Consider the following 142,117-nt stretch of genomic DNA (forward strand, 5'->3'; position numbering starts at 1 on the left):
GCTCCTCTTGGTTGTGACTGTTCCTCAGACTCTGCTTGTTTTTTGATGACCTTGACAGTTTTGAGTACTGGTCAGGTGTTTCATAGATCACCCCTCAAATGGGATTTGTTGAGTGTTTGTCCTCATGGTTAAGGCTGGGGCGATGTTTCAGGGAGAGGAAGGGAGGTGGAGTGCGTTCCCATCACTTTATGTCAGGGTGCACACTGTGAACAGGACTTGTCCTGATGATGTTTTTTCATCACCTGGCTGAGGTTGTGCTTGCCAGGCCTCCCCACTGTGAAGTGACTCCTTTCTTTCCTTTGCTCCTCTGGAGGAAAGTTGCTGTTCCCAGCCCACGCTTCAGGAGCAGGAGTGTTCCACCTCCTTAGAGTGGAGTAGCTTTTTTGAGCTCTGCACGGAAGATTTCCTGTTATCTGTTCAGCCATTTATATCAGTATGAGCACATGGATATTCCACTTTGGGTTATAATCCAGTAGTCCTTTGTGGTGTTGCTCACATGGTTCAGCCTTGGCTATTGGAAGCTCTTGTGGTTGGCATCTGTACCCCTGTGGCTTTGACATCCCTTTGCTGGATGGTGTTTGTTTTTGTTTCTTTAGCACTTCCTCACTTTCTAGAATTGCAAGATCTTCCAGGCTCATCTTGTCTACTTCCTGCCCCAGTCCTAGATTCAGCCATGGTTCCTTTATTAAAGAGTGGGGTTAGGAGCCATAATCTGGGCATCAGGTGTGCTTCTTGCTATTGGGATGTCACTGTGACTTGGCCCTCTCTGCTAATAGAGCAAGGAAGTATATGTGGACGGATATGTAACCATCTGTATGTGTATTAAGGTGAACACAAGTTCATACTGATGTCTGATCTGGCCATTCTAGCCTCCTCCACTTGCTCAGCTGAAACCCCCCAGTGCCATGGGGAGAATCTCCCACTTCTGCCATCTACTCAGTGGTTCAGTTCCAGTATACACATGCAGCACTTTGAGAATTGTTAGTCCATGCCCTTGTGGGAAACAGCCCTATCAACCGGAGTCCAGTGTTCTGTGCACTGTTTATCATGCCCTTAGCCTACAGACTCCCATGTGTTTCCAAAGTTACTTAGCACTGTTTCCCTGCCCCTGCCTTCAGCAGTACTGTTTTATGTATTTGTGATACATTTAGATTTATTTGCCACATTCTACTTTTCATCCTAGGATCGCCCAGCCTGTTAAATGAGTTATTAAACATGTATATACATTAAGGCTTACTCTTCAGGCTGTGAAGTTTTACGGATTGTGACAAATGCTTAATATTTTGTGTTCACCATCACACTATCACACAGAATGGTTTCACTGCCCTGAAAAACATGCCCTGTGCTGCACTTCCTCAGATTTCTCCCTCCCCGATCCCTGGCAGCTACTGCCCTGTCTCTTGTCTCCTTACTTTCGCCTTTTCCAGAAGGTCATGTCATGAAATCGTATAGTGCGCAGCCTTGTCAGACTGGCCGCTGGCCCTCCTTCAGGCAGCATGGTGTATGTCAGTCATCCGTGGGTTTCTGTTGCTGGATAGCTCCTTTTATTCCGTTACCTGGATGTACCAGTTTGTTTGTCCGCTCCCCTGCTGAAGGACACCTTCCAGGTCTGGGCGACCAGGAATCAGTGAATAATGGCACGCGTGTTAGTGTGCAGGTTTTCACGCACTTAAGTTTGTCTGCTCATGTGAAGCTGGATTGCATGGCAGGCTGTTCAGTTTTGCCTCCCCTGGACCCGCACACTCTCCCTGGGCTGACTACCTTTGTGACTCATATAAGCATTCTCAAATCTCGCCCTTCTTCAGGGGAAAAATGTGAAACCCTTAAATTTGAATGCCCCCTGCTGCTCCCAGCGCCCCTCCTCTTCTGCTTTTCACAGCGGACTTCTCACAGAGTCACCTGCCCTCTGCTGCCACCTCCTTCCTTTTATCACCACCTCAGTCCAGCCCACACCCTGGGAACGGGGGCTGCGACTGTGGCAGAATCGACCTCTGCTTTCACCAGGCTGCCTCTTGGCCACTCGGCAGCAGATCGCCGTGTCCCACGGGGTCGCTCCGTCCTCTTCCTTGACCTTTTATGGCACCTGACACCGTTAGCCACTCCTTCTTGAGGCCGGTGACCACTCTTCCTGTTAGTGTTTCCCTTTCTCTTACCCTTCATCCTCTTCCTAGGTGTTCTTAGCTCCTCTCCTGGCCTGAAGTTTCTTCTGTGGCTGACACACATTTTTGTCACCACCAGGCCTCATTGTGAAACTTCAGGTCTGTACCAAACTACCTGTTAAGTGACCCCTTTCCATCCCAAACACGTGTCCTGAACTGTGCTCACTTTTCCCCTTTCAGGCTGGCCAGGGTCTCTAATTTGGGGAAAGCAATGCCCAAGTCAGAAGCCTAGGCACCATTCTAGGTCCCTGCCTTCCTCTTGTGCCCAGCCCAGTCTGTCACTGAGACCTGTGGATTCTGTTTCTCATCTTTCACATTAACCTGGAGGAGCTCCTTGATCTCAGATCCTCATCATCTCTTGCCTGTAATAGACCCTGTTCTCCAGCTAGACTCCCTGCTCTAATCCACTTCTCTCATCTCCCAAAGCAGTGCCCCAGCTGTTCATGTTACCCCCGTGTGTTAGAGTCTGTGACCGTTCTCCATAGCCACGTCTATACTCCGTAAGTGACTAAACTGGGGAGTTCACCCTACCCCATGTTTATGCTTGCCCCGCCGCCCCCGCCGCACCTTCACCTTCAGTTCCAACAGTAGAAACACTGGCTGGGTTTTTGCTTACGTTCTTCCCTCTGCCTGAGTACTGGACCTTTCCCCTAGTCTTCCATCAATTATCTTGCCCCTAGCAGATTGCTACTCATGCACCAGAGGCTTATAGTGGAAAACAACCATCCTCTACTCTGTACCTCTCATGCGGTCACTGCTTTTAACTGTTTCATCTGGTGGCTTCTGGCCTCTGACTCCTTGTTTCCAAATACACCCTCATGAAGCTTTCCCCCACCAGCCACACACACATTGCCCGCCTTCTTCGTCCTTCTCTCCCTGAGCAGGACTCTAAGGCCAGTAGTCTGAACTGTCTCCACCTCCGTAATTCCCACTACAACCCAAGGAGTAAATCCAGAAAGGATGACATTGGCTCAGGGAAGCAGGGCACCTGACAGAGGAGAGAGGGAGAGCCGTCCCAGGATGAGGGGAAGGAAGGCTTGGCCCAGGAGCCGTGATGTGCAGACAGCCTGGAGAGCTCAGGCCCCCGGGAGCGGGAGGAGCAGGGCTCTCAGACCCGTGTCTCCCCGGGGGGAATGGAATGGACTTACTACAAACTTGACTCCCTTCCAGGAAAAAGTTGACTCAGTTAAGTCCAGGAAAAGTTGTATAACAATGAAAATTAGTCACTGTACACGGTTGACTCTACTGAGAGCAATATACAGAATGTCTTAAAAATAGAAGTACTAATTTCTGACTTGTTTTTAATGTTTTATGACTAACTTGAAAGAATGAGCAGAGAGGGTTAGAAGGGGTGTTTGGAGGCTGGACTCTTTCGTAGCAAACGAAAGTCAGTGGATTACTAAAATTCTGTCTCTCCTGTATTGGATCTTTTTCTTGATACCCTCTCTATTTCAGATGGAGCTTATTCTCTAGTGGTTTCCTGAGAAAAGAGACTGGGAAGGTACATTTTTTTGAAGCTTTGCCTCTGAAAATATCTTTCTGTCATCATACTTCATTGGTAATTGACTAAATATAGACTTCTGAATTAAAGTCCACTTTCCCTCAGCATTTTGAAGGCACTGCCGCTCTGTTCTCTTCCTGCATTGCTGTCGAGAGAGGCAGTGCCATTCATGATGCTCTGTCTTCCTTCTCTGGAAGGTTTTGGAGCCGCTGTTGTCAAGTGTCACAACTGTGCATCTGACGTGTCTGTGTTCACACATGTGTTGGGTGTCGGAGACAGACTCTTTCAGCCTGGAATTCACGTCCTTTGAGTTCATACCCTGGAAATTCGTGATACCATTTTGCTTTGGTAATTCCCTCCCCTTCCTTCATTGGATCTCTTTCTGGACCTTATATTAGTTTGTTATGGAGCCCGTGTGGCTTCCAGTCCGCATCCCACCGGCCCCAGACTGCAAAAAAGTGTCCACACTGCCAACATGCCCGGCATCAGTGGGCACAGAGTAGGTGCTCTAGTCTCTGTTTAATGAAGGAGTGACAACTTCTTTGACCTCTGAACGTTTTTGGTGTGACTTTTGCACAATTTTTCTTGACTTTTTCCCCCTTTGTATCAGTAAGTTAAGGTTTGTGGTGTTTTAAGGGAATTGATAATGTGTATCAATAAACCCAAAGGAAACTTTTTTTTGCTGTCTGTTCTAACTTCTGCCATCAGTAAAAGGGTTTATTTTTTTTTTTAACTTTTTATTTTTTATTGGAGTCTAGTTGATTAACAATGCTGTGATAGTTTCAGGTGAACAGCAAAATGATTCAGTTATATCGGGTTGGCCAAAAAGTTTGTTTGGGTGTTTCCACAAGATGTTATGGAAGAACCTGAATGAACTTTTGCCATCCCAGTACGTATGCATGTATCTGCTGTTTTTCAGATTCTTTTCCCAATTAGGTTGTCATATAACACTGAGCGGAGTTCCCTGCACTATACAGTAGGTCCTTGTTGGTTATGTTTTAAGTATAGCAGTTGTGCATGTCCATCCCCATCTAACTATGCCTCCCCCTACTTCATAACCATAGATTCATTCTCTAAATCTGTGAGTCTGTTTGTTTTGTAAATAAGCTCATTTGCATCATTTAAAAGAGGGCTTCTATGCCTGAGGAGACACTCAAAGCATGGAAGTAATGCATCAGAGGTATTAAGGTACTTGAAGATTGAGAGACGAGTGCAAGTCATCCAGTGTTGGAAAAAGAAAAACTTGACACACACGTTCTTGAGGGTTGTTGCTGCGACAGGGAGCCTTGGCTTAGGCTGACAGCAAGGGCTGTGTGTGCCCGTCAGGTTGACATCTGCATTACATCAGGAGGAGGAGCCAAGAGCAAGGATCTCTCAGTTTGCACAGAAGGCGCCTCTCACATGGCAGTTACCCCGCTCAGATGCTGCTCACTCTGTTTTAGTTTTGGAGTTAGTATAGTTACGAACCTGAAGTTTGGGCATAGAAGACTTAGTTACCACAGCTCCTCCAGATGGCTTTGAATGTACTTCCCAGGTAGCAGTCTGTGATTGGGCTCTGGGATGGCTCAGGGAGAGGAGGACAGGAGAGGGCACAGAGGGATGAGGGCACAAGTGTGGAAGAGAACCTGAATGTTGGAGAGGAAGCTCTGAGTGACCTTCCTAACTGGGCACCTGTCCTGCTCTGCCTTCCTTTCCTCTAAGGCTATCCTTCGGTATCCAAGGGGCATTGGTTCCAGGGTACACACACCCCCCTCCTACTCCTAGAATACCAAAGTCTAGGATACTCAAGTCTGTTGTATAAAATTGCATAGAATTTGCATATAGCCTACCCACATGCTCCCATATACTTTAAATCATCTCCAGATTACTTATACCACCTAATAATGTAAATGCTGTGTAGTTGCCAGCATGGGGCAAATTAAAGTTTTGCTTATTGGAACTTTTTTCTGGAAGTTTTTTCAGATATTTTCATCTGTAGCTGGTTGAATCCACAGATGTGGAACCTGTGGATATGAAGAGCCAACTGTCTTGCATTTTTTTATTAGTGGTGCAGAAAGCTGGTCACAGAGCACTGCTGAGTCCCAGTTGGGGGGTGCAGGGAGAAAGTTCTGGGCAGAGTTAGAGGAGCTGGTAATAAAACCTTTATCTCCTGTAAGTCAGTGGAAACCATCAGCTATTTGCCAGCAGAATTTCCCATCCCTGAGTGAACAGTGATGTTTGCGTAGAGATGAAAAGAGCGTTGGTTCTGCAAGGTTAATACAGAGGGCTGGGCTAGGCCTTGCATAACAGAGACAAAACATAGAGCAGGAGCTGTACCGGTTTCCTGGGGCTGCCATAGCAAATGACAACAAACCGGGGGGCTGAAAACAGCAGACGTTTTTTTCTCCCACAGTTCTGGAAGCTACAAGTCTGAAATCAAGGTGTCAATAGGGCTGAGCTCTCTCTCTGACGGCCTCTTCCTTTCTTATGGCGGCTGTGGCCAATCATGTAGTTTCCTGACCTCGATCCTGTGGCGTTCTGTCTAGGTATCTTTTTCCTTACAAGGACACTAGTCATCTTGGATTTCAGTTCAATTCAGTTCAGTCGCTCAGTTGTGTCTGACTGTGCGACCCCATGAATTACAGCATGCCGGGCCTCCCTGTCCATCACCAACTCCCGGAGTTCACTCAAACTCTAGCCTATCAAGTTGGTGATACCATCCAGCCATCTCATCCTCTGTCACCCCTTCTCCTCCTGCCCCCAATCTCTCCCAGCATCAGAGTTTTTTCCAAAGAGTCAACTCTTCGCATGAGGTGGCCAAAGTACTGGAGTTTCAGCTTTAGCATCAGTCCTTCCAATGAACACCCAGAACTGATCTCCTTTAGGATGGACTGGTTGGATCTCCTTGCAGTCCAAGGGACTCTCAAGAGTCTTCTCCAACACTACAGGTCAAAAGCATCAATTCTTCGGCGCTCAGCCTTCTTCACAGTCCAACTCTCAAATCCATACATGACTACTGGAAAAACCATAGTCTTGACTAGACAGACCTTTGTTGGCAAAGTAATGTCTCTGCTTTTGAATATGCTATCTAGGTTGGTCATAACTTTCCTTCCAAGGAGTAAGTGTCCTTTAATTTCATGGCTGCAATCACCATCTGAAGTGATTTTGGAGCCCCCAAAAATAAAGTCTGACACTCTTTCCACTGTTTCCCCATCTATTTCCCATGAAGTGATGGGACCAGATGCCATGATCTTAGTTTTCTGAATGTTGAGCTTTAAGTCAACTTTTTCACTCTCCTCTTTCACTTTCATCAAGAGGCTTTTTAGTTCCTCTTCACTTTCTGCCATAAGGGTGGTGTCATGTGCATATCTGAGGTGATTGATATTTCTCCCAGCAATCTTGATTCCAGCTTGTGCTTCTTCCAGTCCAGCATTTCTCATGGTGTACTCTGCATAGAAGTTAAATACGCAGGGTGACAATATACAGCCTTGGTATACTCCTTTTCCTATCTGGAACCAGTCTGTTGTTCCATGTCCAGTTCTAACTGTTGCTTCCTGACCTGCATATAGCTTTCTCAAGAGGCAGGTCAGGTGGTCTGGTTCAGAATTTTGTACAGTTTATTGTTATCCACACAGTCAAAGGCTTTGGCGTAGTCAATAAAGCAGAAATAGATGTTTTTCTGGAACTCTCTTGCTTTTTTGATGATCCAGCAGATGTTGGCAATTTGATCTCTGGTTCCTCTGCCTTTTCTAAAACCATCTTGAACACAAGGAAGTTCACGGTTCACGTATTGCTGAAGCCTGGCTTGGAGAATTTTGAGCATTACTTGTGTGTGAGATGAGTGCAATTGTGTGGTAGTTTGATCATTCTTTGGCATTGCCTTTCTTTGGGATTGGAATGAAAACTGACCTTTTCCAGTCCTGTGGCCACTGCTGAGATTTAGGGTCACTCAAATCTGGTTTGCTCTCATCTTGACTAATTGCGTCTGCAAAGAGCCTATTCCCAAAGAAGGTCACATTCTGAGGTTCTGGGTGGACATAAATTGGGGGATACTGTTCACCCCAGTACCGAAGCTTAAATAAGCTAGAAACAAAAGACGTGTTATCGTCTCTCATAGAAGAGTTCCAAGACAAGCCGTTTGAGGGGCCCAGGTGAGAGTATCAGGAGCCCAGCGGCTGCCTATCTGATTGCACCATCTTGTTCAGCACATGCCTTCTACTCATGGTCTGTGAAGACTGCCTAAGCTCCAGCCATCTCATTTGCCTCCCACCTGCAGGAAAGAGAAAGAGAGGATGAAGAGTTTACAGAGGCATATGCCATCTGTTCTTTGAGAAATAGTCCATTATTTCGGTTTGTGTTATATCAGATGAACCTCTGTCAGATGTACGGTCAGCTGAAAAGGAGGCTGGGGATGTCACCTTTTTTCAGATAGCTTTGTGTCCTGCTAAACCTTGGAAGTTCTCTTTCTGAAAACAAGAGGGTTAATGGGTATTAAGTAGGCAACCAGCAATCTTCCACAGTCAGGTTGGGTTGTCTTTATTTCCCCATGATATGTAAGAAGTAGTTTCTTAAGTGTATCTCCAAAACCTACTGTGCTTATTAAATGATTTTCTAAATGTCTTGATTATATATTCTCTTAAAAAGTGACCTAGGTTCGTAGGAACCAGAGATGACTGAAGAACTCCAAAGATGACTTAAAAAAATAAATAAGATGCAGGCTGTTGGTTGCCTGAGAAGCTCAAGGGAAGTGATGGTGCTTCGCGTCTGCCCCCTTGCAAGCACACAGCCAAGCCTCCCATGCCTGCCCAGGCTGCCCTCGTCCACAGAGAGTGGCGCTCTCCTCTCCCGCGTGTGTGTCCGGGTGTCACGGAGTCTCCTCCTCGCTGTTCTTCCGGATGTGTTCTCCATGCTCCCTGCTGTGGGGGCTTTTCTAAGCCCCTGAAGGCCTGAGAAAAGTTAGGGTTTCTTGCCACGTTTTCTCAAGTCTGGATGTGATCAGATAACACGAAAGGGGAGACATGGCGGTCACTAAGAATAATATCCTCGGTCCCATGGAAAGCCTAAGGGAGGCTGGGAGAGGGCTGGAGGAGGAGAGCTTTCTGCTTCTGTTGCCTTGCTCGTGCCTGGTGCAGTGAGTCGTCGTCTTCTTGCTGACGCAGATCTCTGACTCACTTGGCTGCTCTCTTGGCAGTCCGTTCCTGGCGTTCCCACTGAGGGGAGCCTCCTGCCTGTGCAGGGCGTGGTCCTCTCAAGCTTTTCCTCACAGTTGTCTTCTCTTTTGCTCTCTCTGCCCACCCCTCCCACCCCCCATTGGACTTCCCCAGTAGCTCTGCAGTAAAGAATCCTCGTGCAGTGCTGGAGCTGTGGGAGAGGTGGGTTCAGTCCCTGGGTGGGTCAGAAGATCCCCTGGAGGAGGAAGTGGCACCCCACTCCAGTGTTCTTGCCTGGGAAAGCCCATGGACAGAGGAGCCCGGCGGGCTACCATCCATAGGGTAGCAGGGTGAAGCATGAGTGAAGCGACTTAGGATGCACGCGCGTGCACACACACCCCCTTGTGAGCGAGGTGTAGGAAGGGCTTAGTCACGTCTTAGCTCGAATCCAGAGCTTGGTGTGGGTAGAGGGGTGACACGGGGGCTGGGACCAGATGGAGACAGCGCACAGGCCGGAGGGCACTGCCGTCCTCAGGCTCCTGCCCTGAGCCCGCCCTTGCGCCTTCGCGCCTTCTCGTGAACACCTGCTCTTGCAGCGCAAAGTCCTGCCGACCCAACAGCAGGGCCTGATGCCGGACAGCCTCCTCCTGAGCACTTCTAGCCGGCCGTATGTGCGTGCACAGTCGTGCCCGACTCTTTGTGACCCCACGGACTGTGGCCCACCAGGCTCCTCTGTACATGAGATTTTCCAGGGAAGAATACTGGAGTGGGGTGCCGTTTCCTCCTCTAGGGGATCTTCTCGCCTACCCAGGGATTGAACCGGAGTCTCCTGCAATGCAGGCAGGTTCGTTGCTGCTGAGCCACCAGGGAAGGAAGCCCTCTAGTCCAAGACTCCATTCCTTTCCTCAAGAGGAGAGCTGACAGTTTCTCTGATTGTCTGCACCTTCACAGTGGACGGTTGCTTATAAAACTCAGGAAGGCCGGTGTATAATTTCCACATTTGCCACATCTCGCTAGCTGTGTTAGTTTCATAACAATGACTATGCAGGACTAAAGGCAATGCTTTTTCCTCCAGGCGATCAGGCCTGTTTTTCTGACAAAAATAAACTTTCCTCCTCGCATGTCCTTTTAGGTTTCCCACCAATCACCCACACGCCTCTCATTTGGAATAGCTGGTCCCTTCCTACTAATGACAGCCCTTGGGGGCAGACCCAGAAGTTGTGTCCAGAGACTGAAATAACATTGCCAGCTGGGTGGTGCCACTACAGTACTATTTGATGGCTCTTATCGAGTTTAATTATGTTGAAACATTTTGTCTTCCCAGGGCTTAGAGGCAGGAACAGGCTAGAGTAAGATGTTTAACTTCTTTTTGAAACAAGTCAGCTTGAAAAGTATTGGGCGAGGCAGGGAAGAGTGATAGAACTTGCTTTTCCCAGTGTTGGAAGATGCCATCTCTCTGCTTGTTGGCAGAGAGGAGTCATTTAAGCCAACTTGCGTAATTTGTTTGTTTATTGGGGCAGGTCGAAAAATGTATTCAGGGGAATCATGTATCTTTATACCAGTTAGCCTCTGAGTAAATATTTATGAATTGCTTACCATTCTGTTAGGCAGTAACATAAATTTAAAAAGTATATCAGCTGTCCCAAATCCACATTGAAAATGAGGGAACAAATACAGTTCTAAAATACGAAAACCATAATGCTGACAAACAGATGAAGGGATAATTAGCCTGAAAAACCGCAGGCTTAGAAGTTTGTTGTTGTTGTTGTTGTTTTCTTTTTCCAGCTTTTAGAGCACCATTAAAACATTCAGTTCAGTTCAGTTCAGTTCAGTCACTCAGTCGAGTCCGACTCTTTGCAACCCCATGAATCGCAGCACGCCAGGCCTCCCTTTCCATCACCAATTCCCGGAGTATATCCAAACACATGTCCATAGAGTTGGTGATGCCATCCACCCATCTCCTCCTGTCGTCCCCTTCTCCTCCTGCCCCCAATCCCTCCCAGCATCAGGGTCTTTTCCAATGAGTCAACTCTTCGCATGAGGTGGCCAAAGTACTGGAGTTTCAGTTTTAGCATCAGTCCTTCCAATGAACACCCCGGACTGATCTCCTTTAGGATGGACTGGTTGGATCTCCTTGCAGTCCAAGGGACTCTCAAGAGTCTTCTCCAACACCACAGTTCAAAAGCATTGATTCTTCGGCACTCAGCTTTCTTCACAGTCCAACTCTCACATCCATACATGACTACTGGAAAAACCATGGTCTTGACTAGACAGACCTTTTTTGGCAGAGTAATGTCTCTGCTTTTGAATATGCTATCTAGGTTGGTCATAACTTTCCTTCCAAGGAGTAAGTGTCTTTTAATTTCAAGGCTGCAGTTACCATCTGCAGTGATTTTGGAGCCCCCAAAAAAGGTCTGACACTGTTTCCACTGTTTCCCCATCTATTTCCCACGAACTGATGGGACCAGATGTCATGATCTTAGTTTTCTGAATGTTGAGTTCTAAGCCAACTTTTTCACTCTCCTCTTTCACTTTCATCAAGAGGCTTTTTAGTTCCTCTTCACTTTCTGCCATAATGGTGGTGTCATCTGCATATCTGAGGTGATTGATATTTCTCCCAGCAATCTTGATTCCAGCTTGTGCTTCGTCCAGTCCAGCGTTTCTCATGATGTACTCTGCATATAAGTTAAATAAGCACGGTGACAATATACAGCCTTGAGGTACTCCTTTTCCTATTTGGAACCAGTCTGTTGTTCCATGTCCAGTTCTAACTGTTGCTTCCTGACCTGCATATAGGTTTTTCAAGAGGCAGGTCAGGTGGTTTGGTATTCTCATCTTTCAGGATTTTGTACAGTTTATTGTGATCCACAATAGTCAAAGGCTTTGGCATAGTCAATAAAGCAGAAATAGATGTTTTTCTGGAACTCTTGCTTTTTTGATGATCCAGCAGATGTTGGCAATTTGATCTCTGGCTCCTCTGCCTTTTCTAAAACCAGCTTGAACATCAGGAAGCTCACGGTTCACGTATTGCTGAAGCCTGGCTTGGAGAATTTTGAGCATTACTTTACTAAGAGATGAGTACAATTGTACTCATGTAGTTTGAGCACTCTTTGGCATTGCCTTTCTTTGGGATTGGAATGAAAACTGACCTTTTCCAGTCCTGTGGCCACTGCTGAGTTTTCTAAATTTGCTGGCATATTGAGTGCAACACTTCACAGCATCATCTTTCAGGATTTGAAATAGCTCAACTGGAATTCCATCATCTCCACTATCTTTGTTCGTAGTGATGCTTTCTAAGGCCCACTTGACTTCACATTCCAGGATGTCTGCCTGTAGGTGAGTGATCACACCATCATGATTATCTGGGTCATGAAGATCTTTTTTGTACAGTTCTGTGTATTCTTGCCACCTCTTTTTAAGATCTTCTGCTTCTGTTAAAACATTAGAGCACATTAAGACAAAAACTCCCAAAGTACTAACCCTTTGCTAAAGCCATTGAAAGGCCGTCATCCACGCCCAAACTTCAGTGTTTACTTTGCTCGTCGGTCTTCCCTGAAAGGCAGGCAAACTCCTTCCACCCAACAGAGGGGGATGAGGGCTTTAGTTCCACATCCTCATCAGTGTTCAGTTCTAAGTCCATTGACCAGACATGGGCTGCTCAGTGTCCTCTGTTAGCAAAGATGTGGACACTGACTTAACCTAGGAGAGAGCAAGTCGACCATGAACTCCAAGCTGATCATGGACATCAGTTCATTTTGAGTGAAGTAAAAGTTGCTCCGTCGTGTCTTACTCTTGGCCACCGCATGGAATTCTCCAGGCCAGAATACTGGAGTTGGTAGCCTTTCCCTTCTCCAGGGCATCTTCCCAACCCAGGGATCAAATCCAGGTCTCCCACATTGCTCTCTTTATCAGCTGAGCCACAAGGGAAGCCCATTTTAGTTCATTTTAGTCAGATGTTTTAAAATCCTGGGTCCATGATTGGTGCTGGTCTAGAATCTTTGCTTTGAGTAAGTTCTCAGGACTGGGAATGGAAGAACCTTGAATATCCTACAGAGCCTGCTTCTCATGATCCTGAATAAGACTGAAAAGCCTCCAGATGCCCTCCTCCCCACACACTGGGGTCACACACTGTCCCCTGGCCTTCCTTTTTCTGCCTGCTCTACCCTAGGAGACACACTTTCTGCTTCCCCAGCAGCAAGCCTTCAGTCTGCCTCATGAGATGAAAGTAGGACCACGTTAGGCCCTCCAGGCAGCACTTTTGCTTTCCTGGTAAAGGGGAAAGGTGAGCTGGTGCAACCCTGTGTCCCTGTTGTAGCTTGTGCCACGTGGCCCCAGCACCCAGAGGTGCAGCAGTGGCTGCACTGTGGGCAACAGCTCACTTGCCAACAGAACCTGTAGACTCATCACCAGCTCTGAGCTGCTCACCTCTGGACTGTTTCCCCACAAAAGAGGAACCTTCTCTTAATAAGTCCCAGCAGACCCAGGTTTCTATAACTTGCAGTTAGAAAATCCAAGACTGGTACAGAGTTAGAGATCTGAAATTCATAGCTCTCTGGATAATTTTTTTTTTTTTAATATAGAGTATAGGAGGTATTAGGAGGCCTGTCTCCCTTGGGCCAGAGGCAAGTCACGCTACTTTTATTATGGAAAATGTAGTCTGTGGATAGTGGGAAAAGAACTTGGTCAGTGCACGACTGTGAAAAACCAAAACAGGTGCGGCAGCTGCGCTTTGCTGGAGTGAGCGGCTATGAGGAGATACCCCACGTCCAAGATCAGAGAAACCCCAGTAAGACAGTAGGTGCTGGAGCAGCTGTGAGGAGATACCCCATGTCCAAGGTCAGAGAAACCCCAGTGAGACATAGGTGCTGGAGGGGCTGAGGAGATACCCCACACCCAAGGGCAAAGGAAAAGCCCCAGAAAGATGGTAGGAAGGGTGAGTTTGCATTTAGAATCAAACCCCATTCCCGCCAGAGACGCTCAGAGGGCTCAAACAAACCTTGTGCGCACCAGGACCCAGGGACCACACAGAGACTGAGACAGAACTGTGTTTGAGCATCTGTGGAGGTATGGGTCAGCAGTGCACTGCCACAGGGCCAGGGCTTCTGGGTGCAGTAGATGTGGGAATGGCATAAGCCCTCTTGGGAGGATAGAGCTGCCAGACCTTACATAGGACTGGGAAATAGGCTCTTGGAAGGCACCAGGACCCAGGAGAAAGGAGCAGTGACCTCACAAGAGACTGACCTGGACCTGTCTGTGAGTGTCCAGGAGTCTCCAGCAGAGGCATGGGACGGTGGTGGCCTGCTGCACAGCTGGGGGCACTGCGTGCAGCAGGGCTTGCGTGGGCCTTTACAGGAGGGCTCCAGCATCTCCATTGCCTCCACCATAGCTTGGCCCCGGATAAGTAGCGGGGAAGGAACACAGCTCCACCCATCAGCAGAGAATTGGGTTAGAGATCTACTGAGCACGGCCCTGCCCATCAGAGCAAGACCCAGTTTCCCCCTCAGTCAGTCTCTCCCATCAGGGACCTTCCATAAGTCTCTTATCCTTCTCCATCAGAGAGCAGACAGAACCACAGAAAACTAACCAATCTAATCACATGGACCGTGGCCTTGTCTAATTCAATGAAACTATGAGTCATGCCATGTAGGGCCACCCAAGACAGATGGGTCATAGTGGAGAGTTCTGACAAAATGTGGTCCACTGGAGAAAGGAATGGCAAACCACTTCAATATTCTTGCCTTGAGAACCCCATAAGCAGTATGAAAAGGCAAAAAGATAGGTGAGTGAAAGATGAACTCCCCAGGTTGGTAGGTGCCCAACATGCTACTGGAGAATAGCGGAGAAATAACTCCAGAAAGAATGAAGAGACAGAGCCAAAGCAAAAAGAACACCCATTTGTGGATGTGACTGGTGATGGAAGCAAAGTCCAATGCTGTAAAGAGAAATATTGCATCAGAACCTGGAATGTTAGGTCCATGAATCAAGGCAAATTGGAAGTGGTTAAACAGGAGATGGCAAGTGTGAACAACATTTTAGGAATCAGCGAACTAAAATGGACTGGAATGGTGAATTTAAACTCAGATGACCATTATGTCTATTACTGTGGGCGAGAATCCCTCAGAAGAACTGCAGTAGCAACAAGAGTCAACAAAATGGAGAGCAACAAATGGCGTGAACAAAAGATTCTGAAATGCAGTACTTGGGTGCAATCTCAAAAACAACAGAATGATCTCTGTTCGTTTCCAAGGTAAACCATTCAATATCATGGTAATCCAAGTCTATGCCCCTACCAGTAATGCTGAAGAAGCTGAAGTTGAACCGTTCTATGAAGACCTACAAGACCTTCTAGAACTAACACCCCAAAAGATGTCCTTTTCATTATAGGGGACTGGAATGCAAAAGTAGGAAGTCAAGAAACACCTGGAGTAACAGGCAAATTTGGCCTTGGATTACAAAATGAAGCAGGGCAAAGGCTAACAGAGTTTTGCCAAGAGAACACACTGGTCATAGCAAACACCCTCTTCAAACAACACAAGAGAAGATTCTACACATGGTCAACACTGAAATCAGATTGATTATATTCTTTGCAGCCGAAGATGGAGAAGCTCTATACAGTCAGCAAAAACAAGACTAGGAGCCGAGTGTGGCTCAGATCATGATATTGCCAAATTCAGACTCAAATTGAAGAAAGTAGGAAAACCACCATACCATTCAGGTATGACCTAAATCAAATCCCTTATAATTATACAGTGGAAGTGAGAAATAGATTTAAGAGACTAGATCTGATAGAGTGCCTGATAAACTATGGGCAGAGGTTCGTGACATTATACAGGAGACAGGGATCAAGACCATCCCCAAGAAAAAGAAATGCAAAAAAGCAAAATGGCTGTCTGAGGAGGCCTTACAAATAGCTGTGAAAAGAAGTGAAAAGCAAAGGAGAAAGGGAAAGATATACCCATTTGAATGCAGAGTTCCAAAGAATAGCAAGGAGAGATAAGAAAGCCTTCCTCAGTGATCAGTGCAAAGAAATAGAGGACAACAATAGAATGGGAAATACTAGAGATCTCTTCAAGAGATTTAGAGATATCAAGGGGACATTTCACGCAAATATGGGCTCAATAAAGAACAGAAATGGTATGGACCTAACAGAAGCAGAAGATATTAAGAAGTGGCAAGGATACACAGAAGAACTGTACAAAAAAGATCTTCACGACCCCGGTAATCATGATAGTATGATCACTCACCTAGAGCCAGACATCCTGGAATGTGAAGTCAAGTGAGCCTTAGAAAGCATCACTACGAACAAAGCTAGTGGAGGTGATGGAATTCCAGTTGAGCTATTTCAAATCCTGAAAAACGATGCTATGAAAGTGCTGCACTCATTATGCCAGCAAATTTAGAAAACTCAGCAGTGGCCACAGGACTGGAAAAGGTCAGTTTTCATTCCAATCCCCAAAAAAGGCAATGCCAAAGAATGCTCAAACTACCACACAATTGCACTGACCTCACATGCTAGTAAAGTAGTGCTCAAAATTCTCCAAGCCAGGCTTCAACAATACGTGAACTGTGAACTTCCAGATGTTCAAGCTGGTTTTAGAAAAGGCAGAGGAACCAGAGATCAAATTGCCAACATCCACTGGGGATCATGGAAGAAGCAAGAGAGTCCAGAAAAACATCTATTTCTGCCTTATTGACTATACCAAAGCCTTTCACTGTGTGGATTACCACAAACTGTGAAAAATTCTACAAGAGATGGGAATACCAGACCACCTGACCTGCCTCTTGAGAAATCTGTATGCAGGTCAGGAAGCAAAGGTTAGAACTGAACATGGAACAACAGACTGGTTCCAAATAGGAAAAGGAGTACCTCAAGGCTGTATATTGTTACCGTGCTTATTTAACTTATATGCAGAGTACATCATGAGAAATGCTGGGCTGGAAGAAGCACAAGCTGGAATCAAGATTGCTGGGAGAAATATCAATCACCTCAGATATGCAGATGACACCACCCTTATGGCAGAAAGTGAAGAGGAACTAAAAACTTGATGAAAGTGAAAGAGGAGAGTGAAAAAGTTGGCTTAGAACTCAACATTCAGAAAACTAAGATCATGGCATCTGGTCCCATCACTTCATGGGAAATAGATGGGGAAACAGTGGAAAGAGTGTCAGACTTTATTTTTTGGGGCTCCAAAATCACTGCAGATGGTGACTGCAGCCTTGAAATAAAAAGACGCTTACTTCTTGGAAGAAAAGTTATGACCAACCTAGATAGCATATTAAAGGAGATCTGTCCTGGTTGTTCTTTGGAAGGACTGATGCTAAAGCTGAAACTCCAGTACTTTGGCCACCTCATGCAAAGAGTTGACTCATTGGAAAAGACTCTGATACTGAGAGGGATTGGGGGCAGGAGGAGAAGGGGACGACAGAGGATGAGATGGCTGGATGGCATCACCGACTCGATGGACGAGTTTGAGTGAACTCCAGGAGTTGGTGATGGACAGGGAGGCCTGGCGTGCTGCAATTCGTGTGGTCGCAAAGAGTCAGACATGACTGAGCAACTGAACTGAACTGAGAGAGCATATTAAAAAGCAGAAATATTACTTTGCCAACAAAGTTCCATCTAGTCAAGGCTATGGTTTTCCAGTAGTCATGTATGGATGTAGACTATAAAGACAGCTGAGCGCCAAAGAATTGTTGCTTTTGAACTGTGGTGTTGGAGAAGACTCTTGAAAGTCCCTTGGAGTGCAAGGAGATCAAACCAGTCCATCCTAAAGGTAATCAGTCCTGAATATTCATTGGAATCGCAATGAATGTTGATGTTGAAGCTGAAACTCCAATACTTTGGCCACCTGATAGGAGGAACTGACTCATTTGAAAAGATCCTGATGCTGAGAAAGATTGAAGACAGAAGGAGAAGGGGACGACAGAGGATGAGATGGCTGGATGGTATCACTGACTCAATGGACATGAGTTTGAGTAAACTCCGGGAGTTGGTGATGAACAGGGAGGCCTGGCGTGCTGTAGTCCATGGGGGTCTCAAAGAGTTGGACACGACTGAGCAACTGAACTGAACTTAGGAGGTATTGTTTATTAAATTGCACTTTTCCATGTTTACTGAGCATTTTCCACATGCCATATATTGTGCGAGACCAGTGACACAGAGGACAAAATGTTATTTAGAGTCCAAGCCAGACAGAAATAAGAATCCATATTCAGCAAGGGTAGCTTTGTGATCGGCTGACTAATTCCTTTAACAATGGTTGTTTACCTACAGTGAACCAGGCTTTTGGAGCTGGAGATACAGAGTTGAATGTCATAGCTATAAGCCCTTAGGAGCACAATCTTCTAAATATTCATCCTTCATTCATCCAATAAATGTTCACTGGACACCTACCATGGGCAATGGCACCGCACTCCAGTACTCTTGCCTGGAAAATCCCATGGATGGAGGAGCCTGGTAGGCTGCAGTCCGTGGGGTCGCTAAGTCGGACATGACTGAGGGACTTCACTTTCACCTTTCGCTTTCATGCATTGGAGAAGGAAATGCCAACCCACTCCAGTGTTCTTGCCTGGAGAATCCCAGGGACGGGGAAGCCTGGTGGGCTGCCGTCTACAGGGTCGCACAGAGTCGGACATGACTGAAGTGACTTTGCAATAGCAATGTACCAGGCAGGCTCAGAGCTCAAGCTGAGGGGAGAGTAAACAGGATTAAGGAGTCATTCTGCTTTTGAATAGGACCACAGGTGCCGGAAGTTAGATTCAGGAAGGAATGAAACAAGGGGTAGGGGACCTAGCTGGAGGCATAGCATGAGAGGTCAGCTGTCCTTGCAGCGTGACCGGTGGTCTCCAGCGACACTTGAGTCACAAGTCCCCTCCCTCACATGAGTTTTCCGTCTGGCCAGGCCGTTTCCCTCAGCCCGCATCGTTTTCTCCAGAGCCCGACTTCCTCTAGGCTGTTTACTGTGTGACCCCTGCCTGCGCCAGCCTGCCCAGCGCCCTTGTTGCTGCTAGTTACCTTGTGACCCAAGTATCTTTATTAAAAGTGAAGTGTCCCCTAATAAGGAACATGTAGCCTTTTTCTCAGGAAGTGATTATGTGACTAATTGAAATCACAATGACTCCTATTTTCCCCTTCAGAGGCAGCAGTGTATTCTCAAACCGTAATGGGGTGGAAGGCCGCCACTTGGCCCGAGAGGTTTAGCCTGATTTCTGGGAAAGAGGCATCGTTGCTACTCAGCCATAAATAGGTTATCAAGACAAAATACACCGAGACTGGATGGCCCCCGATTCCCAGCTGAGCTAACCCCAGAGGATCCTGACATCCCGCCCAAGGACACTGACAGCAAGAGAGAGCCCAGCTCCCTAGAGATTCGGGCCTCTGTTCTGTCTTGGTCTGGCCCAGCCACCAAGGCAAGCCACTTGCCCCATGGGGCCAGCTTTGTGATTCGTGAAACGGGGTGAATGCTGGATGCTGCTTGACTCAGAAACTTGTCAGTGCAGTGGAAAAAAAAAAAAAAACACATGAAAGCCCTTTGTAGCATTAAATAAAAGCTTAGTTGTACTGACAGAGGAGTGGCTTCCCAGCAGCAGACTGGTTATGCTCCGAGTCCTTTAGGACTCTGATGTTTTCAGCAGCTCCCTCCTCAAGGTAAGCCCGTCCCTGGGGCCCGCAGGCATCAAAGGCCCGAGTTCAACTCTGAGCAGCTCAAAAAGGCCGACCACTGGAGCCTCACTTAAGCTAGTCTTTACTTCTGAAGAAAGGGGTGACCGTCCCGACGGAGCAGGTTGGCCTCGGGGTGCATGTTCCCAGCAGGCACAGCGGTAACTGCTCCCAAAGCTGCAGGCACAGTTGAGCAAGAGATACAAAGGTGCTTGCCTGCCTTGGGAACATTAGTCAAGGGTTTGAGAAGGCTCTGTCCCCTAGAGATTAAATTCTGATTTCTGAAACTCCAGCTGGAAGAGAGGATAACGGATGACATTATCAACATCATGGTCAAGCAGCAGAAGCAGGAGGAGTGCTCAGAGAGAAAGGAGGCCCCTCTGAGAATCAGCCATGGCTGGGCTGGGTCAGACTCACTTGTGAGGCCCTGGGGCAGCCTCACTGTGGGTAGTCCGCTCTGCCGTCCACATGCCAGTTCATACATATGTGTTCGGTTTAAGAGGTTACTCTCCGTGGTAGGCAGGACTCTCATGTGGCCCCCAAGACCCCTGGCTCTGCTCTACACACCCCTCTGCAGCGAGCATGGCAAACATGAGTCTAGGTACTGCCGAGGAGGAAACTGCAGATAGAATTGAGATCCTACGCCAGCTGGACCTAAGGGAGGGCAATTATCTGAGTGGGCCTGACTAAGGTGGAGAGTTTTCTCAGACCTGTCTGAGTGGTCCCAGACGTCAGAGCTCAGTGCATGAGAAGGATTCGTGGTCTTGAAGATGGAGGGGCCATGTAGCAGGAACGCAGGCAGCTTCTGGGAGTGGAGTATGGCCCGCAGACAGCCAGCAGGACCCGGGGACCTTGCTCTCGTTGCTGTGGGAACTGAATTCTGCCTCCGAGAAAGGGCCCTGAAGCGTGTTTGTCTCCAGAGCCTCCTGGTGAGACCTGAGCGCAGCTGACACCGTGGTTCAACCTTGGGAGACTGAGCAGAGAGCCCAGTCCCGCTGTGTGACCTCTGACCTACAGAACTGTGGCCCAGTAGATGGGCAGTGATAAGGCACTGGGTTTGTCAGCACTTGGGCCACCCGGCCCTTGGGCAGTTCCAGTCACTAGGGTAACCGGCGGGTGATCACACAGCCAAGTCAGTTTGGGAGTCTTCTCATTTAGTGAGCTCTCCAGCATCTATAATTATGTTTTGACTTTTTAAACCTTTTCATTTTTAATTAATTTCAGACTCACAAAAAAGTTGTACACAGTACACAGCATTCTCAAAAACCCTTCACTCCAATCCCCCAACTGTTGCATAAACACAGCAGAGTTATTAAAGTCTGGAAGTGAATACATTCCCCCAGCTGCCCTGCTGGCATCCCCGTTGTGGTCCCGTTGCAGTGCAGGAAGCCCTCTTTCATCTGGAACATCTCAGTCTTCGTCTTCATGATTTTGATGTATTTGAAGAAGTGTCAACTGGTTATTTTGTAGAATGCCCCTTACTTTAGGTGCCTGTTGTTTCCTTGAGATTAAATTCAGAGCACGGATTTTTGGCAAGAGCATAGAAGATGTGACTCTGTGTCTTTCTTGGTGCACTGTTTCAAGAGGCCCCATTTGGTCCCTCAGGGAAGGCGTTCGGGTCGATCCCTTGGCCAAAGCAGCTGCTTGGTTTCTCCATCGTAAAGCTGCCTTCTTCCCCTTTGTCATGAATAATTACCTTGTGGGAAAGACTGTGAGCCTGTTGGTATCCTGTTTCTCATCGTATTTTTGCTCACTGAGTTTAGCAACTACCGATGATTCTTCTGTGAAACAATTACTGCCGTGGGATTTGCCAAAACGTTCCTGGTTCTATAATTCCTTCTACATTTATTAGCTAGAATTCTAATAATTTCAGTCAATCTAGAAAGCTTCAGTTTCTACAAATCCTAGAATTTATGGGGAAGAGTGTTCCTTCCAGTCCCACTTGTTTACTCACCTATTTATTTACTTCAGTGTGGATTCAGGGAATCTTTCTTTCTTCTGTGGGTCAGAACCCATTACGACCATGGTTTATCTTGTTGCCCAAACTGTCCCAGAGGAGCCCTTTCGGGTTGGCCCCCGGCTCTTCTGGACATGCCCCTGTCACTTCTTCATAACTCAGTGTAATGATTAATGATTTCCTGGCACCCTCATCTTTCCTGTTCCAATTCTGCAAGGTCTCCTGGGTCCTTTATTGAGCGATTGGTATTTAGAAACCAAGATCTATGAGTATATAGACATGTCCACAGCACTGTTCTTCATTTTTACAATTTTATTGAAGTATAGTTGATTTACAACATTGTGTTAATTTTTGCTGCATAGCAAACTGACTCAGTTATACACATATATATTCTTTTTCACATTCTTTTCCATTATGGTTCATCATAGGCTACTGAATATAGTTCCCTGTGCTCCACAGTAGGACCTTGTTGTTTATCCATCCTATAAATAATAGTTTGCATCTGCTGACCCCAGACTCCCAGTCCACCCCTCCTCTAACGCCCTACCCCTTAGCAGCACAAGTCCTCAATATCTGTGATTCTGTTTCTATTTTGTAGATATGTATCATAGTTTAGATTCCACATATAAGTAATATTACATGGTATTTGTCTTTTTTTTTTCTGACTTACTTCACTCAGTGTGATAATCTAGGTTCATCAATGTAGCTGCAAATGGCACTACTTCATTCTTTTTATGGCTGAGTGATCGTTTGCTGTATATAGGTACCACCATCTTCTGTATCCGTTCATCTGTTGATGGACATTTCTGTTGTTTCCATGCAGGTCTTGGCTATTTCCATAGAACTGCACTTAATGGTCATGCTCTGACACTGCGGATCATTGACCCTTTCATCGTCACACACAGACACATACTCACCTTTTGGTAAAATGCAGGGTCAAGGGGAGCTCATCCGCCTGCAGCTGGACTCCTCTTGCTACACTTGATCCCCCTGAACCTCAGCCCCCACGTTCCTTGGACTAGCCATGTGCGCCTACCCCATGCCTCCCCAGGCGCTCCCATCACTCACCTCCTCTGCAGGGACCCTTCCCACTCAGTGACCCTGGAAAGAGCCTCTCTGCACTTTCAGATCTATTATTATTAATGTTACTAATAACTATTAATACCTCTTACTGGGCACTTGTGCTCCAGACAAACATGAGTTCGAATCCTTACAGCAACCCACAAAGAAGGCAGCTTCCCCATTTATGGACCAAACACGGAGGCTCCAAGAGGGCTGTCACCCAGCTTAGGAAGCACGAAGTGAGGATTCTCACTCTTCAGCTCTGCTCTTTGCATCCGCCCTGCCCTGTGCGGACTGTGGGTCTGCAGACACCCAGGAGCCAGGAAGAGTGAGGGGCAGCCAGGCCGTGACAGCCCCTGGACTCTCCTCCCTGGGAGTCTGGCAGAGGTGGGATGGGGCCGTTCCCCTGGCCCCCTCCTCTTCCTTCCTCCTTCATACACTTTTTTACTACTGTTCCTGGCCCCCATCAAAATTTCCCACGTTCCTTCTTTGGCCTGGGAACTCCAGGAGACAAAGCCTAACGTTCTATGATCAGGGAGACAAGGCTTGAAAATGCAGATGCCCAAATACCTGGGGAAGGAAAGGCTGCAGGTGGGGTGGGTGAGTTTCCGGGGGATCTCTTCCTATTTTAATGTTCCTGTCCCTATGAGAGGACACGAAAGCCTTCTGCCTACGAATCAGAAAAGAAATCTGGGTGGGGACCCTTTTCTTCCTGCAGAGAGAAAATCAGAGGCTGTGCCCTGGGCACTTCCTGCCAAGAGCCTGGGCACAGCGCACCAAAGCCAGGAGAAGGCAGCTCATATCCTGGGGAAACAGAGCCGGAGATGCTGATCTGGCTCCTCCAGTCCCCTGCCTCCCATCTAAGCTTCACCTTCCTTTTGGTTCTCTAAGTGCAGTCTGAACCAGGAGAACCAGCAGCATCCTTATAACCTGGGCTTCTTGACAGATGGGTCAGTTGCTGGGCCCCACCCCAGACTGAATCAGAAACAAGGGCTGAGGCCCAGCGGTCCGAGTGAGCAGCCCTTCAGCCTCTTCTCCTCTCCTGCCTGCAAGCTGAGTGCCTCTGGCCTCAGGACCTCAGATGATTCTGCTAATGGTGACCATCCTAAAGTGATGATCAGCTGAGGGACTAGGGGAGGCCCTGGAGTTTCCTTACAGTTCTATAAATTAGGGTAGGTTTTAAAAATGCCACTTCGATGCACTAAGAGCTCCTTAGTAGAGAAGAAGCATTGAATCAATACTCCATTAGACTGAGGTCAGAAATGTCAGCTGACACAACTGAAATATGCTGAACACTTGATGACATGACTTAGTTTATGACTCATGTTGCATTGGTGACAGGGCCTGGGAACATATTCTAACTTTCAAATCGCTCCCGACTTTTCCTCCACATCTGCAAACCACAGGACCATGACCCACCACCCCAGCCCATTGCCCACCAGCAATGCCTGTGATAAGTTAGTGCTTCAGCAAATCCCACTGTCCATGACACTCTTACCTCTTGTGGGAACTTGCCTGGGCTATTTCCTCCCTTCTGCAAGGGACAAGCAGAAGCACTCTGTTATTGTATGTTGACATCAGTCCTTGTTGGCTGCCTCTGACTGGTGTTAAAAGAACAAATGTTCTCAGGGATGTTAAACAGACACCACAAAAATCAGAGAGGGCTGCTCTCTGAACACAGGAGGGAAACCAGACTGTAAGGAGTCCTGTTTCCTACTCTGCGTTATACTCAAAGTGGAGCGATCAGGCTGCATGAATCTGAACTGGTTTTACTCAGCCCTTCTGATACCAAACGTGTGGGTTTTCCACACCAACAGCCATTTGTCCCACTTCATGTCCTGAAGTTCAACTCAGTCATGAAACCACCTGGGTTTAGCCCGTATCCCACAGGTTACAGGCTTAGTCCCTCAAGACTGCCCCGTTTCAGACGCCTGTCACAAGTACTGCCCAGGGTACCATTTTCTGTCGAATTCGGCTGCAAAGTGTGGGGTTCCTCCAACCCCATCCTTTCAGGTTTGATAATTGGCTAGACAGGCTCACAGAAGCCAGAAAAGTATTTACCGCTATTATGGTGGCTCAGATACCAAAGAAACTTGCCTGCAATGCAGGAGATGCAGGTTCGATCCCTGGGCCAGGAAGAGCCCCTGGAGAAGGGAATGGCTACCCACCCCAGTATTCTTGCTTGGAGAATTCCATGGACAGAGGAGCCTGGTGGGCTATAATCCACGGGGTTGCAAAGAGTTGGACACGACTGAGCAACTAACGCTAACGTACAGAATGCAAGTCAGAAGCGGCCACACAGAGGAGATGAAGGGGGCAGGTGAGAGGGGAGGGGGCAGAGAACCTCCAGGCCTCCTTGGGTGCCCTGCCATCCCAGCACCTCCACATGCCCGCCACCCAGAAGCTCTCCTAACCCCGCCATGGTGGGGTTTTGACTGAGGATTCGTTTTGTAGGTATGATTAATTAAATCATTGCCCATTGGTGGTTGAGCTCCATTTCCAGTCCTTTAATCATGCTGGGTCTTTCTGACCACCGGCTCCTAACCTGAAACTATTGAGGGGCTCCTGGCTACTGCTCTTCTAACTAGCATACAGAAGACACTCCAGAGATTTCAAAGGTTTTAGGAGCTGTGTGCCGAGAACCAGTACAAAAGACCAAAGATTTACTGTATTTCACAGTCACTCAAGTCCATAGAGCAGTAAAGGTGCCAACCAGAAGGACAAAAGGGCTGTCATTGCAAGGTGCATGTCCCCTGGCTTCAGTGACTCAGAGCAGTCTGCATCTGTGATGTGCTTTCCTGTGCACTTTATCTGTGCACTTAGATACAGTTTGCCTTCCGTGGCAGCTCAGACCATGGAGTAAAGTGCACGGCCACCAGGCATTATGCTCGTGGCGGGAGAAAAGGGCAGAGGGAGCTGGAATTGCATCTGGGGCTCTCCCACCTGTCCCTCATTTCCTGCTCCTGTGGGCAGACTGACGCCCACACTCACCAGGGCTCACTAGCCTACTCTCTAGCTGGGTCCATGTAACAGTGTCTTTCCAGAAGGCTCCACCAGGGCCCTAGACAGTCTGACCCAATGGCCACTTCCTTCTTTCAAAACAGGGTGCGGTGGAGGGGGTTGGGGGGTGAGGAGGTAGTTAGTGCTGTTAACCAGTAATGGTTCTGATTCTGATTAAGAAAAAAAAAAATTTAAACCACACTACTGGCTTTGACTTTTCCAGCTCACCTGGTTGGTAGTTTTCACCACATAGAAATGCCAACTGCTATTTGCATGGATGCTTTAAATATTAGATCAGGAGATTGTGCTAACATCTTCAAACTGTAACGTGAAATAGCACTTGTCACGTTAATTAACTCCTACTTGACTGGAAGGATGACCTGCCTTTGAGGCTCTTCGAGTCCATCATATTATAAAGCATTTTCTCAGGTGCTAGTCTCGCAAGCAAACCAGTAACGTGAGGGGCAGCGCCCCTCCCCCAATTCTCTGGGTTACAGTTCCGTAAGTCCCACTACCACCATTATTTTTTAACATACTTATTGAGCTGTGCGTGTGGCTGCCCCCTCCAGCCCTCATTTAATTTCAAATCAGTTCAGCCAGCGTTGGAGCCATCTCCTGGGCCTCAGGACAAAAGATTGAAATGGAATAAAGTTCTCCCAACACTTCCAGGGATGAAGCCCCCCGAGCAGCCCGAAGGCTTTAATAAGGGAGTAGATTTTGTTCCCAGTCAGGAGTTTCCGCTCAGATGCGTCAGGAGACGCAGGCCGGGCGTCAGGGAGCTCGGGACCCGGACTCCAGCAGTAGCCGGGAGATTGCCGGCGTCGGCCGGCCGACCGGGAGCGCAAGGGTTAAACGGTTTCCGCGAGGCCCGCCCTGGGGCCGCGCTTCCCGCTCCGCCGCGGTTCCTCCCTCTGCCGGTGACGCGCCGGCCTTTGCCCAAATATGTCCCTTTCCCCTCCCTCGCCCGACACCCGGCGCCCGCAGGCGCCCCCGAGCCACGGGGCTGGCACTCGGCCGTCGCTCAGCCTCAGCGTCCCGGGAGCACTTCTCCGCGATGCCCTTCCGAAAAGGTAGGCGGGGTCCCCGCGGAGCGCGCTCGGGCCGGGGCGGGAGACCTGAGCGGCCAGGTGCCCGGGGAGGCCGGTAGGGCGCGGGGACGCGGGCGCCGCGGTGTGCCCGAGGCCCCCGCAATGCCCCTCTCCTTCCGCGCGGCTCCTCCGACCCCGCGTCGCCGCCTCCGGCCACCCGGTGGGCTGACCCCCACGTGCCCGAGCCGGGGTGCAGCGCGCGCGCCGGAGGCCGCGCGCAGAGCGTGGGTCGCGGTACTTGGACAAATCCCGATCCGATCGCGCCGCAGCAAGTTCTGAGATGCAGGTGGAATCGGGTTCTCCCGGCGGGTTGAAGATTTGGGAGGGGAGTGTTCTATGGCGGCCAGAGGTGGCGAGAGGTTCGCAGCGTCGGGTCCCGGCGGCGCGCTCGGGTTGAGGTCCGAGCCTCCCGGAGAGACGGGCGGGGGAGCATGCAGGTGTGGAAGCAGATCCGAGTGGGAGTCCTGCCTCCGGCCTTTTCTACTCCCTCTGACTCTCGGGAAGTCCTTTAGCCGACCGGAGTCGCGATTTCTTCATCCGCAATACGAGCGCGTCAGCTGGGACGTGTGGGACGGGTGAGCGGCGCGCGGGGCAGCCGGCAGAGGAACGGCCCGCCCACCAGGCAAGACCTGCCTCCCGGTGCCCGGCAGCCTGCGCCGAGCTTCCCACCGGGCCCACCTTCAGGCCCTGCTCCTCTGCAGAAAAGCCCCGGCTACTCCCGCGGCCCTTTTCCTGGTGGGGTGGTGGAGGCCCAGCTGTGCGCCGGGCGCTGAAGAGCTGGGCCAGGGCGCGCCATCCTCAGGGTGGACCCTGATGGATGGATAGAAGAGACTCGGCTTACTTTCCAAACAGAGCGGTCTGATTGACTCCTGCTTTTTCTATTTCTGTTGGCAAGGGCTCGGGGACCCACTTTCACTCAGACCCAAGGCTTCCCCACCCCCACCTGGGTACCAGTGACCCATGCCAGCTACTCCCTCTCGAACACCTGGGGACTGGGGACTGGCTGCGTGGCTTCCTCCCGCTGCCTCCACCCACCGTTCTGGCCGTCTCTACACTTCTCTCATCATCTCGATACATCGTCAGATTAATGCTAGGGTTTCCGCGATTACCCTGTTGGCCTTTGTCCCTTAAACGGAGGTTGCTACGGTGCCACTGTGAGGTCCTGGTTGTGAAGGGGCACGGTCTGCTTGCCGGCCTGTGGGGATGCTGAGAAGGTAGGTGGCAGCTCAGCGCAGGGACTGAGGGCTCAGCCAGGCCCTCGGCTGATGGCGCGTGGTCCCCAAGTGGCCGGCTTCAGTGGATCCATTATTCCGTATAATGGGGCTGCCATGCCTCTGGGCACTCCCCAGAGTCCCCACCTGACCTCATGTCGCTGCAGCGTGAATGGTCATTTATCTACTGTGTCCGTGTGGTCCCTGGAGGCAGGCTCCTGGGGGCACAGCCGCCGTTCACTCGGAGGGAGCCAGCCTTGAGCGGGAGGAGTAGGTCCCCGGGCAGCTGAGCCGATGTTCACCTGTGGAGGTTTCCCTCAGTCCTCACAGCAGACCTCCGTCACAGCAGACCTCCGTCCTCACGCTGCCCGCCGTGTTCTGACTTTTACCCCTAGTCTGAAGAGAAGAACGTTGCTGCCTGGACAGGCGAACCCTGCCCCTCTGTTCCATGAACACTGATTCCCGAAGGGTCCAGGATGTGAGAGACGGGGCCTTGTGGCTTTTTCATAAGCTTTGTTGTGAGCCAGGGCGGGGCTCCAGTGGGCTTGCAGGCCAAGCAGAACTTCCCCACTTGACTGGGTTGGGACCTCCTGTTGGGAAATAAACGCAGTGAGTGGAAATTAGGGCCAGACCAGGTACGTTCAGTCCAGTTCGGTGATGAGACAGCATTTGGACCTGTCAGGAGGTGGAAAGGTCAGCCTGTGAGAAGGGCTGCGGCACTCCATCCTGGGAACCATCTCGCTGCTAGAGACTTCTATATATATACGTATACACAGAATATATGCATGGTATATATACTAAGACTTCAGTGTACACATATATATATATACTCTTTCATACTTTAAAGGGGGGATTCCTTGGTGACTCAGATGGTAAAGAGTCTGCCCACAATGACGGAGACCTGAGTTCAGTCCCTGGGTCTGGAAGATCTTCTGGAGAAGGAAATGGCAACCCCCTCCAGTATTCTTGTCTGGAAAATCCCATGGACGGAGGAGCCTGGCAGACTATAGCCTGTAGGGTCACAAAGAGTCAGACACGACTGAGCATCTTCGCTCATTCATACTTTAAAGAATTTGAATCTATTAAATATTTTTTTTAACTTAAAAAATGGGAAATGAAAAGACTTTCCTTCTCTCCCTGCAAAACAATGAGAAGCCAGATGGAGGGCTCCTTTGTGGCTCACATCCAGAAGGCTGACGGCTGTGTCTCCCAGGCTGTGTTTCTGTGTCTTGCAAGACAGATTCAGGGACCAGCTGGGTCAGGGCCTGACAGGAAGCACTCGGCCCACTCATTCCAGGCAAGCTGAGAAGAGCTTAGTGAAGGTCCTATTACAAAGATGCAGGATAAGGGAGAGAAAAACCACAGTGGGTATTACAGAAGCCCCAGCAGTCCCACCCGAGGCCGGGGGGCGCTGAAGGTCCAGCGGTCACTGGAGCTGGTGGCTGGATGGGGCCTGCCCCTCTCTGGAGGATGCTGTGGCTCGTGACCCTGCAGAGACCGCTTGCCGCTCCCTCTCTCTGACCCTAGGGCATTGACAGCAGAGGGCCAGGAAGCTCATCGTGTGCATGTGGGTCAGCTTGTGGGGACCCGAACCTGCTGGGACCTGACCTTGCCCTTCGTGGCAGTGGGTCTGGGGCGACAAACAGATCGCCGCTCAGGCTTTGGTTCTCAGCCTGTGCCTTGCCTCTGGAGGGGCTCGATGGATGGCACTGAATGTAATGAGGACAGAGTTCTGTGACTGCACACCACTTGCTTGCTCGCTCAGTCGTGTGCTCCTTCACTCCTTCATTCTTTAGGTTGAGCGTCTGCTGTGCGCCAGGCATGCTAGAGGTTCTCTACTTGCAATCACGCCCCCGGGCGTGATCCACCTGCTGTGATGACAGCAGCAGGAAGCATGGAGCCCGGATGGGGTGAACGGTGGGGCTGGGGTGGCGGGCAGAAACCTTCGATGGCCTTCCCCGCCGGCCGAGGGGGTGACATGCCAGCACCGTGTTCGTGCTGCTCACATGTCCACCATGCTCACACCCGCCCTGGCCTCTCTCCTTGGTGGCTCCAGGGTGCCGGTGGCTGTGTGTGGGGGGGAACAGAGTGGGACCGTTGGGTGCACTGCTGGAATCTTGAGATGGGCTAGAGTGACAATGAAACACCCTGATGTGGCCCATCAGGGAAAATCGTGAGACCAACGGGGACAGCAAAAACTTAGGTGGGAACCCATCACGGCAGGTGGATCACGTCCGGGGGCATGACTGCAGGTAGAGAACCTCCAGTGTGCCTGGCGCACAGCAGACGCTCGATCTAAAGAATCATTGAGTGAAGGAGCCTACCCCAAAACTTAGGCGGTAAATCGGGCAATTAAACCTGTGAACCCGGCACGTCCCCCTTTGGGGGACTTTGAAGCCAGGCTGGATGGTGATTTTCTAGGGGGTGAAGGGGTGCTCCATTCTGAGTCTGGGGCTTGGACCAAATTCTTCAGACTCTTTCAGGTGAAGAAGCTAGAAAAATGTCTTTAGATGGTGGAGTCCTAGGTGTTCCTGCACATCCCACCTTCAGAAGGGAAGGGGAGAGAGGGTGAGGTTCTGATAATAAATAACAGTGAGAAACCAAACTCACACTTCAGGAGCACCTTCCAGTCCTGGGGTGAGAGCTCTGCCTGTGTGCTCTTACCCTCTCAACCACCCGGGACTGTACGTCCACTGTGAGCGTGAAGGAGTGAGGCTCAGTGAGGCTCTGTATGCAGCAGTCAGCTCGGGCGCTGAGCAGACCTGGACCGAGGCTTTGCCTTTCCAGCTTGGCCCACAATGGTAGGCTAGGCGGGGATGTGGTACTTGGTGCATCAGGCTGAGACTGTGCAGCGTGAAGGTCTGCAGTTATGGACCAGCAGCATTTTCCACATTAGACAGGAGAAAGGAGAAAGTTGGATGCCTGAATCTTCTTTGTCCTTGAGGGAGGCCCGAGGAGGGCATGGGTCTGAACTTGGAGACAAATCGTGTTTCTGTCTCCAGGAACACGTTCGTGGCCCCGAGGGCACACCTGTCAGCAGCAGGACTCAGTGCCCTGGTCTGGCCAGATGATTGCCTAGGGAACCGCCCTGGCTCCTGCTGGGAGTGGAGGCACAGACCAGTGCCACCATCATGGGAGAGGCGGCCCCTGAGGGGTTTCTGCAGGTGAGCTGCTGGCAGTGGGTTTTTGGACCCAAGCTGGGGCCCTCTCCTTCCTTTCTCTCCCAATAGGATTGCAAAAAGCAGACCCCGACTCTACCCTCCAGGAGGCTGGGCTGGTCCCCCGTCCCTCCATCAGCCCCAGCGCCCCGGTGCTGGGCCAGCACCACCCTCTGCCCTGGTGCAGGCAGGCTGTGTTGTGGGGCGCTCTCCTCCCATGGGTCCGGGGCAGCTTGCTGGGCAGGAGGCTCTGTCTCAGAAACTCTGCCCCAGGGAAGCACCTGCCAGCCAGGCTGGGCCATCTTGTTTCCTTGAGGGCCTCTGTTCCCCACAGGATCCTCTGCTTTGTCCTCCTAGGCCTTCGATCCCTGAGCTGTGCCCCTGTAACGCTTTCCTGTTCCCTTAAAGAGTGTCCTCTGCTGTGGTCCATGTCCATCCAGTGGTGGCCCCCAGGACCCCCGTGCTCCCACATCTGGGCTCCCTGCCTGCATCTGCTCCCCTGGGAGAGCCGTCCGCCCCCTCATTGGTTGGGGAGGGGGAGATGTACCATCCTTCATGGTACAGCTGCACACACGTGGATACACACAGGCTTCGGGTCCTGCCTTACGGCCCTGCTCAAGTTCACGTCTTCTCTGCCCTGTTTTCCATCTATTCTGTGCAGATCGGGCTCTTGCAGACGCTTACTTTTGCTCAGTTTGCTTGCCCTCGATTTGGGGAGGGTCTGGGTCTCATACTTCTGTCCAGCCAGGTGGTTGCAAGTGCTCCATAAATCCTTGTGCCTTGTTAGTTTGTCCAAAACTCCATTTTTCTCTGCGGTAAGCAGTGGTAGAGCCGAAGTAAGACTGTCAGATTCCCTGATCACCGAAAGATTTACGGTCATGCTCCCATGCATAGTCTAAAATAAAGACAACGCCGAGCCATAAATGTAAGCAAGGCAGACACACTTGTGATTCTGACGACGGTCCCTATTTTTTTAATGCTTCTGGGTGAAACTGTAGGTCCTTAACAACAGCACCTGATGCTGTGCGCCTGTGTGGTCTGCACCTTGGTGGGTTCTGACCTGGGGGCCCCATGCAGGCAGAGGCTCTTCTCTTCTCCTTGTGGAGCTAAAAGCACCCATTGCTCACACATGCTCAGGATTTGTGGATCCATGAAGTGTCCAAGCCTCCAGCACACCCGCTCCCCCAACCTCCCCTGCATGGGACATGAGTCTCTCCTTGAACTTCACAGAGTTTTCCCCGGGCAGGCCTGCCTGAGCCATCATCTGTCTCCCAGTACCCAGCTCCTTTGTGGGTGGCCTTCCTGTTTCCTCCTGATCTCCAGTGGGTCCCGGGAGGTGCGGACAGCCCTCAGCCTCAGCTGACCATTTGGAAACAAAGGGGTAGCACCCTGAGATCGCTCCAGCTCCGGCCCAGGGACTGATGTCCCCCCCTGCCCCCCGGCCTGGACGCTCATCACACACGCTTTCTGCTCTGTCTGCCCCTCCGAGCTCCTTTAGCTAAGCTGAGCTGTGGGAGGCAGGGGGTCCTCCACTGGACTATGTCCTCCAGGGACTCTACCCTGGGCACCCTGGACAGCCTCTCCCAGCAGCTCCAGGGGACGGGCTGACGTCTCAGGAGAGTGGCAACTGAAGGTGTCCTGGGTGCCAGGAAGAAGCGCATCCTTATCCCACTGGCCTGAAACAGCCCGTCTGGATACTGGCTGCATCTGTGTCCAGGGACTGAGCAGGGGGGCCCAGCTGAGGTTGGGGGCATGTCGAAGCTCTGGGCAGGGGCCAGGCAGGCAATGTGTGAACAATAGCAGGGTGTGGGACTGTCCGGCCCTGGGTGCCCCTGCTGGGATGGGGAGAGGTGCTGACGCTCTTGAGGGAACAAACGTGTTCTTTCTGAGGACCGAATTCTGCTTTGGTGTTTTGCCTGTGGGCTTGACCTGCTGAACCTAGAGTAGGGTTCAGGGAGGCCTCCCCCTGAGGCTGCCTGGGCTCATCTGGAGGCCTAGGGACCTGGGCCCGTGCAGTCAGAGGGAGAGCAAGGTTCCATCAGCCTGTGGGGGTGGACAGAAGCTTCGCGAGTTGCAGGAAGAGAGAGGGAGAAACACCCGAGCAGGACCCTGCGGAAGCCCAGCCCCTGGCACCGTGGCCCCAGGACGGCAGGTGCTGGCCGGGGACAGGGCTCCAGGGGTACCGTCTGTCTTATTTCTGGCCGCACACTTGGGTTGTGCTTAGCTGCTCAGTCATATCTGACTCGTTGCAACCCCACGGACAGTAGCCCACCAGGTTCCTCTGTCCATGGGGATTCTCCAGGCAAGAACACTGGAGTGGGTTGCCTTGCTCTCCTCCAGGGCATCTTCCCGACCCAGGGATTGAACCCAGGTCTTCTGTATTGCAGGTAGATTTCTTTACCAGCTGAGCCACCACAGAAGCCCACACTTGGGTTAACTGGGGGCTTTTTAAAAAAGTCTGATGTGCCAGAAATTTTGATTTAATGGTACTGGGTTGATGTCTGGACAGAAAGATTCATGAAACAGTCTCATCCTTAGCATACAGGTACACGGTGACATTTCCAGTCAGTTCCATTTCATTAACAAGGAGGCTGGTCAGGCTTCAGCAAACCCACTTCAAGGCCACGAACAGGGAGAGCCCAGCACTCCTGAGAACGCTCCCATTGCACCTCAGGGTGCCTCCAGACTTCTTGCCGCTTGGGCTCTGGGTGTGACTGAGGGTCTCTAGCAGGTCTGGAGGTGCAAGGGACCTTCCCAAACTCAGTGGGGTTGGGGGGCTTTGTGAATCTGCATCAAAGGAAGGAGGCCCCCACCACGCAGCCATCCATCTGCAAGGGCCACCTTTCTCTGGGGAAACATCAGAAAACAGATGTTTGGGGAACACGAGGAAAGAGAGTTACAGCTGAGGAACTTGGGAGAAAAGGCAGGAGACGCACCGAGAGGCCGGATAGGCTGCCTCGGACGACCCCGACCCGGTGATGTTACTTCAGTCGCCTCCAGAATCCTTCGATTGCATGGCACATGTCTGTCCTTTGCCTCATGGAGCAGGATTGGGTGAAGCGCCAAGGGGGCAGCAGGGAACTGGCCAGACACCTGCCCTTGTGGGCTTCCATTCTGACGGGGAGACAGACGGTAACAGGCGAGTCAGTGAGCACAGCGTCTGTCCACAGGGTATCTGCGTGGGGTAGAAAAATAATGCAAAAAAGATGAGGGAAGGTGGGGGGGCGCTGCTGTTTGCAATAGGATGGTCACTGAGGGGACATTTGAGCAGGGACTGAAGGGAGTGGGGAGTGAACCACGTGGTTTCTTAGGAGAGTGTCTGGCAGGGGGATGTGTAGATGCAAAGGCCCTGTGGCTGCCATGGGCTGAGTATGGAGGTGGGAGGGGCTGATGTAGGGTGGGTGTGGGTCACGGTGCCGACGGGCTGGGTAGGTGGTGTGGGTCCTCAAGGCTGTTGTAAGGCCTTGGCCTCCTCCCTGCAGTGGGATGGCAGGCCCCAGGAGGGACTTGGTGGAGGGCAGCCACAAATCAACTGTATTATAAACCCTCAGGCTGGCACGTGGCTGCCCTCCTGGGACCAGACTGCAGGTGATGTATTCAGGAGGTAGAGATGGTAGGTCTGGATCGGATGTGGAGGGAGAGAGAGTTGGGGCGGCTCCCACGACTGCCCCCAGCTGACCTGTGCACATGCTGGGCACGATACTGTTAACAGTTGGCGTGGTCAGCGGAGGGGGCAGGTCACAGCAGGGCTGGGGGGCTCAGTGATTGCTGAGTAACTGTGAGAGGATTCAGGAGGATTGGGACTTGGCAAGTGGACATCTGCAGAGATCCAGTTTGCTCTGGGCTGATCTCCAGACAGACACTTTTTGTAAGAAGAAACTTTCTTTCAAGTCAAATCAGTGTTGACGTTCTTTTTATTAAAAAGTATTTATTTGGCTGCATCGGATTTTAGTTGTGTCATGCAGGATCTTTCTCTGCAGCACAGGACTCTTTAGTTGCGGCACGCAGGCTTAGTTGCCCTGCGGCATTTGGAATCTTCAGTACCTGCTGTTGTTCAGGCCCACGGTCGTGTCTGACTCTGCGACCCCATGGACTGCAGTACGCCAAGCTTCCCTATCCGTCACTCTCTCCTGGAGCTTGCTCAAACTCAAGTCCATTGAGTTGGTGATGCCATCCAACCATCTCATTATCTGCTGCCCTCTTCTCTTCCTGCCTTCAATCTTTCCCAGCATCAGGGTTTTTCCTAATGAGTCAGCTGTTCACATCAGGTGGCTAAAGTATTGGCGCTTCAGCTTCAGCATCAGTCCTCCCAGTGAATATTCGGGTTGATTTCATTTAGGATTGACTGGTTTGATCTCCTTGCTGTCCAAGGGATTCTCAAGAGTCTTTGCCAGACAGTCTTCTAGTTCCCTGACCAGGAGTCAAGTCCGTGTCCCTGAGATCTCCCCATTTTAGCATCGACAGTCCCCAGAGCCAGCTGCCTCCTCATCCCAAGCAAACTGGGACGGTGGATACCTGACCCACCTTCCATCAACCCTTGTGCCTTGGGCTTGATGACCTCTGGATGGCCTCTTGTTGGAGAAGTAGGTTTGAAAACATTCATATTGGAGCAACAAATAGAATCCAAGTTATTTTTATGGCCCTGGGTTACAGGCTGGAAAGTATGGAAGATAAGTTTCAAAGCAATTCTGTCAGCAGACACAGTAGAAAATCAGAACAAGAATGTTATCAGCAACTCGCTGTAATAACAGCAAAGGAATCTGAATCTGCAAATTGCCTGGCTGCTGCATGAAAAACCTAAAACTCAAATGTCATCCCTTTTTCACGAAAGTGAGTCAGTCAGCATCCACTTTACCACGAGCCATGCTTGCTGTCATGACGTCATTTCCCAGACGTGAAAATGGGGAACGAACCACGCTTCAAGCTGAAATCAGGTTTGGTGCAAATCCTAGATGATATAAAAGCTTTTTTGTATAAAGTCATTTGAATGCAGGGAAAGGTCATGTGGTCACTGAGTGCTCTAGAGGAAACTGATTTCTTCACGTTATAAAACTTCTACAGATTTCATTTGTGGATGCCTCCCAGTGCGTAATTCAGGGCCTGATGGTAAACCGGTCATCTGCACCCCAGGAGCACCAGCTGTGCCCAGCAAGCGGGGTGGCCTGTGTGCCTCTGTGGCCGTGTTCCTTTCTCTGGCTCCTGTTAGAAATAACCAAAGGCCTGGGAAAACCTTTTAGAAATCAGCCAGTGTGTAATGGGATGAAGGAGAAAAAGAAATTCCTCCTCTTCATCGCTCAGGAACATGCAGGTGGAGAGCGTGGTGGAAGGCACCGTTTTCCCCTTCTTTGCTGACAGACAGGAAGGCTGGCGTTATGGAGTGCTGGGAAGAACGTGGACCAGAAGGGTGGTCTCTGACATACTGCTGGAGGGTGACTGAACTGGCACGCGTGCCTGGGAAGCAGTCTGGGGCTGTCTTATAAAGCGGACACCCACACATCCTATCACCAGGTCATTCTTGGGTGTGTCACTGAGACAGACTCCTGGGCAGCTGGTGTCCGCTGAGACTCTGTTAGGAAGCCCTTTAAACACCCCGAAAGCACATGAACAGAAGCATGAGTTCACTCTTGGTATAGCCCCATAATGGAGTATTCTGTGGCCGTCTGAATGAGCTACACTCTGAAGACAGCTACACTCAGTATTGCCCATGCCTACTAAAAAAAGACCTCAAAACACTGGATACAGATACTTTCAAAAAAATAAAAACCACAAAATCTAAGCCATATGCTTTTTAAAAGCTTCATTCCCTTTTATAGCTTTTTTTTAAAAATAATTAATTTGGCTGTGCTGGATCTTAGTCACGGCACGTGGGATCCTCATTTTGGCATGGGGATCTAGTTCTCTGCCCAGGGATGGAACCCGGGCCCCCTGGGTTGGGAGTTCGGTGTCTTAGCCACTGGACCACCAGGGAAGTCCTACCATTGCTTGGTTTTAAATGCGTGAATTATGTCTCAAGAAAGCCGTTCCAAACACCGAACAAAAAGACTTCGTTGTTTTCATGGCAGCCGCTTTCTCAGCCTTCAAGAAGCAAGGTTTTGTCTCCACTTTCTGGATGAGCAGAAAGAAAGATTTCACAGACCCTGCCAAGGTGACGGATGACCAGGAGGAACAGCCGAGGCTGGTGCTGGGTTCCAGTCTCTGTCTGGACGTCTGCCCACCCGCCACGTCTTTCTGCTTCTTCCGAGGGCGCCAGGTTCTGGGCAGGGGTGACGTGGACCTTGGCCTGGGGGTGCCCCAGCCGACCTCAAGGGGCGTGGGAGAGCATACTGGGCGGGCAGGATTCCAGTCCTGTGATGTCTCTCTCTGTCGGAGGGCCTCTGATGGTCCCTTCATCCCTCAGGACTTTTGTTCTCTTCTATAAAAGGAGGAATCGGCTGGGTCATCTCTTCCAGCAAGTTCACTGTGTGATTCTAATGATCCTCTTTCATCTCTCATGCTGTTAGGGTTGGTTTCTTCAATATGCATTTGAGTTTTAGTCCCCAAAGGGCTACACGAATGATTCCTACATTTAACTGGTAATACATGTAGTATATGTAGTTATCTCGATGGGTATCCTAAAGGTCTTTCAGTTTTCATTAACCCCTCTTCTTCATCCCCTCTACAAAGTGTGCGTCACACTAAGAGCTGGTATATAGGTGACTTGAACAAATCACAACAGGACAGTCTCTCCTGCTCTGAAGTGTCATCTTGTCCTAATCTGGGGATCCATACACCTGACGTCTTTGGTGATTACAAAAAAGTGGTTTACACCAAGACCTAAGTGAGTCCTTTCTGTTATTGGCTTACATTTGATGTGTTTTTAAGCTGAGGTGTAACATATACGGGAAGTATTCAAATCTCCATCAGTCTCTACACGTCTGTAGGTGTTGAATTCACTGAGACATTAGAAGCAGTTCTTTCCTTTGCAAGATCTAGCCCCTTCTCTCTCTCCGGAGGTAACAGTGGTTCCCGTGCCGTAATGTCTGTTCACTCCATTTCCCCAGCTGGACCGTAAGCTCCTGGGCAGTGTCCCCTTGTCCTCGGGCCCGATAGGATTGATAACCATATACTGAATTAACTAAAGAATCAGTAGGAACATTAATGCTTCAGGCCTCAAAGGATATCACTCTCTGACTTGAGGGTCTTTCTCTCTTCTTGATTAACTTATTAATGGAATCTTCTCCCAGCCCCTGACAGCGATCGCATGGAAGATCCACACAGAGGAGCCTGACCTTCACGGGAGGGAACACAAGGCTGCAGAGCCAGCGCCGTGTCCAGAGCCTCCAGGCTTTGTAGCCCCCTGGCTCGGGTGCCTGCAGCCCCTCAGCCTCCGTGTGTTGTTGACGCTGTAACACCGCTCTAATGACTTCTCTGAGGGGTGTTTCTGCAGGTTTTATTCTGCCTTGTACCTCTCTTTCATTGCTCTGCCCGGTTAACAAGTCAAATGCCTCTTTTTCACAGGGGGGCCAGTTTGGGTTAGACACTGTCCTCTTCAAGCTGCTTAGATTGAAGTCCTAAGTTATTCCAGCCAGGACACCTGCTGTCCCATTCACACAGGGTGTCTGGGGGGTTGTGCAGAATGAATCAGAACTCCTGAGAGGAGGGCCCTGGAACATGAGATAACAGAGTTCAGGCCACCCTGGGTCTCCTCCCGAAGGCTTGAGAACCACGGCAGCAAGTGTGTGATGAATGAATGACATGGGCCTGGCCGACCTCCTGTAACGAAGGAGACATAAGATGCTTAAATGACAGCAGAAATGTGTCCCAGCACAACTAGCCAAAGGGGGGACCTTGGTTTCAGGAGACCTTTGCAGTGACCCCTTGTGCTTCTTAATAATCAATGTCCACGTCGCTCTTTGAGCTGCACCTGCCCTCCTCAGAGTCTGTTATAAAGAGGCCCCCTCTGAGCACGTGAGCCTCCCTGGGGGGACACTGCCCTGCTGAGAAGGTGGCCTGGGAGTAGATGGAAACCTTTCTGCCGCGAATGTTGGACAAAAAACCGGGGATTCGTTTGCCCCAGACATGTCCCTTTCACTGCATATGTATTTTATTTGTGAGTCTACAGGAACATAAGATGTTTGATTTCTGTTCAATGACTCAGAAAACAGTTCTCAGGTCCACAAGCATTCTTTGCATGTGTCAGCAATGAGTGATACTCCTTGCCTGGAGGAAGTTTTCCATTTCTGTCTGTACCACTTTCTACTTTAAAAAATGGTAAGCATTTAGCAACGTTGCAGGCACAGCACATTGCCTGGATTCTCCAGCGGTTGTTGCATTTTACTGTGTTATTGTCTCAGGGTGTTTTGTTGTTGTTGAAACATTTGAGACTTCATTGCAGACATCCTAACACTTCGTCCCCAAATACTTTAGCGTGTTACTCCCCAAATCAAGAATTGTTCTCTTAAATTATCCATATGGATTCGAGGATTTTTAAAATGATGATCACATGTGTTAGAATCCAATCCTGACTGGATGGATTTTAACGCTCAAAACGTCCCAGATTTAACAGACACCCTTTCAAGTCGGCTGCCATGTCTTTTCGACACATTCCCTTTGCCTTTTGAGCTCTTCCTTATTTTTCTGGCACCACCAGGTGCTTTGTCTCTACATCCTGTCTCAGCCTTGGGATCAGCGGCTGCTCCAGAGAGCCCTGGTTTCTTTCACTGGAGGATGGTGGTTATAAGTCAGACCTGGGCTCTGGTTTGATTTTTGCTCATGTGCTACCGTTGTTTCTGGGGACTTTTCAGTGGCCAGAGCTAGGAAACGTGCTTTAAAAAAATATAAATTCATACTGCTCTCATTCTGGCCCAATACCAGATAGCTCTTCCTCTCCTTCCTCCCAATTTTGCATATTTACCTTTTATATTTTCCCCAGGAATCTTTTTTTAAAAAATCTCGGGGCTTCCCTGGCAGCCCAGTGATAAGACTCCATGCTTCCACTGCAGGGGGCATGGGTTCGATCCTGTCAGGAAACTGAGATCCCAGAAGCTGCACAGTGAGCCTTTTTTTTTTAATCTTCACTCTCCTTTACTCCTGGTATTATTAATTTGGAATCCAAAATTCCTTGCACTGAATATCTGATTCCCCGTGAGCGATGGCATTGAGTGGACCATAAATTCAGTGCACAGGTGGGGGCTGATCGTCCTATCTTCTGGGGCCTTAAAAAATATCTGCAGACAGGAGGTCTGAAGGAGACCACAAGCAAGAATACTTCGGTTCCTTCTGTATCTGCCAGTCATTTCACAATGCATGTGTTTTAACAGAATTTTTACTGAAAAGTTCAGGGGACAGAGTGTGGCACTCCCGCACCTGCTGTCTGAGTGCCCCCAACTCCTCTGGGCAAGAGGCCTGCTCCTCACCCACGGCCACGAGCAGATAAGCAACATGCAGCACAGACCACCAGGTATTTAAAGGAGGAGAAAGGAAATGAAAGAACAATGTTCGATGAAGATTGCCTCTCCCCTCATAAAAAGATCAATAGCAGGAAAAAAATGTTTAAATGATGAACAGACATATACCCACAAAGATATGAGACTCAAAAGGCTGCCAGGCAGTTGAACTAAGGACAAGGATGAGGGTCTGGGGGCTTCAGAATGAAGGATAGGTCGGTGAAGAAGCACTGTCTCCCATAAACAGGACCCCTTCTAATGTGAATTTCTCTTATAAAAAGGGTCACTTTTCCTCTGTCTGCGGTCTCTCTAAAATAACCAGCTCAAAATAATCCTTAAGCCATGAGGCATATTTTAGGGTGGCAAGCTCTGCCGCCCTCGATACACCTCCTGGAGCCAGGCTGCAGGGACGGAGGTGGCCCAGGGGCTGGGGGAGAAAGAGGGGCAGGCAGAGGGCAGGTGTCCGCGGGGCTGCCGCCGTGGGAGGCCAGGCAGGAGCCTGCAGGTGGAGCCCTGCCCCAGCGGCCGCCGCCTCACCCTCCCTGGGTTAATGATGGGCGAGCAGGTCAGCTGCGCCCGGCTGCCCGGGGAAAGGTCACCCCGGGACACGAGGCGGCGGCGGGAGGGGCAGGGAGGGGCGGGAGGGGCGGGGCGGGGCCCAGGGGACAGGGCGGGGCCGAGCGCGCTGAAGGGCGCGCGGATTGGCTGCCTGCGCGGCGCACGGGCCGATCAGCGCGCGCCCCGCCCCGCCCCGGGGCGCATCACGCCGCGTTCACGTGGCGCCGCCCCAGCCGGCTCAGCGGCGCAGGTCCTGCACGTGGGCACGGCGTGGCGTGCGCCCCGCGGTACGGGCAGGCGCCGCGTTCGCGTTCCGCGCCTACCCTCCCCGCGGCCTGGTTTCATTTTCCGGCCTAGGGTTCTTTCCGAGAAGGCCCGGGAGTGGCCGTATTTTGTTTAAAGCGCCAGAGGAACTAGGGCGACAGGTGGTTTGGCATCCGGGCGGGGCCGGGAGGGCGCGCCGCAGAAGAGGAAGGGGATCGGAGAGGCATTAAACAGAGCCCGGACGGGGAGATTGCGTAAGCCCGTGCAGTGTTTTTATCTTCGGGACGTAAACAGTGGCCGCGTTGCGTTTTCCTGCCCGCCCGAAAGATACGCCAAAAGATGAACCAAATTGACCGTGGACGCGGTGTTCCGTGTGACACGGTGTAAACAACTTGCACAGCCTCCCCTGGAGGGCGCCTCCAGAGGTTCGGGGGCCTCTGTGGCCCCAGGAAACCGCGGCCACCTTCTGCGTGCGAGCTCTCCCAGCCCCCATGGGTTGAGGCTTAGGTGTCTCAAGCTTCGACCCCTCGCTGAACAACTCTTTCCCCAGCCTCTCACCCTCACTCAGAGCCTAGAATGAGCTGGGTCTGTGGAGCTCTGGAATTAACTTTCGAGAGTGACTCAGCTAGTGGAGGGTCAGGAAACCAAGTCACGTGAGGAGTGGTTGAAGAGTTGGGGTGTTTAGCCTAGACAGGTCCCTGGGGTACACAAGCCCAGCTACAAATATGTGAAGGACTCTTGGATTGCTCTGGTACAGTGCTGCCTGAGGGGACAGAACAGGGATATTTATGGCAGGTGAATTTCAGGTCAATTACGGAGAAGGGGCAGCAAAGAACCTTGCTGGAGTTTTATCCAGGAACCTGGTACAGATAGGTGTTTACTTGTTTCAGTAGGAAAATGGTGGCGTTTAGATTCAAACTCTGATCTGCCAGATTCCAGAGCTTTTTCATTTTTCATGATGCATCGGTTTTAATGCAGTGGGTTAGTTTGTGGGTAATGACAGTGTTTCTGCGGTGATGGAGTGCATTGGACTGGAAGGTTCAGCCAGCCCTGTTTAGCCGTGTCACTGATTTCTGTGTCTGAGGGAGAAAGATCTTGTCCTGGGCCAGACAAGGATACCAGGGCTACCTGAGGAGGAGGAGATCCCCCCCATTGCACCAGCAAGTCAGATTTTCCACCAGGGCACATGTCTGCTCCGTTGGCCCTGCAAGTGCTCTCTCTTATTGAAACAGTCCTGACTTTGAGTTTAACAAATGTGGTCACAGGGTCCAGTTGTCATCAGTCCTTGTTACAACCTCCCAGCCCATTTTTTGCATCTGACACTGCCCCTTGTGCACTCCATCTGTCTAGACTCAGGTAAACGTGGGACTAACACAGTAAGAGCTGAGGTCTGGGGGAGCAAGTAGGACTGAGTATGTCAGTCCTACAGGCAGCATGAGACACAGTGCTGTGAAAAGTCAGGAGGGGAGGGCCCGGGCTGGTTGGATTTCAGTCTGTGGCCCCTAGTGCCTCAAGAGTTCACACTTTTAAGCTTCTAGAGAAGATGCATAGAGGAAGTGGCCCTCTTTGAGGTCTTGGATTCACTTTATGAGTTAGTATCTTCAAGCTTTCTGAAACCCTGAGCACTTTAGGAGTCATTTTTTGTCTCCACTACATGTATTGTTCAGTGTTTCTCATGTTAGCAACCCTGGGAGGAAGGTAGGGATATGAAATGCATGTAACATAGGAGGCAGAATCTGGTTTTTCTTGGCTTTCTAGTGAACCTGGTTACAATTTCTTATAAAAATAACCCACGGAGAAAATACCAGGCTGAGCCCTCTTCCCCTAGAGGAATTTGCCTGCGGCTGCATCCACCCTGCACACAGTTTTTAGACCTCCAGAAGGCTGTTGCTGAATGGCCACTCTTCTTCCTTTCAGTACGTTTCCTGATTATGCATCCTTAACCTCCTGGGTCCTCCCGTTTCCAGGGTACCAAGACATTGGCCATCTCCCAGGCAGCCCAGTCCAGCCCTGAGCAGCACCACAGAGAGTGAAATACGTCTGCCTGCTTCCTTCTGGCCTCTTTCTTGCTGGGTTACTTCCTGTCTCTCAGGTCCTCTCCTGCACTCTTCTGTTCCTCACAGCCTTCATGGCCATCATCTGAGTTTATTTTATCTGCTGTTTATTTCTGTCTGCTCTGGTTGCTGTGCGTGGGCTTTCTCTAGTTGCGGCCAGCAAGGGGCTGCTCTGCAGTTGCAGTGCTCGGCCTTATTGCAGTGGCTCCTCCTGTTTCAGCTCACCCTGTAGAGCACCGGCTCCACAGTGGTGATGCACAGGCTTCGTTGCCCTGCAGCATGTGGAATCTTCACGGACCAGGGAGCAAACCTGTGTCCCCTGCATCGGCAGGTGAACTCTCAACCACGGGACCACCAGGGAAGGCCCCATGGACATCGTCTGAAGGGACAGTGTTGCAGAGAAGCCAATTCTGATTCCATGTTGGGACTGTTTCTCTGATTTGCTTTCCGTTGCTTTCGTTGTTATAATCACACGGAATGGGCTGCCTCAGAGTATCCTGCCTCTCTGCCTGACTGTTAGAGTGCCTTTGTTCAGAACCCAGTCCGCCTGTGGCTGGCAGGAAGAAATGAATACATCCTTTGCCTGAGGCTTGCCGTTCTAGGAGATATTTGCAAGACTAATGGCCTTCTTATTTTGCTTCCTCATTTCCTGGGATCCCTGGTCTATAAAAGAACCTGGAATACAGGCCATCCTCCCCCAGCCCCCCAGTCATCAGATGGTTATTTTGAGGCACTAGCTTGCCATCTTCTTGGTCAGCCGGCTACCGACTCAAGTGTCTCCCTTGCCTCAACTCCTCATCTCTTGGATGCCTTGGCCCATCATGCAGCAAACAGAGAGAGCTGCTGCTGCTGCTTAGTCGCTTCAGTCGTGTCCGACTCTGTACGACCCCATAGACGGCAGCCCACCAGGCTCCTCTGTCCCTGGGGTTCTCCAGGCAAGAATACTGGAGTGGGTTGCCATTTCCTTCTCCAGTGCGTGAAAGTGAAGTCACTCAGTCGTGTCCAACTCTTCGCAACCCCATGAACTGTAGCCTACCAGGCTCCTCCATCCATGGGATTTTCCAGGCAAGAGTACTAGAGTGGGGTGCCATTTCCTTCTCCAAGAGAGAGCTAGGACGTGGTAACAATAGTAGCTTGGTTTGTATTTTTACTGATGAACATCCTAGGGTTAGGGTCGGGGCAAAGGTTGAATCACATCCTTCTTTTCCCAGCTTCCCCCTTCTCACCCTAGCCTACTCACCCTGAAGGACCGCTGGGGTGGGGCCCAGATCGCCTGACTGTGAGGTCCCTACTCCTGCTCCTGCTTACTGAGCCAAGGTTCTGCTCCCCAGCCAGCTGTCTTTCACTGTTCACGTATAATTCATTCAATAAGAGAGTCCGTCAATGAGATCAAAGCCTTAGACTTTGTGCTGGAGGCAGAGGTGGGATATTGCTGCGGCCTCTGGAGGCTTGCATCTTGGGTTCACACACCAGCTGCGTGGCCTTGGGGAAGTTCCTTCCTCTCTCTCTCTGCCTCGGTTTCCTCACCTGTCAGCCTTGTGGGGTGGTCGTGAGGATGAAGCAAGAAGCAGCCTGGTCTGGGACTGGCACGTGCTTGGCAATCCGTGGCTGGTGCCCTCTGCCCAGTGATGCCAGCTCTGAGGGTGTTGTTGCCACCCGCTGCTGTCAGGGCGTCAGTGCGCTGGATGATGCGGGGGGCAGGTGGTCAGCACTGCTGCCACGCCCCTCCAAGAGCTTAGTGCCCTTCCAGACCACCTGAGTGCGACTCCCAGGCCTGCCCTGTGGAAAGGCGGGCTGTCTGCAGTGCTGTGTCCAGGAAACTGCCAGAGATCCATCCCCCCAAGACCACACCTACCCGGTCGAATGACCCCCTTCCTGCCACCCTAGGTTCTCTGCAGGGACCACCATCTGCTTTCTTGGGTGTAGCCAATAGAGTGGGCCCTGCACCTGGGGAAGAGAAGGGCTGTGTTCTTCACTCTCGAAGCCTGTGGGGCTGTGATGGGGTCTCTGCTGGCCGCACGCATCTTAGCTTTAGTGGGAAGAAGAATGAAAAGGGTTCAGCCCGCGGCCAGTCACGGGAGCTGTTGGGAGACAGGCGTCTTCAGTGGGTACAGAGCAGGTGTGTTCCCCTGGGATTTTTTTATTTTGATCTTGAAACTTTGTGTCTGTTCCTAAGGCTGCCAGGAGGCTGGGGGTGGGGGTGGGGGGTGCCGTGTGTGTGTGTGTGTGTGTGTGTGTGTGTGTAAGTGAACTTGCCTTTGCTGATTGGTGGGTGTGGGGGAGGAACTGCGAGAAAGAGGTAGTTTTCTGAGGTCCAGAGAGAGGCTCAAAGTCTAAAGAATCTTTAAAAAATCTTTCTAAAAAGTGTGTGCATGTTCAGTCATGTCTGACTCTTTGTGATCCCCTGGACTGTAGCCCAGTAGACTCCTCTGTCCACGGCATTTTCCAGACAAGCCATTTCCTACTCCAGGGGATCTTCCCCACCCAGGGATCGAACCCGTGTCTCCCGTGTCTCCTGCATTGGCAGGCGGATTCTTTGCCACTTACGCCACCTGGGAGGCCCCCCTAAAAGGTGTGGCGTCCCTAAATGTGTGTGTCCTCGGGTGAAATTCCAGTTCCTGGGCTCTGCTGCAAGGTTTGCCGGGAGAGTCAGAGACCCCAGGGAGGACTGGCCCCTCCCTGCCTCTCACAGTTGGGTTTTTATAAGGTTTCCATTTCAGTTTTGTATGTTCATGTCCTTGAACCTCCACCAGCGTCTCTGAGGCTCTGGGTTTGCACTGGAAAGATTGATGTTCTCACTGGTTGTGTGCTCTCTGGGATGACTTGACTCTTCCTCTTCCCTGTTTGTAGAAACCTTAAATTAGTAACATTTTGGGAGTCTTTTTTTTTCCTTTTGCATCCAGTCTCCTGGACTTCTGTCTGTGGTTATTTTGAAGTGTCAGCATTGGGGGATGTGCCTTGGGGGCCCACCCACTGGCTCTGTAATGAGGAGACTGTAGTTTGCTTTCAGCGGGAGAACCAAGTTTACCATTTACTGGAGCTCCAGAAAGAGCCATAGACCCTTATCCCAAGATAGGAGGCTGTGAGCCTAGAAGCAGTTTAAAAAACTCTGTACTTTGATCCTCATCTTATCCGGAGAGACTGCTTAGATTGTTTGGTGATCTAGGAATCAGAAAGAGGATGGATGGCTTTCACGTTAAAAGAGAGCTCTATTCTCCAAGCTCACTCCCACCCTCCTCTGCGCCTCATGTGTGTTTTCCTTCCTGTCCCTGTAACAAACGAAGTACAGAAAGACAGAATGTTTGAAAGGGACTAGAAACTTTCAGCCACAGAAATTCCTGGGGCGGTGGATGGTGCAGAAGGGAAGATTAAGAAGAGTGGAGGTGGGTAATGTATGGAGGTGATGGTCAAGCAGGAACAGAGTGTACTGGGGGGTGAGGGGAGTGAGAAGCCGGAGGAGGTGACCTGTGTATGCCAGGACCCCGAGCTTCCTTCCCTTAAGCTCGCTGTTGGGAAAGGCAGGGCACGCCGTGTCCCTCCTCAGCCCCCAAAGCATGACTTCAAGTGCCAGAATAAAATACCACAACTTCTCTTTCTACTTACTGCGAACTCATCCTTCTTCATTTCTAATTTTCAAGCAGGTTTTACAATGTACATAATATTATCAGCACAGTGGTATGTGTATATAATTTACAACAAAAGACATGCCTTCTTGGGAGGTGGTGGTTTGCCATCAGAAGAGTTGGGAGGTCACTGCTCAGAAATGATGACACAGCAGGGAGAGACCAGTGCTCCGCAAAGTTGAATGCTCGTGACTCACTGGAGACTTTGTTGCTGAAATGCAAATTTGTGTTCAGGACGTCTGTGCTGGAGCCCCAAATTCTGCAATTGGAGGGTTGACTCAGAAGGGTGAAATAGTGGTCCCTCTGCCTGCCTTTTTTTTTTTCCAGTACCGTTCCAGTTGGTGTTTTAGTCATTGAGGGAAAGCCAGTGGGGGGGGGGGGGTCGGAACAAGCTGCTGTGGAGCCTCTTCCCTGGAATGTCCCAGCCTGACCTCCAACACTGCAAGGAAGTCCCCGTGTGGTCGGTGTCACAGAGGTCCTGGGATCCGTTCCCATCAGGGATGTGTCAGTGTCCTGGGTCATATGACACTGTGATGCTGCTTTGCTGCTTGGGCCAGATGGCCCCCACCCTCTGCGGTGTGCGGGCACGGGGGAGGGGAGGGGGAGAGAGGGAGCTGTGAGCGGACAGGTGGACCTGTGAGAGCCGGTGCCGCCCCTCCTTGCTCCGTGTGGGTCCTGGTGTTTTCTGTCCTCGGCTGCCTTCTTCTGGTCACTCTGCAATGTAGGCACCTTCTGCTTCTGACACTTAGCTCACATTTGCAAAGCACGTTTCAATACTGCTGCTTAAAAAGGATAGCTCCCCAGGCCCAGAGTTGTTATTACTATTTTTTTTTTTTAATTAGAGTATAAGGCTTCCCTGGTGGCTCAGTGGTAAAGAATCTGCCTGCTAATGCAGGAGATTCAGGAGAGTCCCTGGTCCATGAAAACCCCGTGTGCCATGGAGCAGCTGTAGCCCGTGTGCCACAACCGCTGAGTCTGTGCTCTGGGGCCCAGGGGCCCAGCTGCTGAGCCCACTCGCCGCAGCTCCTGAAGGCCGTGCTCCACAGCCAGAGGAGCCACACGGTGAGAAGTCCGCGCGTTGCAACTACAGGGCAGCACTCGCTGGCCAAGACTAGAGAAAAGCCCTCGCGGCAGCAAAGACCCAGCATGGCCTAAATAAATCGATGATACGATTATTAAGGTCTCATTGCTTTACAGGGTTGTGTTAGTTTCTGGTGTACAGCACAGTGCATGAGCCATACCAATACGTGTATCCCCTCCCTCTGGAGTCACCTCCCGCCCCCCAGGTGACCACAGCGCACTGAGCTGAGCTCCCTGCGCTACACAGCCGGCTCCCACTCGCTCTTTTATACATGCTAGTGTGTGTATGGACTTCCCAGGTGGCGCTAACGGTAAAGAACACGCCTGCCAATGCAGGAGACATAAGAGACGTAGGTTTGATCCCTGGAAAGACCCTTGGAGGAGGAAATACAACGCACTCCAGTATGATTGCCCAGAGAACCCCATGAACAGGGGAGCCTGGCAGGCCACAGTCTGTAGGTTCGCAAAGAGGGTGGGACAGGACTGAGCGACTAAGCACAACCCAACGAGTGTGTTACGGATGCCAGCCCCAATCTCCCAATTCATGCCTCTCCCCGCCCCCACTCTGTCTGCTTGTCTGGTCCCTGCAGCTGCGTCTCTATTCCAGCCCTACAGATAGGTTCATCTGTACCATGTTTCTAGATCCACATATGTGTGTTAATACACCATATTTGCTTTTCTCTTTCTGACTTGCTTCACTCTGTACAAAAAGCTCTAGGTCAGTCCACATCTCTACAAATGACCCAGTCTCATTCCTTTTTATGGTTGAGTAATATTCCACTGTATATACACACCACATCTTTATCCATTCCTCTGTCACTGGCGGAATTCTTTTCACCACTTCTTGCAAGTGAAGAAACAGCCCCTGAGTGGTCAAGTGACTCATGTGAGATTGCAGGGCTGGGTGCAGTGGAGCAGAGAGGGTCCTTCGCAACGTGTGCTCACTGTTCCTTCTGTCTGACTGAAGACTGCCTCTGTGCTGGCAGCCCACGAGAGCTAAGAGGCTTGCGGTTTTGAGGACTTCAAGTCCCATTCATTCATTCATTCATTCATCAGAAAAGTTTCTAGGGTGTGTCTAGACCTCAGTGTTCAGAATTCAGGGGTGAACAAGGCGGTCCTTGGCCTTAAGGAGGGAGACAGAGGAGTGGAGATGAGTCTCCCAGCTTGTTGGGTGCCTGGTGGGGTCAGGTCACTGTGCCGCTGGCGGGTCCCATTGCCGTGGAAGAGGCAGCAGAGAAGGTGATCTGGCGGGGTGTGTCAGCTGAGACCTGAGAGTAAATTTCCAGCAAGACAGGGGCGGGGGCGCCAGCACCTGGTGACTCAGCGTGTGGACACCGGGCTTTCTCCTCCATTCAACCGAAACAGAAATGATGGTGATTAATAATACATTTGAAACCTAACAGTGATAATCCTAAATCATCATCTAAATCATTAGATTAGTGATAATCCCAAGTGGGCTGCTTGTTGTGTCTTCAGCCTACTTAATCATCATGGAAGGTCCCTCTTAAACACTGTGAATACTGTTTGTTCTGAGAGCTACTTTGCTGTTAATACAGCAGCTCCCTTTTCTGGTGACATGTGTCTGCCTGCTGTAATTCCCACATTGTTTTACTTTGAACAATGCACATCTTCATATTTAAGCTGGATTTCTTATCGTCTGGCTTGCTTTTTCTCTTTATCCAGTGTGATGTGTCTTTTAAGTAGTGTTTAGGCCGTGTACGTTTAATGTAACTATCAACTGTCTTCAAGCACAAGAACAGAGAGTTCCCCAGGGCCAGAGGGTTTGCTTCCAGTCCGTTCTGGGCCGGAGTCTGAATCAGGTTTGGCCAGCTGGCTCTGAAGATTTCCCCAGCAGTCGGCCCAGGAGTCACCAACCTCGGGTTTGGAGCCCCTGGAGCTTGGTCTTCAGGTTTGGGGAAGGAGCTGACTGTGAGCAGTCAGCCCAGGACCCCCTCTGCCCACCCTGTACGCATGTCCCGCCATTTAGAAGCTCCACCTTACCCCTGAATTCCTGTCTGGCAGAAAAAGCCCACTTCCCCCATGAACCCTTCCTGGACTGCTGACCAGCTTATAATGGGGTTTGTCTGTGCAGGGCACGCACACTCAACACCAGCCTTGCGGTGACTTGGAGGGTGCAGTGAGCTTCCCAACACAGCATGAGAAGAGTTTCTTTAAAAGCAGAATTTCTAACACTTTCCCTAAAGCTTCATATGTAATGGCCAGGTCGGGTTTGGCACGTCCTGGACTGGAGCAGGTGGACCCTGGGCATGGGAAGAGTGGACATCCACCCCTGAGTTTGCACCATCTGAGAGCAAGGTCGGTCTCCAAGTCAACACATCAACACAGAGGCCGCTGCACAGGTCTTGCAGTGCAAGCAGAGAAATTAGAAGTGGTCTTGTTGGGGCAGTAGGGAGCCAGTGGTAGTTTCCGAGCAGGGGAAGAGCAGAGCTGAAATACTGTTTCAGGAGATGAACGTGAGAGCATCGTGTGCCAGGGGCTGGAATAGGGAGGCTTGCGTGGCCAGGGGGTCCAAGGGAAACCCGAAGCAGCGTCCTGTGCTCTCTGCGCAGTTTCAGGGCTTAGATCTGACCGGAGGCGGTAGGAATAGGTGGAATACAGATCACTTGTCTGAGCGATGTTACATCAAATAGGGTTTGGTGACTAATTAGCGGTGGGGCTCAGAGGGAAGCTGCAGGTTGCGGTCAGAAGCGGGGTCGGGGCCCGCCAGCGGGCTGGTCTTCCAAACTCCCGAGCCTCAGTTTCCTTGTCTGTACCCTCAGGGAGCTACAGCTGGTGATTCATCCCAGACTCACACTTGCCTGGCCTCCTGGCGCAGACCTGCTGTTTACATCGTTCACTGACCCGGGCTGTTTACCAGCAGCCTGCTCCCCGCCTTCCCCCGACCTCGTCCCTGCTTTCCCCGTCTGTCCAGGGTCCCAGCACCTGGCCGGTCTTGGCACAGCTGCCTAGGCAGGGTGTCCCAGGGTGCAGCTCAGATTCCACAAGTGAGGGTGGCCACAGCCTGGGCTGACCTCCTGGGCCCGCTGCCTAGAGCTGCCCCGAGGCCCTGGCCGAGGAGCCTGAGCCGGGCCCAGCTGTTGGACCGACCAGGCGAGCCTGGGACTAAGCATGGAGGCGGGAGGAAGGGTGGGTGTGGGGCCGCCCTGCGCTCCGTGGGCTCTGCGTATCCTTGGCTCTGGGCTCCCAGCTCCTCTTCTGCAGCCCCAGTGGCTGATGTCCGGACCTGGGGTCCCGGCGAGCCTCACGGACGGTGCTGTTTGGTTTCTTTTCATTGGTGACGGCGGGGCCCCAGCTTCTCCTCTCAAATCCCTGCATCACCTCTCCTCCGGTTCCACGCACGAGGGATGTCTCTCTTTTCCGTAGAGGGAAGTAGGAGGCCACTGAAGAGATGGTAAGTTGCCGACCGATTGTGAAATGTCCTCTTGGTCTTGGTCCATGCCCTCTGCCCTTTTTCACTGCAGTTGCAGGCACATTCAGGGGCAGATTGCTGGGTGTCGTGGTAAAAATCCCAGTGCATGGAGCACTTAGGATGTGTGGGTGTCGTCCTGGGCATTGGTGTGCGTGCACACCAAGCTCACTGAGTGAGATCCTGGCATCCCCACCCCGTTTTACAGAGGGCTGAGCTGAGCATGGAGCGGGTGGAGCCCAGCGTGTTGGCTGCTCCTTGTCTACTGGAGCTGGGACGTGAGGAATCGAGCATCAGCGATGCTCAGACTCAGATAGAGAGCATCCCATCTATCCAAGCCCCATTGCTTTTGACTTGTGTGAGCCCGTGGGCACATGCTGCCCAGCACAGCCAGTACCATCCACTCATCGGATGTTGCCACCTACTGGGTGCCAGGCCTCATACTAGGTATTGGGGCTTCATCAGAGGCAGAAACAAGCAAAAATCTGTGCCTTCATGGGGGAGATGAGTCAATACACAGGATAACAGAACACAGCACATTAAGGGTGATAAGTGCCAAGGGGTGGAAAATAAAACAGGAAAGAGGGACATGAAGTGTTGGGTGTGTGTGCTGAATCATGGTGGGGGCCATCACCAAGTGACTTTGGCAGGACAGGGGAGTGAGGGCCAGGGGTCCTGGGGTGGGAGGGCAGCCGCAGGAACTGTGAAGTGGATAGAACTCTCCCCCAAGCTAGGTGCCTTGGAGATTACCCTGGAATGCAGTCAGGTGTCATTTGTCCTGGGGGCATGGATTGGGTGTCTTTGCCTTGAATTTGTTTGCTGGATCCAGGTATTTATTGCTTTTGGAGCAATTCCAGGCCTGCAGCAGTGTTTGAGGACCCCCGCATGTGTCTAGCCCCCCGCCCCCCCAGCTTGCACCTCTGCCCCAGTGGGCATCCTGCACTTCTGCTTCTGCAAAGCAGGCCGGTGGGATATGATGACAGACTTTGGTTGCTGCTGGCACCACTTTTGAAACTGCCTTGGGAAATGGTCTCTAGTCTATTTCCTCCTCCTCACCCCGGTGACCACTGTGAAGGGCCTCCCCACCTCTCCATGTCCTAGGGCGAGTTATTTAGTCCCTCTGAGATTGCATCCTAACCTCCAGAATAGCCAGGATATAGCAGTAGCTAGTTCCCACATGGTTGGGTCAGTTCCAAAGATGAGAGATAATTTCTTTTAAGTACTTAACACAATGCCTGGTACATTCAGTAAAAGGGAGCTGTGATGAATTTATTGGCTAAGAATAAAAATAGCTAATGCTTACTGGGCTATGTGACTGCCCCTGTTTTACCAGTGAAGAAACTGAGGCGCAGAGAGGTTAAGTTCTCAGTCCAAAGTCACACAGCTGGTAAATGGTGAATTTGAACCCAGGCCATCTGGTTCCCATGGGGGAGAAGTAGCAGATGAAGGTGAAGCAGCCAAAAGCTTGAACCTGCAGGACCTTATGCTGCTTCTGAGCTCTTTGTCCAAATCCTGTTTTTGCTGGAAGCTTTCTGATCGTTTATCAGCTAACAGTTTGCTCCTTCTGGTGCTGGAAGGAGGACTGGGTTGTGGCGAGGAGGCCCCCAGCTGGAGGAATTTTCCCATTCCTTCTTTCTCTGCTCTGGGGTGTCACCATTAGTGGGGGCTGTCAAAAGACAGTGTGGAGACTCAGGAAGGCGTCAGGCAGAAGGTGGGGGAAGAGAAGGGACCCTGAGTTCCACTAGGCTGGGTTTTTGAACGATGTACTCGCTGGTGCCCCAGGAGCGAGGTGGGCAGGATTCCTGCTGTCTGAGCAAGTGGGTACGGGAGGGATGGGGTACAGAAATACGGAGATGGGCACCTGAGCCAGACTCAGCCAAGGTGGCCAGCAGGGGTGGCGCTGGAACCCAGGGCACCTTCCAGCTTCGTGAGTTGTGAGATGACCGCTGGGCCTCTCAGTGACACCGAGGCCCATGACCAGCTCCAGACTGGGCACATCCTTTCACAGCTGCAGAGTGAGATCAGGCTAAGTGACCACATGGAAATGACCGGACTCTGGGCACTCAGCCATTCAGAATAACCGGCTTCTAAAAATCTCTGGAATTAGCGTTAGTTTGAATGAATGAATGATGTATACGTACGTCAGTGTTGACTCTCGGATAGCAGGCAGTCCTAAGGAATTTGGACCAAGAGAAAAACACAGTACTGTTTTTTCCCCTTAAGGATAACAATAGGACAGGCTCATGTAGAAAGGGCAGGAAAGTGTAAAGAAAGAAAGGCATTCCCCATAATTCCATAACACAGAAGTAGCTTTGTTATCACTTCCAGAAATTTCCTCCTTTTTTCAAAAAGTTGATCATGGGATATATGCAATTTGTACTCTGATGCCTTACTCTTTCAAGAATAAATTTTAATAAATTTAATTATTTTCTTTTTGGCTGTGCAGAGTCTTTGTCATGGGCTTATGGCAACCCACTCCAGTACTCTTGCCTGGAAAATCCCATGGACAGAGGAGCCTGGTAGCCTACAGTCCACGGGGTCGCAAAGAGTCGGACGTGGCTGAGCGACTTGACTTTCTTTCTTTATTTCTCTTGTTGCAGTGAGTGGGGGCTGCTCTCTAGTTACAGTGCGAGGGCTTCTCACTGCAGTGGCTTCTCTTGTTGCAGAGCGTGGGCTCTAGGGCGAGCAGGCGGAGCAGTTGTGGCGCACGGGCTTAGTGGCACCTCGGCATGTGGAATCTTCTAGGACCAGGGATCGAACCCATGTCCCCTGCACTGGCAGGTGGATTCTTAACCCCTGGACCATCAGGGAAGTCCTGACGGCCTTCCTTTTAAGAATTCAGATGAAGGTGGTCTACTCTGTGTGTTAGTCTGGAAAGTGACAAATTGTTGCATGTGTTCCTCAAACTACGGCACGTCCTAATCATATAATACTGAGACGGATCCTCACAGGTTTCAGCTAGAACTGGAAGTGAACACAGAGACTCAAACAGATGTTTGTACACCCAAGCTCATTCACAGCAGTGCAAAGGGTGAAGCAGCCCAAAGTGCCCATTGACGGATGCCCAAGTGTGGGTGAAGTTTGCCGTCCAGTCCAGGGTCAGGGGACAGAGGGCCAAGTCTCTGCCAGACAGTGCAACACGATTACCACTGCCCCAGGGACCCCACTTGCTCCACTGTAGGGTCAGCCAGAGGGTCCGTCTGTCCCCATGGACCCACCCTGGTGACCTCAGAAAGTGGATGTGGCCAAGCCCTGCAGCAGAGAAGCAGCAGAGCTCCGCATGCACGCACGCACACACGCACGCACACACGCCCCAGCCCATCCCCATGCCTGCCACCCCTGCTGCTCTCACAGGGGGTGAGGGTGGGGCTCCCAGAGAGTCTCCTCATCTCTCCTGGGTGAACAGACCCCATGGGCAAATGACCTCTCGGGGGATTTTCTCATCTAGCATAGCAGGCAAGAGGGAATTTTCTCTGGAAACCACCTAGTAGTTTAGTATCCCAAGAGTTTATCCAGCCTTCCTGGAGAAGGTCAACCCAGTTCTTCATCCTCAAAAGCAAAACGAAACACATAAGAACAGGTTTCTGAGCTGCTAAATGGTCATCGGCCATGGAGGAGACAGGGCTATAGGTACAGCGGAAACACTGACTCTGAGGAGTTCTCTTATTCTAGATGTTTTTGCTCACGAGTCTCCAGAACACCAACAGACTCCACGGGGACTGTGTTTACTGGTTTCTTCCCATGCATGTACGCTTGGTTCCTGAACACAGTACGAGACACGTGTGATCAGACGCCGCTGACTTCTCCCAATCCCGTGGCCCCAACCTGAAGCCCAGCACAGCGTTGGTTAGGTGTGGTGCAAATTGGAATCTTTATTTGGCTAGACCCAGGCATCACTTGAAAGGCTTTGAACAATTGCAAAGCCTAAACCCCACCCAGCAGCCCTGATCAAAAGGGTCTACACGGAGTTTACACACCAGATGTTTAAAAGATGTGCTCTGGATGGTTTTCGTGTGCTCCTGATGCAGAGAACCAGAGATCTGTATCGTGGTTCACGTTCGGTGATCAGTTTTGTGTGGTCGCTCTTTCCCTGCCGCACCCCCCCCCCCCCCCCCCCCCCCCCCCCCCCCCCGCCGCCTCCAGATTATCCAGCCTAGCAGCCTGCGGCCTCAAGTTACTGAAACTTAGGACCTAAGGAACCTGATGGAAACAGCCAGGAGGCTGAGGCCTGGCTTTGCATGAGGCTCCGCTGGGAGAAATGCCTGGGGGACCAGGTCGTGCCCCGGAGAACTTCCTGCGGAAGCGGCCTTCCATCCCTTACGAGCCCACGAGGCTGTACAGTTCTGTCTTTCCATCCTGAGCTGATCTCTCGTTGCTTTGTGAGGATCGTGGAAACAGTCTCTGTTTCAATCTGCAGTCCACAGATGAAGCATCGCGGGCTGGCTGGGCTATTTCTGCAGGGAGCCCCCCTTGTCCAGAGTGCCTGGAGGTGCGCGTGCCTGACCCTGGCCCCTGTTCTGGGGGCACACACTGTGAGGGGTCTGCAGCCTTTCCGTTCTAACTCCTTCGGAAGACGGCTGGTTTTAGTATTGTGTGATACGTCAACACAATTTAACACATCACAGGAAGTGTTGGACTAATCCCTGTTGGGCACAGCCGTGCTGTGTCCCACACTTGCCCCACAGCTAAGCTGCCAGGTTGAGGGATTTCATCTCCTTCTGACACCTCCAGCCTCCAACCTGGGGCTCCTGAGTTCCCTTGCCCAAAAAACCAAGAAGGAGGCAATCAAAAGACGCCCTCATCTCTGCTTGCGATAGTCCTATACTGTATCCGTTGTTTTTCTTTAAGTGTTATTCAACCTGCTTTTGTACTAAAGGTCAGATGGAGAAATGAGAGTCTTGATCTTTCTCTAGGAAAATGGTCCAGGATCAGCAAATAGGTGAGAAGAGGTGGTAGGCCTGCTGACCACAGAGAGCCCTTCCTCTGGGTGACACGGGGGCTCCACGGCAGACCCTCACCCCAGATCCACTGTCTTTCCCTCTTTCTCTGCCCCCTTGAACCAGATTCACACATAGGCATATATGTCCTTAAAAAGGGTTTCATTTCATGGTGGTTAACTGCATGGACTATTTGCAGCAGACACATTGGAGCTGGAATCCCCATTGTGTGAGCTGGTGCAGGACTTTTACCTCTCCACCTGGGTTTCTTTCTCTGAAAACTAGTGATACTATTACTTACCTGATTGCATTGTTGAAAATATAAGGTAACAGTTGAGCACAGAACTTGGCCCCGATGCAGTGCTCGGGATACATAGTAGCTGTTTTATCAAGTAGTTGTTATAGTATTGTGTTCTAGTCTTTATAAAGTATCTTACAATATATTCACTTAATGAAGATGAAAGTGAGTTAAAGTCTCTCAGTCATGTCTGACTCTTTGTGACCCCATGGACTTAGTCCATGGAATTCTCCAGGCCAGAATACTGGAGTGAGTAGCCTTTCCCTTCTCCAGGGGATCTTCCTAACCCAGGGATTGAACCCAGGTCTCCCACATTGCAGGCAGATTCTATAGCAGCTGAGCCACAAGGGAAGCCCAAGAATACTGGAGTGGGTAGCCTATCCTTCTCCAGTGGATCTTCCTGACCCAGGAATCGAACCGGGGTCTCCTGCATCACAGGCAGATTCTTTACCAACTGAGCTATGCCTTTCATCATGAAAATGAAAATCACCTATAATTCAACCACCAAGATTCATCATTTCTGATCTATGTATGCGTGCTAAGTCTCTTCAATAGTGTCCGAGTCTTTGCAACCCCGTGGACTGCAGCCCACCAGGTTCCTTTGTCCCTTGGATTTCCCAGGCAAGAACACTGGAGTGGGTTGCCATGCTCTCCTCCAGGGGATCTTCCGGACCCAGGAATCGAACCAGCATCTCTTGTGTCTCCTGCATTGGCAGGCAGGTTCTTTACTACCAGCTCCACCAGGGAAGTCGTTCTGATCTATAGACATACCTAATATATTCTAGAAAGTTGAGATCCCCCCAGCATTGTTTTTAAAAAATGTGATTGAAGTATCGTTCATTTATAAATTTCTGCTGTACAGCGAAGTGATTCAGTTATGCATACGCATATATGTATATATATGTATATTCTTTTCCATATTTTTTTCTTTTGTGGTTTATCACAGGATATTGAATGTAGTTCTCCGGGCTATTCAGTAAGACCTTGTGGTTATCCCTTCCATATATAATCGTTTGCATCTACTAACCCCAAACCCTGAGTCCCTCCCTCCCCGTCGCGCTCCTGACAACCTAGTCCACTCTGCCTCCCACCGGCCTCACTTTCATGTGACCTTCCCTCGTCCCCATAGTCTGCCATCAGCACGTGACAGCGCCAAAAACACACTTAGCTTGGCAGTGACGCCAGTGGGTTCAGTGACTTCTGGCGTTCATCCTTTTCCTCCTTATTCCCTGGTGGTGGGTTTCTGACAGCTCGCCGTGGAGGCCGCTCGTCACATTGGGCTCCCTGCATCCCTGGGGGCTGCTCTTCCCTTGATCTGTGCACCCAGAGGATCCCTGTGGAGCCGGCGCTCTCCACGCTCTGGCCCGGGATAGGCGGGGCTCGCCTGCACCCTTCTGCCACCAGCCTCGAGCCTCCCACTCCTCTTGGTGGGGGTGTCACTCTGACTGTGGAGGCAGGGAGCTGGGGTGGCCCAGGTCAGGACACGGAGTGGCTCGGGCCAGTTTCCCAAAGACCAAAGGAAAGAGAGCATCTCCACTCAGCAGGCAGACATGAAGGTGCTTAAGGGTGCCCCCCGTCAGAAGAGATCAGCCCCTGGGAGCAGACTCAAGCCACAAGAGGCCAGTCCCAAGCCTATCCCTTCATGCAGGGCCTCAGGGTCAACACCTGATGAGCTGTCTCTTCAGCTTAAGGGCTGGATGGCGGGTAAGTCAAAGACCACCGGAGGGGAGATGTGCTAAGCCAACCAGGAACCACTGATAAGCTAATTCGGTGTGATGCAATCTTTTCGGGAAGCTAGTCTGATAAGGTGGAGAAGGCAATGGCAACCCACTCGGTACTCTTGCCTGCAAAATCCCATGGACAGAGGAGCCTGGTAGGCTGAGGTCCATGGGGTTGCGAAGAGTCGGACAGTATTGAAGCGACTTAGCAGCAGCAGCAGAAGTCTGATAAGGAAGGAGAGAATGGGCCCTAAAAACTGGGCACAGAGGTGCCGTGGAGGGTTGGGAAAGAAGACCAGTTCTCAAAGAGGGTCCTGCTGGTCCCACCCATCTCCTCTCTGGTGTGGCTGGACAAGTGTTGCGTCTGGGAGATGGGGAGTTCTGCCTCCCCCATCTGCCCTTTTGAGGTTTGGTCAGCCAGGGGCGAGCGTGGAGGTGCTAGAGGGCAAACGGTGGGCCGTGTCCCCACCTACGCATGCATTCTCAGTCTTTAGTCGTGTCCGACTCTTTGCAACCCTATGGACTGTATAGCCCGCCAGATTCCTCTGTCCGTGGGATTCTCCAGGCAAGAACACTGGAGTGGGTTGCCGTTTCCTTCTGGAGAGGCGTCTCCACATCCATTGAAATAAATCTTCAATGTTCTGTCTTTGACAACTAACACATGCTATTTGATTTACTTTAGTTATGGAAGGGAAACATGAATTTTCCACAAGTGAGTTCAAGAATGGCATTGTAGGGAGCTCCATAGCAGTCCAGTAGGCAGCACTCCACACTTTCACTGCGGAGGGTGAGGGTTCAATCTCTAGTTGAGGAACTAGGATCCTGCAAGCTGAGTGGTGTGTCCCCCCGCAAAAAAAATGTTAGAGTGGAAGTTGAATGTATAAACATCCTTGGTCTTGTCTAAGTACAAAGCTTAATATCTTTCCCCACTCTTCTTGTGATTAAAGACCATGTCTCCTGAGAGATGCTGGTTGGAAAACTGTGTAAGCAGAAAAGGATGCTATTGCAGAGATTGTTAGCATTCCCCCAACATCCATGCACCACTTTCTGAGCAGCAGAGTCCTGGGCAGAGAGTTCAGTTAAAAGACTGAGCTCCCCGCTGAGTTGGTGGCTAGTGTGGCTGGCTCTACGACCAAGTTCTGCCTAGTGAGATGACATGGAGGTGTTCCAAGGACTTTTGCAGAGTGTTTTAAAAGCAAAAAGCCAGGCATCCTTTGAGCTGGTGGTATTTTGGCATGCGTGATTTTTTAGTATTTATATAGTGTAATATATACGACATATCTTATGTCACACTGTTTAATATAACGTAATACATATGACGTGGCTTAGGTTACACCATTTAAAGTACGGTAAATGAGGAGAGAGATATTAGGCAACAACTGTTCTAGGCAGCTTCTGCACAAATTACCTGTTAGCTGCATGGCGGGCCTCTTGTCAACAAGTGAAAAGTCAAATTAACTGTAATTGCAATTAAACGTTTTGTAATTTATAATAGGTTTACCTAATAAACCATTAGGTTTTGACCTATGGGAGATGCCTTGATTTGATCAGATGTGTGTAAATTCCAACCCTGAGGAAGAGCCTTTTGAAGTGAATGTGAATGTGCAGAATTGCTACCATTTTAGGCCCTTTGTGAACTTAAAATTTTTCAAGTTTAATTTTTTGTTTTGAAATAATCGTAGCGCTACATGAAAGTTGCAAAAATAGCACAAAGCCTTCCAAGATAACCTTCACCCAGATTTTGCAAAAGTTCACATTTACCCTATTTGATTTCTGAGTCTCTCTCTCTCTCTGTTTTTTAACTTTAAAAATTTACTGATTTTCTTTTTTCCTGTTTCTTTTTTTAAAAACAATTTCTTTCTAATTGAAGAGGAATTGCTTTACAACATTGTGTTGGTTTCTGCCTTACATCAACATGAATCAGCCGTAGGTATACATATGTTCCCTACCTCTTGAACCTCCCCCCCACCTCCCACTCCATCCCCCACCTCTAGGTGAATAGTACGCAAACATATACACTGCGATATGTAAAACAGGTAGCCAGTGGGAATTCGCTGTGTGACTCACGGAGCTCAAACCTGTACTCGGTGACGACCTAGAGGGTTAAGTCCATTTCTCGTTCTTTCCCGCTTTCCCTCACTCCTCTGCCTGCCTGTCTCTTTCTCTCCACCCATCCACACTGCCTCACCTGGAGCAGACATGGAAGTGGAATCATAAGGTATTTGTTCTTTTGTGACTAACTTAAAAAAAAATTATTAAATTTATTTCAATTGGAGGATAATTACAATACTGTGATGGGTTTTTTTTCCCATACATTGACATGAATCAGCCATGGGTACACGTGTGCCCCACCCTGAATCCCCCTCCCACCTTCCTCCCCGCTCCATCCCTCTTGGTTGCCCCAGCGCCCGGGCTTTAGGTGCCCTGCTTCATGCATCGAACTTGCACTGATCATCTCTTTTACATATGGTAATACAGATGTTTCAATGCTATTCTCTCAAATCATCCCACCCTTGTCTTCTCCCACAGAGTGCAAAAATCGTTTTTTTTTTTTTATGTCTGTGTTTCTTTTGCTGCTTTGCATATAGGATCGTAGTTACTATTAATATACAGTATTTGTGTTTCTCTTTCTGGCTTACTTCACTCTGTATAATGGGCTCCAGGTTCATCCACCTCACTAGAACTGAGTCAAATGTGCTCCTTTTTATAGCTGAGTAATGTTCCATTGTGTATATGTGCCACAACTCTCTTATCCATTTGTCTGCCTATGGACATCTAGGTTGCTTGCACGTCCTGGCTATTATAAACAGTGCTGTGTTGAACACTGGGGTACACGTGTCTCTTTCAGTTCTGGTTTCCTCGGTGTGTACGCCCAGCAGTGGGATTGGTGGGTCGTATGGCAGTTCTAGTCCCAGCTTTTTAAGGAATCTCCACAGTGTTCTCCATACTGGCTGTACCAGTTTGCATTCCCACCAACAGTGTAAGAGGGTTCCCTTTTCTCCATACCCTCTCCAGCACTTACTGCTCGTCGACTTTTTGATGATGGCCATTCTGACTGGCGTGAGATGATACCTCATTGTGGTTTTGATTTGCATTTCTCTGATAATGAGCAATATTGAGCATCTTTTCATGTATTTATTAGCCATCTGTATATCTTCTTTGGAGCAATGTCTGTTTAGTTCTTTTGCCCACTTTTTGATTGGGTTGTTAATTTTTCTGGTATTAAGCTGCATGAGCTGCTTGTACATTTTGGGGATTAATTCTTTGTCAGTTGTTTTGTTTCTCATTCTGAAGGCTGTCTTTTCACCTTGCTTATAGTTTCCTTCATTGTGCAAAAGCTTTTACATTTAATTAGGTCGCATTTGTTTATTTTTGTTTTTGTTTCCATTTTTCTGGGAGGTGGATCATAGAGGATCTTGCTGTGATTTATATCAGAGAGTGTTCTGCCTATGTTTTTCTCTAAGAGTTTTATAGTTTCTGGTCTTATGTTTAGATCTTTAATCCATTTTGAGTTTGTTTCTGTGTATGGTGTTAGAAAGTGTTCTAGTTTCATTCTTTTGCAGGTGGTTGGCCAGTTTTCCCAGCACCGCTTGTTAAAGAGACTGTCTTTTCTCCCTTGTGTATTTATCTCTGGACTTCCTATTTTGTCCCATTGATCTATATTTCTGTCTTTGTGGCAACTGACTTTTTTCACTCAACACAGTGTCCTTACAATTCATCCTGTTGTAGCAAATTTCCTTCCTTCTTACAGACTAATATTCCACTATGTGGAGAGACTACATTCTGTGTATACGTTCACTTAGATACATCTGGGTTGGACATCTGGGTTGTTTCCACCTCTTGGCTACCGTGAATAATGCTGTTTTGAACATGGGTGTGCAAATACCTCCTTGGGATCCAGGCCATTTACTTCTAAGAGTAGCCCCCCATCCCCCGAGCTGGAATTGCTGGTTGCTTCTTTATGATGAGACCCAGGCTTTGCACCTTGGCAGGAGCACCCGGGGGAGCAGTACCATGTCTTTGGGGCATCATGTCAGGACATGCATGGTAGGTCTTTGTCCCATTCTTGCCCATATTAACTTTTTAATTGATCATGACTGTGCTGGGTCTTCCTTGCTGCTCACAGGCTTTTCTCTGCTTGCAGTGAGTGGGGACCACTCTCTAGTTGTGGTGCACCAGCTTCTCATTGTGGCGGCTTCTCCTGATGCAGAGTCTTGGTCTCTAAGGTGAAAGGGCTTCAGTACTCGTGGCTTGTGGGCTTAGTTGCCCCACAGTATGTGGAATCTTCCCAGACCAGGGATCAAACCCCTGTCCCCTGCCTTGGCAGGCGGATTCTCAACCACTCGACCAGCAGGGACGTCCCCATGTTCACTTTGATCCCTTGTTCTGGATGGCATCTGCCAACTTCCTCTGCTGTGAGGTTACTGTTACTCCTTTGTAACTAAGAGGTGTCTTGTGGGCAGATACTCTGAGACTCTGCAAATATCCTTTTTCTTGCCAAACTTTCATCCACTCGATGACTCTTGTCTGAAATCATTATTACCAACCGGTGCTTTACAAATTTCATTATCGCTTTTACACGTATTTGTTGGCATTCCGTGCAAGGAGAAGCTGTCTCATCTCCTGCACCCATTTATTCATTTTATTTACAGTTGAATGGGTTTGGGATTCTCAGTTTTCTCAGGGTTCAGTCAGTCAATTCAGACACTCAGTCATGTCTGATTCTCTGCAATCCCATGGATTGCAGCATACCAGGCTTCCCTGTCCATCACCAACTCCCTGAGTTTACTCAAACTCATGTCCATTGAGTCGGCGATTCCATCCAACCATCTCATCCTTGGTTGTCCCCTTCTCCTCCTGCCCTCAATCCTTCCCAGCATCAGGGTCTTTTCCAATGAGTCAGTTCTTTGCATCAGGTGGCCAGAGTATTGGAGTTTCAGCTTCAGCCATCAGTCCTTCTAATGAATATTCAGGACTGATTTCCTTTAGGATGGACTGGGTGTATCTCCTTGCTGTCCAATGGACTCTCAAGAGTCTTCTCCAACACCAAGTTCAAAAGCATCAGTTCTTCAGCGCTCGGGTTTCTTTATAGTCCAACTCTCACATCCATACATGACCACTGGAAAAGCCATAGCTTTGACTAGACAGACCTTTGTTGGCAATGTCTCTTCTTTTTAATATGCTACCTAGGTTTGTCATAGCTTTTCTTCCAAGGAGCAAGTGTTCCTCAGGGTTATGATCTATTATCATTATTCATTTTTTTGCCCAGCTCCTACCAGATTTGGCCAGTGGAACCCCTTAAAGTGGCCCCTTGTTTCTTTTTTTAACATCTCCTTATCACTTTCTCAGAAAGTCACATGTCAACATCAGTGTTTCTTAAAAAAAAAAAAAAAGTTACTTTATTTTATTTACTTGGCTGCCTCAGGTCTTATCTGCAGTACACGAACTCAGTAGTTGGGGTGCACGGCTTGGTTGTCTCCCAGCATGTGAGATCTTAGTCCCCTGACTTAGGATTGGACCTGTTTCCCCTGCATTAAAAAGTGTCTTCTTGACCGCTAGAGCACCAAGGAAGTCTAAGCATCAGTGTTTCTTGTGTTGTTCATTTTTGCATAGCCATCAACATGGAGTATACATGAAATCTGCCTAATACTGTATGGTGTCCAAACCCACAAGGCAGCTGCTGATGCTTTGTCTGAGTGATAAGCCAGCCCAGCATTGAGAGCACACTTATCTTGCACCCTTGCTTCTGTGAACTCCAAACACACTCGGATGCTCTCTGGCTATTTTGGGCACATGTGTTGGTTGTAGCCTTGGAGAAGCAGACAGTGGGATGGAGTCAGAAGTTTAAGAGATGTATTGGGGGTAATGCTTGTGAAACAAGGAGCAGCCCTGATATGAGTACATATGAATGAAGGGGAGGCGGGGCAGGAGGATGGAGGGCAGTCTGAGAAGTCTGGCCCCAAGGGCAGCTCCAGTGCAGAGTTCACCCATTGTGGGCAGAAGTGCCAGACCCTCGTGCCCTGCTGGGCTCAGCCCTTGCCCGGGAGCTGCAGGGAGGGGCATGGCCGGACTCCAGGGCCTCCATGGATCCCAAGTACTGCAGCTGGAGCCTCATTTAACCCAACTCCTCGAAGCTGACAAACAGGTTCTTTCTTACAGGGAGACCTGAGGGGCATGCTGCTAAGGCTGCCATAGGAAAAATATTTAAAGATTGTATTTATTGATTCAAAAATTAGAAATTTGAAACAGAACTCTTTCTATGTGGGATGTGAACATCTTGGACTCCCACCCACTGGCAACTCGCTAAGGCTTCAGTCATCGCTAGATGGGACATGCTGATCTAGGTGTCTGACTCCATTCTTATATGGGGTTTTGAGCTGGCGTCTCTGATTGGTTCAGAGGGGCCATAATGGTCTCTAGTTGCCCCAGCTCGTGACTGGAAAGAATGAGTTGTCAGCCTTGTCAGCCGGGATCACCGGAGGGCTGTTGCATTCCAAGGGACTTGTTAAAAGAATGTTCCACCCAATCAGTGGCTCCGGCCCCTTGCCTACCCAGTGTGATCAATGCACGATTAGATGCTGGGTCGGCAGCTTCGTACCCAGATTCGCTTAGTATCTGGTTCCGAAGACTTCACCGCAGAACCAGGCCCCTGAGGTCAGGAGCTCGCTGCGCATTTCAGGTGTGCAGCTGTGCCCCGTCCCGCGTCACCGGGTTGCTGATCCGGGCTGGGCTCGCGGTGGTCAGACCCTGTGTCGCTGCTCTGCTCCGGCGCCGCCCCCGCGGCCTCCAGCCAGCGCTCCGGCCTCTGCTCGTGGGAGCAGTGGGACGCGAGGCAGGCTCCCCTGTGCTGCGCCTGGCCGTCGTTTTAGCTTATCAGCTCGCTCTTTAGCTAGTCCTCGGAGAGTGTGGTTCCCCACGGCTGGGGCACCCTGATGGCCTGTCTCTGCATGCGTCTGACTTTGTCACCGCTCCCTGAGAGGGCGTCACCCAGCACGGGACATGTGTGCGGTGTGGTCTTAGCACCAGTGATTACAGACCAACACGGGGCGTTAGCACGGCCCAGCTGCGGTAGGCTTTCCAACGTCTAGTCAGCATTGTTTTCTGAAACCTGCACTTAAACATTTTTGGGGGGCTTTATTTGGCTCTATTTTTAGGGTGTTTTCCCCCGGGAGAAGGAAGAAGTATGAGGGGGAGCAGAGCAGGGAAGGGTATGCCAGCTCTGACTTGGCAATCACAGAGCCGGGCGCACCTCAGGGCGTCAGCGGGCTCGTGACACAGCCCAGCCCCCACATTCCTCCCAGTGTGTGCCCCCCACGGCAGCAGGTGGGCGCTGGTCAGTGTCTGTGCTCCCTACGGGTCAGGTACCTCGGTTGTTTTGACTTCAGTTGTCTGCTGTGTCTGTGTGTGTGTGAGTGTGCATGTGTGTGTGAATGTAAATGAGTGTGAGTGTGTGAGTGTATATGTGTAAGTGTGTGAATGTGTGTGTATCTGTGAGAGTGTGTGTGTACGACTGTATGTGTGCGGCATACAGCCGATACAGACTGTATGCAGAGACTGGCGCTCTGGCCCACTCCAAGCTGGGGTTCCCAGAGCATTTACAGAGGCTGCTTCCAGCCCGTTATGTGAGCCATGAAGAGTCGCTGCAGATCCACTCTTCCTTCACCCAGCATACGAAGATGCCGTGTGCCTGACACGGTGGCAGGTGTGTGTATGAGGTGTGTGTGGGTATGTATGAGTTATGTGTATGTGAGAGTGTGTGTGTATGAGTGTATGTGTGTGTGAGGTATGTGTGTATAACTATATGTGTGTGGATGTGTATGAAGTATGAGTGTGTGTGTGAGTGTGTGTGTGTATATGAGTGTGTGTATGAGTGTATGTGAGTGTGTGTGTGAGTATACATGTGTGTGTGAGTGTATGTGTGTATGAGTGTATATGTGTGTGTTAAGGAAACCAGGGAGACCAGATCACAGAGCCTCAAGAGCAGAGGAAGTCTGTTCAGACACTTCAACCACCACCCCGGGGTAGGCCTGGATGATTCAGAAAATGCTAATCTTTGTTTTGAGTCCCTCAGTGTTTCCACAAGCACGTTTAGTCGTATCTGCTTTGATCCCCTCAACCACCTCTTGCGGTAGCTGGGTGGTGATTATCCTCATTTTCCAGATGAGCCAGGATGACTGGTGCTCTGGCCCCCTCTGAGCTGGGGTTCCCAGAACATTTTCAGAGGCTGCTTCCGGCCCATGATGTGAGCCATGAAGAGTCGCTGCAGATCCACTCTTCCTTCACCCAGCATACGAAGATGCCCCGTGTGCCTGACACGGTGGCCGGCTCTGGTGGTGCACGCCTGCACAGCTGCCCCTCTTTCAAGTGCTTCTAGGCTAGCAATTACCGTCGAGTTTATCTGTGTTTAACTGAGAACAATTAGAATCCTTGGAGAAGTGGAGGAGATGCTTTGAGGCCATTTCGACGGCTCACGGGCAGAGGAGGGAACTGGGGTCCGGAGAGAGCAGTGCCATGACTGGTACAGATAGGTTCAGAGCGGGATCCAGGCTCTCAGCCCCCAGCCCACGCCCCCGCAGTCTCTTCTGTGCCCCTCACTCCCACAGGATAAGCTTGCAGACCTTACCCAAAGGGCTGGTTCACATGGTTGAGGATCCAAACTTCACTTATGTACGAGTTTCCCAGAATCACTTTTTGCAAGTCATTTTGAGAGCCTGGCTGCAGTATTAACCTTAAGTCTCACAGTGTCACTCAGCATTCCCTCCTGCCTAGAACCCCACTCCTTTCACGTCCTGTGGCCAGTTTGGTCTTTCAGTCGGCGTTGCTGTTTGCCATGGAAAGCTGTGTTCATGCTGCTCTGAAGCCCAGGAGTGGGCTTTGAACCTAAGGAGTGCGCGTCTCATGGGAACTCGCTGGCTGCTCGTCTGAGTTGAAGGGTGGGCGGGCATCTGCTCTGGAGGACGGGGCAGGCGGCACAGAGAAGACCGGGGCGGGAGTGGTGGGAAAGGCTGTTTGGCTGGGTGGACGGAATGACTGGCCAGCAGCTCGTCTAATAACAGGACAACCGGCTGGAAGCCACAGGGTCAAGCTGAGGGCTCGCTGGAGGGCAGCGGGGGTTTCTGGACTTGGGGAGGGAGCTGCTAGGCGCCTTGGGGGCAGGGTGTGGAGGGTGGGAGGGGAGCTGTACAGAAGGAGAGGGGGCCGCCAAACGTGGGCGGCAGAGGGGCCCCACCTCCACCTCTCGGCCTCAGCTCACCTGCTCCTCTGAAGACCATCTTTCAGCTTGGAGATCGTTTAGCTAAAACGGGGGTTCTGCCTTGAAAGATTATGGCAGAGTGGCTCCTGGGGTGTGCAACGGCTAATTTTATGTCTTGACCTGACTGGGCCGAGGAGTGCCTTGGCAGCTGGTTAAAATACGATTTCTGGGTGTGTGTGAATGTTTCTGGAGAAGTTGCTTTGACTCAGCGGGCTACGGAAAGCAGATGGGCCTCCCCAAGGTGGTGGGTGCCATGCTGTCTGGTGAGGGCTTGGGTGGGACAGAAATATGGAGGAAGGGTGAACCCACTCTCTTGGTATGAGTCAGGACGTCCATCCTGTCCTTGGACTTTGGATGTCAGAGCTCCTGGTTCTTGAGTGAATCCCACCTGCTTTCCTGGGTCTCCAGCCTGCAGACAGTAGATGGTGGGACCTCTCGGCCTCCAAAACCGTGTAATGAGTTTCCTTTTATACATACATAAACACACGTATACATACATGCATATACACACACATCCATACCTACATATACACGAGTGTGTGCCAAATCACTTCAGTCACGTGCAGTTCTTTGCGACCCTATGGGCTGTAGCCCACCAGGCTCCTCTGTCCATGGGATTTCCCAGGCAAGAATACTGGAGTGGGTTGCCACTTCCTCCTCTGGGGAATCTTCCCGACCCAGGGATGGAACCCGCAGCCCTTTATGTCTCCTGCATTGGCAAGGTGGGTTCTTTACCACTAGCACCACCTGGGAAGACCCCGCCCCCCCCCACACACTTACCTACACACGTACATACCTACGCATATACATACACGCATGCACACATATCTACATACATGCGTACACATATATATACGTACAAATCTGTTTCTCAGGAGCACCTTGACTGTTACAGGAAGTCGCAGAACCTCCCAGCCACAAGGTGGATGTCGCTGAGTTGGATGGGGAAGACGAAGGAGCTGGGGAAACCCATTTTCTGGCTCAGGTGGCATCCCCTGGCTCAGAGTTCAGGGAGAGATTCGGGGTCTGGAAAAAGGAGAAGGCTCACTTTTCACAGAGCTCTTCCCATCTCAGGATGGGAGGTCCTGAGCCCACAGTGTGCCGAGTCTCTGCTGTGCACTGTTCGTATGAAAACCCCATGCTTTAGGTAAGCATTGATCCTGATGCACCACCAAGCAAGCCCACTCAGGTTCAGCGGCTCGCGACTTGTTCAGCCTCCTGCTCTCTCCTCTCCCTTCCCCGTGTTGTTGAACCTGGGGGCGCTGGGTAGGGGGCAAAAGGGCGAAGGCTGCCACTTGGCAGGTCCTTTCTGCTCATCTCCATTCTCCCAAACTTGCTTTTTCCTGGTCTCTCTATCATCCTCTTCTCCTCTGTCTTGTTGACCACCTTGTCGTAACTTTAACAGATTTAATGTTTTCATTTTTCAGGTCTCTCTTCATCAGCCCTCATCTGCTGTCTTTTTCTTTTTTTAATTGTGCTGAAATTCACACAATGTAAAATGAATGATTTTAAAGCGAGATTTCTCCTGGGCGTGCCACGCAGCATGTGGGATCTTAGCTCTATGGACCAAGGATGGAAACCACTCCCCACTGCATTAGGAGAGCAGAGTCTTAACCACTAGACCACCAGGGAGATTCCAAAATGAACATCATAAAGCACACAGTCCAGTGACATTTAGTACAATATGTTCACAGTGCAGTGCGACGAGCGTCCCATCCAGTCCCGAAAGGTGGTCGCCACCCCCAAAGAAAGCCGCATCCCCGTTAGTCACCCCCGGTCTCTCCAGCCCCTGATCATCAGCCATCTGCTTTCTGTCTGTGTGGGTCCACCTATTCTGGAGAGCTCCCCTGATGGAATTACACGAGGCCTGACCCTTTGCGTCTGGCTTCTTTCATGGAGCATAATTGTATTAGTTTGCTCCGGCTGCCATAACAAAATACCACCGATGGGGTAGCTCAAACAACAGACACTTGTTTTCTCACGGTTCCAGAGGCTGGAATCTGAGAGGAGGTTCGGTTTTTCCTGAGGCCTCCTTGCGCTCACAGGGCCTTTTTCCTGTGGGCACACACCAGGTTTCTCTTTGGATGTCCAAACTCCTCTTCTTGTAGAGACTCTACAAGGTTGGATGAGGGTCCACTCTATTGGCCTCATTTAACTGAATTGCTCCTTTAAAGACCCTACGTCCGAATACAGTCACATTTAAAGGTACTGGGGGTCAGGGCTTCAGCATGTGAGTTTTCAGTTCAGTTCAGTTCAGTCGCTCAGTCGTGTCCGACTCTTTGTGACCCCATGAATCGCAGCACGCCAGGCCTCCCTGTCCATCACCATCTCCTGGAGTTCACCCAAACTCATGTCCATCGAGTCGGTGATGCCATCCAGCCATCTCATCCTCTGTCGTTCCCTTCTCCTCCTGCCCCCAATCCCTCCCAGCATCAGAGTCTTTTCCAATGAGTCAACTCTTCGCATGAGGTGGCAAAAGTATTGGAATTTCAACCTCAGCACCAGTCTTTCCAATGAACACCCAGGACTGACCTCCTTTAGGATGGACTGGTTGGATCTCCTTGCAGTCCAAGGGACTCTCAAGAGTCTTCTCCAACACCACAGTTCAAAAGCATCAATTCTTTGGCACTCAGCTTTCTTCACAGTCCAACTCTCACATCCATACATGACCACAGGAAAAACCATAGCCTTGACTAGACGGACCTTTGTTGGCAAAGTAATATCTCTGCTTTTGAATATGCAATCTAGGTCGGTCATAACTTTCCTTCCAAGGAATAAGCGTCTTTTAATTTCATGGCTGCAATCACCATCTGCAGTGATTTTGGAGCCCAAAAAATAGTCTGACACTGTTTCCACTGTTTCCCCATCTATTTCCCATGAAGTGATGGGACTAGATACCATGATCTTCGTTTTCTGAATGTTGAGCTTTAAGCCAACTTTTTCACTCTCCTCTTTCACTTTCATCAAGAGGCTTTTTAGTTCCTCTTCACTTCCTGCCACAAGGGTGGTGTCATCTGCATATCTGAGGTTATTGATATTTCTCTCAGCAATCTTAATTCCAGCTTGTGCTTCTTCTCGCACAGCGTTTCTCATGATGTACTCTGCATAGAAGTTAAATAAGCAGGGTGAGTTTTCGGGGAACACAAAAATTCAAATGAGTTCCCCTAGACACACGTGTTGAAGAAGGAAATGGCCACCCACTCCAGTATTCTTGCCTGGAAAACCCCATGGGCAGAGGAGCCTGGTGGGCTACAGGCGATGGGGTTGCAAAGAGTTGGACATGACGTAGCCACTAAACAACAACGGCACATGTGCAACGTCATCAAGGTTTACCCATGTTGCAGTATGTATCCTTCCTTTCAAGGCTGAGTAATGTCTCATTGTATGGATGGACTACGTTTTGTGTTTCCATTCATCTCTTGATGGATACTTGGACTTCTGGCTCTTGTGAAAAACACTGCTATACCCACTGCCTTTTTCCATAAAGGGGTGACTGGCACTGGGGGAGTGGAAGGCAGAGGAGAGCAGGCATGGTGTGCACCCTATCCCCAGAGAGCAGTGCTAAGAGTCTGGGTGCAGATTTCAGGTCCAGCCTTCTGTATCTGGGTGCCTCTGGCCCTCCGCAAGCCAGTAACAAATATTTGACCAGCAACTGTGTCGTTGTGAGCTTGCCTTTGGGCAGTGAAGGGCTGCCAGACTGATTGAGTCTTTTTTTATTTTAACGGCCTATTTCCTTTTGGCTGCACCGGGTCTTGGTTGCTGTGTGCAGGCTTTCTCTAGTTTCAGTGAGTGGGGGCTACTCTCTTGTGGAGCACGGGCTCTTGAGTGTAGGCTTCAGTACTTGCGGTTGCCCCTCGGCACGTGGAATCCTCCCGGACCAGGGACTGAACCCTTGTCCTCTGCATTCGCAAGCAGATTCTTAACCCCAGGACCACCAGGGAAGTCCATTGGTTGAGTCTTTAGCTGATGTAATCACTGTCCTGGTGTTTGCACACTGTCCCTGGCATCTGTCTGGCCTCTTCATCCACCATGACTAATGGCCAAGTGATAGCTTTCTTGCTGATGAGGAAACAGCCTGAACTAGGGGGAAAAAAAAAAAATCCCCAAGTTGTCTAACTTATCCTCAGCTTATCCAGTGATGTGTTCTGGAAATCTTTCACCTACCGAAAGTCACCCAGCCCTTTTCTTATGGCACAGGTGGGTTTTTGCCTGTTTCTTTTCCATATGTGATTTGGAAGAGAGTGTCATGCAGGTCCTAGAAGACCCTCAGGAGACATCCGCATCGGGGGGTTCTTAGGGATCAGTAGCTGCTGTTGTTTCCCCCGCTCCATGGCGAGCTGACCCAGAGCTGCCGCCTCAGTTTATCTGGCTCTTACTACACTTCTGGATTGCTTCTTCGACCTCTCCTTGTTTTGTGTTTGTGTCTAATAAAATATTGTCATTGGGAAACTTTTCTGGCAAGAAATAGAGTCACAAAGTGTTCCAGGGCACGCTTCCATGACTGTGATGAAAAGAAACAAGGCTGGTGTCAGAGAGAAATGGGTGGCCAGCGCTGTGTGTCGGGGGGAGTGGGTGTGGGGCTCCCTGTGGCCCAGTGTCTAGTCCCCAGATTTTCCTCTTTAGAAATTGGATGTTAGTGCAACCAGCGGTGGTGGAGCTTGGGGAGACCAAGTCACAAACCAAACTGGTGAGAGAATGGTCTTTAAACTAGATTGCTCACTTGGTACGTTTCCAGGAGGACCACAGCTGCTGGGCAGGATAGAACGTTGTGGTCTGCTCACCAGTGGGTTGTCTGTGAAGGTGAGGGGAGGTGGAGGCGTTCTGTGCCTGAAGGGTCCCTGTCACGGCTGCTTGCAGAGCCGAGGCAGCCTGTTAAAAGTGAAAGTCGCTCAGTCCTGTCCAGCTCTGCGACCCCATGGACTGTACAGTCCATGGAATTCTCCAGGATTACTCATCAATTCATCCTCACTGCAGGTGGCAACTTTTTCAGGATTTGAGGGCCCTGTAACCTGCATCCTATGGTATGGTTACAGGTCCCTACATCCAGTTAGCATTCTAGCACCCCGATCTTTTCCTGCTGCACCCCGCCACCTCTTGTTTTCATGCCTTTGAGATGAATTTTCCAGGAAAAAAGTTTTTTGGCCTGCCCTTCTCTTAGGATAAATGCTGTTTGGGGAAGGAGTGGAGGAGAAATTGAGAACCAAGTCATTTGAAACCATCATCTCCACGCAGGGGGGACTGTCTCTTGAGCTCCCCCTCACCCTATCTTCCTTAACCCTGAGCAGAGACTCTGAACCTTATCTCAGGGTCCTAAGACTGTTGCCTGCCTGTTATAACCTGTCCTTAACACTATGACCAGAGGCCAGCCTTTCACCAAGTGCACATGCCGATAGCCAGTGCTGTGAGTACCTGCCACCAGGCCGGCTCCATTCTAGCCCCTCTGGCTGAAAACAGCCAGGATTACAAAGAAGTTCCCTCCCGTCTTCTTGCTGCTCTTTCTCGGTGCCCACTGGAGTCTTCCTCTAGTTTAAAACAGGAGCTACTTGTCCTGATGGTCCACAAGGTGCCCCCTGGCTGCCCCCCACGCCCCACTCTCTACCCACCTGGCTGTCTGTTGCACCCACCTGCCTTCTCCCCGAATCTGGATCCCAGCCCAGCGCCTTCCTCTTTGTGCCTCCACTTGGGTGTTTCTTACTCCACAAACCTGGGAGGGCGACTGAAGATGCGGGATACAACACGGAACGTGGACCATCCGCCAGCTTGTTACAGCACAGTGCGCTGAAGCGACGGTGTCTGCACTCCATGAGGTTAACTGGGACCCAGCGCTGCCCTTAGCTTCTTCTGGTTCTTCTCACGACTGGAAAACCTTCAGCCGCAGCTGTTGCTCCTGCGGGTCCGCACTGTCCTGGAGCCACAGTGATGCCGTGCTCTTGACAGTCTGGCCACAAAGATACCTTATCAACCACAGAAATGTGGAGCTCATCAGAGAGTTCGAATAGTTTTCAAGAAGTAGGATATTTCTTTTCCTCTTTGCTTTTATTAGGACATCTTAAAACCTTTGAGAAGTACACAAAGAGCTCAAAGCCTCCCTCCTGCACCTTTTTAAAAGAAGTTTTTAATGCTGACTCACTTTGATTTCATGAAATAGTTATTTCTTTTTAATCTGCTGTGGTGGCAACTATTAGCCTTTTAAGAAGAGGACACTGTTAGGTGTGAGTGCTGGGACTCTGTTGGGGTGGCGGGGGCGGGGGGTGACTCTCTCTTCGTATCCTAAGGAGCACTTTACAGTGTAGGCTTAGTTATTAATCTTTGTAATAGTTTCTGAAGACGCTTCTTATTTCCTCGTTATATCCAAATAGTAGGTAATGTAGATACTGTCATAGAAACCACTTGGATCCAAAGTTTTGTTGTTGGCATTGTTATTGAGAAGGAAACTGAATGTTCTAGTTGGAAAGTGATTTAATTGGGTGACACTTGAAAGAATACCAGCCTAGTCAGTTATTTTTTTATTCCTTGGCTCATTATTAATAGCTGTGTGATCACAAGGAAGTCATATTGGTGAGCCTCGGTTTCATTAACTCTAAGGGGAAAAGGTAGGAGAGTGTGTGTGTCTGTGTGTTTCTGTGTGTCCGTCCATGTGTGTGTGTGTGTTGGGGACACTATGAAATTCAAAAATGAATCCGTATTTCTGACAAGGACCATGCCTCATTTGACTTTGGCGCCCCCAGGACAGCTGCTGTTAGTAAATGCTTGTTTCATGTGGGAAGAAACAGAGATATTGACTTTCTTCAATGTGTGACCTTGGACTTAGCGGAGAAACGCTGTAGGACAATGAGATGGATACGAAATTCCCAGGCCATCTGCGAGAAACGCTGTAGGACAATGAGATGGATACGAAATTCCCAGCCCATCTGCCCCAAGTCCATGCAAACTCTCCGTATTCTCCCAATGTGAGCTTGTTACCCTGAGCCTGCATTCAGCATGATCTTACCTTACCCAGCACCTGTCTCTCAGTTCCCTGCTTGTATTCTATTTCGTGGCCATGTCCCACTCTGGTCTTCAGCTACAAGCTCTTGGGCATGGGAGATCTTTCTTTGTCATGCTCGGCGTGAGACAGAGCACGCAGCACTATGATGAGCTAGGTGATCACCTGCTGCTGCTTCCTGGCTAGACCCAAGATGAGATGGTTGTGATTCCAGTGCAGCCTGTTCTGTGCATGACTCGCAGCTCCTGCTCCTGAGCATCTGTTAAATGTACCAGAAGATGGACAGTGAGCTGCTTGCTGGTCTCTGTGTCTGCTTTCCCCTCCAGGAAAAACAGGTTTGGCACGGTCGTCGGGAGCCCTCAGCCGACCTCTACATGGGTCTCCTCTTTATTTCATGTTGTGCCTGCAAAGACCGCAAACCTGCTGATACTCTCCCGAAGATCTACACAAAGCCCGTAAACAGAATCATCGCCCCCACCTCCACCAAAGTAAAACTGTTTGAGCTTGATTCCTCTTTTCCGCAGGTGTGGGATTCGGAAGCAAAGGTGTTAGGAACACATGCACATCCCCAGGTTCCTGGCTCCCTTTCTGCCAGTTCCCGTCTCCCTTCATGTCTGTACTGCGTAGAATCCCATGAACAGAGGAGCCTGGCAGACTACAGTCCAGGGGGTCGCAAAGAGTCAGACTCAACTGAAGCTACCTAGCACACACTGTCTATGCTTTTGGCTATTTTTTTTTCCAGAATTTGAGCAAACTGAGTGATCACCAATTTAAAATCTGGGGTGTTTTTAAACAACTTTTTTTCTTTTGAAATTGAAAAGTTACAAAATAGCACATAGAGTCCTATGAACCCTTCACCCAGCTTCCTCTTATGGGGACATCTCCATAAGACGGCAGAAAAATATCAAAACCGGGAAACTGATTGCTGGTACCAGACTGTGAAACAGACCACAGAATATCCGATTTTTAAAAACACACACAAAGGAATGCTTTAAAAACTTTTTTTAATTGGAGGATAATTGCTTTACAATATTGTGCTGGTTTCTGCCACACATCAACATGAATCAGCCACGGGTATACAAATGTCCCCTCCCTCTGGAACCTCCCTCCCATCTCCCACCCCATCCCACCCCTCTAGGTGGTTGCAGGGCCCTAGGCTGAGCTCTCCGAGTCACTGGCTATCTATTTTACATATGGTAATGTATCTGTTTCCAAGCTACTCTCTTAGTTTGTCCCCCTCCTCCCCCTGCAAGTCTGTTCGCTATGTCTGCATCTCCATTGCTGCCCTGCAAACAGGTTCATCAGTACCATCTCTCCAGATTCCATACACACACATAACATCTGTCTCGATATTGGGTGAAGAGGTTGGCAGGGAGTGTCAGATACTCTCAGAGCAGGAGCCTGATGCAATGCCTGCTTGAAACACCCAGGGCAATTTTAAGAGTATGGTCCCTAGGTCACGGGTGTGCCTTCAGAAGAGGAAAGGCCTGCAGAAAGTGGAGGAACAAGGGCTAGGCAGAAGGAAAGGAAACTTGCTGGTTCAGTGGGACTTCAGTCGTGACTCTTCACCAAGAGCCAGGCTGTGGCCACATTTAAGTGTCCTGGTACCTCATACTGAGATGAGTAAGTCCCCTCATTTGGAGAAACATCTATACGACATTTGTAGAAAAATAAGTGACTTTTAAAAACTGGACTTTATTTTCAGAGCAGTTTGAGATTCACGGCAAAATTGAGAGGAAGGTACAGACTTTTCCCAGGTGCCCCCCACCCCCACCCATGCCGTGCCTGCTGTCATCAGCATCATTCACCAGGTGGCACGTGGTTACTGAGGCTGAACCCACACAGACACATCTGCTGCTGCCGTTGTGTGCTGCCGTGTCCGACTCTTTGCGACCCCATGGACTATAGCCTGCCAGGCTTCTCTGTTCATGGGATTCTCCAGGCAGGAACACTGGAGTGGGTTGCCATGTCCTCCTCCAGGGCATCTTCCCAGCCCAGGGATCGAACCCTCATCTCCTGTGTCTCCTGCAGTGGCAGGCGTTATCGTCACCCAAAGTCCACTGTTTACCGTGGGTTCACTCTTGGTGTTGTATATTAAATGAGTTTGGACAGATATATAAAGACACATATCCATCACTGTAATATACAGAGCAGTGTAAATGCCCTAAAAATCCCTTGTACTTTACCCGTGTATCACTCTTTCTTCCCTAACCCCTGGCAACCATTCATCTTTTTACTGTAATTGTACCTTTTCCAGAATTTCATGGAGTTGGAATCATAGTCTGGAGCCTTTTCAGATTGACTTATTTCGCTTAGGAATATGTACTTACCGTTCCTGCATGTCTTTGTCATGACTTGACAGCTCGTTTCTTTCTGGCAGTAAATAATATCCCATTGTCTGGAGGCATCACAGTTTATTTACCCTTTCACCTGCTGATGGACATGTTGGCTGCTTCCACCTTTGGGCGATGCTGAATGAAGCTGCTATAAACCTCCATGTGCAGGTTTTGAACTGGGTTTTCAACTCGTTGGCGTTGCATCGTGTGGGTCTCTGTCTGTATCTGTGTTCCTTTCATGTATGAGTGACATTTTATATATATATATTTTAAGTCCTCTCCCCTTTCTTTGGATGGTTGGTGAGGTAAGGGCTGATTTCAGTCTTTTATTTGGTGTCTGTCTTCACTCTCTCAGACACTGGATTGTTCGCGGGAGCAAATGACGACACTTTGTGTCTAATTAGCAATATCTGATTGCTCACCACCTGCCAGGGCTTGTTCTGTCTCTTCTCGCTGGGGAGAAGGTGGGTTCTAGCACCATTTCAGTGTTTAAATCTGGTTCAGTGGCTCACCATTGTGCAAATGGTGTTGCTTTTTTGCTGTAGTTACAGGAGTGTCTGGGGTGGTGGTAGTTGGGGGGATGGGGTGCGGGGAGGTGGTTAGATGACCTCTGCTAGCAGAGGGAACCGAGAAGCAAGAGGTCATGGAGAAAACCCAGCCCCACCACTCCTGCTGAGTCTGGACCCAGCGAAGGAATTCTCTATAAAGAAGCATGGCAGCAGGCCATGCCGCACACGCAGGGCTTTCTCAGCTGCCTTCTGGGTGAGATGATCTGAGTTACAGTGCACGCTTCTCCCCTCATCATCACTCTGCTCAGCACCCTGGAGTCAGGCTGTGGCCATCACAAGTCTCTTGGGAGATGTCTGTGTCAAGTAAGGGAAAAAAGTTCCTAACTGGCTGTGGTCCTTGACCTTTAGCCCGGTTCTGACTCCTGTAATCTCTAAACTTCCCTTTACTCATTTAAAAGGATGATTGGATAATCTGGAAGATTCCTTGTAGACCTTGGGTCATAAAATTCTACACCCCCCCCCACCCTAATCCTTGAAGCTGTCCTGTTTGTAAAAATATCATTGGATTAGAGGGGTTTTTACATTCTCTGCTGCCTTTTCTGAAGGACGGCATCCCTGATCGCCAGATTTTGGGGGTGGGTCAAAGCCATGGATGGTTGGATATAGATAAGGTTGTTAACAGAACTAGGGAAACAGGTGGATGTCTAAACCAGTTGCCTCTGGACCAGTCCATTCTGGAGTTCAGATGCGCTTGGCTTGTTTGTAAATGAACTTGCAGAGAAGCGACGTTATCTTCCAGAAGAACACTACCCTGATATACCGTACTGGGGGACTGCAAGGACTGCTCCAGTTCTGGCTGTCTCATGACCCACACCCCCCCCCCAACCTTATTTTTAAAGTGTGAATTCGAGCTCGTCCCCCACTCTCTCCCAGTTTCTTTGCACTTATATATAAGAAGTGGGAGAAGGATTACGCAAAACTTCCGTTTGCTGGCCTCCATCAGGTGAGGGAGGTGATGATCAGCTAGAACTCCGTCTCTGCTCTAAGGCACGCACTATGGACACCCAGGCAGCAAAGGTGCCAAGCCTCAGCTAGAAGCTCCGAGGACTGTCACTGCCTTGTGCCCGCCGAGCTGGGCCCTGGTCAGACACGTGATCCAGACAGGGAAATTAAAGATACACTGTCAGTTCACTTCTGTGGCCTGCTCGGAAACACAGTCCCCTGCAAGCTTGGAGGGTGGAAGAATGCCACCCCAGCCTTGCCCTGTCCTTCAGCCTGTGCAAACAAAAGTCGGTGGGCAATAGCTGGCACACAGGTACCCTGGGTCCTCAGGGAGAGACGAGTGTGCAAACATGCGGGGGTGCAGCCGGGGCGCCGGACCCCAGCAGCTGGGGGCAGGGTGCAGGTGCGCCCTCCTCACTGTTTTCCTCTTTGGGTCAGCCCGCTCTTATTTCTGGAGTGGAGTGGGACTCTCCCTGGGGCGATCTAGGGTGTCATCTCTGGCATTTGCTCCCAGTGCAGAAAAACAAGTCCGAATGCAACGCACTCGGGTTTCTGAACAGCTGCCCAAGCTCCGAAACCAGGCAGTCAGCAAAGCGGAGGAAGGGAGGAGGGCAGGGGTTCGGGAGAGGGAGGAGGGGGCGGGGCGGGGGGAGGCGGTCAAGGGCTCTGTTTCGGTGGGCGACGCTCCTCCCCGGGCTGGGGAGTGGGGAAAGTGGGGGACGTCCAGGCGAGTGGGGTGCCCCTAGTGGGGATCGGGGTGCAGGAGCGAAGGGGTCGAGGGTACCCCCCAGTGGACGACAATGGGAGATCCGGACCCCTGGGCGGGCTAGGGTGGAGGAAAGTGAGGATGCTTGAGCTCGGTGAGGAGCCTGCAGTGGGGGTCGGTGCGCGAAGGGAGGGGTGTTGAGGGTACATCCCCACCCGGTGGGTAGCGCTGGACGCTCTGCGACCCCAGGCGGGCTGGGGGAGGGGGCTGCCTGGACTGAGGGAGTGCCCAGGGTGGGGGTGGGCGTCGGGCTGGGGGATGGTTCGGAGCTCGTGCTCTGGGCGAGCTGGGGTGCGAGGAAGGGGGAGGCGCGGCGGGGCGGGGCGGGCAGGCAGGAGCTGCTTGCCTGCCGCCAGGGAGCGGGCGCCTTCCCAGCCGAGCCATGCGGTACGTGAGCGACGTGTGGCAGCCTCTGCGCAGACTGTTCCGCGGCAGTGTGGGTTTCGGCGAGCGCCGCCTCCTTCCAATCACCGCGCAGCCCCAGCGGAGGGATGCGCCTGTGCAGCGCAGCGCTGCTCACTGAGGCGTCGCGTGCCAAAGTCACATCCAAGTGAATGCCTGCGAGGGAGGCATCCCTCCGCACCCCGCACCCCAGATCTTCACAGGGCGGCCACGGACCTGACCTCACGACTGCCGTATGTCCCCAGCTGATGCAAAGCCTTGGGAACCCGGGATACGGAGGGACACACGGCAAAAACTGGCGAATTTTAGGGGTTTGCACAATCAAGGTGCCACCTCCCAATAGTTATTCGGGACTTTCAGTCAGGTAATCAATTTCAGATCAGAATAGGATCGAGGTTTATCTACTATTCTACTAGAAGAAATAAAAGTATATCGAAAATATTGTAAACGGTGACCGTGAAAACCAAGATGCCACGTTCCATTTTGGTCCAGCCTCCGAGTCTTTCCCGCCCCCTCCTTGTGCCCAGCATTCCGGGGACCTTTCAGCACAGGTCAGGGTTTCTAAGGAATTCAGGAAATTGGGCAGAGTGAGGACCAAGGGCCAAGGAAGCCCCCTCCCCTGGGGTGGCGCCAGGGCAGTGGTGGCTGAGACTCACGGATATTATTAGGGAGCAGTTCCAGCAAGGAGTGACCCCAGAGGCGCTCTCAGCGACCTCCTTCTGGCCTCCCTCTAGGGTAGCAGAGACACACACCCCCGTCCCCTCTTAACTTTTTCCCAACTTTTAACCCTAAACCCCTGTCTTCACCGTGACCGTGCCTGGCCCGGAATGTATAAAGTAATTGGCCTCCAATTTAAATAAATTTGTATTTAAGAAAGAATGCACAGTATCTGGGTCCCATTCCCAAAGAGGCCGAGTCTTTAGGATGCAATAAGCATTCCAGGTGATTCGCTTGCAGGGCTCCACGGGCCGCACTGGACGGTTCTGTTTCTCTCCTCCCAGCACAGCTGCAGTGGTTATTCTGGGAAGCTGTGCGGGGCGTTTTTAGGGGATGACAGGAGGAGGCTCACCAAGTGGCACTTTCAGCCAGGGCTCCTTTAGGGCGTTATCTGAGTCGGCGTCGCCGGTCTGCAGGGGGCGCCAGCAGGCTGGGCCACCCTCCTTCCACGTGAAAGGGGGCTGGAACCCGAGGAATGCGTCCCCGCCCCAGGGCTGACGTGTGCGTGGCTGTCTTAAAAGCCGGGGCGGCGCGCTGGGCGTCCAGCAGAGCCGGAGAGGAGGCCAGCGGGCGAGGACCGCACGGGCTCTAGCCGGCGCAAGAGGACCGCGGCTGTCACTGCGCTCGGAGCATCCGCGCCCCGCGGGAGCCGTGGGTGCCGCCCCAGCCCCGCGTCCCTCTCGCAGCGCTTGGGGAGCCTCGCGCCCCAGGCGAGCGCCCGTGATTTAGCACAAAGCACGTTTCCAAAAAGCCGCGCTTTCGCGCACGCACCCTCGCCCCCCTTTGTTTCGGGGGTCGCCAGGCCGCTCTCCTCCCCAAGTCTGAATTCTTCGGAAGGGGCGGAGGGCCGCCGAGCCTCGGCTGGGAAGATGCCCTTGGAGCTGACTCAGAGCCGGGTGCAGAAGATCTGGATCCCGGTCGACCACCGCCCCTCGCTGCCCAGGAGTGAGTGCAGACGCGCGCGGGGCCGGGCGGCCGGGGAGGGCGCGCCGTGCGCGGAGAGGGGCCATTGTGTGGAGGGCGCCGGCCCGGCGCTTTTGTGCCGGCTCCCCTCCTCCGGCGCGCTCGGCCGGCCGGGCGCCGCCCTCCGCGCCGTCCCCGCGTCCCGGCCCGGGCGCCCCCCGCTCCTCCCCACCAGCTCCGGCGCGGGGCGGGCACGGCGCCGGCGCTGCGCCTCCCCTGGCCGGCGTCGGGGGCGCTGTGGCCCGGCTCGAGGGCTTCGCGGGGCTCCGCTCGACTCGGCTCGCGCGCGGAGCGCAGAGGGACCCGGAAACGGCGCGCGCGCTGAGCGGGAAGCGCCGGGCGCCGCCGGGAACCTCCGTTTCGGGGACGCGTGGGAAGGGACGCCGGCGTCTCCCGCGGCCGCGGCCCCTCTCCCGGGCGCCCGCCGCGCCTCCTCGGGTCCCAGCCGCCGTTCTGCGTCGATCGCTACCTCCTCTCTCCTCTCTTCCCCTCCTTCCCTCCCGCCTCCTTTTCTCCGCTTTCCGCCTCCTCTTCCCCACCGCGTGTTTCTCTCTCCTCTCAACCTCTCTCTGCTTCCACCCCCTCACTCCATCCTTCGTCTCTCTGTTTCTCTTTCTTTATGTATTTCCTTCGTCTATCTTTTTCTCCTCCTTTCTATGTATTTCTAATCTCCTATCTTTAGTTCTCTTTCCCCTCCTCTCCCTTCGCGGTCTTTACTGCTGTCTGCCTCCCTCTCTCTTCCTCTCCCCGTGCCCCCCTCTACCCCCTATGCCGGGGCGTAGAGAGTTGTCTGGAACTCAGCCTTTGTGCACGTTTCGGGGAGGGTCTGCGGGTGGGGACTACGCGGTTGGCAGCGTTTCCCGAGTGTGCGAGCCGGCGCGCGCGCGGGCACACATACACACTCTCTCTCTGGACTTGGAGTTTGCTGACAGTTCGCCTCTCCGCCCTGTCGGGCCTGGCCCGTAAATGCTTTGGGAAGGTTTACCTTGGGCTCTGTCCCCAGCCACGGAGAGAGCCACCTCTTAAAAGGGTGGTTCCAGAGGTTTGAAGGCGACACACGCTCCTCCAGCAAAATCACCAAGGGGCCTGTCAGGTGGACAGGCTGAGACAGTGGTGAGCATTTTGCTCCAGGTCAGGTCAGGTCAGGATGCCTGAGAGATAAACACTGGCTCCCAGGTGCAAACCCTCCCAAGTGGCTTCAAGGCATCCCCCGAGCTAGGTGGCCTGTGGGCTTTCTCTGCCATCACATTTTTCAGGGGCTGGTCACCAAGGCCGCAGTGACAGCTCCTCTCCCGAGGGTTTGCCCAGGTGTGAGTTACCTCCCTGTCCTCAGACCTGCCCCAGGAGGTGGGGAGAGTTGACCCTGGGGTGCTCTTAGGACATCCTGGTGATGGGAGCCTGACAAGGTGCTCCCTATGCTGGCAGGGGTGGGGTGGAGCAGAGTGCTCCTCCACCAGCTTCATCCCTCAGGTCCAGCAGGCCACAGAAGGACAACTAGGCTTCTTTGCAAGGTAGCTGGGCACTGGGGAACCTTACAGGTGTCTTGCTCCCCAGCCCTTTCAGGTATGCTCTTAAATAGCCCACTGAACAGGCTGACCACGGTCCGGTTATATTTCTGTAAAACCTGTTGGTGGTGAGAAATGCCCCATCTGAAATCAGGAGGGAGATGCAGAAGGAGCCCCACCCCTTTTTGACTTTTGGATAAAAGATGTTGATAAAAGAACACTCGATACACTGGGGCACACAGATATACATTGGTTCTCTCAACACCTGTAGGTGTATGTGTGCACACAGAAATGCACACTCACATTTAGCCATCTTATGGGGTTCACGGCAGGGTGGGGCGGGAGGGGAACTCTGAGCTAGGCTGGCATCCGCTTGTTGAGTGATTCTGACAGACACAAGTGTGTGGCCACGCTTTTCCTCGGGGCTTCAGAGATCCATCCATTAGTCCCTATCAGCCTGCACGTCTCGCACGCAGATGAGATATTTGCCTGAAAATCCCTGTCGGAACAATTTGCAGCTTGATGGGTGGGGGGCTGGGGGGAGGCGGTTTGCTGAAGCTGAAGGATTAAGTCCCTTGTCCCCGCCCACTCCTGCAATCCCTGTGTGTGGCTGTTGGGGTTACATTTTTTTCTTAGAAGATTATCTGCACCCTGGGTATTTATTGCTTGCATGCCGTTATTTTAAGTAGCAGTGTCTTTCTGGGTTTATATGGTCACAGTTGTCTCCTCCCATCATGGAGAGAGGGTATCTCTTCCTGGCATCTTTCCCATTCCCTGCCCCTCCCCCATTCTTTAATGGCATTGGGAACTGGGTGGATTTTTCTCCCTCCTGAACCTGTTGCCATCTTTCTAAGTGCTGTCCTAGTTGGGGGTCACAGCAGACCGTCTGAGATGTGTTAACTAACAGAGGACACAGAAAACATGACTGTGGATATATAAAGAATGGTAAAAAACAGCCGCAGGAAGCCCCAGATTGATTCATTTGGTGGCACTTCCACCTCTGAAGCCCATCGTTTCGGGGCCCGGTTGCTACAACTTCATGGTGGTAAATGCTTCTTACAAATCCTGCCGCTTCCTTCAAGCGCAGACTGTAATTCAGGGAGACTTACTGACTTGGTGAATCAGCTGAATGGACAAGGAAGTAGGCTCTCGACTGGCAAGAACTAGCGATCCTTTGTTTCTCATCACGGAGAGAGTTATATGTGCAGGTCCCAACTCATGTATCATTTCTCTGCTCAGAACCCGGTGTCCTCATCTGTAAAGCAGGCTATGCACTGTCTGCTGAGAGAAGGTTTCATCTCACAGAGGCTTTAGCCCCACTGATGGTTTTCCTGCTCAAAGAGGGAAAATCGGGGAAATCTTACAGACCTTATCACGGGGGCAGCCGCTGCAATCTGCGGTCGTGAATCTCCTCCCTGGCTTCACATTTAAATCATGTGGGGGAGACTTTAGAAAAAATGCACGCTGGTACCCCCTCTCCAAGTTAGAATTGCTACAGGTGCAGCCTGTGCATCCTGGTTTTAAAAGCTTTTTAGGTTCAGCCGCTGGTCGAGAACCACTTTTTGAGGAAGGAGCACTTCAAGGGTTTCAGGTGAGAAGGACCAAGGTGAACCCCAGGTCTGTCCCTCACCGCTTATGCAGGGGACCTCCTTCACTTGTGGGTCCTGGTTCCCTCGTGTCTGGCCTTAATGGAAGGAAGCCCTAATGGCTGATGGAGGCTACCACAGCAAGTATCCTACACGTTACCTTCTGCTTCACCCTCTGGGAACCTTTGTGAAACATCCGTGCATTTAACAGACGGAAGACCGAGACTCCAAAAGGTCGAGTAACTCGTCCGGGACCCGAGGCAGTGCTGGCTTTGAACTCTCCTGGCTCCAGGCCCTCTCAGCCACCATGTTCCTGCGTTGTCAACTGATTCCCTGAAACACCCCTCCCTCCCTTGCTGGCAGAGAGCCTGTTGGGTTGGGAGGGCCATTCTCTGGACGAGAATTAGGCATTGAGTTAAAATGTGCGTGCAAAGCAATGAATGAGTGCAGCATCCACTGCACAGTCCAGAAGAGTTTAGGAAAGAGGTTTTGCTGAGCTGGGGTCTCCCCACCCTGCAGAGCCTCAGCCCACCTCACTGCCACCACCCCCCCACCATCCCCCTGGGGCAAGGTCACTTCCCTGTCGATTTCTAACACGGGACCAGGCAGACTCTCTGGGCTGAAATGATCCCAGGAGAAAGTTTGTGTCCAGTGGACCACAGCCAGGTATCTGCCGTGGCTTTCTGGGCCTGCCTTCCATTCTCCCAGGGTGGAGTGTGTGGTCCTGTTCCCCAGAGAGCCCTTTTCAGGCGGTGGTGTCACAGCAGAGCTTACTGTGCAGCGTGTCATTTGCCCTTGCCTGGCAGCGATGGGGGAGCAGGTTGCCATGGGTACCATAGACACTCTGCCATGGAACTTGCATGAGGCCCGCTGGGCACTGGCCTGGTCTACATCTGCAGCCCGGCTGTCTGTCTTGCATGAGTTCCCCTGAAACTTGGTGTTGAAGCCTAACTACCTACTTAGAAGAGAAGAGCATGAGTAACGTGGCATCTTTCGAGGTTAACATTTTGGAGTGCCTCTGGGTGGCAGGAAGTTTACAGGAGGTGCAGTACGTGCGTGCTAAGTCGCTTCAGTCATGTCTAACTCTTTGCGACCCCATGGACGGTAGCCCACCAGGCTCCTCTGTCCATGGGATTCTCCAGGCAAGAATAATGGAGTGGTTTGCCATGCCCTTTTCCAGGGGATCTTCCTGACCTAGGGATTGAACCTGTGTCTCCTGTTGCTCCTGAATTGCAGGCAGATTCTTTACTGCTGAGCCACCAGGGAAGCCTACAGGAGCAATGGCAAAGTGTCTTCCATTGGTTTTTTTTTATTTTCTGAGCCTGCAGTACAGCATCAGTATGGTAAACTAGGACAGTGGTCCTGCCTGCTTGAGGCAGCGGGGAACATGAATCAGAGAGGTCAGCTGCTCAGTCAGGGTGCAGGACTGGAATCGGAATCTGCCAGTGAAGCCTCTGTCCAGGGACTTCAGACAGTTGCTTCTTTACCTCTAACCTCAGTATATCCTTTTACATGCAAGTACTTTGGGGAAAACCTAGTGTTAAGCTATACACTTATCTTCCCTATTCTTGAGCTGTTGGAGAGGAAGATGAAAAGGCAGGACTCCAGGGAGGAAGGTATGAGAGGTGGGAGTGTTAAAAAGGTCAGCAGAGAAGAAGAGGGTCAGAGTGGAATTGAGACAGAGGCAGGAGATTATGGGACCAGGGAAGCACTTGAGATGTGCTGTGAGTTTAACAAATAGGAGGGAGGGTAAAGTTTTGTCATTTCGGGGACCCCTGAGCACCTGGGCGGATGGGCAGCAGCAGACACCCTTGGCAGCTCTTTGAATCTCATGCAAGAAGCCAAAGGACCCAAGGAATGACTTTTGCTTCCCCAGACAAGCAAGGGATGGTTTATTTGGTTTTGAATTTTGGGCTTAAGGTATTTATGCTGCCGTGTCTTTATGGGTTTTGTTTTTTCCTCCCAAAGTATCTATTGCCAGAGGAGATTTGCACATATGATTAGTGGATATAGAAGTAATCCCCTATTTGATAAATTAGTCAGCATCTGCCTCTGCTTTCTTGGCATGAGTCCAGCAGAAGTATTGCATACATGTGCGCAGCCGAGAGTGTGTGTATGTGTGTGAGCGTGTGTGAGGTGTTCCTGGGAGCAGTGACACGGTGGGGATATCAGATAAGACCAGGGGAAAACCAGTGGGTTGCGGGAAGGATCAGCAGAGTGGGCGTTTCCGGGTACGAGCGAGGACACTTTCACTTTCTCATGAGTCACCTGCAGCTGTCACATGCTGACGGTAGGTGTGTCTTCTGTCCCCACTGGTCTCTGAGGAGGCCATCAGCTTTTTCCACTTGCCCCTTGGGGACTCCAGAAAGCCCCCTGGTGCATCTTTGCCCCAGTCCCGTGCTCACGCAGTTCGAGAGGCCTCTGTTTTCTAGGAGCCTGTTTGTTTCCAGCCCCTGGCCGCTGGGGAATCCAAGCCAAGGGTGTCTGTGGCTCCTGAGTGTCCCGTGGCCTCCTGACAGCCTTTCCTCTTCTTCCTGGCTCTCATGGAGATTGTCCCTGACAGTCTAGAAACATGAAAGGAGAAGCAGTGTCTGTGTGTGGCACTTGCTGCCCCATGTCCCCAGGCTGCAGGTCCCAGAGGCAGAGCCTGGGCATCGCGGCCAGTGCTTGGACACGTGACCTAAGTCTGGCCACCAGGCCCAGCATCATGGGGCTGTGTTGAGGTGTCCAGATTGAGAGGAGGGGTCTCCTCAAGCTTGTGCTGTCAGCAGCCTGATGGCCCCCCACCCTCCCCTCTGACACTCGCCTGTTTAGAAGGAAGGAGCCTCGATTCCATGGTGCAGTCTGAGTCGCTTGGTCTGCACTGCGGCCAGAGCCCAGAGAGTGGGGCTGTGTGGTGGTCAGTGAGCGCCTCGCACACTGCTGGGTGGGGAGCGGGCAGGCAGCCGGTCTCTGCCCCACATGGGTGGTCTCGGGCTCATGAGCACTTGTCTCACGGGATGCCAGAGACTCTCAGGAAACACTGCATCCGGAATGTCCAGAGCAGGGTTCTTTGGGCTGCTTTCTGCAAACCTAGTGAAAACCTCTCTCCCTAGAGTTTTGTTGAGATTCCGAGGAACATGGGTGAGAAGCCAGGAGAGGCTGCATAGGCAAGACCCTCTGGGTTTCTGGGAGCCCTGCCTGGGGCCCTTGTGACTTGGTGGCAGCCGGAACTTGGACGAGGAGGAGCAGGCAGGGGCAGTGGAATCTGTGGGGTCAGCTCCTTGGTCCCTGACCGACTTCCATTTCATAAACTCTTACTGTGAAAATTGCCTTTTAAAAATAACCTTTTTTAGGAAAGCCATGCAGACCTCGTGCATGGAGGTACAGAAATTTATCTGTAATTTGGCTGCTGGAGCCCCACCCCCCCAGGGCTCTTACCTGGCACCTATATTTACCTGTTACGTTGCATCTGAGACAACCTCTCCTACTGATGACCTCACCCTGTTGGTGCAGGGGAGTCCCTTCCTTACACCCCAGGGCTACTTTCCCCTCTGGGGTTAGTCATCATTTTCTGGCTGGGTTTGGGGCCCTTAGGTGTCAGGCTGGGAATTTGGGGTCCCTGCCATGAGGACCTCAGAGCAAGAGGGAGCCGTGTGACCGAGGGCTCTGGCTGTCAGGGGCCCAGTCCTGCGGGATTGTAAAGTGCAGGGGCTGCGAGGTGGGGATGAAAGCTGTGTTTCTGTGGAATTCTTTAACGCCCGTTTTGGGCAGCGCTGGCTGCTTTATTCATGACCCTTCTGCTGTCTCTCCCCAGCCTGTGGGCCGAAGCTCACCAACTCCCCGACAGTGATTGTCATGGTGGGGCTCCCCGCCCGCGGGAAGACCTACATCTCCAAGAAGCTAACCCGCTACCTCAACTGGATCGGTGTCCCCACGAAAGGTGAGGCTGCAGCCCAGGCCGGAGCTGTTACTCTGGGGGTACATTCAGCTCGTCACGACCCCCATCCCCCCAGAAAAGAATGGCCTTTCCCTCTCCAGCTGCTGAAACTCTCTTTGCGGGACCACTCTAGGGAGCTCTGTCTGCAGTGGGGGGGTCACAGCTTCCTTTCCAGTATGTCACCCACCACCCTGTATTGTACGCCCTGCTGTGTGCATGGGAGTCTTTGCTCACTGGCTGCTCTCTGGTTCTCCCTGCCCTGCAGCTTCCCCAGCTCAGCCCTCATCTCCTCCAGGAAGCCTCCTCTGACCACCCCAGTCTGTGCGGATCTTTTCCTTCAAACTCCCCCAGCCCTTGTTTGTGACATTCCTCCGCTGCTGTCTTAAAGTACTCTTTCTGTGCTATTGATTATATTTTTCTATCTGGTCTTCCCACTGACACGGGGAATGTCTTTAGCATGAGAACTAATTTTTCACATTTGTTGCCCCACCCCCCACCCCCACGCCGAGCCCGTGCCCAGCACAGTGCTACATACACAAACTGCCCGGTCAGGGCCCAGTGCCCATCCTGGCCGTGGGCTGCTGGTATACAAAGTGGCTGCTGTGGATCCAGCCATGTATGTGAGTCCACACTCCCTCTCAGCCGTGTTGGCGGGAATCATGGCCCCAGTTTTCACTAGACATGTGGCCACCACCTGCTTTCAGGCTCAGCCTCCAGCCCCGGCCCTGAAAGGCTAGTTTCCAGGCTGGGTTGTGGGAGGTGACCCCAGAGAATCAGGGGCACCGTGAGCAGTGCTGGGTCTTGGGGAACCCCGGCTGCCTTCCAGATCAAGCAATGCCGGTGCAGGACGTACGGCCCACTGCCTGGTTTCTGGTTTCCTTGGGATCTTATTCAAGTCATGCGCCGGCTTGGTTTCCTTCTTTGGAAAGAGGGATCCTGGCCCGGGGAGATCCTTTCTGGTGGTCAGCATGGTCAGTGAAGGGGCTGTTCTTTTCCGCGCAGTGTTCAACGTGGGCGAGTACCGCCGGGAGGCCGTGAAGCAGTACAGCTCCTACAACTTCTTCCGCCCCGACAACGAGGAGGCCATGAAAGTCCGCAAGTGAGGCCCCGGCTGTGGGTGCAGGGCGCTCTGTCTGTTGCGTGGCCTTAGACTGGGCGGGAGGGGGGCAGCCGGCCCCTCCATGTGCAGCTCGGGAGCCTCTCAGCCTCTGAGCCTTGCCGCTGTCCTCCGCTTCCAGGCGGTCTGCGCCCGCTGGTGTGAGGCGGACCAGCGACAGCATCTCACTCAGCACGAGCTAAATCATTCCCTGCAAAATCGTCTGTTTACGCTAGAAAAGGATTTCCTTTTTGGCCCAAAATGACCAGGGCTCCCAAGTGTGACCTTAGAGCCACTTGGGAGCAGGACACGGCCCCAGTGCCAGCCCCGCCTGGATGGGTACAGTGGGCGTCCGTGGGCAGGACTTGGGCAGCCGTCTTGTGGAAGCTCCGGGGGTGGTTTTCGGCACGCCAGCCGCACTCAAGCACTCCCCAAGGGCCGCAGCTGTGCGTGCGGGGCTCTGACTGGGAGCCTCCGGCCTGGTGGTCTCAGCCACCTGGTGCACTTTAGCGGCAGAGTTGCGGGTCACCCTGCTCATTGTGGGGGGTGGGGTGGTGGTGCCTGGGTGTCCCCTCGGATGGACCCCCGCCGACGCACCCCTCTCTTTCTGTGTTGCAGGCAGTGCGCCCTGGCTGCCTTGAGAGACGTCAAAAGTTACCTGACGAAGGAGGGGGGCCAGATCGCAGTAAGTCTAGGGAATAAGTCTTGTCTCCCCTCCTGCCGCGGGACGGTGCCCTGGAGGGAGGGGCGTGTGGACGGAGCCATGGGGGGATGCTGTTGGAGGGGACAGGCGTCTGGCCTGAGCCGTGAGGGAAGCAGGGGGTGCGGGTAGCCCCAGGACCCAAGAGGAAGCTGGTGAGTGGGGCAGACTGAGGGGCACAGCCCGCCGGACCTGGGGGGTGTGGCCCCTGAAGCCAGTAGCCCTCCATGGCCCTCCCCTGCGCATTGCTTTAAGGACTGCTCCCACCCCGGCCTCCCCTTCGGTCCCTGAGTGCAGGAGGGAGGCCGTGGGGGCCTGGGAGGATGCAGTTTCTCCTGGAGCCCCAGAAAGTGCAGTAAACACTGCTCAGCGCCAACTGGGTCCTCTCCTCCGGCCAGGTTTTCGATGCCACCAATACTACTCGAGAGAGGAGACACATGATCCTCCATTTTGCCAAAGAAAGCGACTTCAAGGTGAGCCTGACTTCTCATCCTGGCCTGGTGTGCTCAGGAGCAAGGGGGCCCCACAGGGATTGAATGGTTCCTTGACTAGAGCACCTGAGCTCCACACTCTGGCTTCCCCTGCCGCTGCCTGGGAGTTGTTGCCTACAGGTTGGGCTTTCCTGGTGGGGGCTCTAAGGGGTTCCTGAGACTGGGGAGGGGAGCATCCTCTCTTGGTGGGAGGGCAGAGACTGAGGGCTGGATCTTTTTTGTGTATTTGGGCATTTATGTGTGGGGTCCTTCCTGCTCCAGTGTGGCGGTGATGTCACAGCGATCCCAAAGTTGGCCCTTTGTGTTAACTGCATTTGTTGTTTCCTAATGTTTCTGTCTTGTTTCCTTCCAGGTGTTTTTCATTGAGTCTGTGTGCGATGACCCTACAGTTGTTGCCTCCAACATCATGGTAAGACCCCCAGAGTGTGGCAGTCTGAGAACAGGGTGACTGGGTCAGCCAGGAGAAGCCGTAGAACTTTGAGAATAAGCTGGCTCTGCCAGCTGGTGGGGGTATCATCTTGCGGGGAATCAGGCGGGTCAGAAGTGCAGAGCAGTAGTTAACTTAGAAACACATTCTGCGACCCGGAATTGATCTTACCAAGGCCCTTCAGGTGGCTGGCAGAAAGAGAGAAGTCGAGGAACTCAGTTTTGGTGAGAAAACTGTTTTGGTGGCAGTATCTTTGGCCGCTGAGGGGTGAGGGGGCTGCTTAGGGCGGAGGATGGAAATAGAGACAGGAGGCTCGTCTCTTGCTGGTAAGTTTTCCCAGTAGGTAAGCATGGGCATGTGTTGACAAAAACCTATAGGACCCTGCAGACAGAGGGCAGAATTCCCAAATTTGGGAAAAATGGGAGTGGTAAAACTGTCTTCCTGCTTCTCTCCCTGTGTCAAGGGGAGGGTTACGTGGGTAAATTGAGGGTACTTGGCAGCTTAATTTGATGTCTTCTTAAATTGTGCTTGATAACAATAAACTGTAAACAGAAAAGGTTATTGTGAAGACTTCACCGGAAGTCCCCTTCTCTTGTTGTAGGTCACTTTCTCTCCAGCTTAAATACATCCGAGTAAGATGTTACCTATAGCAAAAAGCTGGTCGGATCCTTCTACGGGGAGTGCCAGACTTTGGCCATATAGTGTGTGTCCTTCAAAGGAATGCTGAGAGTTTGTTAGTTTTTGGTGGTGGGTCTTTGCTCCAAGGCAGTGGGAATATTTGCATGCATTTCTCAGAAATGAGTTCATATTTCAGGAAGGGCTATTGAAATGGTAGAAAAATCAGTCCGGATTGGTTTCAGTGGCCCCAAAGGAGGAGGCTCAAAGTATGAGGGAACACAAGTTGCCTTGGGCTAAACAAAGGCTTTTGCTATATTTCTTTGGTTTGGTTCTACATTTCCACTGGTAGGGAAGCAGAGCGCAGCTGCAGGATAGTCTGTTTCCCTGGTGAGCAGTTGACACTCACTTGGCCAGAAGCTCAAGCACCATCTCGTCCTCTGTGAATTCCTGGATCCCTGTTCCCCAACCCTCTGTGTTCAGAAATCTCTTTCTCTGATGACGCCTCAGAGCTGCTTAGCAGTTTTTAGACTTTTCTCTCATGCTTTTTATGCGAGAGGCTGTGTTGGAGGAAGAGATCTGTGAACTGAGTTGGTTTTTTTTTTTTTAATTATGCTAAAATATACATAACTTTGGTGGTAGTGGTTTAGTCTCTTAAAGTCACATGTCCCACTCTTGGGACCCCATGGACTGTAGCCTACCAGGCTCCTCTGTCCATGGGATTCTCCAGGCAAGAGTACTGGAGTAGGTTGCCATTTCCTTCTCCATGCATAACTTTGGGTTGGCCAAAAATGCTTTTCAGATTTTCCTGTAACATCACATGGAAACACCTGAATGAATTTTTTGGCCAACCTAATAAAAAAGGTTACCACTTTGACCATTTTTAAGTGTTCAGTTCTGTGACACTCAGCACATTCACCCTGTTGGGAAACCATCCGCACTGTCCACTTCCAGAACTTTTTCCTCTTCTGGACTAAAACAGTGCCCCCGTGAAACACGAACTCCCCGCTGAAGGTGGATTTTTGCAGTGTGCCCGCCTCTCTTTGATGGCTGTGGTCATTGCTGAGGAAGAAAAGAGCACGTGTGGACGGATTCTGAGTTCCCCCGAAATCTGCCAGGTTTCTCAGGCTTGTTCAGTTTTAGAGGATGGCGGGCCCGAGGGGCATTTCTCCTCTACCTCTGTCCCATGAAAGCGAGCCTTGGTCAGGACCAGGTAGAGAAGCATCCGTTGGGGCCCAGTGACAAGGGGGTGCCACCCCGCCTGTGGGCAGTGCAAGAGGAACCCGATGATTCCACCAGGAGGGTACCCACAGTGACGGGGCATTGCCAGCACCCCTGGGGCACCTTTGCTGACAGGCAGCCTCCTGTCATGGGTGCTTACGTGGGACTCAGTGAGACTGAAGATCAGGTTGTCTAGTGGTGACCTGGCTACTGGATTGATCCTGAATCGGGGCCCATTCAGAGGGATTTATTAGAATCCACCTGGGATAGGACTTCCCTGGCAGTCCAGTGGGTAAGACTTCGCCTTCCAATGCAGGGAAAGTGGGTTCGTTCCCTGGTTGGGTTCCTAAGATCCGAAATCCCCGACAGAAAACCAAAACATAAACCAGAAGCAAATGGTCACAAATTCAGTAAAGACTTTAAAAATGGTCTGCATAAAAAAATATATATATATCTTAAAAAGAATCCTCCTGGGTTTCCTGTCCTTGCCTTACCACGGGCGCCCTCGCCTTACCGCGGGTGCCCTTGCCGTGGAATCGTCAGGCTGTGACTCAACGCTCAGCCATATCTCTTTTTGTTTTTCCTCTTAGAACGCTGGGTTGGGTCATCATCATTCTGAGCCCGTCCATGCCTTTCCCAGTTTGCAAGCCCCAAATCCTGTTCATTCTAAGCAGAAAGCCCTCCAGCGTGATTCATCAGCTGCCTCTTTGTGGTGTTACAGGAAGTGAAAATCTCCAGCCCGGATTACAAAGATTGCAACTCCGCAGAAGCCATGGACGACTTCATGAAGAGAATTAACTGCTATGAGGCCAGTTACCAGCCCCTCGACCCCGATAAATGTGACAGGTAATTCCTAAGCAGTGACTGTCTGAACCACCTGTTTCAGGGCTATGAATATTATTCCTGATGAATAATATTCCCATGAAGCGTTTGCTCCTGGATACTTTTATAAACTCTCTTTTTAAATATCTCAAAAAAAGTATGTCCTTGGTGATCGATTTGGTGTAAGTGCCATAGACGCTGTGCTGTCGCTGCACGAGTGTGCAAAGTGAGTTCTGGGCCCCGCCTCTCTCTGTCCTCTGCTCTTTCTGCTTCTTTCCTTTCAGTTCTCTCGCTTTTCTCTCTCCTATCCTCTGGGAGGCCCTCTAGCCCCACTCTGCTGTGGGAATTGCAGACTCAGACCCCCCCGACTCTCGGAGCAGAAGGGCTCGGTCTGTGCCCCCCCCCCCCCCCCCGGAGCTGACGCTGTGGTGTGGTGGAGGCCGAGTCTGCCTGGCGGGGCTGGGCCGCGTCTGACGGGCCGGCCCCCCCTGCAGGGACCTGTCGCTGATTAAGGTGATCGATGTGGGCCGGCGCTTCCTGGTGAACCGTGTGCAGGATCACATCCAGAGCCGCATCGTGTACTACCTGATGAACATCCACGTGCAGCCCCGCACCATCTACCTGTGCCGGCATGGCGAGAGCGAGCACAACCTCCAGGGCAAGATCGGGGGCGACTCGGGCTTGTCCAGCCGGGGCAGGAAGGTAGGGGGAGCAGGGCTGGGCGGGAAGCGTCCCTGTGCGTATGTGTCCCTGTGTACATATCTGTGCCTTTGTGTATATGTGTGTGTATTCCTGTCTGTGTGTGTTCCTCTGCGTATGTGTCTATGTGTGCCCTTGTGTGTGTCTATGTGTCCTGTGTGTACACGTGTCCTTGTGTCTGAGTGTGTTCCTCTATGTGTCTGTATGTGCCCTTGTGTGTGTACCTCTGTGTCCTTGTGTGTACATGTGTCCTTGTGTCTGTGTGTGTTCCTCTATGTGTCTGTATGTGCCCTTGTGTGTGTATCTCTGGGTCCTTGTGTGTACACATGTCCTTGTGTCTGTGTGTGTTTCTCTATGTGTTTGTATGTGCCCTTGTGTATCTCTGTCCTTGTGTGTACACATGTCCTTGTGTCTGTGTGTGTTCCTCTGTGTGTCTGTATGTGCCCTTGTGTATCTCTGTCCTTGTGTGTACACATGTCCTTGTGTCTGTGTGTGTTCCTCTGCGTATGTGTTTATGTGTGCCCTTGTGTGTGTCTATGTGTCCTTGTGTGTACACGTGTCCTTGTGTCTGAGTGTGTTCCTCTGTGTATGTGTATGTGCCCTTGTGTGTGTACCTGTGTCCTTGTGTGTACACGTGTCCTTGTGTCTGTGTGTGTTCCTCTGTGTGTCTGTATGTGCCCTTGTGTGTGTCTATGTGTCCTTGTATGTACATGTGTCCTTGTGTCTGTGTGCGTTCCTCTATGTGTCTGTATGTGCCCTTGTGTGTGTCTATGTGTCCTTGTATGTACATGTGTCCTTGTGTCTGTGTGCGTTCCTCTATGTGTCTGTATGTGCCCTTGTGTATCTCTGGGTCCTTGTGTGTACACGTGTCCTTGTGTCTGTGTATTCCTCTGCGTGTCTGTGTGCCCTTGTGTGTGTCTATGTGTCCTTGTGTGTACACGTGTCCTTGTGTCTGTGTGTGTTCCTCTATGTGTCTGTATGTGTCCTTGTGTGTACGTGTCCTTGTGTCTGTGTGTGTTCCTCTATGTGTCTGTATGTGCCCTTGTGTATCTCTGGGTCCTTGTGTGTACACGTGTCCTTGTGTCTGTGTGTCTTCCTCTGCGTATGTGTCTATGTGTGCCCTTGTGTATCTCTGGGTCCTTGTGTGTACACGTGTCCTTGTGTCTGTGTATTCCTCTGCGTGTCTGTGTGCCCTTGTGTGTGTCTATGTGTCCTTGTGTGTACACGTGTCCTTGTGTCTGAGTGTGTTCCTCTGTGTATGTGTATGTGCCCTTGTGTGTGTACCTGTGTCCTTGTGTGTACACATGTCCTTGTGTCTGTGTGTGTTCCTCTGTGTGTCTGTATGTGCCCTTGTGTGTGTCTATGTGTCCTTGTATGTACATGTGTCCTTGTGTCTGTGTGCGTTCCTCTATGTGTCTGTATGTGCCCTTGTGTATCTCTGGGTCCTTGTGTGTACACGTGTCCTTGTGTCTGTGTATTCCTCTGCGTGTCTGTGTGCCCTTGTGTGTGTCTATGTGTCCTTGTGTGTACGTGTCCTTGTGTCTGTGTGTGTTCCTCTATGTGTCTGTATGTGCCCTTGTGTATCTCTGGGTCCTTGTGTGTACACGTGTCCTTGTGTCTGTGTGTGTTCCTCTGTGTATGTGTCTGTATGTGCCCTTGTGCGTGTACCTCTGTGTCCTTGTGTGTACACGTGTCCTTGTGTCTGTGTGTGTTCCTCTATGTGTCTGTATGTGCCCTTGTGTATCTCTGGGTCCTTGTGTGTACACGTGTCCTTGTGTCTGTGTGTGTTCCTCTGTGTATGTGTCTGTATGTGCCCTTGTGCGTGTACCTCTGTGTCCTTGTGTGTACACGTGTCCTTGTGTCTGTGTGTGTTCCTCTATGTGTCTGTATGTGCCCTTGTGTATCTCTGGGTCCTTGTGTGTACACGTGTCCTTGTGTCTGTGTGTGTTCCTCTGTGTGTGTGTCTGTATGTGCCCTTGTGTGTGTACCTCTGGGTCCTTGTGTGTACAGGTGCATGTTCCTGTGTCTGTGTGTTCCTCTGTGTGTCTGTGTCCCTGTGTGTGTCTGTGTGTTCCTCTGTGTGTGTGTCCTCATGTATGCACAGTGCCCTTCTGTGTACATGTGCGAGTCCCTGTGTGTGTCTGCGTATGCCGATCAGACACTGACTCACACGTGTGCACGTGTGCGTGCCTGAGGGGAGGGTGTGTGTGCAGGGCTGCTCCCAGGGCCCCCTTCCCTCAGCAGTGAGGAAAGCCTCGCCCTTCGGGAGGGGCTCGGTCCTCCTCTCCCAGATGGGTGGAGCCTGTGACCCAGCGCGCCCCTCACCCCATCCCCCCAGTTCGCCAACGCCCTGAGCAAGTTCGTGGAGGAGCAGAACCTGAAGGACCTCAAGGTGTGGACCAGCCAGCTGAAGAGCACCATCCAGACGGCCGAGGCCCTGCAGCTGCCCTACGAGCAGTGGAAGGCCCTCAACGAGATCGACGCAGTGAGTGCCGGTCGGGGCCTCTGCCCGAGGCGCTGTGGGGGACCCCCGAGCCTCCCATGCTGGCCGGCTCCGCGGCTACGGGCTGCGCCCTCGAGCGACCTCCGCCTGTGCCCGCAGGGCGTGTGTGAGGAGATGACCTACGAGGAGATCAAGGACACCTACCCCGAGGAGTACGCGCTGCGTGAGCAGGACAAGTACTACTACCGCTATCCCACCGGGGAGGTGCGTGTGCGCTGGGCTGCTGGCGGGCGGGCCGCGGGGCTGTGGCTGAGGAGCTGGCGCTGGTTCTGCCGAGGCTGCGGTACCCGGCGAGGCCAGGGACACCGAGGGGCTGAGCCGCTCCGCGGAGGAAGGGCCTGTGCCTCCGCCCGGCTGAGCTGCCCCGTGCTCCTCCTCGCCCATCCGCCGGTGAACAGAGTCCTCCCGCTCACACAGCTCCAACGGAAGCACTGCTGGGTTTCCCAGCACCTGGGACAGAGGTGTTTCCCCCGTGACGGAAATGACAGTTCAGGAAAGGGAAACAGTCCTGGCTGCTGGTGCGCTGGACGCAGGAACGCTGCTGACTGTGGGCATCATGGCAGGCGTTCAGCAAGTTCCTTGTGCCGGCTCCACGGATGCTGGCGGAGGGACCCCTGGCCCCTGCAGGCCCTCGGGCTGAGCCAGCAGCTGCCTGGAGCTCTGCACCGAGGGTCCCGTGCAGGCGGAGCTCTGGGGTCTGTGGAAGGCTTGGCCTGGTGACACCCCGCAGGGGTCCTTCCTGTCTGTGGTCCTACTGCTCAGCATTTGTCACACGTCAGTTCCCGGGAACCCAGGGCACTGTCCCTGGTCTCATTCCCTGGGACCTCCTTAGTGAGAGAGGGACCAGGGGTCACGGTGGTCTTGAAAATCACAGGCTCACCCCTTCTTTTTCAATTTTCTCCTACTGAGATAAAGTTCCTATCATATAAAAGTCACCGTGTTAGCCAAAGTACACGTCAGTGGGTTTTTTTGTATATTCACAGTATTGTGCGGCCATCATGACTAATTCTAGAACATTTCCCCATTGCCCCAAAAGAGACCCCCAGCCTGTCAGCAGTCAGTCCCTGCTCCCGTCCCCCGGCCCGTGGCTTCTTTGAGTCTGTGTTCTGTCTCTGGAGTTGTCTGTTCTGGACATTTCAATGGAATCACACGCTCAGACGTCACTCTGTGTAGCGTGTTCAGGCTCCTTCGTGCTGTGCTGTGTGTTGGGGCTCCGTTTCCCGGGGCAGGGTGGGGGTCAGGAAGGAGCAGGGAGAGAGCAGTGGTGTGGGTCCCCTGGGCCCGGGATGGATGCAGGACCAGCACGCGGGTGGTGGGCTGATGCAGGACTGACGGCGTGGTCCCTGGTTTATAACAATGGGAGGGGCGTGGCGGGGGGGCCGTGCCCGGCATGGTCTCTGGTTTATAGCGACGGAAGGGCGTGGCCCGGGGTGCCCGGTGTGGTCCCTGGTTTATAACAATGGGAGGGGCGTGGCGGGGGGGGCTGCCCGGCATGGTCCCTGGTTTATACCAATGGGCGGGACATGGCCAGGGGTGCCCGGCGTGGTCCCTGGTTTATAACAATGGGCGGGGCGTGGCCGGGGGGTGCCCAGCGTGGTCTCTAGTTTATAACGACCAGAGGACGTGGCCCAGGGTGCCCGGTGTGGTCCCTGGTTTATAACAATGGGCGGGGCGTGGCCGGGGGTGCCCAGCGAGGTCTCCGGTTTATAACAATGGTCAGGGCGTGGCCGGGGATGCCCAGCGTGGTCCCTGGTTTCTAACAATGGGTGGGGCGTGGGCGGGGTGTAGCCGGGGGTGCCCAGCGTGGTCCCTGGTTTATAACAATGGTCAGGGCGTGGCCGGGGGTGCCCGGCTTCTGCTCCAGCTCACCGTCCCCTTCTCCCTCTGCTCTGCAGTCCTACCAGGACCTGGTGCAGCGTTTGGAGCCGGTCATCATGGAACTGGAGCGGCAGGAGAACGTGCTGGTCATCTGCCACCAGGCCGTACTGCGCTGCCTCCTGGCCTACTTCCTGGACAAGAGCGCAGGTGCCTGGTCTGCAGCGCGCCCTCTCCTGATGGAGGGTGGGGTTGGGAGCTGGTCCCAGCCCCTCCACGAGGAGGCAGGGCCCCTGGGGTAGCCCCCTCTGGGTGCTTCCTTGCAGCCCCCAGAGGATATCAGAGCAGTTTGAAGCTGGGTGGGCTTAACGGCCTCAAGAAACCTAGCCTCCCTGTCTCCCCACATCTCAGGGGCTGTGGGTCTTTGGGAAAGGGGCAACCCACCTCTAAGGGGCTCCCAGCCAAGCAACCTCTAAACACTTGTGTGTCTGCCTGTGGGCCAGCGGGATCCCGACTCCTACAGTGTTTGGGGAATGATGCTCTTACTCCAGCTCATTGTGTGAGGCTTTGGTTTAACTCTGATCGTGCTCTTCTGGGTGTCTTAGCAGGGCGCCACTGGCAGCAGGGCCTGTGCTGGGTCGGGGGCGGGGGCAGTGTGCACCTGCCCAGCCAGGCGTCTGCGGTCCCCATGCAGCGCAGGCTCTGGTGAGGGGCCTGGGCATGGCCACCCTCCAGTCTCCCATCTCACCATGGGCCCTTCTGTCATTTTCAGAGGAGATGCCCTACCTGAAGTGCCCACTTCACGCTGTCTTGAAGCTGACGCCCATCGCTTATGGTGAGCGTGGGGACCCAGCCCCACCGAGACTGGTCCCCCCGGGTGGGCCAGGCGGGGCTGTAAGCTCAGGTCCCCCTTTAACCGAAGCCGACCTGTCCCCGCCTTCACCCAGGTTGCCGAGTAGAATCCATCTACCTGAACGTGGAGTCCGTGAGCACACACCGGGAGAGGTCAGAGGTGAGTGTGAGCTCGAAGCCCCCTCCTCACCCCTGCTGTGTCGTCTGTCTGGAACGCTCTGCGGTGGCGGGGCTGGCAAAAGCTGTGTCAGTCGGTGGCATCTGCCTGCCTCCGTTTGGACCTGTGGTCCTGGGGGCTGCCCTCCCCGACCCCCTCCCCGCTTTCTCGGCTCCGTGTGCTTCCTGCCTGCCTGTCTGGTGGCTTCTTGGCATCATCCTCCTTTTCCTTTCTTTCTGTGCTGCTTCCCCCATTTCCTCTTGACCCAAGAAATGAGTGTGGAGGAGGAACCTCTTTTAAACGTGACCACAGTCTGATTACCGTCGCTTTTTCCTCTGGGGAAGCCAAATGATCACAGGTTCCAGAGTCCCGGGTGGCAGTGGGACCCACAAATTTCGGTGTCATCCACGTGCACTCACGTCTCTAATTCTCACAAAGACGATAAAGAATGAAGAAGAGGGTGGGACCAGGGGAGCACAGCTATGACTGGGGGTTGGCGATGTGGCGGATGGGATGTGTGATTCTCTGGACAAGCCCAGTGCCTGACCGCACGCGCCAACACCTGGGGTCAGCCTGGCTGGGATCCTCCAGGAACAGGACAGGGTTCTGCCCAGGTGCAGGAACCTTGTGAAAGGAAGTTTGAGTTTACTTTATCCCATCGGCCAGACTCCAGTGCTCTGCCGACATCCACCTGGCCCTTTGACACTGAGCTTGACATCCCTTGTTCCTGTCCCTGCTCTCATGGAGCGTGGCCAGAAGATCTTGGCATTCAAATCCCAGCCTCCAGTCGCCCGGCTGGGCGACCCAGACAAAGGTGGGCCGCACGCCTTGGCTCTGGCAGTGCCTCCCGAGTTGGGGTGGCAGGATGGGCGGCGGCAGCAGCCTCCCCACCGGACCCTCCCGCAGCGGGATGATGGGGGTGTGCTGGGACTGGGCTCTGATGGACCCTGAAAGCTTTGCCTGGCAGAACAGGGCAGGGGCTTGATGGAGACCCTGGAGGTCCCCACTCCAATCGAGTTGTCCCTTGGTCGGAAGAAAGCTAGCGTTTCCTGTGTCTGTGGTCCCCTGGCTGGGGTGGAGGCTGCGTTTCCTGTCCGAGGCTGGGTGTGCTCCCTGGGAGCAGGAACTGGGAAGATGCCGGCTTGAAGTCAGCAGGAGGCGGGCCCGGCACTGACACCTCCCGCCGCCCACGCCTCAAGCCCAGGACCCCGCCTCTGCGTCCCTGCAGGCCTGCAGCCAGGTCTTCCCCCCGCCTCCCACGTGCTGTCACCGCATCACTGTCCCGCTCTCTCTTCCTCCCTAGCCTGCTTTGCGAACGTTGTGTCTGTTGAGCGGTTGTCTGGCAATGATCGGGGCAGGGGCTCGGGATGAGAGATCACCCCTTGTTCTTGCTGAGTGGGAGACGCGGGTCGAGCCGGCGGCCCTGCGGTCCAGGGCCATCCTTCGTGGTCTGTCTTGTGGTCTCAGTGAAATCCGGAAGCAGAGAAATGTGTCTGGTTTGGTTTCGGATTTGGGGGTGTTTTTGGCTTATTTACCTCCCCCTCCTCGTAACTGTCGCCTTCTCTCTTTTGTCTTTGTCTCGCTTAGGATGCAAAGAAGGGACCTAACCCGCTCATGAGACGCAATAGTGTCACCCCACTAGCCAGCCCCGAGCCCACCAAAAAGCCTCGCATCAACAGCTTTGAGGAGCATGTGGCCTCTACCTCCGCTGCCCTGCCCACCTGCCTGCCCCCGGAGGTGCCCACGCAGCTGCCCGGACAAGTGCGTTGACCCCCCTTCTCCTTCCTGAGTCGAGTCGCGTGCAGGGTGGGGAGAGCGTGCCCGACAGGGCGGCAGGGGCCACAGACTCAGGCCTGTGGCGGGGGTGGGGACTGGGAGGAGAGGACACGGACCGTCCGTTTGAGTGTGGAACCCCCGGATCCATTCTCGAGACCTTGGCTTTGCACAGACATGCCCTTTCCGGGAAGGTGGCCTTCCCTGGGCAGAACCAGGCCAAGCGAAGAGATGGCCCAGTGTCCGTGATCCATTCACATTCGTGGACAGTTTCTTCTAAAAGTTAAGGCAACCCCCAATTCAGGACCAGCTCAGCCCCCATCTGGCTGAGGGCTGTTGGCTTCTGTGTGGCCTGGGGACATCTCTTCTGTCCCCACGATGAGTATCTTTCCTGACTTCCTCCCTTGCCATTGCTCTGTTAGAGAAAAGCTTTGTCAGATGGTGCCCTGAGAATGTGTCTGGAGCTGGTGTGGACAGACTGGAACCCGGGCTAAATTAAAGGACCTGGAATAGACGTTTTCTCCTATAACAGTAAAAAAAAAACCCCAAAGGAGAAAACCAACTAGATTAATTCTTAGATTATTTCATCCTTTGTGATGCTAGGCTGAAAGACGCTGGCTGTTGGGCCGTAAAATTTGTTTCCAGCAAACCACTATCTTCCTCAACAACACTCGAGAATCCTGGCCAGGGTGTGAGGTGTAGAAGTCCCTAGGCACAGATTTGGGTCCCACCTAGGGGTCTCCCCTAACCGCCACCCTCTGACATAGAAATCATGGGTTCAAGTTCAAGCTGAATTTGAAGGCCCGCAGGCTCTTCCTGAGTTTCCTGGAAACTCCTTTAAACCTTGTGCTGTCTGGAAATGTGCTGTGTGTGTCCCTGGAGTTGGGGGCAGGGGTGACGGTGCTGTGCCACCCCGGGCAGGCCATTGGCCCACTTCAGGCCTCAGTTTTCTCATCTGTGGAGTGGGGGAGCAGCAGCTTCTGCCACAGGCTGAACATGGGGAGACTCGTGCTGAGTGTGTCTGTGGTCGTGTCCCACCCTGGTGCCAGCTCTGGGGTTTTATGTCACGTTCTGTCACCTCCCTGGCCTTCAGTCTCCCTGTTTTTTTTAAAATGAGGGAGACAGACTGGCTGGAAGACATCTAATAGTGGTCCTTTCGGGCCTACCCTCAGCGGTGATTTTGTGAAAACTTAGAGCTAAAATGCCATGTCAGTGGCATTGTGTGTTGGTGTAAATGGTGGGGGTCACAGATGGAAGGTGAGGGGCCACAGTCACAGACACAGGGACCTGTCGGGTGGGGGTTGGGTGACGCTCAAGGCCGTGCTGCCCCGGGTGACGGGGGTCGGGGGGTGGGCCCGTCCTGCAGGGTTGCAGACCTGGAAGCCGCTGGCCAGGCTGGGGGTGCCCAGGGCTCCATCCCACAGAGAATGCCTGGTCCCCAGTGACCCAGGCCCTCTCCTTTCCCTGCACTGACTCTCTCCTACCTTTTCTCTCTGCAGCCTTTGCTAGGGAAAGCCTGTTTGTAAGTATTTTTCTCTGAATTCTTTCATCTCTTTCTCCCTGCTTGCCAGCTTGGCCCTCCTGCCTGTTGAAGTGGTGAGGGTCACGGCAGTTTTTGTAAAATCTGAAGGAGGAAGGAGAAAGGGTCCGTGAACTTTCAGGACGGGACGCAGGGAGTGGGTGTTCCGTGCGTCCTCCGGCCATCCTGGCCGCCGCCGCCTTCTCCTCGCTCCCTCTTGGGGCGGGGTGACTGTCGATATTTGTGGTTCTCAGTGGCTGGACATCGGTCTGCTTTTTCCCTCTTAAAGTCAGACGTTGGCAGGAAGCTGCATCTGCCTGTTGATGTTGTCTTTTATGTTCTGGGCCTCCCCCAAGAGCCCTACCATTTTGAGAGGAAAGTTTGCACAGAGCCTAACCTGCATAGTGAGCAGTGGAGGGCCGGAGCACCCCCTCCTGTCCTGCAGGGACCGCCCACCTTCAGGGGCTCTGGGGCCCCCGCTCTGGAGTGTCTGCCTGGACACCACTGCTCCGTATCATGTGGTCCTGGACCAGAACACCCTCAGCCTTTACGGTCATGTCCAGGATGGGGTGCGGCTGTCTCTTTGCAGTTTCTGGTTAATTCAGCGCTGGTTTTAATTCCACTGGATAAATTTAGTGCTTCCTCTGCTCTGGTGGTCCCGAGCCACAGGAATAAACTGAGGCTGTTATATCACGAAATTTTAACAAGAGACACCCTGAAATACACGTGCCCAGAAATACACGTCATCACTTCTCAGCTTGTACACATCTTTAGCCCTTAAAATAACCCCAGGAGGTCACAGGGCAGTTCTTGGCCCTGCTTCCCAGATGAGGGTGAGGCCTCGCCCGCAGTCACCCCACCAGCCCTCAGCAGAACCAGTGGTTGGATGGCTCTCCAGTCCCAAAGGCTGGCTACTTTCTCTCTGCTGGCTTCCAGAGCTGCCCAGGTCCTGTTCCCCTGCCCATCCCGGGCACCTGGCATTTGCAGCCTGTGGGGCAAGGCCCAGAGCAGTTTGGGTTCCTTTCTGGCTCTTGCAGCCTCTGTTTTGCAGCCACTTCCTGTGGCTGAGACGTGTTTATTTAACGGTGGGCTTGCCCATCAGAGTTAGTCTGTAAGAGTAACAGTCCTGTGTCTGTGACCCCTTTGACACATAGAATGTCCCAGGGGCGAATGTGCTTGTGTGAAAACCAGCCTTAGAGGTTTGGAACCTTACAGTTTTGTATCTGTGCGTGTCCTCTTCCTATTGATCCACAGCCTGGTGTTGCCAGAAAGGACATCTTCCTGCTGGGAGAGGGCCATTCAGCCACTCTTTGAGGCTGAACTTGTCTCTTTCTAAGGCTGGTCGTGCCTTTGGTCAGAATCCCTCCAGTTCAGTGAAAATGTGTTCTCTGCATCCATGCAGGTGTGCCAACGTTCAGGTGTCTTGATGACGAGAATGTGGGTGTATCGCTTAGCAAAATACCTAGCTCGGGGCTGGTGCCTGCTGGACAAGAGCTGTTCCTGAGGGAGGCTCAGTGCCCTGTGCTTTGGGGGCCTGCCCAGGCTGGGGGTTCCTTCTCGCAGGCAGCAGGAGTCCTTAGGGCCTGGGGACGGGGTGCCCTTGGGGTCTTAGGGTGGCGGCCCCAGGATGCTGGTTTCCTGGTAAAGCAGACTCGTGATAGACAGGTGGGACACAGCGCCTATCCTGTAGCCCACTCCCCGGGGGCCGGCAGACCGTCTGGCCTTCACACTGCACCCTTGACTTTTTTATTTTTAGTCATAAATAATGCGTTTAATTATTTAGCTTCTTATAGTACTCACATAACAGAAACTGACAAATTCGTGTTGTCGTTTAGTCACCCAGTCGCGTCCGACTCTCCTGTAACCCCGTGGACTATAGCCCGCCAGGCTTCCCTGTCCACGGGATTGCCCAGGCGAGAATAGCGAAGTTGCCGTGCCTCCTCGACTTGTAAATGTCAAATGCGCACTCAGAAGACAATCCTACTAAAGATGTTGTTTTGTTTTTCTTTCCTGACATGTTTCTTCCTTCCCCCTTCTATGCTTGAAAGACGAACTGTCTGTCACATTTTCTCAAAGTTCTCTCCTTACTAACCTTGGCAAGGTAAACGCTACCTGCATGCCGGCCTCCGTTCCTTCCACACCTCTCTGCATCGTGGCATCTCAGCCCTCGGGGCGTCACGGTCTGCGTGGAGACTGGCCATTGTGAAGTCTGTGACTCATTCACCCAGGCCCCGGAGCATGTGTGTTTTTAAAGGGCAGCCCCCATGTCTCTGTGTCCAGAGCCCCAGGCACCCAGAGCGCATGACGTGGCCTGTGGTCTTCAGTGTCCTCATCGCATTGCCATCATTCGTGGGTGCCACAGCCTCGGGCGTGTGATGTCCCAATACGGGTGGGAGCTGGACCTCCATCCTGACCCCACAGGTTGACCGAGTCCTCCCTGCTTATGAGCCTCGCGGGCCTTGCTGGAGACGCCCGGCTCACAGGGGCAGTCTGATGCACTCGTGGGCAGCAGGTCGGTGGCCTGGGCCCTGAGTCCGGCTGAAAGCGGGCTCAGGTGGGACCCCAGCTTCCGTGCCGCCAGCCCTGCAATGGGCCTCTCTTTCGGAGATTCTTGGTTCTGGCGGGAGGGGAGTGGGCTGTGATGATGCTTGTGTTTCTGTCCTCCTGGGTTCCACTTTCCCTGCCGCCTCTCTAAGACAGTCTAGGAGGAGAACACTTTTAGAAATTGTGTTTCCCTTTCCTCCAGGGCAGGTTAAGGGGGGTGGGTTAGGAGCCCACAGCTGTGCGGGGTGGGCATGCAGTGTGGACATCAGCTCTCTCCCCCAGACGATGGAAAACGATTTTTTCAGGGGCCTTGGTACTGGCCGGCTGCTTCGGGGCAGGGCTTGTGGGCAGGATTGCTCTAATGAGAACAGGATGAGAGCTTCACCCTCATGGGTCTTCTCTGCCCAGCTCCTTGCCTGAGTTCCAGCATCCCAGCTGTATCCCGGGTCCCCAGGGCTGTGGTACAGCTCCACGTAGGCCAGGCTGAGAGGAGGGTCCTAGTGCTTGTCCAGGTTTAACCACCCCCCACCGCCCCTGCCTGGTAGCGAGGCCAGCACGGGTGCCCCGGGTGGGGACAAGCCCAGCTGTGGACTCTAAAGAGGCAGGAGCTGGAGGGGCCCCAGGTGCTGCCACCCAGTGCCCCTGGGAGCGGCTCGGACCCCAGGAGCTGCGCGCCCTCCCCGCCTCCTCCGGGTGCGTATCAGGGCCCTTCTTGGACCCTCTCCCCATGGGACCCCAGGCTCGGCCACCACCATGTTCCTGGGCCGCACTGTCCTTGGCAATGCTGCTCCTCCAGGCTGTTGGGGAGAGGGGGCCCGCGTCTCAGTTGCAAACTTCATCTTTGCTTACGAAGCCTAGTCAACAGGCATGGTAACCGGCTTCCCCCTCTTCTCTCCCGAGAGCAGAACATGAAAGGCTCCCCGGGCAGCGTGGACGCCTCCAGGATGCACTGACCGCCCCGCTCCCCGCACCCGGCTCCCGCCCTTCCGTCTGCCCACGGCCAGCGATCCGAGGACGTCTCGCAGAGTGGAGCGGGGCAGAGGGCAGCACGGAGGAGGGGCTGCTGCTCCAGGGGGACCGGGCCCCCGCCTGCCCCTGCTCCCCCAGCCTTCAGGCCGCTCACCCCATGGACCCCAAGTGGCTCGGGAAGGACCATGCACAGAGGAGGCAGGATGGGGTGCTCCCTGCGGGCTTGTTCATCTCGTTCTGTACCTGCCCCGCTGGGGGTGATGCTGGTCCTCGCCTCCTAACCTTAAGGGGGGCCAGGCTCTCAGCCGCTGAGGGTCAAGGGAATGAAAACTTCCAAGAGGCTCCTTGGCCTGGACGTTGCCTCCTGCAGGGAAGCTCACGGCTTGAGCTGGGTGGGGCTCACCCAGGAGAGCCGGTCCTGCAGCTAAAGAGAGGAGCCCTGCGCTGGACCCGCTGGTCAGCCAGGCAGCAGCCCCTCTGCATGTCGCCTACCCTTCCCAGTCTGTCCTGCCTCTGAGGAGGGCGTGGGACAGTCTGGCAGGAGGAAACACATTGCTGAAACAGCCCCGGGGGCCTCGCCTCCCAGCGCAAGTTCCTCCCTCGGCTCCCAGGCCTGCTGGCTCATGCACTTTCTTAACGGCAGAGACTGTGACCTGAAACATCTCACCTTTGGCAACTGAAGATGCTCGGGGTTTGTGCCCTTGGGGCTGGAGCTGTGGAAGGTTGTGGGAGCCAGGCGTGCCTCTGAGGAGGTGAGGGGATACCCCCATCCCTAAATGGCTGGGCAGGGAGCATTGGGATTGTTGCTAGACTGACTCTGGGCGACAGCATGCGGAACAATGACCTGGCCCCCTCCTTCGGGACGTTCATCCCCTCCTGTGCTTCCTGGGTGCGGCCCAAGCCAGGCCTCACTCGTGGCCACGTCCTCCGGGAGGCTGGCCGTAGGATGCCGAGCAGTGCCCTGCGTGCGTGCGGAGACCCGCTGCCCCGGGCGGGTCTGGAGGAGAGGACGTCCTTGTCCTCCATGGCACCTGTGGCATTTCTAGTGGGGGGCGGTCAGAGCAGGCTGTGGGCACGTGGTTCTGAACACCTCTAGTTTCTGCCTGCTGGTCTTCCCCTGGGGCCTCTGGGCACTCAAGGGGGTCGAGGCCCAGGAGAAGCGGTGTGAACTGAGGAAGATCTTGTCCAGTGACCCTTTTCAGAATCTTGAGAAGCCGGTGCCAAAGGTCACCTTCTCTTCCTGCCTTTCCTGCTCCTTCCCCCTCTTAGCTTGTGAAGTAGTCACGGGGGTGGGGGGCCGGTTAGACAGCTGGAGCCTGGAGTAGGGAGAGGAGCTGTTTTCATTTGTATTTTTTTGTTTGAGAGGAGCTTGTAGAAGAAAAATGCATGTTTCTCTGGTTGGGACTCAGTGGGGAGCGGGGACAGGATTCAGAGGCCCTGCAATCAGGTGTGTGGGTTTCACATCAAACTGTTCAAGCCCTCCCATCCCTGGCCATCTTCCCAAGAGGATGTCTGTCTACGTTCCTGTGCAGCGCTTGTGTTACTCTGCCTCTTTGCTGCTGCCTTGTCGTCGCGCGTGCTGTGTGCGTGTCTGAGAGTGTGTGTCTGTGCGCGTGTTTAGATGAGGGGCCTGCTGTCCTCCTGAGAACGGCTCTTACGTCCACCTTCTGGCTCCTCCTCTGGTGTTTGGAGCCGACCCTGAATTTCGACTCTTGACGGCTTATCTGAATGCTTACCCTGGCCTCTGACTGCCCGAAATCACTGCATTTACATAGGAGGCCTGGCCTGACCGGGACCTTGGTTTGCAGGGGCCTTGATGTGGAGAGAGAACCTCAGTGTGGGGGGAAGGTGCGGGACAGGCAGAGAGCAGAGGCTGGGGGTCCCGGGCTAGAGACCCGACTTCCAGGGAAGGAGGGGCGGGCAGAGGCTGTGTCTGAGCCGCAGTCGCAGGGCTTCTGCCTCGCTGACCGCTGGCTCTCACTCCCCTCCCCCAGAAGATTCTGGGACCAATATTTTTAACTTCGCTTATTCGTTTTGGGGTGGGCTTGCCCCTCCCCTTCTTCTTTCCTGAGACTGTGGGCAAAGCTCTTCATTTGGGGGTGGGGAAGAAAGACTGTTTGAACCACGCCAATGACGTTTTCGTTTCTAATACTTGAAATTTATTTTTTTATTATTTTGATAGCAGATGTGCTATTTATTTATTTAATATGTATAAGGGATCCTGACAATGGAAAGCTGTATAGATTGGGTTTTGTTGGTTGTGGGCTTGGGGGCCTTTTACGTGTGACTTCTGACTTCTCTGTGTTCTCTATAAATTTGTCCGAATTAATTACCTGGCATGAAGCTGTGCCAGCTTTCAAACGGAAAGCCTGTCGGAAATTTGTATATTTTGCAGTTGCCAGAACAATAAAATACCTGGTTGAAATACACAGGTGAAGCCCCCCTTGGTCCTTTTTTGGGGGAGGGACAGGAAGACTCTTTAACGACACTGGGGGTCACTCCACCAAGTTTCTGCCACTCAGCCCCATCACCTTCCTTTAACCAGGACGTGCAGGGACTTCCCTGGTGGCCAGTGGTTGAGTGGGATTCCATGCTGCCACAGCTGGGGGCACTGGCTAAAGCCCTGATCCGGGGAACCGAGATCCCACGTGCCTTTTGGCCAAAGAGTCCCCTAGGACTTCAAATTCACCCGCAGCAGATAAAGTCATTCCATCAAACAGCTGCAGTGCGGACGGCTTAATAATCTTCCGTGATCCTTATCCTGCATGCCCTGGGTAGGGGAGGCTGTTTCTGTCCTCCTGCTTTGCAGATGAAGAATCTGAGTCTCAGCGAAGGTCAGTCATTATGCAGGCCCAAGGCTGCATAATGGGCGAATTTCAGGGATTCAAATCCAAGTGCCTGGGACTCTAAGGTTTGTGTGTTTAACCATCATAAAATTTATCCCCTACATGTTCTTGGTCTCGCCAGGGTAATGGAGTTAACAGTGGAGCCTGTGAGAGGTCAAGTCAAGCTGCTCGCCTGCGGGGCTGGGAGTCAGGGGCTATCCTCCAGCCGGCTCCCTTTGGGGCCTGGCTGGTGGTCAACGCGGTCAGGTCTTCAGGGGGAGAATATGGGAGCCCTGGTTTGGATTCCAGAACTCCCTAGGTAAAGTCAGATTCCACCTTTCTTAAGTCCTTCTGAGAAACTGACTAGCGCTTTTAAGAGGCCGCAGATTGCACCGCGTCATAGAGACGGGGTGTGGAGTCAGGGCGAGGGTGGGCCTATCTAGGAAGCATTGCTGCAGCAAAGTGACCTCTGAGCAAACAGCCGGTGGCGTGCATCTCGAGGGCAGGGCTGTGCCTGCGTTCACACCAGGTGTTCCCACCTGCGGACCGGGCAGGGGGAGGGGCCTCCAGGCAGACTGATACTTATCTCACTTAGCCCTCGGCTAACTTTCTACTTTTCCCACCAGCTTGAGACGCTCATAACTTGGAATCGCTTAAATAAGCTGTGGCGGGAGAATTGGCCAACTATTTCGGATGAAAATGCTAATCAAATCATAGAATTGCACCATCTAAGTGTTTTACAAAAATTCAATTTTATTAACAAAGGAGAAGAAAATGTTGGTGAATAACTTTGGTTGGACAGAGACCAAGCTTAAAAACAATAACAAACTACAAAGGAAATACTGAGATTCCATCTGATGAATGTTTTAAGTCCAAGGTCATAAAAAACCTTGAACATGAGCAAAAGCAAAACTACAGGCTAGTGGATATTTGCAACAAATTAGACAACCCCCAATTTTTCTAAAATGTAAATTGGAAACACATTCAGAGCAGTAAGAAAAAACATGACAACTCTTCTAGACCCTTGGACGAAGGCTTGTAGTTAATCCTTACTGTGAACCTTGGCAATCTTAGAGACAGGACGTCTGAAGTTTGTTATGGTTAGGTTCTAATGGTTGTTTTATCAACTTGAGTTGGAACTCACTTTTTAAAAAAAATTTGGCTATAGCAGATCTTTGTTGCAGCGTGCAGGCTCTTAGTTATAGCATGTGGGATCTAGTTCCCTGACCAGGGATTGAACCTGTGCCCCCCTGCATTGGGAGCATGGAGTCTTAGCCACTGGACTACCAGGGAAGTCTCTGGAGCTCACATTTTTGACGCAGTGTGAGCAGTTTGGGTCGAGGCTTCAGCCAGTGCTTTGGTGGCTTAGGTGTGTGCTGTTGTGCTCAATTGTGTCTGACTCTGCCATCCCATGGACTGAAGCCCACCAGGCTCCTCTGTCCATGGGATTCTCCAGGCAACAATACTGGAATGGGTTGCCATTTCCTCCTCCAGGGGATCTTCCCCACCCAGGCATCGAACCCGGGTCTCTTGTGACTCCTGCATTGGCAGGTGGGTTCTTTACCACTAACGCCACATGGGCAGCCCCAGTGGCCTTGATATGAAGCCCCAGTAATCTTGATATGAAGGCAGTGGTTTCAACCTACAGGTTCTGACATACACCTAAGCTCATGATAAAGAGGACTTGCGTAAAAATAACAAGCATGGAGGAGTAAGAGATACAAACTCTCATGTATAAAATAAATAAGCTACAAGGATTTATTATTGTACAACACAGGGAATATAGCCATTATTTTATAATAAATAATATCTGCTTAGTCTCTCGGTCATGTCTGACTCTTTGCGACCCCATAGACTGTAGCCCTCCAGGCTTCTCTGTCCATGGAGATTCTCCAGGCAAGAATACTGGAGTGGGTTGCCATGCCCTCCTCCAGGGGATCTTCCCTACCCAGGGATCGAACCCAGGTCTCCCATGTTGCAGGCAGATTCTTTACTGTCTGAGCCACCAGGGAAGCCCAAGAATACTGGAGTGGGTAGCCCATCCTACCCCTTCTCCAGGGGATGTTTCTTGCCCAGGAATCTAACCGGTGTCTCCTGCAGTGCAGGAGAAAGATGGTCTTAGGCTCACCTCTGTCCCACGATGACGTCTATGTGTGGACCTGGACAAGTTATTTCCTGTTTTTTAACTTGTTCCCCACCCATAAAATGGGGAGACTCATACCATGTTTTTGTAAGATACGTTATCAGTTTACTAACTTCTCGTACAAAAGAGAATGCACAATTTACACAGCCAATACAAGATGAAATTCGATTTCTGTTGTGTTTCCCTAGTGGCTCACTTGGTAAAGAATCTGCCTGCAATGGAGGAGACCTGGGCTCAATCCCCGGGTGGGGAAGATCCCCTGGAAGGGAGCATGGCAATCCATTCCAGTATTCTTGCCTGTGAACTCTCATGGACAGAGGGGCCTGGTGGGCTGGAGTCCATGGCATCACCAAGAGTCAGACATGACTTAGCTACTAAACCACCACCCAAATGTAGACCAAAAATCTCCTTAGAAGTAAAGCGATACTCTCATGAGTTTCCAGGCTTTTTGTGAGGACTAAATCTGATACATGAAGCACCCTTGATGACTCTTGGCACACAGTGAGCACTGAAATGGCCATTATTAATCTACTAATGTGTCACCAACTTGAGGGACATGATTTTGGGTGAACTCTGGGAGTTGGTGATAGAGAGGGAGGCCTGGCGTGCTGCAATTCATAGGGTCGCAAAGAGTCGGACACGACTGAGCAACTGAACTGAACAGAATGTGTGCCAGGTTCTTTGAAAGCAAAGTCCAGGCTGTTATCCTGGCTTTACAGGTGCAGCTCCGAGACTGGGGGATCTCAACGAGGTTGCTTGGCTCTGCCCAGCCAGAACTGGGGATCAGCCCCAGGGTACAGGACGCCAGATCACCCAGCCTAAGAGCCACACCAAGGAGCCAGACCCTGCTGGATGAATCATGGGCCACAGGAATGGGAGTCAGTCACATGTTAGTTAGCAAATGGGCTTCTGTGTCCCTGGGGCTGTGGAGAGGCCTGTCTGCTTCCAAAAATGCCTAAAGGGAGGGAGGCTCCAGAGGGAAGGGATGTATGTATATGTATAGCTCTTTCACTTTGTAAGTACAGCAGAAACCAACACAACATTGTAAAGCAATTATACTCCAGTGAAAGAAAGAAAATAGAATTTCTTTAAGGGGTCCTGATTTAGGACATCCAGTCTCTTAAGAGTCTGTGTTTTTCCCTCCCCATCTCTTTTAAACTGGGCCTCAAGCCCAATCTGTTGGGGTACCCCATCCTTGGGGTACAGGAAGGCTTTCCCAGGAGCTCCCCTACATAGGTTAGGGTTAGGTTTTAGGCAAATAGTTTTCCAAATCCATGACTTCCACATTCACCCTTTCCGAGGCAGTTTGAGAAGTTTGCTTCGATTCTCAAATAGCCTTTGTCTACTTTGCAGACAAAGCAGAGAAAGGCCACTTCCCTCTCCCATCCCAGACGCACTCGCAGCAAGGAATGCTCCCCGTGTGGAAACACCTGCAGGGCACCCAAGGAGAGAAGCCTCCTCTAATGGTTGACTCGGGCACTGAGACTCAGCTAGTCTTGGAATGTCCTGAATTTAGAACCGTGAACACAACATAAGCTAGTGCCACAGCTCTCCAGGTTTCTGGTCTTAAGGCGCTTTTAGAGGTTTTCCTGGAGCCTAGTGGTTAAGGTTCTGTCCTCCAGGGCCGGGGTGTGGGTTTCATCTCTGGCTCCTCCACACCTGGCAGCCAAATAAACCAAAACATAAAACAGAAACAATATTGTAACAGATTCAGTAAAGATTTCTTAAATGGTCAACATAAAAAAAAAAAAAAGAATCTTAAAAAATAAAGTGGAAAAAGACTCCTTTACACTTATAAAATCATTAAAGATTTTATGTAGGTTATATCGTATTTAGTGTATTTGAAATGAAAACTACAAAATTCAAAACCTATTAACATGTGTTAGTAATTTATTTAAAAATAACAAACTCATTCACCTGTTATAACTAACCTATATTTTATGCAAAATAACTAATTTTTCAAAATAGAGAATATTTAGGTAGGAGAATGGCATTTGTATTTTTTAGAAAGGTTGTTATCTGCAGATCCTCATATTTGATTCGATATTCAATCTATTGTAATGTGTTGCGTGGGCTGATATATGGCAAGAAAATCTAGCCTCACACAGAAATGTAGATGAAAATGGATGGAGAACATTAATAGCCTTTTCAAATAATTGTGAGATTCCTTTTTGTCCCAGACTGGACAAATTATAGTTAGTTGCAGTGCTGAATCTCAGACTACCTCACTGAACTTCTAGTACTTTGTTACATTAAAATTCATTGGTTGATCTTATTTTTGGGTTGATTTTTCACCCACATGTGATTATGTAACATCCAACATTGGCCATTTGGAAAATATTAACTCACTAAGTTATGGACATCTTCCAATATTGACACATTCCATAGCACAATATTTTAAAAATCACATTGATTAATCTCCCTCTGATCTCATCAAAAAGTTCTCAAGAAAAGAAAAGTAATTCCCTGGTGGTCCAGTGGTTAAGACTCCACCTTCCAATGCGGGGGATGAAGGTTCAATCCCTGACGTGGGTTCAGTCCTTGATTGGGGAACTGAGTCTCCCCATGGGCCATGGGGCAGCTAAACCTGAGCTCCACCATGAGAGAGCCCATGTCCTACAAATAAGACCCGGCACAGCCACATAAATAAATTTTTTAAAAGAAAATTCTCAAAGTATTGGAAAGCAATGAGCCTTATGGTGATGGATTCAAGTTTTCTACAGTGCCAGTTTTTACTTGAAAACTCAAAATGGTCAACAAATACTGTCAGTTGTTTTCCTTAAAGTGATAATCTCCTTCATTCATGTTTGAGAAAATATCTAAGTGTTACCATTTAAGGCTTTTTAAAGGGAAATCTGATAATTCCTGAGCATAAGTCCTTTCCGTGGCCACCCATTCATTTCCCACAAAAAGGGACAGGACATTAGCGGGGCAGGCAGAGCCCCCAAGCCAGGGACCCTTCCGCAGAACTCTACCCTTCTGCTTCAGGTTACTTCTTACCCTTCTGCCTTTTATTAACCAAATTGTTTTCCACTTGATTAGTCACAGATCACCTGGCTGCCATTCCGATCACACGATATTTTATCAGAAACTGCAGTGGTGGACAATGGATAAAACGGCTCCCACCCAACTCTGCATTTCCCTCGGAACTGCAACTGTTGTTTAAAAAAATTTTAATTGAAGTATAGTTGATTTTCAGTATTGTGTTAATACCTGGTGTACAGCAAAGGGATTCATATATATATTCAATATATGTATTTCCATATATTTATATATATATTTCTTTTATATATTACTTTTCATATGCTTTTCCTTACTTTTCATTTCTATTATGGTTTATTATAAGGTATTGAATACAGTCCCCTGTGCTACACAGTAGGACCTTGCTGTTGATCTATTTTACGTACAATAATCTGTGTCTGCTAATCCCTAACTCCTAATGTATCCCTCCCTCACCCCTTCCCCTTTGGTAACCATGAGTTTGTTGTCCATGTCTGGGAATCTGTTTCTATTTTGTAAATAAGTTCATTTGTTATCATATTTTAGATTCTACATGTAGGTGATGTCATGTGAAATTTGTCTTTCTCTATCTCACTTATTTCACTTAGTATCCTGCATTTTTAGTGATAGCTCAGTTGCTATGTCATGTCTGACTCTTTGCAGCTCTATGGACTGTAGCCCACCAGGGTCCTCCATCCATGGGATTTTCCAGGCAAGAATACTGGAGTGGGTTGCCATTTCCTTCTCCAGGGGATCTTCCCCACCCAGGTTTTGAACCTGGGTCTCCGGCATTGCAGGCAGATTTCCTACCATCTGAGCCACCTTGCATTTCATGTAGACTCCTTAATAAAGGCCATCCTGACCAGCTTGAAGTGATACTGCCTTGTAGTTTTGATCTGCTTTTCTCTAGTAATCAGTGATGCTGAGCACCTTTTCCTGTGCCATTGGCCATCTGCTGAATCTGGACTCTTCATCCTCATGTTGGGTGGTGATGAGGGAGGGCCATCTCCCTAATCTCGTCTCCAAGAATCTGGGTTCAATTTTCCTCCTTCCTCCAGTTTAATACCTTCTCTGGCCAGACACTCATGACTTGTTCAGAACAGTGATATTTAAAATGGTACACAAGGTTTCCCCTGGGGGTTTAAGGGAAGACCTTCTAAGATGTAAGGTAAATAGGATCATATCTAGCAATCCAAGACTTTAAATTTCATGTGTTTTTTTTTTTGTGTGTGAAAGTTATGTGTCTGAAAACATGCCTCTTGCCCATGTTAAATCTTACTTAGCTGCATTGCCCTAGTATGTAAAAAAAATTCTGTGCCACAAAGCAAAACGTAAGACTTCATCAATTATTAATTAAGATACCCTGAACCCTGGACCTCCTGCCTTTCTCTGCTTTATAGATAGTTCTTTAAAAGGAGATTCATTATGTTACGTTATTCTGAATGGCATATGGTAAAAGGAAGTGGAGGAAATAATCATTTTATTTCAGTGTCTTGGCTTCTTCTGTTTCTCCATTGGTATCCAAGCATACAGGCTTCCCCGGTGGCTCATCATTAAAGAATCCGCCTGGCAATGCAAGAGATGCGGGTTCCATCCCTGGGTCGGGAAGATCCCCTGGAGGAGGGCATGGCAACCCACTCCAGTATTTCTGCCTGGAGAATCCCATGGATAGAGGAGCCTGGTGGGCTACAGTCCACGGGGTCGCAAAAACTCAGACATGACTTAGTGACTAAACAACAGCAACAGCGATCCAAGGATACAGCCCTCTTGAAAGACAGTCTGTTGTGTGCAAAGCAAAGACTATCAGTAAGACATACTGAGTACTTAACATTAAAAAATTTAAACATAAGCAATTATTTTCAATTATTCTCAATATTCTCCATCTGGAGAGAAAAATGCCTTTAAAAGGTCAGAGCAGCAATATAGATTGTCATAAATATTCTTTAAAACATAGCAGAAATGCTTTCTAGGGCTAAAACAATTTGTAGACAACATTGGAAAAAGTTTCCATATATGAAAGTTCTACCTCATCTCTTACACTACTGGTTTCAGGGGGGTGATGTCGACATACCTATGATTTACTGTAAAAATGGCTGAGTGAAAATTTACCTGGAGAGAGTGAGAATGAACGGTAAAGCAAATGGGATAAAATGTTGGCCATAAGGAGACCTAGGTAAAAGTTACATAGTCTTCTTGGTTCTATTCTTATTTTTGCAACTTTTCTGTACTTTTGAAGTTATTTTCAAAGAAAAAGGTAAAAGATTATATGTTTTCATGCGTTTTTTTTAAAATAATAAACACATCTTTGCTGATGTCATTAAACAAAAACTGATTACATTACTAGCAAAACAGTATTTCCTTGAGTTGCAGTCAGGGGCAGTTACTCTCCAAAATATTAAGCAATATCCAACATCAGTATCAAAACATTAAATTTTGCATTGTCTTTACCACTTTTGATATTCTGAACAATTTAATTGAGCAAAATAAAATAGAAGATGGCATGTTTATTTTATCTTCAGAAGTGTCAAGGTCTAAGAATCCCAACAATTTTTACTATCATGTCAAAATCGGGAGGTGTCTAAGGAGTTGCTCTTTTTCCCCTCTTGAAATCAGTGGTCTAACAAGGATTAAGAAGAAAAATTCTTTTCAGTGCTTCTGACAGAGCAGAAGATGTGAGACCAGCAGCGTGGAAACGTAAAGGACGTGAAAGAGTTTCTTCATGAAGAATTTCCTGAATTCTTTAAAAAATCTTGTGTCTTTTAATTAGAAGGTTGAAACCAACAGTTATTGAGTCTGAGCTCACTCTGCTTGCCACATGCCAGGCCAGTGACTCAGAGAGGAGGCAATGGAAATCAAGCCAAAGAAACAGTTCCAACATGGAGTCAGTTGCTCCTTCTTTGCAACACTGTTCTATCGAATTGTATCATGAAATGTTTACTCTGATTGCCACCAATCCTCCTTTTATCTTCAAATGCATAGTTATGCCTACCTCCTTGTAGTTAAAATTAGAATGATTTTACCAGCCACCAGGCAGATTAGATTTCAGCCATGTTAACCTTTCTCTTTTACTAAGTATGTTACAGCAGAGAAAAGCCAATTCTGACTCCATGCTGAAACTTTTCCTTGACTCGCTTTCTGTTACTTTTGTTATCATAATCATACATGAAGGCCTGCCTCAGAGAATTCTGCGGGCTCTGCCTGACTAAAGCACATTTGCTCAGGACCCTGTCCACCTGTGGGTGGCAGGAAGGAAGAAATTAACACATCCCCCTGCCAGAGATTGCCGTTTTGGAGATATCTGCAAGATTGATGGTCTTATTTTGTTTCCTCACCTCCCCCATCTCTGTTCTGTAACAGAACCTGGGATATAGACTCTGACAAGATGCTTATTTTGAGACGTTGTCTGCTATCTTTTTGGTCAGCAGGCTCTCAGAATAAAGTCATATTCCTTGCCTCAACAAATATAGATAGGGAAAGGCTAAATTTGGTGGTTAGTGAAAGGAATGGAACAGCTTCCTATTTTTACTTTATATATTTCTGTTTTATCTTTTAAAAGCAAAACTTAACATTATCTTTACTTTATAGAGTCAGTGTCTATAGGGACTTGCCCAGGACTAGATGGCTAGGATATCTGGGTTTTGTGGCCATTAGGGTCAAGTCCGGGTAATTTAAAGGACCGATTATCATGACTTAGCATATGCCTGGTGTGAGGACACTGAACACTGGCTCATTAGCATCCCTAGATTTCTTACCTATAAAACGAAGGGAGTAGACTAGATAGCTTCACAAACACTTTTCACTTTTGAATATTTTTAGATTTACAGAAGAGTTGCAGAGATAGCACAGAGAGTTCCCATCTACCCTTTACCCAGCTTCCCCTAATGTTAACACCTTATAAAAACACAATATACTCATCAGCCACTAGGGAAGGTCTCTGTACCACTCTGCACTGTACAAAAACACTAGAGAATTGTATACTGTACAGGAGTGAATTTTATGGCATGTGAATTGCATCTCAATAAAGTTATTATAAAAAAAGAAACTAAGAATTAACATTAGTATAATGCCATCAACAAAACTGTAGATTTTATTTGAATTTCCCAAGTTTTTCCATTAATATCCACTTTCAGTTCCAGAATCGCATTCAGGATCTCACATGGCATTAAACCTCCTTCAATCTGTGAGTTTCTCAGTCCTTTTTTTTTTTTTTGAAAAAAAAAAAAAAAAAGACTTGGATACTTTTGGAGAGTGCTAGTCTGGTATCCTGTAAAAGGCTCCTGATTTGATTTTGTCTTAGGTTTTCTCATGATGGGACGAAGATAGTGCATTTGGGGGCAAGTGACTTTCTCATCACACCATTTTGGGGGACAAAGTAACAACATGGCTGGCTGCCGGTGGTGTAACCAGTCATTTGGTGAGGGTGCTGTCTGCCAGTTCTAACCGTTGTCAGGTTGGTATTTTTTCCCTTTCAATTTATAGTTCTTTGGAAATGAGGCATAGTCCAGCTCCCATTCAGAAGAGGAGAATCATCTCTATCTCTGAAGGGAGGCGTGTTAAAGAATTTGTGGGCATGTGTTAAAATCACCACAGTAATTGATCAAGGTTTGGAGGGGAGACATTTTGAGGATATACAAATAACTCATTTCTGTGATTGCAGTTTTCGCTCTGGAGCAAACCTCGGGAGATAGTGAAGGACAGGGAAGTCTGGCATGCTGAAATCCATGGGGTCACAAAGAGTCAGACATGACTGAGTACTGAACAATAACAACAAAATGCCCTGTTTCTTCTTACAGTTTCACTCCTGGGCTTTGGCATCCATTCATGTATTTTCCTTGCAGTTGTTATTACTGTGATGTCTAATGGCAACTTTCTATTTCCTTCCTTTCTTTGATAATTGTTGTTTGTGATTCTTCTGTAAGGAGAATTAGTCACTTCTCCCCATTCATTTACTTATTCAAGCATCTATTTATATCACTACGGACTCACGGATATTCCTCTGCAGATAAGTTTTTGAGTTTCTTACTTGCTCTGCAGTTCCTTGATTTCTGAGAACAATTTGCCTTCTGCTACCCAGAATGTTTGGTACTTGATAATCCTGCCAGGGATGGAGGTGGTGACCTCAGTTTCCATGGCAACCCGAAGGTCAGTATCACCATCATGGTTCACTCGTGTGCTGTAACTGCTCTGGATGACTTCTTTCTGGTGTCTGGATGGAGCAGGCAAGATGAGAACAATCTCACTGTAATGCTCTGAAAACAGGGTTTTTTTTTCTTTTTTAAAAAATTAAAGTATAGTTGATTTACAATGTTGTTAGTTTCAGGTGTACAGCGGAGGGATTCAGTTATACATATACATATACACATTCAGTTATACATATACACATACATCTATTCTTTTCCAGATTCTTTTTCGTTATAGGTCATTACATGGTATTGAAATAGTTCCCTGTGCTATGTAGCAGGAGCTTGTTTATCTATTTCATAAACAGTAGTGCGTATCCATTCATCTCAAGCTCCCAATTTATCCCTTTGTCTCTCTTTGTTCCCCCAGCAGATTCAGTTACTGGGCAGTTTGAGGGGTTCATTCACCAGAATGTGAAGCTTTCACATATCACTTGCAAGAGGCTTACCCTACCCCCTCAACAAGTATCTATTTAAAAAAAAACTTTTTATTTTGTATCAGGGTATGGCTGATTTAACAATGTGACACTTTCAAGTGAACAGCAAAGGGACTCAGCCATAGGTATCCATGTATCCATTCTCCCCCATACTCCCCTCCCATCCAGGCTGCCGCACAGCATGGAACAGAGTTCCATGTCCCAACAAGTATCTGCTGAAGGCATGTTATATGCAAGTCACTGTTCTAAGTATTAGAGACAGAAATTGTTTTAAGACTTGGCATCACCCTTTCCCAGCCAGAGATCTAATCCATTCACTGGGGATGCCCAGATCCTGAGGCCCAAGATGCCCGAGGTGGGAGCATAGAGAAGCAGGCAGGAGCTTCACTGTTTCATTAAAGAAAGAAAAAGATTCCTTTACAAACCACGCTGCCATGACCGGAGGTGGAGCAGCAGTTGGTCCCAGGACAACAAACACATCTTTGGTCCAGTGCTGAGACGTGAGCGTAATTCCATCCAAGACTCTTTACTTTGTTATTAAGTCCCGGAACATCTGAGCGGATGAGGTTGGTGAGGAGTGACAGGGATGGAGGGAGGAATACAGAAGGAGAAGTAAACGTGCGGTGGCAGCTTCAGACAAGCCCCCCTTCACCCTGAGAGGGAGCAAGGACACAGCGTCTGCCCGACCAGCCTCTGGGTGCGGTCCCTGGGATCTGCCTGTCCGTCTGAGCTGTCACCCAAAGCAGACGTCTGCCTCGGCTGCTCCCTGGGGGCCCGGGGCTGTTCTTACTGGAGCCTGTTCTCTTCCTCTAATGTACTTTCCACCTCCCCATGATGGAGTGGAAAAGAGCATGTGAGACAGATTGTGATTTGTCATTTTGTAACTCCAAGGCTTTGGAGTTAAACACATTAGCTCTTTTTTTTCTCAGCCCATTGAGGGGACATCGTGGCCTTGTTGACTCAGCTGTCGGGGACTTTCTGGGCCCCCAGGTGCCAAATGAAGGCATGACACCCACTACTCACCAGGATAAGAAGGCACACACACGGAGTGTGGATCAAGTGCTCGGCTGCTGCTGCTGCTGCAAAGTCGCTTCAGTCGTGTCCGACTCTGTGCTACCCCATAGACTGCAGCCCACCAGGCTCCCCGTCCCTGGGATTCTCCAGGCAAGAACACTGGAATGGGTTGCCATTTCCTTCTCCAATGTGTGAAAGTGAAAAGTGAAAGTGAAGGCGCTCAGTCGTGTCCGACTCTGTGCGACCCCATAGACGGCAGCCCAACAGGCGCCCCCGTCCCTGGGATTCTCCAGGTAAGAACACTGGAGTGGGTTGCCATTTCCTTCTCCAATGCATGAAAGTGAAAAGTGAAGTCGCTCAGTCGTGTCCGACTCTTCGCGACCCCATGGACTGCAGCCTACCAGGCTCCTCCATCCATGGGACTTTCCAGGCAAGAGTACTGGAGTGGGGTGCCATTGCCTTCTCTGATCAAGTGCTCTAGTACAGATCAAACCCTCTGCTCTCCAAGGGAGTCCAACCACCACCAGCCAGAGAAGACGAACTTGGTCAAGAGAGAGGGAGTTTCTGGAGAGATGCTGATCTCTCTGGAGCAGTGTGGTTGCTCAGTGTTTTAGGGAGTGTGTTAGCTCCTCAGCCATGTCCAACCCTTAGCAACCCTGTGGACTGTAGCCCATTAGGTTCCTCCGTCCATGGGATTCTCCAGGCAAGAATACTGAAGTAGGTAGCCATTCTTTACTGGGAATGGTCATCTTCCTGACCCATGGATCAAACCCAGGTCTCCCCCATTGCAGGCAGATTCTTTACCATCTGAGCCACCGAGGAAGCCCATTTTAGGAAGACACTAACCATATTCCAGTTCAGATCAGGTCTGGGCACAGAGCCTCCCAAAGATGTGTTCGGTTGGAGGCTCTGGGTCAGAGGGACCTAAGCCCAGTCCAGACTCTGGGCTTTCTTACACAGGAATAGGTTAGTTCTACGGCAAGCAGAGTATATCTGGACAAGTAATTTTTTTTTTCTGATTTGGTAAGTTTTTTAATGTTAAATTGTAAATTGGAGTTGATTAAAGAGAATGTGGGTTTTTTTTTTTTTTTGCATGTACAAAGATTCTACTTTTTGGCCTTTAATCTATTGATGTGTTAAATTACATTATGGGAACTTTCAATCTTATTTCCCTCCTCCTCTTCTAAGATATACCCAACCTGGTCATTATTTACTTTTAACAGCTTATTGAGCTGAGACGTTTTAACACGTCTTTTGTTACTGGAACCTTATTGACGGGTGACATTTCAATATTCACTTGTATAACAAATCACCAGCTACAGGCCTTAGTTTCTGCAAATATCCCCCAGTCAATAATGTCTCAAGATATATTGTAGATTTCAACGTGCAGGTAGACATTTTTAGAAGCTTTTTGTATATTTGCTGTAGACCGTAGCCAAGCCTACTCTAGAACCAGTAATGCAGTGAAAACATAGTGTTTCAATGACACAAAACTGTGGTCATCACAGTGGAAAAAGGAATTGCTTTGTATAGCAGTGGAGAGACACTCGGATAATGCTATGGCCCCTGTCCTTTTTCTAAAGCATAAATGGAAGAAAGCTGGTGACTTGAACTCTTTGCTGCGGTAGGCTTCTCATCCTGCCCTCTCTTCAGAGAAAACAAAACTTGGGGGAAAAAAAGAAAACACGACTTAGGAAGCATGTCTCTGAGAAACTCAGCAGGAGTTGGGAAGCTTCACCCAGTTTCTAACTTGTGTCTTTATCTCATATATTTTGAGTTTTCTTTGTTTATTGATTCAGCCTGAAATGAAAGTCACCAGGAATTAGATTTCAGCCGTCATTCTCGGCAGTCTTGAAACCAAAACCAAGCCTTTTTATTCTAGCCTCACAGTAAATTAAAAGTGAGATTGGGAACTTCCCTGGAGGTCCAGTGGTTGACGCTTCCCCCTTCCAATGCAGGGGTACAGGTTCGATCCCTGGTCGGGGAGCTAAGTTTCCATATGCCTCATGGCCAAAAAACCAAAACATAGAACAGAAGCAATTTTGTAATAAATTCAATGAAGACTTTACAAATAGTCCACATCCAAAGAAGTGAAATTGGCTTATAATAGTTGTTTCTTATACTGTTCTTTTCTGATTTTGACTCTGACTTATACTCATTTTATATAAATTACTTAAGTGATTTTCTTTCTCTGTTTTGAAAGCTTCAGTCAAGTCTGACTCTTTGTGAACCCATGGACTGTAGCCTGCCAGGCTCGTCTGTCCACAGGATTTCCCAGGCAAGGATACAGAAGTAGGTTGCCATACTCTCCTCCAGGGGATCTTCCTCACATTGGGAACGAACCTGTCTTTACCACTGAGCGACCAGGAGGCCCCCTTCAAGGTCCTTCAATTCAACCCTAACATATTACAGGTGAGGAAACGGGGGCTCACAAAGGGGAAACAATTGCAGGCATAATAATAGCTGGGACTGAAATAACTTGACTCCTGATCCAGCTGTTTTTCCAGTGGAAGTTACTTTCCTGGAAAGGAGGAGAGAGAAAACAGTACCCCAGGAATTTTCAGAATTTTCTGTGTGACATTCAGAAAAAAGTTCTGAACTGCCAGGTACAGCTGCTCCCCTCTACTACTAATGGCTGAGAAGACACCTTCCTTCATTTTCTGCAAACTGACCCTCTTCCCTCTTCTCAAAGATGCTGCCTGGGTCCCTGAGCCTTCTGCTTCCTTCCCTCAGCCCCAGAGCTCTCCTGAGTCGCTTTTTGATGGACTCGAGGTCTGTAGAACCTCCCATTTTAGGGGTGAATTTGCCGTGAAACTTGTACTAAGAAACTCAGGCAGAAAGGACTGAAGACGTTTATACTAAGATCAAAGCCACAGAGCACAATCCTTGACTCTCAGAGCAGGCAATCATTTTAGACAGGGACAGAGGGAAGTTCTCAACGGCTCTGGAACTTCAGAGAAAAACCCATTGCCAAGCGAGGCACCGAGGAAACCTCCAGAGATGGTGGCAATGAGCACACAGAACCCGCCTGCTGGCAGGGCTACTGCCCGCCCCGAGTCTGAAATGCAGTCTGCCCCAAAACAAAGGAAGGAGGAGAGCTGAGGCCATCGTGTAGGTGAACCAAAGGTGATCTTTGCTTGTGTTCCTTCATTGGAAGTAGAAATGAAATGCCCAAATGAGTGTCTTCATGCTCTCCTCTGCTAGCTGGGGTCTCAGAGAGTGTGCATTCAGCCTTGTCCAACTCTTTGTTGCCCCATGGACTGTAGCCCACCAGTCTCCTCTGTCCATGGAATTTTCTAGGCAAGAATACTGGAGTGAGTAGCCATGCCCTTCTCCAGGGGATCTTCCAGACCCAGGGACTGAACCTGTGTCTCTTGCACTGGCAGGAAGATGCTGCCCCCTGGGAAGCAGCTGGGGTGTCACTTCCTGGTATTTTGACATCTCTACAAGCCATGGTGGGGACTTTCTGTCTGGTGGAAATCTCCAGTTCAGTCTCTAAGGGAGAAAACATTGTCAGTTAAATGAAAAGGAAGTGAGAGCTGTTTTACTTGGGGGCCCAAACTTTGATCTAAAATAAGAAGGCTTTGCCTCTCAGCCTGACTTAATCGCTGAACAAAGCCCTCTTCTTGTGGGGAAGAAAGATGAGGACTCAACAATCAGCCTCTCAAAGTGTAGGTCTGTGAAAACAACTGGAGGAAATCGGCAGAGACATCCATCCACCCACTGCTTTTGGAGAGTCTGGGGGAAGGCCAAACGCAGGAAAACACATCCGGTTGGTTCAAGAGTTCAGCTCTCGCTTTAGTAACGGAAAAATCCATTTTTCTTCCCCCTGGCCAGTCCAGTCTGCGGCTCCCCTGCTGTGACGTGTCATCTTCCAGACCCGTCCTAACTCAACCCTCTAGTCCTGATGGCGAGGATCGCCCAGCTCTTTTGGGGACCAGGTTTGTCTTTGGATGGTTCCAGGAATCAAAACTAGAGGCAAGGGTTTAACTTGATTTTCTTACCAGAGGCTATCTAAAGATGTATGATAATATATATAAAATTCATAATATTAATAACATATTGTTGTTTTTCAGTTGCTAGGTCGTGTCAGACTCTTTGAGATCCCATACATGAACTTGCAGCACACCAGGCTTCCCTGTTCTCGACTATCTCCCGGAGTTTTGCTCAAACTCGTGCCAACTGAGTCAGTGATGCCATCCAACCATCTCATCCTCTGTCACCACCTTATCTTGCCCTCAGCCTTTCCCAGGATCAGGGGTTTTTCCAATGAGTCAGCTCTTTGCAGCTTTTCGTGGCCAAAGTTTTGGAGCTTCAGCTTTAGCGTCAGTCTTTCCAATGAATATTCAGGGTTGATTTCCTTTAGTATTGACTGGACTCTCAAGAGTCTTCTCCAGCACCACAGTTCAAAAGCATCAGTTCTTCGGAGCTCAATCTTCTTTATGGTCCAGCTCTCACATCCGTACATGACTACTGGAAAAACCATAGCTTTGACTCTACTGACCTTTAAGACATGTAATATGCTATGGTCCCCAAGAATACAAAGAAGTAATACTTGAATGCCCACTATGGCTAGATGTTTAGATTTGGAACATTGCGTTGAATCTTCCCCACAACTTTACAAGCTGGTTCTTTGAGGGTTTTATTTCTCACTTTATATTGTTAAAAACAAAGCAACAGGTCCAAAATAGAATCATTTATGCTAAGCCCCACAGCACCAGACCCAAACTTAATTACAGTTTCAGCCCTCCCAGAAATGGAGTCTTAAACCAGTTAGTCAGGAAACACCTTATCGGCTCTGGTTAGGTCACCTCCTGATAGACCCCTGTGTCCCTCACAGGGAAGGAGCCTTGCAATAACCAGCCCAATTTTTTTGCCTCGAATAACTTCCTTGTTTCTGCTCCCTTCTGGCTATAATCTTTCATTTTGCACAGCTTCTTTGGGCAACTTTCTTTCCGCTAAATTAGCTCTACCCCGATTCAAATAAAGTTTTGCTCAAATAAACTTAAAAGTTTAATATGCTTCAGTTTATCTTTTAACATGAGAAAACTCTGGCTCAAAGGTTAAATAATTTGCCCTGGATCACACAGATGGTTACAGCTAGAGGGGGTGTCAAACCAGCTGATTGTGGTTACCAGGTGGTCAATGTCTTAGTTTTTTGCTGGATCCGACTTGAGTAAACAAAAGTCAGTTTCCAGAAAGAGAAGAAACTGTGGAAGCAATCTTTTGGGGTGGGAAAACCAACTTTTTGTTTCATTTTTACCAAGGGGATTTCCCTGGAAATGTATCTACTTCCACTTTCCTGGGCTGCTGTGAATTTTTATGTCTTGGAAATGTCTTTCTCCCTCTCCTATATTTGAAGTGTTCAATTTGAAGCTGTAAGAAACGCACTTGGGGGCTTCCCTGGTGGTTCAGTGGCTAAGACTCCACACTCCCAATGCAGGGGACCCCAGTTCGATCCCTGGTCAGAAAACTAGATCCCACATACTGCAACTAAGAGTTCAAATGCTGTGATAAAAGATTCTGCATCCCACAGCTAAGACCTGACACAGCCAAATAAATGAATATTTTAAAAGTATGTTTTTTTATATTTATATATTGCTTTATTTATTTTTTTGAGAATAATTACAATACTGTGATGGTCTTTGCTATACATAAACATGAATCAGCCCCAGGTATACATGTGCCCCCCTCCCAGCCAATCCTGAATGCCCCTCCCGCCTCCCTCCCCACCCTGTCCCTCTGGGTTGTCCTAGCGCGCCGGCTTTGAGTGCCGTGCTTCACACATGGAATTTGCACTGGTTATCTATTTTGCATATGGTAACACACATGTACACATGTTTCAGTGGTGTTCTCTCAAAGCATCCCACACTCGCCTTCTCCTGCTGAGTCCAAAAGTCTCTTCTTTACATCTGGGCCTCCTTGGCTGCTCTGCATGTAGGATCACTGGTACTGTTTTTCTAAATTTCATATATATGCATTAACATACAGTGTTGGTCTTTCTCTTTCTGACTTTTTTTTTAAAGAAATGCAATTTCTTCCCTATGTTAAGTGCCTAAAGACTAACTCTCATGGGTGTATATTTAATCTATCACTTTGAGAATGTTTATGGAATACCTACTGCACGCAGAGCACTTTGGTGGATGCTGTAAAGACACACTGAACCTTTTCTTTTTGCATATTGGCCCTTAGTTCCTCAACCAGGGATTGAACCTGTGTCCCCTGCAGGGGAAGTGGGGAGTTGTTACCACTGGACCACCAAGGCAGTCCCTGGACGCTGTAAAGACAGAAATGTGGCTGAGAAGTGGCCTGAGCCCTCAGCAGTGCACAGGAGATAAAATAGTTTAACATGTGAAAATCTAAAGTCTAAGGGATGAAAGAAACAGGTGGAATTAAACCAGCGCTTCTTAACATTGGCAGCACCCCACACTCACCTGGTGAAGTTTAGGAAGCACTGTGGTCTGGGTCTTGCCACAGAGCTGTTGTTTTAATTGGTCCGGACATCCCCTTGCCCTCCCTTCCTCCGCACTCCCACCATGGATGTATTTTTAAAAATTTCCTGGTGATTCTAACATGCAGCCAAAATTGAGAGCCTTCAACTAGAATAACCTAAACTATTTTTTCTAGCTCTTACTGCAAAAGTTAGAAGGGATGTTAGTATACCTCGGGTGTCCAGGGTCAAGGGCTGGGATGGGAGGGAACCAGTGCATTTATATCTGTGATCTCAGTTAGTCCTCAGAGGGATTATCCATCACCTCCCGTCCCTCAGATTCATCCTCCCACCTTTCCCGACCCAGCCATCACCTCCGGAACAAAGTGCCATCTGCGACCACGGAGAAGAGCCCCTGGCTCTCTGTACAGTTTAGTGCCTTTAGACCTTTTTTTGAATCTGTGGTTCCCAATGGCTTTTTTATTACTCTTATAATTTTAATTTTTAATAGGCGGATAATTGCTTTAGCGCCCTGTGTTGGTTTCTGCTGGCCAATATCTTTTTTCTCATAACTTTATTTATTCGCTTTTTCTTGGCTGTGCTGGGTCTCCATTGCTGTGCAGGCTCTCCCTAGCTGCAGCACAAGCGCTTCTCACTGTGGGGGCTTCTCGTTGTGGAGCGTGGGCCCTGCGGCTCTCCAGCTTCAGTAGCTGCGGCTCCGGGGCTCTAGAGCACAGGTGTGGGCTTCGTTGCTCTGTGGCTTGTGGCATCTTCCCAGTCCAGGGATCAAACCCTTGCCTCCTGCATTGGCAGGCAAATTCTTTACGACTGAGCCACCAGGCAAGCCCTGGCCCAGAGCTTTTTAAAAATATGTCTTTGCTATTTAGCTTTTGTTTTTCTCCTTTTTCCGGTGCTGTGGGTAAGTGTGATGGTCTGTTACAAGCCTCTGTGTTCCAGTGGGATGCAGACCTGGAAGCCTTAGAAGGGAGGGGTGTGGCCTGGTGTAGGGGAAGGTTGGTCTGGGGGCAGAGGCAAAATGACTGGGGTTGAGGAGAAGATGGAGGCAAGGGGAGGCTATGGCGAGAAGGGAACACAAGCTGACAAACAGGTGTCACGAGAGAACAGGCTTCACGTTGTAGAGACAGATTCAGATCTGTGTCTCACTCCAACACCTGAGCCTTCGGTCTGTGTCTTCCGTGTTATTTGGCTGTGGGGAGCTCCTCCTGCTGCTGTGTGGCTAGTATAGAGTCTGTTCTCTTTGGCTTAAGTTGCTGTCCTGGTATATTTGAAGGATATACTCTTGGGACTCCTAAACTCAGCTATGTTTTACGAGAATGAATGAGATGGCTCAGAAAACTCGTGTCAAAACTCATGGTATGGTTGATAACAGACACCCAGAACGTCCTCGGTCAATATTGTGTGTGTGTGTATGTGTGGTGTTGTGAGCAACAGTGCGGCTTACTTTCTGATTGATAGTTGGATAATTAAGCATGTAAAACTTTTGTTTTAAAAGTTTGTCTTCAATTCAGTGATTCAGCTTCTAGAAATCTGTTCTAAGACATAAATGCAAATACTTGTACAGAAAGTTATTTATAACATGGATAAATTTAAAAATGATAGAAATGTCTTATCTTAAGGAATGATATATGTCATATACCCATATGCATGGATATATGATTATAAAATATCTGAAACAACTTAAATGGCCATCAATATGGAATTGGTTAAAAAATTATATGATCATACTATGGAAAACTGTGCTACAATTAAAAATAATGAGATAAACATACAGTTTTGAAAATATCTCTAATACTTATTAGTAGTAGTATGGTATCACTTATGTCATCATAATAAATTATATATAATATATAAAATATTTTATATAATGCAACAATAAATATATAGTTTATGTTAATTATATATCATTTATATTTAATCAATATAATTATAACTTAATATCATTATAAACTATAATATAAAATATACAAACATGATTTAATAATACAACTATATAGCAATTATATAAAATGTACAAATTTATATGTATATTATATGCCAATACATAGAAATAGACTTGAATGATACATATCAAATGGATAGTAGTGGTAAGTTAGAATGGGTGGGAATGATAAAGCAGGACCTTTACAGTTTACTCTATAAACTTCTATGTTTGAATCTTTTACAATGAGAACAATTACTTCTATTACATACATAATTAAAAATTGTAACATCTTTAGAAGAGTTGACTTTTCCTTTTCTTCCTGTGTGTGTGCGCCTTCTCCTACAGCTTGCTTGCTTATTGCAGGGTTAAAAAAAAATGTTATCCTCTCTTCCACAAATCTAAATTGGTAGCAGCAAATTTAACTAACTGGGCAAAGCCCTGAGGCGAATTGCTTGCCCGGTGAGGTCGCCCTCTGAGCTGCGTGGAGTTGGAAGGCTGTGGGTGGCAGGATGTGGTCCCCTCCGGGGCACGAACTTGTCCCAGGCCAGGGTGACAGTGAGTTCTGTGACAGGATTTTTTAGCTCAGAAAAAGCTCCCCCAGCCTTCCTTCCAACATCCTTCTACTGTTACCAGCCAGGGTTCTCAGCCTTCCCTGAATAATAGATATCGATCAGAGGCCAGACAAGAAATCCAGGCAAGGCTTTACTGGGGCCTCCGCTGTGGTGAGGGGGCAAGCTTGTTCCTTCCATGGGGTGAGGGTAGGGGTGTGTCTAGGGGTCTGGCTGGAGGGGTGGCTTAGGTAACCTGCCCACCCTTTTGTAGTGCTGAGTGCAGGGGGCGCTCAGTACCCTGCTTTTGCTCCCAACCCCCTGTTTTTGTTCCAGACCCTTCAAAAGTGGAAGCTGGGTTTTTTGGTCTCTTTGTATCTTTTGGTCCAGAATTTGCCCCAACCGTGCATGCGCAGTTATTTGTAGTCCCATACAGGTTTTTGGGTTTTTTTTTTTTTTTTTTTTTCATATTTTGTTGCTTGAGGAAAGTTGTGTCCAGGTGCAGGCACGGCAGCCCTGCCTCCGAGGGCCCCAGGTCCCAGCCTGTCTTCCCACCTCGGTCGCTGGCATAGAGAAGGGACTGAAAAGGCTGCCCCAGCCAGGCGCTGGGGGTCCAGGGAGCAGGAGAGCAGTTGGTGCGCCATCGAGGCAGAGAAGGAACACAGCCTTGGGGCAGTCAGCCTGGAAAGGTGATGCTTCAGGCGAGACGAGGAACAGAGCATCTTAGTTCACACACTCGCAGGTGGCTCCATCCTCTTCTGCTATCCACGCAAGCAAATCCATCTACAGTGTGCTCCCTGCCATTTAGGAGTTCAAGAGTAGAATTGCTGGGAGGGACCCTGGGTCACCCCGTTCAAGCCCCCGGGCCGGCATGGTAGTCTGTAGGTGTGTGGAGAGGGCGCCCAGCACCCAGCCTCAGGGCTGGTACCCACAGCTGGCACCTGGAGCCGGACTGGGGCTTAGACTCCTTCACTGCCGTGGCTCCTTGAAGCAGTTGCTAAAGATGACCTGAGACAAAGGTTGGCCCTCTAGAGAAGGTTTCCTAGCTCTGGGGTCACCTGCACTTTCAGATCAGCGATAGCTGTGTAAAATGTAAGTTTCAGTTCTTCACGTCCATGCCTTTGGTGTCAATGCAGACCGATTGAAAATGATTGTTTTCCATTAACCTGGCATTTTACACTGTTTGGGCTCCACACCCAGTGTTACATTGAGGGTTTACATCTATTTCTATTTCTTTCTGACCCACATACAAATGAAATACAATTTACTCAACCTCTCTTTCTTAAATCAATTTTAATGCAAAAATGCAATCTATTTATACTTATCTATATATCTATGTCTATATTCTGGATAATTTCAGCACGTGTCTCCCTTATCTGACTGTGTAAGCTTGACAGACCTAGAGTATTTTTTTGGCTTAGTTTTTGTTGAGTACACAGATCTGGGCCAGGTCAAGTAAGTGGTGGTGTTGGATGAACAGGCCTTGCGGGGAGCCACCTGGGAGGTGTGGTCTCCAGGAGGCAAAGGCTAAGGATTCTGAGCTTTGTCTGGCTGGTGATGCTCTGAGTCATAGGCCCAGAGGTATGGCCTGGGGGGCACATGATGATGAAACTGCTGGGGAAGTGATACAGTTGCGTCTTCAGAAATAACATTCTGTGATAATAATAACAATGATTATTATTATTTAAAAAGTAACTGGCAGGTGATGGGAGCCTTGATGCGTACCTTCTGTCCCCTCCCGTGTTCTTTGTTTCTAATAACATTAGCAATACATTTTGGAGGAAAGAGAGCCCAGGCCAGGATTTGGGAGAACTGGCTGCAACCTCTGACTCGGCCACTGATGGAAGGTTTGGGGTGAATCACCTAGACTCCGACACATTGTCATTCCACTTGCCTCACCCGCTTCTTAGTCTGAGTCCCTCCCCTCTCTGAGACTTGAGCGCCTGTGCGCTCAGAACTTAACTTTGTCTTTTGTTCTTAAAGCATCAGAACTGAGATGCTCTCCTGAAAAAGCATCTCCTCTTTGTGGATGGTTTGGCCTGGAAGATATACCTCCCACCAGAGGATGTAAATTCCCAGAGACGAATTGAGTTTTTTTTTTTTTTCCCAGAATGTAAAGGGGTGTGTCAGCAGGAGATGGTGAGAGGTCTAGGTGAGTCAGCTTGTTTTATGAAAAAAAGAATAAGAGTCTTTGTTGGATGTGACTGAAACACACAGAGGAGATGGTTATGGTTGGACCTCTCTCATCCTAGGGTTGTGAAATGCGATTATGTGTTCAATGCCTTCTCCAATTCTATCACACAACCCAGAGATGGCAGCCACAACACTTCTATTCACATGGGGTTGTGTGTTTTAAGTGGTGTGTGTGTGTACTCAGTCATGTCTGACTCTTTGCAATCTCATGGACTGTAGCCTTCCAGGCTCCTCTGTCCATGGAATTTTCGAGGCAAGAATACTGGAGTGGGTTGCCATTTTCTTCTCCAGGGGATCTTCCCAACCCAGGGATCGAACCCACGTCCCCTGTGGCTCCTGCACTGCCATCGGGGTTTTAAGTGGACTGACCTTATTAGTTGTCTCAAAAGCTTCAAGAAAGAGGTGGGGCTACTAGCAGGTATACTTAACATGTTGGAGATTTATCATCAGAATGAAATGTCACGGAATAGTTCCAGAGATGAGAGGGGGCCTTTCAGACACTGAGAGATCAAATGTCTGCCCACGAGGAGAGAATCAAGAAGGAATCCAAAGATTCCTGCCTTAGGTTCTGTTATCAAGAGAACAGTGTGGAGGAAGTGTCTATTCCAGTGATTCCCCAGAGAATAAGATAGTTTGGCTCAAAAGAGTTTCAAATAAATTTCCATGTCCTCGCTGTTCATTTCAAAATGAAAATTTCAACCCGCTTGGAGCCTTTTCCTTGTGAAAATTTCAGAGTAGCATTGATAAATGAAGCCTCTCCAGCATCAGGATTTCATCTTTTTTTAAAATTTTTTCATCCAAGGTGTTAGGATGGAGAAGGAAATGGCATCCCACTCCAGTATTCTTGCCTGGAGAATCCCATGGATGGAGGAGCCTGGTAGGCTGCAGTCCATGGGGTCGCTAAGAGTCAGACACGACTGAGCGACTTCACTTTCACTTTTCACTTTCATTCATTGGAGAAGGAAATGGCAACCCACTCCAGTGTTCTTGCCTGGAGAATCCCAGGGATGGAGGAGCCTGGTGGGCCACCGTCTATGGGGTCGCACAGAGTCGGACACGACTGACGCGACTTAGCTGTAGCAGCAGCAAGGTGTTAGGAGGGGCTTCCCAGACGGCGCTAGTGATAAAGAACTCGCCTGCCAATGCCGGAGACAGAGGAGATGCAGGTTAAATCCCTGGGTCAGGAAGATCCCCTGGAGGAGGGCATGGCACCCCACTCCAGTATTCTTGCCTGGAGAAATCCACGGACAGAGGAGCCTGGTGGGCTACAGTCCATGGGGTCACCAAGCATTGGACATGACTGAAGCACTTAACATGGCACAGCAAGGTGTTAGGAAGAGACTAGACACTGGGGTGTAAAACCTTGTAACTTCTCTGACAAAAGGACTCTTGAGTCATTGATCTAGAAATACGAGGCCCAGCCTCTGGGAGGGTGTATAATAATAACCATTGATTACTTAGGAACCTGAGAGCTGAGCAGTTCGGAAGTTGTGTGGGCTGAGTCCTCTGATCCTGACTTAACTCCAGGAAAAATAAACAAGCTTGCTGAGTCATCTGTCTTCTCAGTGGCTAATATTGGTGATGCGTTCTTTGCTGCTGTGTTTACGATTCTTATGTTTTCTCGGTGGGCTCCTTCATTCCATGTGTTTTTTAAATCGACATATACTTGATTTACAACGTTGTGCCAGTCTCTGCTGTACAGCTACGTGACTGTGTTATCCGTATGTATACCTTTTTTATGTTCTTTCCATTATGGTGTATCACAGGATATTGAATGTGGTTCCCTGGGCTGTGCAGTCGGGCCTTGCTGCCTATCCATTCTGTGTGTAATAGCTTGCATCTGCTAATCCCCAGCTCCCGATCCATCCTCCTCCACTACCCCACCCCTCGGTAGCCCCATCTCTCTTGGCAACTACAGGTCTATTCTGTGTGTCTGTGAATCTGTTTCTATTTTGTAGATACATGTTTTTTTTCTTTTTCCAGAAATTGAATTAAGTCTCATTAATTCTAGGGCAAACTCAAAAGGGTTTCTATGTTAGTGTGTGTTTGTTTGTTTTAGCAAATCCTGGTATATTATTAACAACAAAAAAAAGATCCGTACCTATGCCATGATACACTTGAAAGTGAAACAAATAAGATACAAAGACAGACACGGTTGTAACACAAAAAAGCCCCCCAAAACCAAAACCAAAAACCCAACCCAGGGGTGTGGGGGCCATGTGTGTGTACAGTGCCAACGTGGATGGCATTTTTCAGAAAATTGTTCTCATTTCCAAATGTCATCCTTAGCAAAGCCCCGGTGGAATTCTACAAAGTTCTTATTTGTTCTCCTTTAATATGTAATACTGTGCTTGATAAATACAGGGTGGCAGGGAAAGAAAAAGATCTGGAGACAAACCAGGCATGCCTGCTTTCCTGCACGACTGAGAAGCTAGGGGGGCTGTGGCAGGTGCCCAGGGCTGTGGTGCCCCAGGAGGGCCACGTGCTTCCCCAGGCCCTCTGGTCCTTCAAGCTCTGATGACGGGAGGCCAGACCACTGACTTGGCCAGCTCCTAAGAGTCGGGGTGGGAAACGGGGGGTGAAGAAGCTCTCTGCTGTAGGACGGGTGTGCAGATGTGTGTATGGTATGGTCTGGGACAGGTGAAGTCAGGAATCACACAAAAACCCATTCACGGGAGACTGGGTGGATGAGTGCATAACCCATACGTGGAATAGTAGGCGCGGTGAGTCATCTTACTCAGACACACCCACGATGTGACTTACCAGGGATGTGTTGCTAGGAAAGTCGCGGAAACGAAAGTGGGGCAGGAGCAGGGAGTGAGGGGAGAAGACAACAGGTCAGGGGGTGAGTTCAGATGAAGCCTCAGTGCACGCCCCATCCCCATGGGGGAACTCAGAGTGTAAAGTGTACCTGCAGGCAAGGCCCTGGGCCCTCTTTTTTAAAATCTATTTTTAATTGGATGATAATTGCTTGTGTTGGTTTCTGCCATACATCAACATGAATCGGCTGTAGGTATGGGACAGCTGTATGTCCGGGACTTCCCAGATGGTGCTAATGGTAAAGGGCCTGCCAGTGCGGGGGATGCAAGAGGTGTGGGTGCAATCCCTGGGTCAGGAAGACCCCCTGGAGGCAGGCATGGCAACCCACTCCAGTAACCTGGCCTGGAGAATATAATGGACAGAGGAGCCTGGTGGGCTATAGTCCGTGGGGTCACAAAGAGTCTGAAGCGACTTAGCACAGCACAGCATACATACGTCTTCTTTCTCTTGAACCTTTTCCCCACCCCCAGCCCATCCAACCCCTCTAGGTTGTCACAGAGCACCAGGTTGAGCTCCCTGTGTTACACAACAGCTTCTCACTAGCTACCTGTTTTACATATGGTAATATACATTTCAGCATTACTCTCTCAATTCGTCCCACCCTGTCCTTTCCCGCTGTGTACACAAGTCTGTTCTCTACGTCTCTTATGTCCTCTATGTCTGCTCTCTAAGGCCCTGGTGCTGGGCCTTCTTAATCCGGTGGGCCCTCCTGGTTCTTGATACCTCCAGGGAGAATGGGGCAGGCCTCAGGAGAGAGCTCTGAGGGCAGGAGCTGCAGGAGCGCACCCGGGAGCTGGGGGTGAGACACGCTGGAAGAACCAGGAGCCGAGGGGCTGTGGTGAGTGCCTGCTTTCCCACCGAAAGAGTGAAGTGCAGTCTAGAGCCCTTCCCGTGAAAGCTGTTTATGAGAAGCACTGGGCAGAGAAAGCAAGGTGCTGAGTGGTATATTCTGGGTGTTTCCCAACACCAATTGGTTCTGCAGCACCAGCTAGGTATCAGTGATTTAACGCAGCCCTGCACTAACTGCCTGGCGTTAAGTGTCAGATGCCGCAAGTTAAAGTGTTCAGTCCCACACGCCGCCCCCCACTTCACATGCCAGACGCAGGGGCCACCTGTCCTCTGGATGACAAATCAGGGGGTCCCAGGACCCTCTTTTCTGGTTCAGTGGTTTGCTAGAATGGCTCAGAGTTCAGAAGGGCATTTTACTTGCAGTTACAGGTTTATTATAAAGGGTACAGCCTGATGGCTCAGTGGTAAAGAACCTGCCTGCCAACGCAGGAGACTCAGGAGACATGGGTTCAGGAAGATCCTCTGGAGTAGGAAATGGCAACCATTCCAGTATTCTTGCCTGAAAACTCTCATGACAGAGGGACCTGGTGGGCTGCAGCTCACGGGGCTGCAAAAAGTCAGAGATAGCAACTCAACAGCAGCCCAGGACAAATGGAAGAAATGCAGAGGGCGTGTATGCAGGACGGAGTGCAGAGCATCCCTGCCCTGTCTGGGTGTGCCCTCCCGGAACCTCCACGTGTTCACCAGCCCAGGAGCTCATCACATCTCGTTGCTCAAGAGTCTTACCAAGCTGACTCTCCAGTCCTCCTGCCCTCTTGCCCTAGGTCAGTGGGTGGAGCTGAAAGTTCCAAGCTTTTCGTTGCTGGGTCTTTCCAGTGACCAGCCCCATCCTGAGGTTATGTGGGGGCCAGACCCTGATCACCTGATTAGTATAAACTCAGGTATGATCAAAAAGGGCTATTTTAAAATAATAATAAAAAAGACTCCTCTTACTCAGGACTTCCCTGGTGGCTCGCTTCCCTGTAAAGCGTCTGTCTACAATGCGGGAGACCCGGGTTCGATCCCTGAGTCAGGAAGATTCTCTGGAGAAGGAAATGGCAATCCACTCCAGTACTATTGTCTGGAAAATCCCACAGACAGAGGAGCTTGGTAGGCTACAGTCCATGGGGTCGCAAAGAGTCGGACACGACTGAGCGACTTCACTTCACTTACTCAGGAAGTTCCAAGGGTTTTAGGAGCTCTGTGCCAGGAACATGGGACAGAGAGCAAACGCATGAGTTAGTAGATTATACATATATAGTTGGATATCGTTTTTAAAATAAAAAGAAATGTGTGTGCAAGAAATAAGTCTGGAAGGCTACAGATTCCATCGTAATTGTGTTACTACAGACGTGGCTGGGGTTGGGGATGGAGGGGTGGATGGAGACGCTGAGGCTTCCTGAGAGAGCCTATTATGCCTTATAATTGGAATAGGAAAAGTGCAATGTACACAAGTGCCATGTGACTGTAGCCTGGCTCAACAGCCTCCTCAATCTGCAGTTCTAAGACCCAGACAGCATGAGTGTGGCTGCTCGGTGAATGTAATGATGTTTTCTTGTCTCTGTGATGAGCAGAACCTTGAGGACTACAATTACCTATAATACTGGTTTGGAAATTGTGGCTTCAGTGGTCCCCATTCTGGATGCCTGGTGTCATTTTAGACTGTCGTCGGAAAACATGTTTTTAGCCTAGCAAATCCAGCTGCATCGGATGAGCATCAGTGTAGCTCTGCTCCCTGTGGGGGACTGTCTGCCTTCAGCCTAGACTGATAGCCCTGGCAGAATGCTTAATTTGTAGGTAAAATAAATTACCCACTTGATGGCAGATATTATAGATCCTTCTTGATATAAGCCCTTTCCCTGGCTAGTAAACAGCCAGGAAAGACCAAAACAAGTCCTGCAAAAATGGTCACCGATTTCCCTGTTATCACAAAGCCTAAAAGTTTTATTGTATGTGTGTTAAGCTCTGAGCAAGGAAAACTGCCTGGAGAAAGTCTACACTCTTGGAACTTCAAAATTTACATTAGTCTAACTCTTGTTTCAGTTTATCTAACCATCTACCCACCCATCCATCCACACACCCCCTTATCTATCCATCCATCCATCTATCCACCTACCTATCCATCCACCCATCCATCATCCATACATTCACCCATCCACTCATCCACCTGTCCATCTGTCTATCCGTCTATCCACACACCCATCCATCATCTGTATTTCTAATAATTATCGAGAAAATTTTATTAAGCAGACATTGTGGTGGGCACTGTTCCTTGTCTCCTGGCATTCATTTGTAGAGTGCATGTGTGCTAAGTGGCTTCAGTCGTGTTCGACTCTTTGTGACCCCATGGACTGTAGCCCTCCAGGCTCCTCTGCCATGGGATTCTCCAGGCAAGAACACTGGCGTGGGTTGCCACGCCCTCCTCCAGGGGATCTTCCTGACCCAGGGGTTGAACCTGTGTGTCTTGCACCTCTTGCACTGGCAGGCTCATTCTTTACCACGAGCGCCACCTGCGAAACCCTTAATTTGTAGCAAATACACTTAAAACTCACCTCCACCCTGTACCTAGTGTTTAGTATATATTAGAAGCCATTTTAGCCTCTTTGACAACTTCTTGTTAGCGTTCTGTTTTCTCCTAACCAGGTTCATGATTATTTCTGTCTCTCAATTGTAGAACACCTGATAATAACAGCAAGCATGTACTAAATACTTATCACATGATGTGCAGTTTGCAAAGCCTTCTATACCCCTTAGTTCACTTCATTCTTACAATGATCCTAAGAAATGTGCGTTATTATCTACAGTTTGACTCTTTTTTTTTTTTTTACAAAATACAACCTACCTAAAAAATAGTGCTTAAAAATGAAGTAGCATTCCATAATTTATCAAAAAGCAAAAACCATAAATGAGATTAAAAATAGAACATTGCCAGTACCTAGAAGACCTATTCATCCCCCTATTAATTCTCACCCCTCTTTGCCTCCCAGAAGTAACCACTATTCTAACACATGTGATGATCCTGCTTTTCTTTAGGGTTTTACCATCTATGTCCCTAAACTACTAGAGTTTGGTTCTGCCTGCTGTTTTTTAAAAAACAAGATTATACTGTATATGTTCTTTGGTGTCTGTATTTTTTTTAATTCAACATTAAATTCTTAAGATTCATACTTATTGTTGCATCGGTTTTAGCTGATTTTATTTTCTATATGATATTTTCTTGTGAATATACCACGATTTATTTTCCATTCTCCTGCTTTTGGACATTTGTGTCTTTCCAGTCTGGGGCTATTAAGAAAAACGCTGCAATGAACATCCTTGCATATGTCTTTCAATGACAAAGAGCCTGCGTTTCGGTTGGCTGTGTAAACAAGAGTGGATTTGCTGGGTGATCGGCATGTGTTCAGTTTTGGTAGGTGATGCTGAACAGGTTTCCGCACTGGTTGTGCTAATTCACATTCCCACCCGCAGCGTACAAGACTCTGAGGCATGCATCCCTGCTATTTGCCTGGCATTATCAGTCCTAACTCCAGCTTCTATGATGGTGTGTAGTGACATCTTGATTTTAATTTGTATCCCATTTGTGAAAAATGAAGTCAAGTGCCTTTTCATACATTTATTAGACTTTTGGATATTATCTTTTGTGAAGTCCATTTTGAAGTCTTTGCTCATTTTTTTCAATTTTATTGAGGTGTAATTGGCAAATAAAATTGTATATAGTTAAAATATTTTGTTCATTGGGTTTTCTGCCTTGACTTGTAGTTCTTCATGCCTGGATTGTTGTAGTTCAGTCACTCAGTCGTGTCTGATTCTCTGTGACCCCGTGGACTGCAGCATGTCAGGTTCCCCTGTCCTTCGTTACCTCCTGGAGTTTGCTGAAATTCATGTTCACTGAGGCAGTGATGCTATCCAACCATCTTATCCTCTGTCCCCCTCTTCTCCTTTTGCCTTCAATCTTTACCAGCATCAGGGTCTTTTCCTGGATAGAAGGCCTACTTTGTATGTGTGTGTGTGTGTGTGTGTGTGTGTGTGTTCAATGAATAGCAAATATCCCTTGCTTGCCTGCTGCTGCTGCTAAGTCGCTTCAGTCTTGTCTGACTCTGTGCGACCCCATAGACGGCAGCCCATCAGGCTCCCCCGTTCCTGGGATTCTCCAGGCAAGAACACTGGAGTGGGTTGCCATTGCCTTCTCCAATGCATGAAAGTGAAAAGTGAAAGTGAAAAGTGAAAGTGAAGTCGCTCAGTTGTGTCCGACTCTTAGCGACCCCATGGACTGCAGCCTACCAGGCTCCTCCATCCATGGGATTCTCCAGGCAAGAGTACTGGAGTGGGGTGCCATTGCCTTCTCTGCCCTTACTTGCCTATTAATACTTTAAAACCTGTCTTTTGATATGGTCAATGTAATCTGACTTCCCAAATGTTTTCTTTCTGATTAGCACTTCTGTCTTGCTTAGGAAATCTTTCCCTACCCTGAAGTCTCAGGAATATGTGTTGTGTGTTGTATGTATCTGTTGAATTGAGAGAACAGAAATCACAGTATCTCAACAGAGTTGAATAAGGAGACATGGTTACCCAGGTTTCAGAAACTGAAAGCCAAGAAGGAACCTTCGGGTAACAGGGAGATAATAGCTTCAGAGAACAGGTGCTGCCTTGAAGGCTAGAGGAACAAAGGGAAGAAATTGGGGTTATGAGAACCTAGAGGCTCAGAGAAGGGATGCCCACAGCTGAGAAGAATAGACGCTGAGCGCTTGAGGGCGGGGTTAGGGTGATGAGATTGGATCCCGGTGTGCTGAATGATGCTGGAGGTTAGAACAGAGGACAGCAAGGGTGAAGGGCTGCAGCCCAGAGATGCTTCTGGACCAAACTGCGAAGTGGGAAGGAGGAAGCCGCTCCTGAGTTCCTCCTGACTCTCAGAATCCCTCTCAACCCCTCCTGCAGTCTAGCGGGATGCCAAGGGGCCAAGGAGACGTGAAGGCCCAGACTTCACTTCTAAAACATCAGTTCAAAGGTAAAGTTAAGAATTTCATGATGGCAGGAACACAGCCTTAATCCAGGCAGAGCGTCCTACTGAGCACGGGCCCCTGCGTGACTGCATAGTTCACTGGTCTCTTATTTTGGGAGATTTTCTTAAGACTTTTACTCCGAAGGACCTGAACACACAGCAGAACTCCAGCAGTAGCTTTCTTGTAATTAGGTACATATTTCTCTGCCTAACTCTCAGTTCCTCTCTATCCTGAGGATGCTGAGAGCATTGTGGTTTATTTTTGCTCCTTGATAATCTTGAGCTTTATTTTTTTTTAACATTCTTTTTTATTCTTTTATCTTTGGCAGTGCTTTGGAGGTTGTGTGGGGCTTTGGTGGTTACTTTTTTTTTTTTTGAGGTTGTGTGGAGAGTTTTGAATTCAAGAGGTTGCTGTTATCTCTCAGACTAGGATCTTTTGTGTGTGTGTGTGTTTTGAGGATGTTGTAAAAATTATCTTTTTTTTCCACGAGAAAAAACTTTCATCACAATTTTTTTTTTTTTGGACTGAATGGTACATTTACAAAGATCATGAAGAGGTTAAAAGGCATCATCAAAATTTTATTCTTTATTTACTGCTGTTACATAGGAATAACAATTGTGGTTTTGAAAATTTCCTTGTATCTTGGGAGCTTGTTGAATTCACTGACTAGCTCTAATAGTTTTCCTGTAGTGTTTTGCTTGTTTGTTTTGGACTCTCTACCTAAACCTATTATGAGGTCAGACAATGATGACAGTTTTATCTCTTCCTTTCCAATTCTTATCCTTTTCCATTTTTGTTCTATTGCTGTTTGGCCCTCCAGTAAAATGTCGAATAGAGCTGGTGAGAGTGGGCATTCATCTCATTCCTGATCTTAGAAGGAAAGTACTTCCCTTTTCACCAGAGATATTATAGTTTTTGCAGCTGTTTTAGAAAAAAAATAAAAGCAAGGAATTATCTTTTATCCCTAGATGTTTATGAGTTTTTAAAAAAGAGAGGAATATGTGCTGAATTTTATCAAATGCCTTTTCTGCAGCTAGTAAGATATCTCATGATTCTGACTGATTTTTGAAGATTAAGCAATCTGTCATTCCTGGAATAGACCTAACTTGTCTGGGATATATTCACCTCTTTATATATTGTTGCCTTTGGTTTGCCCTCACTTTGCTTTAAGATTTTTATGTCTGTGTTTATGAGTAAGATTGCCCTGAAACTTTCTGTCTTTATAACGTCCTTAAGATATTTTGGATCATGGTTAGGCTGGCCTCAGAAAATTGAGTTGGAGATGGCTTCATCTCTCTTTTT

General features: G+C 50.3%; 1 protein-coding gene across 8 annotated transcripts; it reads left to right on the forward strand.

Annotated features, from left to right (window-relative positions):
* On the forward strand, positions 26,198-108,884 carry PFKFB3 (6-phosphofructo-2-kinase/fructose-2,6-biphosphatase 3). Of its 8 annotated transcripts, none has more exons than XM_013968474.2 (17): positions 26,198-26,538; positions 88,130-88,255; positions 89,255-89,351; positions 89,967-90,033; positions 90,447-90,521; positions 90,892-90,948; positions 93,524-93,648; positions 94,119-94,326; positions 96,662-96,808; positions 96,926-97,030; positions 98,722-98,851; positions 99,414-99,476; positions 99,589-99,653; positions 101,238-101,411; positions 102,923-102,945; positions 104,991-105,043; positions 106,392-108,884. In XM_013968474.2, the coding sequence occupies exons 1-16, from the start codon at positions 26,214-26,216 to the stop codon at positions 105,031-105,033; spliced, it is 1,830 nt and encodes a 609-aa protein (XP_013823928.2). In that variant the 5' UTR covers positions 26,198-26,213; the 3' UTR covers positions 105,034-105,043; positions 106,392-108,884. The 8 variants fall into 8 exon arrangements, with proteins under 8 accessions (XP_013823928.2, XP_017912442.1, XP_017912441.1 ...); XM_018056957.1 differs by lacking the exon at positions 26,198-26,538 and adding an exon at positions 80,809-81,224; XM_018056955.1 differs by lacking the exon at positions 26,198-26,538 and adding an exon at positions 85,685-86,623.

This window comes from Capra hircus, chromosome 13 (genome assembly GCF_001704415.2).
Source record: "Capra hircus breed San Clemente chromosome 13, ASM170441v1, whole genome shotgun sequence".
Classification (NCBI taxonomy): domain Eukaryota; kingdom Metazoa; phylum Chordata; class Mammalia; order Artiodactyla; family Bovidae; genus Capra; species Capra hircus.

Excerpts from the sequence above, each read along its gene's own strand:
- PFKFB3 (XM_013968474.2), top strand. The coding sequence starts at position 26,214 with ATGCGTCAGGAGACGCAGGCCGGGCGTCAGGGAGCTCGGGACCCGGAC. Across the intron at positions 26,539-88,129 it reads CGCGATGCCCTTCCGAAAAG|CCTGTGGGCCGAAGCTCACC; the intron begins GTAGGCGGGGTC and ends GTCTCTCCCCAG. Across the intron at positions 94,327-96,661 it reads TGTCCAGCCGGGGCAGGAAG|TTCGCCAACGCCCTGAGCAA; the intron begins GTAGGGGGAGCA and ends CCATCCCCCCAG.